Genomic DNA, 144,179 nt, shown 5'->3' with positions numbered 1-144,179 from the left:
GAAATTAAAAAACAGGATGAAATTTCTTTAAATAAGTGCATATGTCAACATACATATGTGGTATAATGCTAATATTTGCCAGTAGATGTACTGTTATGTAATATTTGGCAACTTAAATAGCTAAAACATGACAGACATCAAAGTATGAGGACGCATCTATCATTTAAATAAATATGGAAATGTACTGTTTTACAACTACATTTATACGCAAAAACAAAATAAATATGGATAAATACAGAAAAAATGGCCCGAAAATAAATATGGATAAATACAGACGGAAATGTTAAAAAAATAAATACCATAAAACCGAGAGCCCTACTTGTAATCAATACATGCCACATTCAGCTCAGCTTTTTATCCTGAGTACGCTCAGTGGGCACGGCAAAAGTCCAATATTTTCAACAACCTGATACTCAGGCACACCCCCTCTCGCAATCTACGCTCAGCCCACCTCTCACTCCTTCACACCCCTTCATTTTAGGCGGAAACGCTTAGGAGGCCGCAGATTTGCCACTCTCGCCCCCAGACTCTGGAACTCATTCCCCTTGGAGATCCGAGCCTGCTCTGACCTTATGAATTTCAGGAGATCCCTCAAGACCTGGCTTTTTGAGCAAGCCTTCAACTGACGTTCTCTTGGGTAACGACCTCTGCCTTTGACTCCGACAGCGCCATGAAACAGCCCGGTGTACGCGCGCTTTACAAGATATTCTTAACATTAACATTAACAGCAACATTTACTTGCTGCCTGTAGCCAGTACATTCTATGTGCTATGCCTCTATCATTCCTGGAAACAGTATTTGGCATTGTTCCTGGATGGAGTTAACCACTTCATCCCTCAGACGACTGCTCTGCTATTCCTGGGAGGACCTAATAGGCATTTATCTGACTGCCTATAATCAGTGCACGCCATGTGCTGCTCCTCTGTTGCTCATGCGTGGACCCTATAACCATTTATCTGATTCTACTAGGTTGAGTACATATTGTACTTCCTGGTGCTTCTGTCACACCTGGGTTAACCCATTATTGTACTTCCTGGTGACCTAACATTACCTCTGGGGTCAGGGATTCTGTCGCTTCTGAGATGACTGCATATAGTGTTTCATTGATAATACTATTGCCGTACTATAGCTATACTCTAGCATCACTGCTGTCTTATCCGCTCTTATGATCACTATATCACTGCATGTGCAATCCCCTGAATGACTGCCTGCTATACAGATCGCATAACCTCTTGCGCACATATAGTATGACAGAATAGGTAATACCGTGTACCAGCTTTATATAACAGATTGTATGACAAAAGTGCATTGAAACTACATTTAAACTGAGTGAAAATTGAGTGACACACAGCATTCTAAATTGTACCTCAATTTATAGATCAAATGTTACTAGTGTCCTAAATATCCCACGGAATAGTGTGCAATTCATCCACACTGCATTTCAGCTCCTCCTTAGAGGTAGAAAGCACTATATAAGTGCCAGTAAAACACAACACAAAACAATACAGTGTTCCTAAAGGTGTGTAGCATCACATATAACAAAAACACACAACTTTTAACTCTATATTCAAGAAATTGCACAATAAATTTACATGAAATGCATATTACAAAATGCATAACACGGCATTAAAATAGTATGACACCCTGAAACCCTTATGCATGACTAATTCACTTACACTGTTCTCCCTCGAAGTAGCGTGCTACTTGCATGAACACGTATTCAGCACCTCGTCAGAGGTAGAAGGTTCTACATAATTATCTGTATCATGCCACAGTTGGATTTAAAAAGGGGGAAATCAGTGGCAATGTAATCCTATGGGTGATGTTCATGAAGCCTGGATCTGTGGCGTCGGAACAGAGTTTCTGGGTCTATGCATAAATACCAAGAAAACAGTGGCTTTAAAATCAGACTTCTGCGGGTACTTTTAAAGGAGTAACAATTCACCTTGCTGCACTTCAAAGTCAAATGTTCCTTTATGTTTTCAGGCAGTTATTTCAGTTATGGTTACTGGTGCTGGTATTTTTATGACGTTTTGGTATACTTGCCTTGAAACTCCTCCAGACCCATCTGCAGGCCCATTCCCAAAGGTCAAAGTGCTCATTAACAGACTTGGTAAACAAGGGAGTTGGGCAGAGGTGTATGCACAGGCCATGCCTTGTGCCGGATAACTGGGCACAGTCATCTAGAATCCTACCATACCATGCGCCAGGCATCGGGGCAACAGCTGATGTCAGTGTAAGCTCATCAAAATATCCTAATACACTTTACAATACGAGCCATCTTAACGCATGAACACGCTGGGCAGTTGCCCGGGGCCCCACGAGCATAGGGGACCCATGCAGAACAGAATTTAACGCTAATTTTCTGTTAAACATTTGTATTCCTGTGAGTGGTTGTGTAGGCAGGGGCACAGTGCCCTGCTTTGTCTGGAGGCCTATAATGGTGTTAAAACGGCCCTGATTACAATGTACCTGCTGCAGTGTTAGCTTGGGGTTTAAATGTATATATCTCCCGAACCACATTTGCTAATCCAGGGACCTCTCTGAGTCAACAGGCCAGGTGTCAAGATTAGAAAGGAAGATCAGGTAGTATAGGATCACACACACTATCACAGGTTTTCGCCCTTCAGTGAAGATCAGAAGAGGGTAAGTATTGAAGATATGGAGTACGAAGAGTTGGAAACTAGTATGAGAACCCACTATCCTCACTTCCAGTTTAGAGGTGGGACTTCAAGGCAAGAGTGGTAGAGCTGCTATAAAAGATACAAATAGACTATGCCAAGGTGCCTTTATCATCTGCCAATTGTTTCTGCACTTACTGCTTACGTCAGCTCGTCACCCGTTATTGTGTGCCTATACTTTGTTATTTTCTCCCCTTAATTCCCTGTGCACTTAATCCCTTACTCATATATTTTCTGCTTCTTCCTCTTCCCTCATCTGTTAATTCTATATTCAGCCTTAGCTGTATTTGCTGTGCTCTCCAAGAACTCCTGGCTCTGTGTGACATTTTTCAGGTTGTTTGCACATCGCAGGCCTCCTCAGCGTATGCAGCTGTGGGCTTGTATTCTTGTAGGACTAGGGTTAGCCACAAAATATCTTCCACAGAGTGAGAGATGAGCCATTTCAATTGTTCTGTATTACATTATTTGGCTGACTGGTTTAACAGAGTCTAATTGTTTGTTTATCTGTGTTTGTTGTCATGATTATTAAGCACTGGTTCTGAGATGATTCAGGATGCTGTTGGTGCCCTTCTGAACCAGGTTTGGAGGTGTCTTATCCCTTGCCACATTTTTCCCCAGGTTCCTAATTGAAGTATTAAAATTCAGTACTTCGGCTGGACCCTTGGGACTGTTGGCCCTGTCCTTTAGCCTATTCTCATAACCTGACACCAGAGAGTGAACCTTAAGTAATTATCAAGGCGGCTGGAGGCAGCTGGATGATGTAAACAGGCGTTCCTGCTGCACAGGAGGGGTCGGAATAAAGGATGTTTACCAATCCAGAGTTAGTTCTTCTCCTAGCCCAAGCACCACCAGAAATGGTGAAGACAAGATATCAAGCAGCTGGTTGTTGGGCTCCTCATAACTAACAACAAGGAGCTTAGAGGGAAAATGAGGTCATAGGTCGCCCTCCACTCAATGTATACTTTCACAACTATGACCTAGACCACAGAGGCACCTATGAATTATTTATTTTGATGTTGTACCATACGTTGCAGAGCTTTTGCAACTAACTCCTCTATTTTAATTAAAGAGGTAGGAGGTACATCCAAATTGTGCCACATTTAAAAATTGCCCAATCCCTTTGTGTAAAACAACAGTTGTGAGACGACATATAAACACATACCTATGTGCCAAACTCAGACAAACAGAAAAAAGTGTGTGTGAGCGAGATGGCGCCTCACGGGCGCACCACCGACGGGAACCTGGCAGGTACTCACCAGGATTGCCCTGATCTCATCATTGGCACCATCAAGCTCAAAAGAAGAAATGTGTCCAATAACAAACAAAAAGTGTGTTTGTGAAGATGTGCAGTGTAAATGAACCACGAACAACACACATAGTGTCAAAACAAACATATAAACCACAAACAACACGGATCTTTACTTTTATTCTGTCTCTTTCGTGTTGGTTGTGGGCTGAGGAACCGCTGAGTATCATTTACCCTATCGTGAAAATTACCGAAGGGGAGAAAAATTGACTTACACCTGGAGTCATTCAGAAACACACGAGGGTTCCGTCCTAACGGCTGGTATGAGTCAAGTTGGCCTATTGAGGCTTTGAAGACCACGTATGTCCAATGCAGTGGCTTAAAAATGTGTGACGCCCTGAAGAAATTGCCTAAATTTGAATGGCAATGAAACATGTCGGCAAGTAGAGTATGGCTGGATAAGTAGTAGCCATACGCACTTTTTTAGAGGCCACAACCAACACGAAAGAGACAGAATAAAAGTAAAGATCTGGGTTGTTTGTGGTTTATATGTTTGTTTTGACACTATATGTGTTGTTCGTGGTTCATTTACACTGCACATCTTCACAAACACACTTTTTGTTTGTTATTGGACACATTTCTTCTTTTGAGCTTGATGGTGCCAATGATGAGATCAGGGCAATCCTGGTGAGTACCTGCCAGGTTCCCGTCGGTGGTGCGCCATCTCCCTCACACACACTTTTTTCTGTTTTTCTGAGTTTGGCACATAGGTATGTGTTTATACGTCGTCTCACAACTGTTGTTTTACACAAAGGGATTGGGCAATTTTTAAATGTGGCACAATGTGGATGTACCTCCTACCTCATTAATTAAAATAGAGGAGTTAGTTGCAAAAGCTCTGCAACGTATGGTACAACATCAAAATAAATAATTCATAGGTGCCTCTGTGGTCTAGGTCATAGTTGTGAAAGTAGTGTTGGGCTCCTCATGCCAAGGAGCTGGCGCCATTCCATGCAGTGTATCTGGGCTCTGCACCTCACAGGTAGAAAGGTGCAGTCTGAAGCCTTCTTTAACAGGTAGCAGTCTCTACTCGCACATGATCTTCGTAACAACATCTTGGTCTCAGGTATACTCATGGTCTGAAAGGAATGTAGTCTCTAGCAGAGTACTAGCTCTGGAACTCAGTCTTCTCACCAACATCTGGGTGCTGCACCATCTTGGAGTAGAGAACATTCATGAAGAACATACTGATCACGTGACACAATGTTTATGGCCATGACTCCCCTAATCACTACTTTTACAATCTTTGAAAACTGGGGACCCCTCTATTCCCAAAAGGCACAGACACTGCTGTACCAACGCATTCAGGGGTCATGATCAAATGTAAGCCTTATAAAGAGGGCCAGATCATTCAAATTTGCAAAGCTAGGCTGGAAGAGCGGGAGAAGTCGAGCTATTTCAATGGGCCTAGTGGCCCAACCGACACCCCCAACTAATGGAACTAATGTATTATGGGGAAAGGAGGGATCTGAAATATGAGCATGCAGGCTCCCAGTTCTGAGTTGTATCGTGGATATTTTTTGCACAAAGCCAACCACCATTTTGAAGGCCACGCACAAATGTAGTCCAGCGTACACCACCATGCACATTGAGCTCACACTCATCCACAAACATAAGCAGCCGTGTACATTCAACCTCCATACATCGCCACACAAAATGGAGGTAAAGAACGCCAGTTAATGGCGAATGGATGGACGTTTTGCCTGTGAGAGGCTAGATAGCATGTAAACAGTCCTGTACCTCTTCTATAACGACACTGCCACACACACCAGCTGCTCGAAGCTCAGGTAGAAACTGACACATTTGGAAACAATTTACCCCTCTCCATCCGCCCCCAACCTCAGAGAACAGCTTTCTTAATGAGCTTGCATCATTGTCGAGTTAACTTAGGGAAAAACAACGGAAGCCAGAAGGAATCGGCACGCAAGGGCAGCACTGCTGCCCAGAGCCAGAGGGCTTACTGCCCAAACACAGACCAGGCAGAGGGAGGCCCTGGCTCAAGCAGGGACAGATGGTTCCTAGTGTCACAGTTCCTGATTAAGGGGGGGTGAGCTCTCTGCATCCAATGGAAAGGGGAGGCTGTCTGCAGGCCATGTGGTGGGGAGCCTCTGCCAAGCAGCTCCGCTCTCACCAGTGGGCAGTGATGCCATGTCGTTTATTAACTTTTTTTATTGTATCTTTCAGTTGAAATGAATGCAGAAACATGGATACAGTTCACACAGAAAGGGTAGCCGATTCTTACACCCGAGAGCTCGGCAATCGTACGAGGGGCAGGCAGAAGTAATAAGCAGCCTTGCTTCACAGAGTGCACTCTCTGTCAAAACGCAAACATTACAAGCAGTCAGGCTTTCCTTAGGGCCGGGCCTCACATAGCAGGGACAGTGCAAGCAGCCAGAGTCCCAGATAAGTGCCAGAGCGTGGGCATTGCAAGCTCCTAGGCCCGTCTTTGCCAAAGCACGGCCATTACAAGCATCTGTGCTGCTAGAGGTCAGCCTGTGCCGGGAACATCAGAATGACACTTCTGAGATGCTGCCACGGCTCCCTTCAGCAGTGCCTGCAAACCCCTATAAATAGCAGCTGCGCCTCCCTTCCTCTCCAAAGGATGTGAGCCCTGAGCCGAGACACAGGGGGTGGGAGGGGAGGAGGGGGCGCGCGCAAGAAAGCCGACATCACAGGTGAGCGAAAAAGCTTCTCACACAAATCTGCTTCCGCCAGCTCTCCACAAAGGGGGGAAAATAACATAAAACACCGACGCCTTGAGGGAAGGAGAAGTGGAGGTCCAGCGAGAGAGCTCCAGCCGCGCCAGGCCCCGCGCATCCCTGGCAACGCGCCGCGTGCGTCGAGAGGCAAGAAAGGGGCTACGTCATCCCGGCCGCCGCGTGGGAGGCGCCCTGGCCCTGCTAGGCCTCGCTCTCGTGAGGATTATACCAATAGCGTGACTACTCGGATTTACTCGGGAGTGTAACTGAGCTTGTAAATGGTTAATTAACTTATTTGTTAGAACCTTTATAATGGGGACATTTGATATTACATGTCCGCTACTCAAGGAGCCTTCCACCCCTCCAGTATTGCAGCAGACAGCACTATATCTGCGCCCACTGACTCAATGTGAATCATCTATGAGTAGCTAAGTCTAGGATTCGTCGGAATTCTGGTGTAGCAAGCTGTAATGTTCTCAGTGCGGGGTGACAGTCCAGTTCACCTCCGCACTCAGCGTACGTCTACATGCTGGCGCATGACGTCATGTGCCAATATAAAATAAAGAGGCGGGGCCCAGCGGCGGTAGTTGGGACCGCGTAACAAAACCAAGCACTGGTGTCCTGAGTGTTCTTTGCGCCTGCGACGCGCACACGGTCCCCGCGTGCGCGAGAGCATTACACTGGCGACAAGGCGGTGACGGGCACACGCTGCTTCGCTGCACAGAGCTTAGCTGCTCGGCCCACCACGGAGGTAAAGCTGGCTCTGACATCAGGGAGGGTTCTGCTACCCCGCCTCCATTACCCTTCAGGCTCCTGCTCTGGGTCTCCTCTGCCCTAACTTCGCACCACCATTCCTGCTCAGCCCCAGGCACCCCCCTGCAGGGAGTTCACTGGAGGTGCTACCAGAAGGTGTCTGGGAGGCAGTGCTGCCTAAAGATAACTGGGTGAACACTCCTTCGTGCATCCAGGCCTCATCTGCCCTCAGTTAGGCGGCTGCCCACTCTGCTAAGGTGAAGCAGTGCACGTGCCGCGAGGTGCAACCCCAAAGACGTCCTGATGACGTCAATCCCGGCGATCGAGTCCTTTGAGGTAGATCAGTTCAATTTCGAAGGGGCAGGCATTGCCCGCCAGAGATGCAGAGCGTTACTCCTACACTTAGGAGGTAAGGACATTCATTGCATCTATAAGACTCTGGTGGAGGCCACGCCCAAGACGTATGTGACGTTGCTCAATGCCCTAAATGCACACTTCGAGGGCATGACTAATAGGGACTACGAGAGGTTCATTTTCCGCCAAGCCAAACAAGAGGCGGAGGAAGCGTTGGACACTTTCCATGGTCGCCTGAAGGAACTAGCCTTCACATGCTGGAGAAGTGTGGCTCACGGTGTAGAGCAGGCAGACCCAGAAGCTGAGGTCAGACCCGGGACCAGGGTTCAATTCCCGTCGCGGCAGGGTCTTGAGCTCAAATGTCCACGGACTCGATAATTCTCGCTTCGGTGCCTGTTCTAGTCATGGGTTCTCACTCTGCAACTCTGGGCATTAGCTTGCTTAATCTCCACAACGGCCCCCCGCGGCGGGATGCCTGGCTTTCACCTTGGGGATGCCCTGTAGGGGCTATCTCACAGGGAAAAGCCAGGACGGGTTCCCAATGCAAAAAGCGCCGGGACACCCCGTTAGGGGTAGCCGTGCGCTATATAAGTACCGCGAACTTTAACTTTAACTTTAACATGCGGCTTCTAAGATGAACAGGAAGAAATCAGAGCCCAGATCATACAGGGCTGCTACTCCTCAAAGTTCAGAGAGACCATCCTCCAGGAATCTGGCAAGTCGCTGGCTGACATTCTCACATTGGGACGGTCCAAGGAGATGTCAAAGGCCAGGGCATCGCACATGGAAGCGGCGCTCCACAGCCCCATAAAAGTTGAATAAGTGAAAGTCGTGAAAGCCAAACCCAGCCCTTTCCCAGGCAAGCGCCCAAAAGGCAAAGGAAAAGAGTGCGGGTACTGCGCAGGCACGCACCACTGCATGCAGGACTGCCCAGCAAAAGGAAAAAGGTGCTCAAACTGTGGCAGGATAAACCATTTTCCGGCCGTGTGCAGGTCATCGAAGCAACAGAAAAAACAGCCCAAGCAGTAGGCGAATACCTGATAGTGAAGACTTGGACGATGATACTGGAGACTACCCCGTCCACTATGTGTTTGCTGTGGAACACCCGTCGCGGAAAAGACGCAAACTGCCAAAGTGCCGAATTCAGATTCACGACCAGGACGTGCGAACCACCATTGACACCAGTGCCTCAATAGAGCTGATGGCTGCCAACGTGTACAGAAACCTCAACCCACGTCCACAGCTAAGAGAGGCCAAAATCCGCATGTTTGTGTACGGGCAGAAGACCCCCATCCCGCTCCTCGGGTGTTTCAAAACCGAACTTCGACATCAGGACCTGAGCATCACCACCACTGTGTATGTGACAGAAGAAGGGAGCGGTATGCTAGTCAGTGGCTATGCAGCTGAAGAACTGCGGCTAATCTCTTTCGCCCTCGCCATCTAGGAAGAAGAAATGACGGCCATCATGGAGGAGTTTGATGATGTCTTCCAAGGAATTGGATGCTTAAAAGGCAAAGCGGTCTCCCTACACATCGACCAGTCGGTCCAACCGGTAGCGCTGAGACACCGACGCATAGCGTTTCACTTAAGGCAGAAAGTCGAAGATGAACTGGAGACGCTTGAACAACAAGGAATCATAGAGAAGAGAAGGTCAGTGGGCCCACCCCCTGGGTGTCACCAATCGTAGTGGCCAGAAAGCCGAAACAGCCAGGCCTAGTCCGCATCTGGGTGGACATGCGCCCTCCTAATGTGGCCATTAAAAGGGAGCGTTACATAACCCCCACTATAAATGACATCCTCAGTGAGTTAAATGGTGCCGTTTGGTTCTCAAAAATTGACTCACGCTCAGGGTACCATCGATTGCGTCGACTTCCCGATTCCATCAACATCACTACCTTCTCCAGCCATGTAGGACTGAGAAGATGTAAGAGGCTTAACTTCGGAATTTAGAGCGCCGCTGAAGTGTTTCAGAACACGATCAAAGAAGTCCTGAGTGGGCTTTCAGGGGTTCTTAACGTCAGCGACGACCTGCTGGTCTATGCCACTTCCCTGGAAGATCACCATAAAAGGCTCCGTGATGTATTTCAAAGGATCCGAGATGCCAGCCTCACGTTGCACAGAGAGAAGTGCCAATTCATCCAAAAGAAAATCAGCTTCTTCGGATACACGTTCTCTGACAGAGAAGTAGCCCCAGATCTGGATAAAGTCTGTGCCAGTGAAGATGCGCCGGCACCTTCCAATGTCTCTGAAATGCGGAGCTTCCTAGGAATGGTTAATTTCTGTGAACGTTTCATTCCAGACCTGACCAATGTCACAAAGCCACTCCGAGAACTGACGAAAGCTACCACTTCGTGGCTGTGGGGTCCTGACCAAGAACAAGCCTTCAAAGACACCAAAGCTGCCCTCTCCGCAGACACCAAGCTGTCATACTTTGACATCCTCCGACCCACCAACATTGCTGTGGATGCCAGCCCCTATGGCTTAGGTGCTGTACTCACTCAACATCAACGCAACAAAGAATGGGCTCCTGTAGCCTATGCAAGCCGTTCCCTGACGGAGACTGAGTAGCTCTATTCGCAGATCGAAAGGGAGGCTATTGCCATACACTGGGCCTGTCGGAACTTTCATATCTACGTATACGGCTACCCGTTCACAGTTTCTACAGACCACAAGCCTCTCATCCCACCTTTTTCAAGGATCTACCTCAAAGCCCCCCCCCCGAGGATACAGAAATGGATACTCCAATTGCAAGAACACGATTACCAGGTAGATTACAAACATGGTTCGTCCAACCCAGCAGACTATCTCTCGAGACACCAGAGGGCAGCGAACAAAGCAGAGGAGGAAGAGGCTGAAGAAGCCGAGGAATATGTCCGCTTTGTGGCCGAACGGTCCTGGCCAATGCCCATGACGATCGAAACTCTAGTCGAAGCTACAAAAAAAGATGAGTGTCTGCAGTTAGCCATCGCAGCAGTCCGAGCAAATGACTGGTGACCCATCCAGACCAGCATGGCCGGGCGGACAATCCCGGCAAAAGACATATTAGAGTTGTTAATGAGAGTCAAAGAAGAGCTGTCGACTGACAGCAGCGGATTCCTTTTGCGGGGCCCACGACTAGTCATCCCGTCAAGCCTGACACAGCAAGCAGTGGATCTCACACACCGAGGATACCAAGGCATGGTGAAAACGAAAAGCAGGCTGAGGGCAAAGGTGTGGTTCCCGGGAATGGATATGATGGTTGAAAAGACTGTCAGAACTTGCCAATGGTGCCAAGTCTCAGGCCAGCCGGAGCGACCCGCACCTGTCATCACATAAGCAAATCCACAAAGACCCTGGGAGTGGGTCAGCATGGATTTTGGACACTTGCCTGATGGATACTACGCTCTAGTAGTCCTATACGATTTCATGAAATACCCTGAGATAGAAATCGTAGGAAGCCAAACTGCAGGAGAAGTCATCACCAAAGTGGAAAAAATAATCGCTACACACACGATCTTTGAAGTGGTAAAGAAGGATAATGGCCCACCCTTTCAAGGACAGGAGTTTGCTGAATATCTCGCATCCTGCGGCATCCGCCATCGGAAAGCAACACCACGTTGGCCTCAAGCAAACGGGGGAGTTGAGCTGTTCATGCACACCATCAACAAAGTCATCCGCATTGCTCATGCTGAAGAAGCGCCCCTGGAACGAGCAATATACAGCTTCCTAAGGGAATACCATCTGATGCCACATCTCACGACATAGAGAGCACTGGGGCATGCAAGCATGGGCAGAGTAGTACGAGACACTATTCCCAATCACCCGACCTGGGTCCCGCTTCCCATTGACAGAGCTCGAGTCCTGAAAAAAAGGACCAACACCAACGTCCGATCCAGTATCAGCAGAAAAGCAAAGGCCTCAAGCATCCGTGAAGGAGACAAGGTGTATGTCAAAGACAGACATCCAGGGAGCAAATTCCCCCTCCCATTTAAGCAATTCCCGTGGACAGTAACCCGCCGAAGAGGCATGATGATCAACGCCCGGAAGGGCACGGAAGAACTTACACAGAATGTCTCTTTATTCAAAAAGTAAATGCCGGGACACCTACCTTTCCAGTCCGAAGAAGAGATGAGGCAAGCCCAAGTCCGAGGACAATAGAAGATGGTGACACTGGTCCGGAGAGGGTCCCCGTGGATGTCCCGAGCATGCCAGACCAAAGGCACGCGTCTCCACAGAGAAGTCATGACAAGACAGCTCCCCACCGAGATCTCTGGGTAACTGTGCCACGGGAGAAGGCGCTCCGCCTCTGGTCCAATCCTGCCCCTCCTCCCGTCTAGCGGGGTTCTTTGTGTGAGGTCCCACCATCATGGGAGAGGCTGCGATTGAGAGCTGTGTCGTATATCTGAGTGAGGCTCCTCCTGAACTGGTAACAGATTATTTTGATTTCATGTGATTGTGTTTAATTAAGGCGAAGAGGATTGTAATGTTCTCAGTGCGGGGTGACGGTCCAGTTCACCTCCGCACTGAGCGTACTTCTATAAGCTGGCGCATGACGCCATGCTCCAATATAAAATAAAGAGGCGGGCCCAGTGGCGGTAGTTGGGGCCATGTAACGAAACCAAGCACTGGTGTCCTGAGTGTTCTTTGCGCCCGCGATGCGCACATGGTCCCCGCGTGCATAAGAGCATTACACAAGCTACATAACATACCCATTTCTACCCATGACTTCTCTGAATGAGATGTATCATGTGACATTCTTCCTGTGATTTCACTTGGCTCAGAGCCTTTGAGCCAGTGCTTATTGTGAGAAAGTGGCATACCTCAGCACTAATTTAGGGGACTGGGACTTCTTTTTCATTCCAAGACTAAAAGAAAAGCACTGATGAAAAAGAAACTGAAAGAGTCTGGTAGAAGAAAGAGGCATGGGGTGCAATGGAAACTAGGCAGTCTCAATTTACAGTAACCCTGGCATTCGACTGCTCTGGTAAGGCTCCTAAGAAAATCTTGGGTCTATGCAAATTAAACACTGCTTAGAGCCAATCACATTCCACTATACTACGCTTTTTGGTATTTGTGTACAACTGCCGTGCCTCTGAGCACTATACGGAGTCTTGGCAGTGGCACATTGGTTCTCTGTGAAACACAGAATGTATCTTCACTTCCGTTCTTCCCACTGTGGCCTCTCCGCCTATCTCCTAAGTACTATGTTCAGGGGCTACAGGGCAGGCGGTGGCTATTCAGCCCCAACCGCAGTGGTTGAGGTCATTTGCCACTGGTGTTGTGGGTCCGTCCTACTATGGCCCTGTGAACTGAGCCAAGTACAACCCTTTCTGGACTTGACTCTCAGGATAGCGAGAGCTTGTAGTCTAGTACGTGGGGGGACAATAACTCAGAACTTAACAGTCACCCACGAGACACAATAACATAAATTGAATCCAGTGCTTACCTTTTATGGTATTTATGGTAAAGGAAAGTACTTTAATCCGACAGCAGAACTAAATATTGCACAGTCTGATGAGTAAATTACACATGTTTGTTATAAGCTGTGTTCTAAAAGTCAGGTGCTAAACCTCCTCCTAGCCGGTAAACGGTCTTCCTCCTGGTATGGTCAAGATACCTTGATTATCTTACTCAATACATGGTGGTGCTTATGTACAAGCTAATTGTGCCGCTGGTGCATCACTTTTTTTGATGCACCAGCAGCACAGTGTGCCTCCCATATTTACAAGGCCACGTAGAGTCACCCTGCGTTACTTTTGATGACTTGTAAATATGGGCCCCTTTTACACATTAATTATAGTTTTTCTGCAGGAAAGTGTCCCTTCTTGCACAATAACAATCATCCCTGCAACGCAGGACCCCTTGACCATGGCACAAGGGTGTCTTTTTGGAGTACGGCTGCTGTCTATGTGCCGTCGCAGGGGAGAAGGACAGGAATGTGGCGTATTTTGTAGATATGGTGCATTCCTGTCCTTTTATTTTGATGCACAGCAGTTCAGCAGGAAGGCTTGCTGCGCTGCCATGCATCAAAATATAGTAAATGAGGCCCTATGATCTTAGGCAGGGACGTGGATCAGGTGCAGAAGTCTTAAATATTCTCACTGGTTCAGGAGCAACCCAGTTTAATGTCTTTTTCATTCCTTTTACTAAAATGGGTATGGCAGACTCACCTGTGAGCCTCTGTTTCTCAGGTCTAGGTGCAGGGTTAGCCATGCAGTTTATCTACTGGTTGTTTGTCACAGTCCAGGCTGGGCAGCGGATGTGGGTCGCGCTCCCGGCAATGACTTCTTTCACACCACAGCGGAAGCCTATCTTGATACAAGATTCATGGGATAGACTCAGTGAGAAAGAGCTGTGCATCAGTATCATCTTGAGCAGAGGGTAGCAGGCTGTCTCTGGGCAGTGGCAGCTGCAGCCTCCAGGCCATAACTGTAGCAGTGGTGTCTATGGAGCAGTTGCAGCTTTTAGGCAAGCCAGGGTTCTCCGCTTCGGGTGCAATGCCGCTTTCTTCTCCTCGTTGGGGCAGCGGTAGCACCAGTCTAGTGAGGAAGACAGGCTGCCGGGCAACACAGTAATACAAGTTCAGGTACAGTCTTGATACATCTCACTCATGAACCGTACAGAGATACCAGGGGGCCTCACACCATGGGGCACTCGTGGCTCCCCTCATGCTGGAAATATGCTGAGCTTCTCTTCCTGGCCAGTCTCTCCTCTTGCAGGACCGGGAACACTTCTTCCTTCTCGCAGCAAGCAGACAGGCATACTTTTAGGCGCTTTACTCTTTAAGAAGACCCACAGCTACTCCAACAGAAAGTGGTGACTTCAGGTGATGTCCTCTCACCTGTGGGAGACTGACTCTGTCAAGCGCCAGCCCTGGCTGCACAGCCGCTCTTTGTATACTCAGTGAAGCACTCCCTTCCTTGCTCAACAAAAACTTGGGACTATAAAATAGTGAGGTCGTTTGAATCCCATTTAAACAACATTTTTCAGTGTCTAAGGCTTCAGAACCAGTTTGCGCCAGTTCTCTTTCAATTGCATTTTCCAGGCTCCTCTCCAGACATAGCGTTTGAGCAAAGTTATGACTCACATATCAGGTAGCATCAGGATTAACCAAAATATGGACTCAATAATGTACACCTGGCTGACTTCAGCCTTCCGGAAGCAGTAGTAGTAGACAGACAAAATGGCATGGGTTGCCTACACTTCCTCACATTGAACAGCATAAGCTGCTGTCCTACCCCTCACGCCTACCATCTTTCAAATGCTAGTGCTTATTTTGAACTAATCATCACTCCTTTGCTATCAAGGACCTCTTTGAGGTTCTAAAGTTATCCCTGTCTCCAGCCTCGTTACTTCAGTATCTAGAGCTCCACCCTTGAGCTACAGGAATGCAGGCAATGCATCCAGAATGGATCTCACTGGCCCCAGTACTCAGACTCATACAACACACACAGTCCACTATACATGTGACATACTCACTGAGCATACATGCATTCGACATGCACACAAGATGTCAGCTGTGTCAGATGTCAGATGTTCTCTGTTTAACATTGGAGGGGAACTTCACACAAGAGGAGTCAGTAAACCAGCTACACTCTTGCTAAGAGAGAAAGAAAGGTGTGGTCACACTCTAAAGTCAGAAACAAGTCACACTGCCATCTCTTTATGTGATACACCCAGAGCATGGACAGTGGCCCACTGCCTACTATGAGGGTACGCTTGGTGCGCCCCTCCAGGTCACAGAAAACCTCCTGCATCTCACACTGTCATAGACAGGCCTAGGCCTCTGGGCACATGGGAGATTAATGAACTATTAGGGTCCAAATAAAAGTCAGGATACCAATTTTATTAACTGCTCTGCACTTAGGGCAAAGGTACATGTCCCTTTATCATGCACGGTCACACACATCTCCAATGCACAACAGACCCTCATATGTTATGCACATAAGACGCAGAGCTCTATGGCACAGACACTTCTCAAGTACTCATCAAAGATATCACTAAAAAAACTCACATACATTTGCACCAGACACAGATCAGGCAACCTCTTTTGTACATCATACACAGAAACAATAGGTATAAACATCTGATGAGCATCAGACTCAGATCTAAAACGTGCATCAGACACAGATCTCTAAGACACACCCAACACACATCTCTAATGCCCATCAAACACATCTGCACTGCACATCAAACATACTTCTCTAAAGCACATACTACACAGATATCTAATGTGCATCAGAAACATACATATCTAAAATGTGAATCAAACATCCCTTCTGCACCCCCTCCATCCCAGAGGTTACTAGATTCATGCTTGATTGCTGGCACCGGGCACTTAGAGAGATTACATGACATGGGAAGCTCACAAAAGAAACCTCACTATGGCATGGCAAATGACACCCACAGATCTCCCAGTTACCTGGATTCTCTGAATGGGACATGATTGGGATATCTAAAATTGGTGATATCTGGGAAACCTCACATATCAAAACCTTTGGCCAGATGCAAACGAGCTTGGTCTTCTTAGAACACACTTCTTTTGATATATCAGGTCAGACATGCACTAGAGGTATTGAGTGAGCAGCTGAAGAAACTCCAAGATATAATAACTCATTCCAATCTAAATTAATGGTGGAGTAAATGGGGAAAAACCAACTCCTGCATTTATAGAATATTCATTGTTAATATGTCTGAAATAATGCAGTCTAGAGCCAACAGATCTAGGCTCCGTGAAGGATGAGGATTGGATCAAAGCGAAAATGATGGCCATGGAGTTGGTAAAACCAGCGAGGCTTTGTCTTATTCAGTTTAAATTGTTCCATTGGGTTTACTTCACACCAGCACACCTAGATAAGATAGGGAGAAACCCTAATTCCCCCTGCACTAGTTGCAGAGGAGATATGGCCACTTTTATTCATATAGTGTGGGAATGCCAACTGATATCTAGTTAGTGATCGAGACTGCATGCAACACTGCCCAGGGTGGTTGGGGTAAATCTCATGGCGACACTCCAAATGAGGCTACTGGGAATAATGTCAGGATGGAAGGGGAATTGGGTGGGTAAAAAATTGGTTGCACTAGGTTTGATGATTGCAAAAAGGGAGTTTGCTCGGTTGTGGAGATCTCCAGATGCCACAACGACATCCGATTGGTCTAAAGCAATGGACGTCTGCGCTGCTGTGGAGGAAAAGCTATATCTGGGGTGGGTCTGTCTGCAAATGTATCATTAAATATGACACACATGGTGTTACATGCCTTAATAGGCACAAGGTATAGTTTCTCAAATGGGTGTTGCATGGTGACAGTGGACACTTTTCCATTGCATACATTTTATGAATATTTAATAGACTATTTGTTTATGGGCTTGCTATGTACTGCTTTTGAAAAGAAACTTAAAAATAGAATTATAAAAATCTCATCTGCTCATCAGGCAAACATCGTTACTTTATTAACACATTTGCAATTCACAAATATATCTCTAGTACTGAAACACAAAAAGTAATGCCACATAACACAAATTTATGAATAAAAGATGTGTATTAAGACATAGCATGTCCTTTAGATAGTGCGGCTGCATTGCCAGGGGGGCAACTTATTTTACAGCACTGAAGGTGCGCAGAGTGGGTGCCATGTTTGAAGTGCTTGCTCAGCAAACTTGTTTGTATTGAGAAAAAGATCTCCCAACACAGGAGTTTGATTTCTAAATAAAAAAAATAAACAAGACTGATGTGCAAAGAGTTCTCTACCTGTGCATGAGGGCCATTCTACATTTTCCTTGCCATATTCTCTATGCTCTTCTAAGCAAAACAGGGCATGGGCAGGGCAATACTTGACAGTAGCTTTATATCTTTATTTTGCTAGAAATCACACGGACATCTATCATTATTTTGCCCAATCTCTTGCATAAAACCTGGAATTAGCCAAACTAGGGGTTAAACCCAGTATCAATATTATGACCGCTATCCAAATGTGTCGTCCTGCTATAACACTTGAAAAGACTTAGGCGTCCCCTCAACGAAGAGCCCACATAGGTTGAGTATATTACTCAAAAACTAACATGCCGTTCATTCCGGCGGGAAAGGTAAAGTTACAGGTTTCAAAAATAACAATCTATAAAAGCAACCTTGAACTAGCAAGATGAGGTCTATATATCAACTTAATTCTATTGCTACAGTGACCAAATTTTCAGGGAATTGTGTATCCAGGGGAGTATTTTTTAACAAACACAATTTAAACATAAATACTTTCTCTTAACCACCCAGCATTAGTGTTTACCGAAAATGAATTACGTAACAAGTACAGTTGGTAATGGTTCAAAGAAATATTGAAAAGATATTTACCACACAAAAGATTTCATTAAAACTCTGTTATGCATTTATTTTATATTTATGATACAATATACAACAATTTAAAACAACATAATACATTGAGTCCTGCTATAACATCCAGATACGTAAACCTAACATTGCTCCTAAGTGATGTCTTGACCATTCTTTGGCAAATATCATGCCTCCTGCTGCAGACTGATTTTCTCCTTTTTTACAGTCTCCAGTTTTACCTTCTTTACTTCAGCCATTGACAGAAAATTAAAAATGAATATAAGTATTGAACAAGGCACACCAATCCTCCAGTTGAACAGGGATTTCAATTGCAACTCTGCTTGATCAATTTGAAAGCATATCGTGACATAACATCGACATTTTCTGCAACAAACAACATTTAACACTAGCAAAAAATCCTTAGTTAGCTTGAAAGGACTATCACACTCTAAACATCCACATTAAATTAAAATGTAATAGTGTGTGTGTTGGAACCTGGGATGTCAGGTCACCTAGGGTAGCCTGGCCTAGGGGTAAGACATGCAATTCTAGAGGCACAGTGTGAAGGTTGCAAACCACCCAATAGTAAATCCACGCAATAGCACACAAAAATAACACTACACCAAAGTATGGAAAAATAAGTACTGCTTTATAAAAATATTATACTCTTCGTTTTAGCTCTCAGTATTCACAATTGGAAATTACAACTTTGATCAGGAGAAGTTCATAACACTTTTCTGACTGTGGAAGAATTACAGTTCAAAACATTCAGATGTCACGAGTTCAGAAATGCTTACTTTTAGAATTGTGAAATTATCTCAATAGGATTATTCTCAGCAGTGTTACCTTGCATTAATGATCAACAACAACAATACATTTCATCACTTTAACCTGCCAAATCCACTGGCTATGTCTTTACTACAGTGTTAAGATCTTTTCCTCCCTTATCTGCACCCTAATACACAGAGTGAATGCACACCCAGAGTGGAATGCAGGAAATTCACAGGTTTACTATACTCATCAACAATCGCTATGAGTGTCTGAAGGGGATTCCTCAGTTGGTAGGGACTGTCAGCGCTCTTCTGACTATAGATTCGGTCCCCCCGGTTTCTAGCTTAGTAGCTGCCTTTCTTAGACCTGTCTCAATGAAGTTGGGGTTATAAAACTATTTCCCCCCCCACCAACTATGGCACAGCTCAGGAGAATAGACGATCAGGATGTCGGGGCACTTTGCTAGGCGCTAGGATTCATGATTTTAACTCTCCCAGAGAGGGCTCAGCACTTTCCCTCCTCACCCCCACTCTCCTTACTGTCTGTGACTGTTCCGCCCCAGTCCCAAGGAGTGGAGGCTGTTAGACGGCTCCGCTGTAGATGTCACCGGCAGCGGTAACGGCCGCCTATCCCCGCCCAGCCAGCCTCTGAACCTTGGCGCTGGTGTGGGAAGGATTGTTGACGGCGGCCCTTCGTTCTCTCACTCGCTGTCCGAGGGCAGGCGCCAGACGAGCTGCCTCTGATCCGGCTGTTTCAAGTTCCCCGCTTCTCTAGGGATGTGGGCCGCACCTTCGCCCCCGTCCTCACCGGTATTGGAAACGCGGAGGAGACCTGAGACGCGTTGCCGCTTGGGAACCCCTCGCTCCTTCCAGACGCAGGCCTCAGCTGCGCAGGCGCGGGGGAATCAGTGTCATGGCCGGCGCCGCCTCCTTCACCCGGTAAGTACACGCCTCTGCTCTTGTGCTTGGAGGAACAGTGTCTCGCCGCTATTCTGCCCGCCTCACCTTCAATTTCACCGCGGGGCTTAGACAGCTGGCAGCGCCACTCTTCCGCGGACTGCACACCTCAACGCCCCCTCGCGCCTCCCAGTTAGAGGCGCCTCAGCAGCACGACATGCCAGAACACACCGGGCTCAGTACTTCAAGACCGGGTAGGCAGGGGCTTCAGAAGGAGGGCAGTGCACCAGTTATGAAACCGATGGGAGGGTTTGAAGGTGGATGTAGGACACGGCCCAAAACGAGAAGGTGTCCAAAGTTCTTGATTGCTTGACTGACCCAGATTAACATCAGACCAATGAAAGGGTTTGGTCAGGAGCACAAGGGGGAACGTCTTCTGAAAGATGTTGTCAGTCCAGTAGACCAACTAGCTTCTTCTAGCGCGTCCTCCTCCTCACACTACAGCCTCTCCCCTCTCACACTCTAGACTACACAAAATGGCTTCCTGACCCCTGCCCTTTTATAGACTACCCACACAGAGTCCAGTAGGGTCCAGAAAGTTCTGGAAGGCATAAGGTTATCCTATGGGGCAGTCTAGGATGTGGCAGTTGGAAACAGTTAGGGCCCTCCATTTTGTGAACTACTGTATTTTCCTGACAGAACAGGCCTCTAGGCCTGAGGTGAAAAACTATGAGGGGAAAAAGAACACCTATCCCCTTGGCCAACACCTAGAAAAAGTCAGTGGACAAAAATTATTAAGGGTATGAGGGGCAAAAAGGGGACAAAAATAAATAATAATTTGGAGGGACTACGCAAAAAGCCAGACAGGTCTAACACGCGTCCCCCCCAGCTGAAAGTGGGGAGAACTACCCAACCCCTTGGGAGTCCTCATCACTAAGGCGGAAATACCTGGAGAGACCGTCTGCATTGGCGTGGTCCACTCCAGGCCGATGTTCCACCCGGAAGTCCATTCCCTGTAGGGAGATGGACCACCTCAACAACTTGGGATTTTCCCCCTTCATTTGCATCAGCCAACGAAGGGGTCGGTGGTCAGTCTGAACCAGGAAGTGCGAGCCAAAGAGGTATGGCTGCAGCTTCTTCAGAGCCCACACCACCGCAAAAGCTTCCCTCTCAATTGCACTCCACTTCTGTTCCCGGGGAAGCAGTCTCCTGGATAAGAAGACTACCGGCTGATCCAGGCCCTCTTCATTTAGCTGCGATAACACTGCCCCAATGCCATGTTCCGATGCATCTGTTTGGACAATGAACTCCTTGGAGAAGTCTGGGGCCTTCAGGACCGGTGCCGCACACATCGCCTGCTTCAATTTCTCAAAAGCTTGCTGACCAGCTCCCGTCCAAACTACCCGTCGAGGTTGTTTCTTAGAGGTGAGCTCTGTGAGGGGTGCTACAATAGTGCCATACCCCTTCACAAAGCGACGGTAGTAGCCTGTGAGGCCCAGGAAAGCTCGGACCTCAGTCTGTGTCTTGGGGGGTTCCCAGGCCATGATTGCCTCAATCTTCGCCTGCAGGGGCTGCACAGTTCCCCTCCCCACCAAGTGTCCAAGGTACACAACCGACCCCTGCCCAATCTGGCATTTGCTGGCCTTGATTGTCAATCCAGCTTGTTTCAGGGCCTGGAGAACTGCTTGCAAATGCTGCAAATGGTCCTCCCAACTGCTACTGAAGACAGCAATGTCATCCAGGTAAGCAGCAGAGAAACTCTCCATTCCAGAGAGGACCTGGTTCACCAGCCGCTGAAATGTGGCAGGGGCGTTCTTGAGCCCAAAGGGCATCACACAGAACTGGAAGTGTCCCTCAGGCGTGGAGAAGGCTGACCTTTCCCTTGCTCCATCTGTCAAGGAGATCTGCCAGTACCCTGAAGTGAGGTCAAAGGTACTCAGATATTGGGCAGCTCCTAGCCGGTCAATTAATTCATCCGCCCTAGGGATCGGATGAGCATCAGTCTTTGTCACTGAGTTCAGTCCTCGGTAATCCACACAGAACCTCAGTTCAGGTGTGGTGCCTGGTGGCGCGGCTTTTGGCACGAGCACCACCGGACTGGACCAAGGGCTGATAGAAGGTTCAATAACTCCCAGCTCTAGCATCTTGGCAACCTCTCCATGGATGCTAGCCTTCACCTTGTCGGACAGCCGGTAGGTCTTCGACTTCACTGGTGGGCTGTCCCCTGTGTCCACATCATGGGTACACAGGTGAGTCCTTCCCGGGACAAGGGAGAACAACGTAGAGTACTGCTCCAAGATCTGGCGGCAGTCCTCCCGTTGCTCAGGAGTTAGAGTGGGAGAGAGAATCACTCCCTCCACTGACCCATCCTTCTCTTGAGACGAGAATAGATCTGGGAGAGGTTCGCTTTTTGCTTCCTCTTCCCCGTCAGTCACCATCATCAACATGACTTCGGGCCTCTCATGGTGGGGTTTGAGACGGTTGGCATGCAGCACCCGTAGGGGCTGTTGGGGGGTCTTAAGGTCCACCAGGTATGTGGCCTTACCCTTCTTCTCCAACACTTCAAAGGGGCCTGTCCAGCGATCCTGGAGGGCACTAAGCTCTCCAGGCTCCATCACCCACACTTTCTGGCCAGGCTCCAATTCCACCTGATGAGCATTGTGGTCATACCACTCTTTCATAACTGCCTGGCTGGCCTCCAAGTTGTCAGGAGCATGCTTCCACAACTTCGCCATTTGGCTCCTGAAGGCCAGCATGTAGCTCACCACATCCTGGGGGGGTTTCCTGGAAGGCTTCTCCCAACCTTCCTTTACCAGGCTGAGAGGACCGCGTACAGGGTGCCCATACAGAAGTTCAAAGGGGCTGAAGCCCACTCCCTTCTGTGGCACTTCCCTGTAGGAAAAGAGCAAACAGGGTAGGAGGACGTCCCATTTCCTCCGCAGGCTTTCGGGCAGACTTCTGATCATGCCCTTCAAGGTCTTATTAAACCTCTCAACCAGTCCATTTGACTGGGGGTGATAAGGAGTGGTGAACCGGTAGGTCACTCCACACTCCTTCCACATTGCCCGCATGTAAGCTGACATGAAGTTGGTCCCCCTGTCGGACACAACTTCCTTGGGGAATCCCACTCGGGTAAAGATCCCCATTAGGGCTCTAGCCACTACAGGTGCAGTGACTGTCCTCAGAGGAATTGCCTCTGGGTACCGTGTGGCATGATCCACCAGGACCAGGATGAACCTGTGACCAGCTGTGGTTGGTGGATCTAAAGGCCCTACAATGTCGATGCCCACCCTCTCAAAGGGTGTGCCAACGACGGGAAGTGGTTCCAGGGGAGCCTTTAGCTTCACCCCTGTTTTCCCACTGGCCTGGCAGGTTACACATGTCCGACAGTAAGTGTTGGACGCCACTTTCATCTGAGGCCAGTAAAAGTGGAGGACAAGCCGTGCAAAGGTCTTGTCCTGGCCTAAGTGTCCTGCCAGGGGTATAGCATGAGCCAATTCCAAAAGAAAGGCTCGGTATTGTTGCGGGACTACCAAGGCCCTTGACGAACCAGGTAAGGGTACCTTGGGTTCACTGTAGAGGAGTCCATCCTCCCAGTAAAATGGTAGTGTCCCGCAACGTCACCTGCTGCTTGGGCTTCAGCCTGTCGCCTCAGTCCCTCAAGGGTGGGGCACTCCCTCTGCCCCTTACAGAATTCTTCTCTGGTAGGACCTCCCTCCACATGCCACTCAGCAGCAATGGGTAAATTCTCCAGAGAGTCTACTTCCCCCTCAACGGACTCCTGGTCCACCACCGCAGGTGGCCGATCTGTCACATGGGGTGTGGAAGCCGGAGCAGGCTCTCCCTGTCTCCAGGTCTGTCCCTTTTTAGCAGCGGGTTGGGCCATTGTTCCAGGCTCCAACCCAGGCGAACTCCCTCTCCGGGCAGTCGCAGACCGTGTGCTCACACAGGCCCAGTGAGTCAGGTGTACCCAGCATCGCAGAGTGCATCCGGTATTCCACCTCTCTCCAAGTGTTGTGTTCCATGTCATTCCCCAACAGACAATCGACTGGCACGGCAGGGCTTACGGCAACTCGAAGTGAACCTGCAACCCCCTCCCACTCAAAGGGAACCTCAGCCACTGGATAGTGGCCCATTTTGCCGTCAGCCATCGTGGCGGGGTGGAGTACATTAGGAACCACCTGCTCTGGAGACACCAGTTGACTTCTCACCATAGTCATACTGGCTCCTGTATCTCTCAGAGCCTCCCCTCTCTGGCCATTGATGGTGACCCATTGCCCATACTTTGTAGTATTTGGGGGCACCTGGATCTTTGGAACCATCTCCCGCTCTCCCAGGGACACTAAGGTGACACCCGTCCACTCACCCCCCTTATCTAAGGGCAACTCCTCCCCGAGCGCTACACTAGCTACTCCCGGTGACTTTCCTCCGGTGGGAGGGGGTGGTCTCTTTGGGCATCTGACATCCCCCTTATAATGTACAACACCACCACATTCAAAACAGTGGAGAACCCTTGGCTGCTGGCTTTGGCCAGGATTAGGGTTTCTGGACGGGTTTGCCCTAGGGGTGAAACCTGCTCCCTTTCCTTGGAAATTATTTTGGGGACCTTTAGAGAACTCCTTCTTTTTCTCTCCCCCCTCCTTCTTCTGGGGAGTGCCCTGTCCAGCTTTTTGAGAATCCCCTCCAGTCCCCTTTGAGGACACCCGGGTACTTGCCCAGATGTCCGCCTCCTCTGCAAGCTTCCGGGGATTGGTCAGCTTACTGTCCACCAGGTGTTGGCGCAGCTCGGGAAAACATTTCTCGAGGAGGTGCTCTTTCAAAAATAGATTATACAGCCCCTCATAATCCTTCACCTCACTGCCCTTGACCCAACCCTCTAAGGCCTTTCTGGCGTAGTCAAGGAATTCCACCCAGTTCTGGGTGCTTAATTTGTGGCTCCCCCTGAACTTCTGACGGTACCTTTCTGGGGTAAGCCCAAACTTCCTTAACAACGCCAGCTTCATGGTGGGGTAGTTGGTTTGTTCCTCTGGTTCCAGGGCCAGCAAGGTGTCCCGACCAGCAGGAGGCATGTATTTATACAAACCACCCCCCCCCAGTGCTTTTCCTGCACCCCATGGGCTCTTAGGGAGACCTCATAAGCAGCCAGCCACTTAGCTATGTCATCCCCCTGACTGAAGCTAGCTGTAAGGTCTTTCGGCAAATAGGGGCTGGACTCCCTGGCTGTCTCTTTTGTCTCGCTGCCACCATTCATTTCAGGAGAGGAACCCCGTTGCAGGCTTCTGAGTTCTAATTTCTTCAGCCTGAACTCATGGGCCATCCTCCTCTCCTCCTTCTCCTGCTCCAACTTAGCCAACTCCCATCTCAACTGTCTTTTCTCCCTCCAATCAGTGAGCTCGGCTTCAGTTAAGCTTCCCCCAGAGGCGCTACTGCCCCTTCTGGAGTAGGACACTGGTCCTGGGAGTAAGTTTTCTCCCTCAGAGTGGAATAACCCATCTATCTCCACCACCGTGTCCCGGTCTACCCCTTCATCCTCCTCCTTCCTTTCTTGGTGTGCCTCCACCCAAGCCCTGAGACTGGTCTGGAGCTCCCCCTTCCTGGCACCATGCTTGAAAAATACCCCCATTTGCTGGCAGAACGCTTTCAGCTGAGCCACAGAATAGACCTCTAGGTTTTCCAAGGCAAACTCCATTTTGAGATAGGCAAACCTAGATTACACACACCAGAAATTTTAGAGTTGCAAGGGCAACCTAAAGCTACCTCCACCCACCACCAGGAACAAATTTGGAAAAATAAAAAGACAAATCAGGAGGGCCGCAAGGAGAAAACTCCTGGTGTAGGTTTAGTGTATTACGTTGAATTACTATTGAGTAGCTGCAACCAAGTCAGGATCCCACCGCTAGGCACCAATCTGTTGGAACCTGGGATGTCAGGTCACCTAGGGTAGCCTGGCCTAGGGGTAAGACATGCAATTCTAGAGGCACAGTGTGAAGGTTGCAAACCACCCAATAGTAAATCCACGCAATAGCACACAAAAATAACACTACACCAAAGTATGGAAAAATAAGTACTGCTTTATAAAAATATTATACTCTTCGTTTTAGCTCTCAGTATTCACAATTGGAAATTACAACTTTAATCAGGAGAAGTTCATAACACTTTTCTGACTGTGGAAGAATTACAGTTCAAAACATTCAGATGTCACGAGTTCAGAAATGCTTACTTTTAGAATTGTGAAATTATCTCAATAGGATTATTCTCAGCAGTGTTACCTTGCATTAATGATCAACAACAACAATACATTTCATCACTTTAACTTGCCAAATCCACTGGCTATGTCTTTACTACAGTGTTAAGATCTTTTCCTCCCTTATCTGCACCCTAATACACAGAGTGAATGCACACCCAGAGTGGAATGCAGGAAATTCACAGGTTTACTATACTCATCAACAATCGCTATGAGTGTCTGAAGGGGATTCCTCAGTTGGTAGGGACCGTCAGCGCTCTTCTGACTATAGATTCGGTCCCCCCCGGTTTCTAGCTTAGTAGCTGCCTTTCTTAGACCTGTCTCAATGAAGTTGGGGTTATAAAACTATTTCCCCCCCACCAACTATGGCACAGCTCAGGAGAATAGACGTATCAGGATGTCGGGGCACCTTGCTAGGCGCTAGGATTCGTGATTTTAACTCTCCCAGAGAGGGCTCAGCACTTTCCCTCCTCACCCCCACTCTCCTTACTGTCTGTGACTGTTCCGCCCCAGTCCCCAGGAGTGGAGGCTGTTAGACGGCTCCGCTGTAGATGTCACCGGCAGCGGTAACGGCCGCCTATCCCCGCCCAGCCAGCCTCTGAACCTTGGCGCTGGTGTGGGAAGGATTGTTGACGGCGGCCCTTCGTTCTCTCACTCGCTGTCCGAGGGCAGGCGCCAGACGAGCTGCCTCTGATCCGGCTGTTTCAAGTTCCCCGCTTCTCTGGGGATGTGGGCCGCACCTTCGCCCCCGTCCTCACCGGTATTGGAAACGCGGAGGAGACCTGAGACGCGTTGCCGCTTGGGAACCCCTCGCTCCTTCCAGACGCAGGCCTCAGCTGCGCAGGCGCGGGGGAATCAGTGTCACGGCCGGCGCCGCCTCCTTCACCCGGGAAGTACACGCCTCTGCTCTTGCGCGGAGGAACAGTGTCTCGCCGCTATTCTGCCCGCCTCACCTTCAATTTCACCGCAGGGCTTAGACAGCTGGCAGCGCCACTCTTCCGCGGACTGCACACCTCAACGCCCCCTCGCGCCTCCCAGTTAGAGGCGCCTCAGCCGCACGACATGCCAGAACACACCGGGCTCAGTACTTCAAGACCGGGTAGGCAGGGGCTTCAGAAGGAGGGCAGGGCACCAGTTATGAAACCGATGGGAGGGTTTGAAGGTGGATGTAGGACACGGCCCAAAACGAGAAGGTGTCCAAAGTTCTTGATTGCTTGACTGACCCAGATTAATATCAGACCAATGAAAGGGTTTGGTCAGGAGCACAAGGGGGAACGTCTTCTGAAAGATGTTGTCAGTCCATTAGACCAACTAGCTTCTTCTAGCGCGTCCTCCTCCTCACACTACAGCCTCTCTCCTCTCACACTCTAGACTACACAAAATGGCTTCCTGACCCCTGCCCTTTTATAGACTACCCACACAGAGTCCAGTAGGGTCCAGAAAGTTCTGGAAGGCCTAAGGTTATCCTATGGGGCAGTCTAGGATGTGGCAGTTGGAAACAGCTAGGGCCTTCCATTTTGTGAACTACTGTATTTTCCTGACAGAACAGGCCTCTAGGCCTGAGGTGAAAAACTATGAGGGGAAAAAGAACACCTATCCCCTTGGCCAACACCTAGAAAAAGTCAGTGGACAAAAATTATTAAGGGTATGAGGGGCAAAAAGGGGACAAAAATAAATAATAATTTGGAGGGACTACGCAAAAAGCCAGACAGGTCTAACAGTGTGCTATTATATTTCCTAGTATTCTAAGAAGATGCTTAATACATCCTTCTTTCTGAAGGGTCATATATATATGCTTATCCAGGCCTTACAATTATTGCCCGGAGAGCTTGTAATGATGGCCTGAGAGACAATCCTGCATATTTCTGATTAAAGCGCCTGAGGTCATTTAGGCTTCAAAGAGCTTTGACCCATATCACTTCAAAATGGTCAACCGTACTCAAATACAAGTTAAAAACAAGGCTGAGATATTTACATTGTTTAACCATCCCCACGTTTTCCCTGTCTAACTGCAAGAAAATATTTTCTTTGTTTTTGGGGGTATTGAAATTTTAGTTTTCTGGTTTTAGTTTTAATGCAATACTCCTGCAGGGATATGAATTTTCTTGAAGTCTGACTGCCATGTTGAACATTGACACCAAGTCATTGGCATACAAGACGCATCCTATCCTATGTAGTTATTTCCTACCCAAGAGGAAAATTACTGCGCTCAATCAAACAAGCATTTGCAATGCAATAGGTCCAGCATTAGGAAAGTTTGAGCTATTGGTATTGCAAATGACAATATTTTTATTTATGTGTTGGTTTTGAAAATAGCGAAATTAACAGCTTTGTCATTTGCAATGCCAATACCTTTAACTTTCGAAAATGTGACACCTATAGCATTTGTAATGCAATATGTGTTGTATTTACGTGACTTAGATGTATTGATATTACAAATAACAATTGCTTTTAATTTTTTTAAATAATTAATACTTAAATAAAAGTTATTGTAATTTATAATGGCAATAGCTTAAACTTTTGTAAATAACTTTTGTGAAGATTATGTTCAGTGTATTTTATTGTGACGAAAATCCAAGAACAGAAGTGAAATATTAACATCTTTTTGTGACATTTGTAATAAAGCTTGAAACATTGAGAGAACATATTTGAACCAGTTGTTGTTGAATAGTTGCACAGATTGAGGCTGTGGTGGCGCTGAGTGATGTTGTGGTGGCGACTAGTGATGCTGTGGCGTTCAGTGATGCTGTGGTAGCGCATAGTGATGTTGTGGTGCCCCTGAGTGATGCTGTAGTGGTGCTGAGTGATGCTGTGGTGGTGCGATAGATAGAGTGTAATTATTTGGTGTGTAACTATGTGGCACGGAGTGGTATTTGGAGTGTATGTTGCATTGAGTGCAGTGTAATTATATGGCGTGTAATTATGTGGCACTGAGTGGTATTTGGAGTGTATGTCGCATTGAGTGCAGTGTAATTATGTGGCGTGTAATTATGTGGCACTGAGTGGTATTTGGAGTGTATGTTGTGTTGAGCGCAGTGTAAATATGTACCATATAATTATGTGGAACTGAGTGGTATTGTCTGGAGTGTATGTTGTATTCAGTAGAGTGTAATTATGTGGCGTGTAATTATGTGGCACTGAGTGGTATTGTTTGGAGTGTATGTTGCATTGAGTGCAGTGTAATTATGTGGCATGTAATTATGTGGGACTGAGTGGTATTTGGAGTGTATTTTGCATTGAGTGCAGTGTAATTATGTGGCGTGTAATTATGAGGCACTGAGTGGTATTTGGAGTGTATGTAGCATTGAGTGCAGTGTAATTATGTGGTGTCTAATTATGTGGCACTGAGAGGTATTTGGAGTCTATGTTGCGTTGAGCACAGTGTAAATATGTAGCATATAATTATGTGGAACTGAGTGGTATTGTCTGGAGTGTATGTTGTATTGAGTGCAGTGTAATTATGTAGCATATAATTATGTAACACTGAGTGGTATTGTGTGGAGTGTGTGTTGCATTCAGTAGAGTGTAATTATGAGTGTATTAAAAGATGACTTTTTTCCAGTGCTGACTCGATTCTTTTTTACAATCTGAACATGCCGGGTCGCTGCACTTTTCAAAAGTAGACAACATGATTGTCTCTTCTACAGAGTGGCTGCTGTGTGAGCCTACAATTTGCCACTAAAATGGTGTGATACCATATTTTTGGTGGCATTGTCGCCTCATGTTTATGAACAAGCATTGGCAAAGCGAATAGTTCTGGTGGTGGTCGCCAGCCGTTTGGTTTGGTCAGTGCTGATTTTGTCATGGTTTTTGCAAAACCGTGTTGGAGAAGCTGCTGAGCCCTCAATAATTAAAAAAAATGTATGTATTCTTGTGTAACGTAAATGGTGTTCATATAAAGCGCTCCAATACCTTTGGGTCGAGTTTGCGCTATATAAAACTGCAACAACAAAAAACCATGTGAAGGTAAATCCTTATTAATTCACTCATTTAATATAACTCTCTCCAGGTCAGGTTTGCTGTAGGGGAACAGGGAATGCATCAGATGCAGATTACATGCATGCAAACTACTGCGATAGTTGCAAAACTATAAATATGCATGTACATGCAGCACGTTTTGCACAATTTGAGATTAATATTATTAATTAGTGCATAGACAAAATGCATCTTTAGCCAAACATGCAATATTGCAAAGCGAGGAACATATTTGTGAATCACTCTCATTGACTTAGCTAGGGAATGAACATATATGCAATTGAAGATCCGAATATATGAAATAAATTACCAAAGTTGCAGTAAAGAATACCTCTTAAGTCTACAAAGCCCGCACCATATGAAAACATAAAAAAGGGGAATATGACAACCAAGGCAACTCATGAATGAAGGAAAACGTGCGTACAAAGTTCGCAGACAAATCACTTATAAACCCACTGATTGATTTTACTGTACATCAATAACCATATTAAACTGGAAAAAAAATCAAAATACATAAAATATTTCATATATAATTCTTTTAAAAGCCATTACTAACCTAATACTGGAACTAAATATGTAGCTACCTTTCTAATGATCAGACCAAGATCTGATAATTAATGCAAAAGTCAACATCCACTTTTTTCATAGTCCGCAGGTTAAAACCACCAAAGACATGGTCTGGTAAAGTGGCTAGCGGCACTGACAAGCGTAATTTAAACACAATCTTTTGTTTCATAAAGTAACGAAGGGAGTGCTCTATTTGTAAAAAAAAAAGTACCCGGTCTCTCGTCAGGAGGCCACAGCAGCTTGAACAACACATTGCCCCTGGCACGCTCCCAATGATCGTAACAACACAAATACTAACCATTTCACTGCTACAATTGTGTAATTTACAAGGCTCACTTCCTTTAATTAGCAGTTGTCCAAGCCGGAAGCTGTGAATAATGCACATTATTTATGATTACAAATTGAAGAGGGAGAGTGTCAGGCAGGGACGGAAGAATAGAGAAACTTGGGGGACGCATAGGCAGGCGGCCCGGGTTTTACTACTTACATGAGAGGAGTGCTCTTTCATAAAATGACCCCCTCGTTTTCACCTCTACCTGTGCATACCATGGGGGTGGGGGGGAATAATGACTGTACGAGGCGTTTAGATGTAAGACGAGGTTTCCAGGAAAGCCAGGGCTGGCGCCAGTCCGCCTATGTCATATGGGGACATATGATGTCAGCCAAAAACAAAGTGAAACTAAGGGGAACACCACTGACACGCCAAGAGCCAAGAGCGACAGACCATATTAACGCGAAAGGGCCCGTGATTGCTACCATGGCCGATTTCCACCATCTATGACTGCTAGGCAGCGGGGTCTTCTTGTAACATACCAGTAGAGAAGGCACAAGGGAGGGAGACCGGCAGCCTCTTTAGAAGAGGATTCGTACCAATTGTTTGACCACATTTATTACAACAATAATAATAAAGCGCTCTGCTGCGCTGATGAAGCAACAAAGGTTTAATGAAAACAAAACAAAACGAAAAAAAAATCAAATCTCATGAAGCTCCCACCCTCAAGTTTCCCCAACATAACCTTAAAAGAAACAAGCCAATCCCTCCTAATCTACCAGAAACTCTTGCTGATTTCAGAGGCAGATAACCGCGTCCTACCCACTTTGGCATTGTTGGTGAAAGTTTTGCAGTTCGCAACTCGAAAGCGAACCTGTGAAGAAGACGGAACCTGAGGCAGTGTTAAAGAGAAGTGATACCTACATTACTGTCCAGGGCACTCCAGTTCTACAAGTAACACTACACTCTCTTTTAAACTAAACGTACATACACAAGTCAAATGTGCACTTTTCTGACCCATGTTGCAGAGAAGAGGGGAGACACGGCACCGACACTGGGCCCCTGCAGCAGTAGTAATAGGCTGCGCCTCCTGCGTATGCTTACTAAGTAGAAACAAGTAATTAAAGGATCATGCGCGGCCCTAGACTGTGTAAAATAAAAGTTATGTTAAATGTTTTCAGCCTGTGTGAAATAAAAGTTATTGTCAGCATCGAAGAAGCCCGGTTCCACCAACGGAATGATGGCGGCGTGTTACTAACCTGCACTTTCCTGTCCCGTGTTGCAGAGAACAGGGGAGTCACGGCACCAACAGAGACCCCGCAGCAGTAGGAAAAGGCTGCGCCTCCTGCGCATGTATGCTATGAAGACAAAACAAGCATAAGCGGCAGCAATAGTGGCCGCGAAACGAAAATCGGCCGCGAAAGGAGCAGGGGAGTGAGCGAGTGGGAGGGAAGCGCTGGTGACAGGGGGCTGGGGATGGGATCCCTTTGAAGTCTGATGCCAAGGCTCGAGCATATGGGGTGTAAAATAAAAAAAGTCTTCGGAGTGGCATTGTGCATAGGGGGGCGGGGAGAGTATTCCTTTGAAGTGTGAAGCTCTCGGCATTGCTGTGGCGGGTCTGATGCGATAATGGAGGCGACTCGGGAGCAAACGGCAAGCGTGTGCACGGGCATATGCACTCGGCGTAATCCGCCTGGTTCAGCTTTCCTGTTTCCACCTCTATATGTCTCGACATCTGCAATGCGCAAGCGCATTGGCAGAGGTCGGGACCTAAAAAAGGAAAGTTTGTAAGAAAAAGGCAAACAAGTATTGGGGCTCACATACAGTCTCGCTGGCAGCCATTCTTTATTTGTTTTCACAGCGTCCACCTGCTAATACGATGAACAATAACTTGTTCACAGCTCTGAGAATGCAGTAGTTTAATGATTCTTAACAAACTCAAAACAATGGATCATAACCATAACTTTGCCTATATGTATTTGTTATCTACCCCGTTAAAAGATACCCATAAGTCAACTAAACAGCAGTACTACAGTCTTGTTAATGTCATTGATCTCTAGGCAACATTCCACACGGCAAAAATCCCACTTGCTGATAGGGAAGTAAGTTGTTTTCGTCTCTCTCCAATCTTTCAAATGCTCTAACAATATTTTACAAAAACTTTTGACCAACCCAGCTAAGAGGGACATTAATTGTTAATTTACTGGGTCACTAATCCCCGTTTCCTCCAGAAAGGTCTCAGTGCAGTTCTTCTCCACAGATGGAACAACACATTGAAACAAGCATTGGCAAAGGCAATAGGTCTCACCTTCCTAAAGGGATTGCTGAGCTTTTGACTTTTCCAATGTTTGTCTATAAAATATTGTTTTAAAAAGCGAAAGGAAAGTACTGGTGGGAAAGCAACGGCATATATTTGTTTAAAATCTTTATAAATGGCATGGTTTATTTTTCAAATACTTTTTAATCTGTAAACTCTGAACAGAATCAAAAAAATAATAAGGGAATGTCAGAACATAAAGGAAAATACTTGCCAAAGCCAAATTTAATTTACACAGGATTCAACCACTTGGTCTTCTTCAGTTGGCCAGGGAGCATGTTTATGGACTTCTGGGAGCCTCAGAGGCCAGCTGAGTGAGTGAAGCAGGTGGTCCTTCCACTAGCACCAAAAAGCCTTTATGTACCAAAGCTTTTGCTGTCATGCAATATGTGGAGTGCAGGAAATAAGGCAAAAACAACCCTTAATTTTTACTTTTTAGCCATACCCCAGCAAAAACAAAACCTCTTGGTTTGCTTTTACAGATAATCTGGAATGGACAAGGAGCAAAACAGCACATGGACAGCTATTTTTCGGGATGAAAGCAGCACAAGAGGAAAATAGCTAACTGCGAGCAGTGGAAGGATACAAGTAAGCCAATCAAAAGGATTGTAAAGAGGCAATGCTCCAGGGGAGGGACAAACACAGAAAGCGCAAGGCAAGCCATCGAATAAGAAGTAAGCAAATGAGAGTGACAGTAAAGCCAACAAATGATAAGGAACAGGTGGGCTCTAGGTCCACTGTAAGTTCACAAGATGTGTTTTGCAACCAGGCAGCTTGTGCTGTCTGGTAGGCAAGACGTAAATAAGCTGCAAATCGAATTGGGTCTTTTTTTCCCAAGGACGGAGAAGCTCATCATCAATAACATAGTTACTCGCTGATGAACCCCACAGATATATGTACACAGAGGTTTGCTCTTCCGTGGTTTCATCAACTCAATACTGAAGTAGATGGAGTAAAATAAATCCAGAGGGCATCCTTTATTGGATGCATTTGCCCTCACCCACCGAAATGGCATGTTTCATCATCGGGCTATACTCCTCGCTGGGTGGGCACTACAATACCCAGCAGACCCCTGGAAGAAGGCTCTTTGCTGGAGGTCTTTTTTTTTTAAAAAAAAGAAAATATTTTTTATTGTTTATACATTAAAACATGTACATAAATAACTAACCATAACAACCATCGACCACCCCAGTTACCTGGATTTCCGGGCACAGTTTCAAATGCAGAATCAAATTTCACCTCATCATCATTCTGTGTCGTGTTCTCACCATCCATCTCAGAATCTGTATTCCCTTGCATGTCAATATTCCTAGACCTCTGGCCCCAGCCTTCCTGGCCTGTGACAAAGAAAAAGTGTGTATGTTTCCCTCCCTCCCTCTCCAATGATTCCTGCTTCCCATCAATCCCCAGATTTTGTCGGATTTCCTTTATAAACTTCCCTTTCCATAAGATTGTTGTGTTCCATTCCTGTCACCCAGTCCAGGTATCGAGGGGAATCCCAGAGCTCCAACTCTGAGCAATGTCACAGGAATGATCAATCAGGCCCCATATGCCCAACAGTGCCAGTCGAGGCTGTTACTCCAAAAAGCCCCTAACTGCCTCCCAGAAGTCTTGTATGTGGGAACAGCTCCAAAGTGTGTGAAAAGCATGCCTACTGACCTGCAGCCTCTGAGGCAGTCCTCATCTCCCGCTCTGCCTATCCTACAGAGCAATTTACATGTGCGGTAGGCCCGGTGTATGAATTTGATTTAGATTATCCGCAAACGCGTTTTCATGCCCAACCTCCAGCAGGAATCCCAGAGCCTCCCACAAATCATCCTCATTCAGTTCCCCTACATCCTTCTCCCATCTGTCCTGCAATCTCATGAGAGGGGTTTGGTTATTTCTCATAATTGTGCCATGTGTCATCGGTATCAATTTCCTATCCACCCGCCCACCTAGCAATCTTTCTACCAGTGAGGAGTCTTCTTGTGTCTCCACCTCTAGCGCCATACATTCCACGGGGGCATGCCTCAGCAGACCATAACACAACCACTGTGTTTCTGATATTCCTTCTGCTAGTAGGCAAAGGGAACCACCTTGTTCACATCCCACACATCCACCAGCGTGGACAGGCTAAAGCTGTCCCATCCCTGAAACCCCTGTTAGACCACTACGAGGCGCTATCTGGAGCCCTCTCACAATGGTGTTCTCTGGGTCAGCCTGCCACCCCACCCCATCTTTCTGGTTAATCTCTTCCAAGTGTCTACTACTGTCCCCATACCAGTCTGTGCCCAATATAGCACGTGCAGATAGCTCCCTTCTCCCATGCTAATCCTATCCTGACGGAATGCCGGGTCTTTCCAATCCACATATGCCCAATCATTAACTACCCTCACCTGTGCTGCCTCGTAATATTTTCGAACATTTGGAAGAGCTAATCCTCCCTCGTATTTTGATCTCTGATTAACCTTCATGGCGATTAAGGGCTGCCACCACGCCTAAAGAAATGCCCGCACAATTGGGTCTACCCTAGTAAAGAAAGTGTAAAGGATCTTATATGGACTGTTCTGGAGTACGTACAAGAACCTAGAGAGTGCCACCATTTTAAACATCGCTGCTTTTCCCAGAAGCGAAAGCAGCAGCGACTGCCAGTGTTTCACATTTTGCTCCAGTCTTTTAATCAAAGGGCCTATATTTGCCTCGTTGTGTGAAACCTGATCTGTAGTCATCCAAATCCCCAGATAATTAAACAACTCTCTCGCTACCCTCAGGGGCAAAGTGAGTGTCTACCCCGAGTCCAATCTCCTATCAGGAACAGTAATGATTTATCTCAGTTCTTCGCGATATCCGTTGTGATCTCTGAATATGTGGAAGATATAGAGCCGTCTGGCCAAGGTTGCAGCTATGTCCATCAGGTATAAAAAAAAATATCGTCCGTATATAATGATATGCGCTCATCCATTCTGTTACGCCCGGGCCATCCCCATATCTGCACATCAATTGCCACCCATTCCATCAAGACTTCTATCGCTAATGCAGACAACATCAGCGAGAGTGGACAACCCTGCCTCGTACCTCTCCTGACTCTAAACCACCAGGTAGTGTGGCCATTAATCTGCACTCTGTGTTTTAGCCTATCATAGAGAAGTTTGACGAACATAATGCATTTGGATCCAAATCCCATCTTAGCCCAGTACCCCAAAAAGATAAGTCCATTCCACCAAGTCAAAAGCAATATTTGCATCTAGCGAGGCAATCACCCGTTCTGTGGGTGACTTCCCCAACGCCACCACATTGTTGTGAATCCGTCTCAGGCTCAGCCTGGTCAAGGGACCCAGCATAAAGCTGTTCTGATCTGAGTGTAAAATGTTACTCACCACCGGCTGCAGTCTGATTGCCAGGAACTTTGCCAGGATCTCATTATCTGCATTAAGAACTGAAATAGGCTGGGATGGTTCGCACCACTCTCAAGGTTTCCCAGCCTTTGGTATAAGAACAACCATTGCCAAGCGCATATCTTCCAGTAGCTCTCCCTCTTGAAAAGCTTTCACGAAGGCTACATGGAGAGGGGCCGCCATCCACCTGGTCAATCTCCGATACAATTCGACCAGGAACCCATTCGGTCCTGGGGCCTTACCTGACTGATCTGACTATTGGTTGAGGAGACGTCCCCCACTGTGATGTCTGCTTCTATGTCCGTCATGTGTTGCCTACCCAGCCATCTCATGGGGCACTCGTTTATAAAGGCTAGCACCTCCTGGTCTGTGGTCCAGCAGTCCCGCATTCCCGCAGTTGAGTAACATAAAAAGTTTCTAAGTGTCTGGAAAATTCCTCTGAAATCTCCTGACTACCTCTCACCATGACCCATGTACATACATGGGTCATGTGTCACAAAAAATCCTGCTTGAGTTGTAGAAGGTAACATGTATGTAGTTGCCCTTCTGTGATCTTAAATCTAATCACTCCTCCCTCTAGTCAACACGTACTAGTAGCTGCCTATAACTATAGAATGTCTAAATCGAATGCTTTCGTTCACGTTTTCTCATCCATATCTGTTATAAATCACTGGTCCTCATATAGTACTGAAAGTATGTAATTTTAGCCAAAATGGGGCTTAGTGAGACCTTCTGCCTGATGCATTAAACTGCAGGCATTGTCCTTGCAGCTCCTCCTATGTTATGTATACCTGTTTAAGGGAGATCCTAAATTTGTAATGTGTTTTTGGGCTACTTATCTGAGGTTAAGGGCGTCCAGGTCAGCCTAAAACCCACTCTCTCATATTGTGATCATTGCAATACACATGCTTTCAAACTATACACAGATCTCCATTAGTTCACTGGAAATCAAAGCATGCCATTGTTTAAACATTTTTTGTTTTTTAAAACCATGGCAACCCAGTAGTTTGTGTGGGTGGGCCAAGAGCCTGTGGCTGAGAAGGGCCAGAAACGTAGCAATTGACGGTGAGAGAGCGCAAACTGAACAAAATGTATGAGTGCACCAAAGTTGCAAGTAGTACGCACAAATCATAAGAGAAATGCTATGAGTGCTGAAAATATATTCACCTATACTTCAGAATGTGTAGTTAATCTAGAGATTTCATATAGAAGTGGAACTAATGTAGACATGTGTAAATGTATAACCTTATTAGACGTGATTAATCATGATCCATGTCATGTAGCTGCTAATAGAAGAATGTCATGCTGCAAGGCATAGAAGGGAACGGGCCTTATGGCTAGGCCAGAAGGGTAGAAACGTATACATCTTTGCATTGACATGGACTGCACTAATGTTACAATGATTTGTTTATTCGTTGGATTTATATTCCATAGATGTGTTTTATTAATTAACAATAAGATGCTAACATGTTATTTTAGTTGACCTTTGCGAGAATTGTTGTAGGCATGAAGTGATAAAAGGGTTTCTGATTTGCACGTACTGGTACAGGCCGAGCTGTGTTAGGAAATAAGTTGCAAACTTCTGTTAGAAGTCTATGGGAATGGAGATTCAGCTACGGATGTCTGTCTGCATATGTGAGGGGGATCCAATTAATAATTGGATGAATAGAGTTCTGTTCAAGAGACTGGTGCAGACATGGAGGAGGGTTCAGGAATGTTTAGGGGGTATCGGCGGGCCGGAGAAGAGTTTGAGAAGCAAGGTCAACGCTAACGCACGAGGCCCAAGGGAAGATCATCATGGAAAAAGCCAGAATCGGCACCACGTGAGGGGCGTCTCACGAGGGGCGTCTCAAATGTTATTGTGTTTTTGTATTAGGGTCAGCACCCCGGGGTGGAGTTAGAGCAGATGCCTGAGGACCCTTCAGAGAGCGGATGGGTAGGCAGAGAGGGGTCATGACTGGCGATCATAGGGTTTCACCTAGAGACTAAGTGTGGGTGATCTTCTTAGGAAGTCATTCACAGCTGACACCTTTTGATAGGTTGGGACTCTGTTAAGTAGGGATACCATCCAGAGCAGGGTAGGGACAGCCTAACCTGAAACCTTTCCCTCCTGCTGTAAATGACGGAGAGATGACAATATGTGTCTATGCTTGCAGCCCTTTTGATTTTGGAATTAGTCCTAGTCGTGTTCTTTGCACGCCTGAGGGCTTTCAGAGAGCACATGTATGTCGTGGTGCCTTTATATCTTTTGAATCTCATTTTGAGATGCCTGTACTTGCAGTTAACTTTGACTCTGTAATAAATCTTTAAAAGCTAGAAGTAGTTTGTGGTTTTTCAGAGTCGAGCCCATTATTGATCAACTAACCTGGTATTGGATGCACTTTCTTTCCTCAACGACAGGCAATAAAGGTTCAGTCGACCAGAACGGGGTTTAGATCTAGAGTGATAAGATAGAGATCTAAAATCTCGCCCTTGCAGTTGGTAGCTATAGAGGATGGTTGCCTTCTTGAGGAAGGTGATCTAGGCCAGGTTAGATTACCCCAAGGCCCCTAGAGATCGATGACCGGAAGAACCGCCTGCCGAAGAAGGTCCGGATGACGTGAGACAGAAAAGCAGCAGTATCGGTCGAGAGTGAGTATAAAGGGTCATGCGTGTTAGATTGCGGTGTTTTTGTGTTGTATCTATGTTGTAATGTCTGGCGGAGTTGAATGCCTGTAGAGTGACTGCGGAACAGGTTGTGAGCGGCGCAACTGGTGCAAATCTTAAGTTCAAGGAGAGCTTAAGTGGTTCGGGTGTATCGGACATCCAGAGTAATTGTCAACCAGTGTGAAGGGGGTCATGAGGTACCATTGATCGCCCGCAAGACCGAGATAGGGGGAATGTAAGAGTGAGTGCGTGAGTAACGGACGCAGGTCGGAAGTTACTGTGTGTAAGCAACCTATCAGAGAGACGGAAGACATTTCGTCAGTTGTGGTGACAATTACAGATAGACTGTCGACGTACAGTCAAGAGAAGTGACGGCTTGGTCGGAAGTAGTCATTTTTCGGTGTATGAATGGGACGCATGAGTGACCGGGAGACGAGCTGAGAAAGGAGGGGTGCTGCTGCGAAGCGGAGACGAGTGACGTCAGAAGGTGCCGCGCTGGGATTGGCCGGCCGGAGCAAGACCGCGCTGTGATAGGCCAGCTAGCAAAGCCGCGCTAGGATTGGTGGATTGTCATCAGGAAGTAAACAGAATAGCGAGGCTGGAAATTGTACGTTTAATCATGAAATGTTTTAAATGGTTAAGAGCAGCGTTTAAAAGAGAGAGACGGAGATCTTATGATGGGGAAGAAGCCCCGCCGGAGGGTACGCCGGCTTATTATATGGCGACAAATGTTGGGTTACACACTATATTGTGGATTTCAGAGTGGAGTAAGATTACAGAAGGAAATGAGGAACTGACGTTTCCAAAGTACGGGACGTTCAGATTAGAGGTGCTACACCGATTAAAAGCAGTCATGACCTCAATGAGACCTATGCCTAGACCGACCCAGTTTGAAGCTCTCAATGCATGGATTAGGGCAGCGCATGAGAGGAACCTGAATAGACGACAAGAAAGGGTGAAACGATCGGTAAGAGCAGTGCAGGATGCCAAATGGGATGCGGATGCTAAAAGATGGAGAGTGCATAACCTTGAAGTAAACAAACTGTACCCAGTATTAGAGGTGGCAGGAAACAAGAGCCCATTTGAGGAAGATGATGAGAGCGAGACAGAAGACAGCCTGATAAATAGGTTACTAACAGATAGGCCACCCCCGTACAATAAAGAGACCGGAAATGTCGAGCCATGCAGGGAAGGGGGGCCTAGCATAGGGGAGTATGGACCGCTTCCCACTACAGATTGGGATCCCACGGCAAGTAAAGAGTTGTCTCAACCTAGTCCGGTGCAGAAGGTAGTCGGAAGGTTTGTGGTACAAAGGGTGCCAGAAACGGAGTGTGCCACTTCCTACGCACTGCCAGATGCCTTGCAAGTACCTGTTACTATAGGTCCTATAGTATCGATTTATGACCCAGAGAGAGCAAGAGGGGAGGAACAGGTACGAATGGACAGGGAGAGAGCAGAGATGGCAAGGAGGAACGATACAATCAATTCCCCAAGTCAGTTGCCGAGACCGAAGGAGTGGAGCACCCCAGTACATACAGCAGTAGATACGACAGGAGATCCGGGGGGCCCTAGATGGCCAATGGACCTGAGGGGATCAGGACGGAAATCCTTCCAGGAGCTAAGCGAGTACATGAAGAAATGGGATGAGGCAGTAGAGGCTCACAAGAGCATCATAGCAGCGGAAGCGGGAAGGGAAAGCCAGGATAGCAGGACCCGGACTCACTGTGGGGCTGACGAAAGCAGTCCGGAGTGGGACGGGAAGGGCCAGGACGGTAGCGGAGACACTCGTCATACCAGGAGTGGAGGTAGACCAGACCTGGAAAACAGGAGTCCTGAGTGTGGGGGGGTGTCTTGCCCAATTCACAGCGAAGGGGATAGGAGAACGCAGGAGTACAGGAACAGTTATAAGTGCACCCACTATGCGTCTGACAATAGTGGACAGAACGAGAGCTGCGAGAGGCCTCGCCATAACCCCTGTGACTACGGACAGGAACGCAGTCCTAGGGAGATGGGGAGCCGAGAAGGAACTTACCGAATCCTGAGTGACACTAGACAACGAGAGGATAGCGACAGGAGAGAGAACAGCAGGGAAACCTACCAGGGAGCGAGGGAGGACGGAGAGAGTAGACAAAATGATATTGGGGGAAACAGGCCCGTGTTTCATCACCTTCCAAGACAGGATGGACGAGCATGGGACCTAGAGAGATGGGAACAAGGGAGAACTCTCCTTAACTCCCCTGAGCCCAAGCGTAGGACTCGGAGTTGGGACGGTAGAGAGACTAGTGAACCCCCTAAGAAAGACATACTGCGAGCCGAGATAAAAGCCAAGAGACTTGATGTCGCCAGCCTAAAGTTAGATCTGGATGACATGGTGGATGGTACCTTGCCTCTAGAGAGAATGGAGATGTATGAGCAGGATGAGATACTGTTCATGGCAAAGGACATCACACGGAAAGCGAGAGCGGCACATGAGAAATTAGTCGAACTGGCAGGAAAGTATATGGTAGACCTGTCGAGGACCAAAGCATTACAGGGTAACCATAGGCTACATTATTCAGATCAGGACCTAGATGAGAGAATAACAATAGGATTAAAAACACACATAAGGGAACTGATCACGGGAATAAGGACATGGAGAGCGCTGGATAAATGGGAAGAAAGGTGGTCCAAGAAAGGGACCGTTAGGAGAAGCATGCTTGGGATGACCCCAGAGGGAGGACTGCAGAAAGTAGAGGCATACCCTTTGCGTGAGGTGGCAAACGGGAACTATGTGCATGTGCCATGGAGCAGGGGGGACTTAGCAGCCTTTACCAACTCCTTCCCTAAATTGAGGGAGAATCCAGTTGAATGGTACAAACAGGTGGAGAGGTTCGTAAAAATCTCCAAAGTACTATGGATAGATCTGAACACACTGTTTGACATTGTTGTACCAGGAGACTTGTGGACAGCATGTAAGGTTAGTGCTGAGTAGCCCACAGCAGAACCAGAGAGAGATGCACGGACCAATGGACCGTCCGAGACAGTAATGGTAAAATACGAGAGAGTGATGACTTGGCTGAAAGACAAGGTGCCAATGCAGGACATAGATTGGGTCAAAATAGATCGAACTAGGCAGGAACCCAAAGATACAGTTCATGAATATTATGAGAGACTGCTGAAGGCGTTTAAACAATATAGCGGGTTGGATGTAATGGACCCGAAAGACATAGGGCAGTTTGTGTCTAAGTTTGTCTTGGGTTTGAGACCGGATATTAGTTTAATGATTCAGCAACACTTGATTTGTTGGCAAAATAAACCTTTGGATGAAATTCTGAGATATGCTAGGTACTGCTGTGATGAGATAGACTCAAAGGCAAAGAAGCTAAAAGAAAAACTGATGGTAGTACAGATGCAGTCAGCTGGTAAGGGTGGACAACAGCAACAGCAACAGGGAACAGGAACTGGGGGTAAGAAACAGTATAGTCAGAACAAGGGCAATGAGGAGAACTCCACCTTTAGACCTAGGGTAGACATAGCGGCATTGAAAAAGACGACCCGGTGCCACCAGTGTAACGAGGTGGGGCATTGGAAACGCGAGTGTCCCTACAACGTCGAAATTGGAGAACAAGAAGTAGAGGAGGAAGAGGTTCAAAGCCCTCCAGGAAGAGGGGTAACGCCGTACCAAGGAAAGGTGGTCAAAGGGGGGACCCCAGCTCCGCGAGCCCAGTTCCCGCAACCACCCAGAATAGGGACAACAGGAAAGACCTATAGACAGATGCCTCTGTTCGTAGGAGGAGAGGAGTGCTATTACGTTGATCCCTTAACAGGACAGAGAGTAGAGAGAGAAGACTGTACCCTCGGGGCAGCCTTAGATGTGGACCAAAGGGGACCCTACGTTGAGGCCGAAGTGGCAGGGTGCCCCACGACATTCTTAGTAGACACAGGAGCCACCCGATCCACGATAAGATCAGCCGCGGTTCCAGGCCTGCCCATGTCTGGAGAGACAATCCAAGTGGTGGGGGTCGCAAACAGGAGAATAACAAGCCCATTGACAGAACCAGTACAGGTGAAAATAGGGAAATATAGCGATGAGCACCAGTTTGTGGTTTGCGATTCTAGTCCTGTATGTTTATTGGGAAGAGACCTTTTGTGTAAATTAAATTGTACAATATATTGCACCCCGCAGGGAGTGGAGGTATTAACAAATGATGATGACGCTGACTTCAAAGTCGCAAACTCAAGAATATGTGTGGAGCTGTATCCCACTTTGACAGTGGATGAGCTCCCATGGGATCTAAGGGAGACCGTGGCACCAGAGGTGTGGGACTTCACTGGGGAAGAGATTGGACTGGTAAAAGGAGTAGACCCAGTGAAAATCGTAGTGAAACCGCATGCTGAGTTTCCAAGAACACCCCAATATAAATTGACTCCAGAAACGATTGCAGGAATAAAACCCGTGATCGAGTCCATGATTAAGCAGGGAATACTGAAAGAAATCGTGGGTAGTCCGTGTAACTCCCCGATTATGGGTTTGCAGAAACCAAATGGGAAATTCAGGATAGTGCAAGACCTTCGAAAGATTAACAACATAGTTGTCTCATGTTGTCCAGTGGTACCGAATCCATCAGTAATATTGTTTCAGATACCGTTCCAAGCTGAATGGTTCACTGTGATAGATCTTTGTCAGGCTTTCTTTTCAATCCCCCTGGACGAGGAGAGCCATTTCCTTTTCGCTTTTAAGCTGGAAGGTCGCGTATTAACATGGTGTCGTATCCCCCAGGGGTATACAGAGAGCCCATCGATCTTTAACCAGCTGTTGAAGAAAAATCTTGAAAGTCTAGTGCTGCCCCAGAAGTCAGTTCTGGTCCAGTACATAGACAACCTTCTGGTGGCGTCAGAAACTGAAGAGGCTTGCAGAGAGGACTCCATTGCTTTGCTAAATCACTTAGCTGCAAATGGGCACAAGGTGTCCCCGGGAAAATTGCAGTACTGCCTGACAGAGGTGCAGTACTTGGGGCACAGAATAGAGAAGGGGAAACGGAAGGTGTCCCCAGACAGAATAGAGGCGATCATGAAGATGAATGCGCCCAAAACACAGAGAGAGGTCAGGATGTTCCTAGGGATGGTGGGGTATTGCCGACAGTGGATAGCAAACTTTTCACTGAAAGCAAAACCCTTGCAAAAACTGACGCACAAGGAGGTGAGTGATCCGGTACCATGGGACAAGGACTGTTTGATGGCGTTCCTGCAGCTGAGAGAGGACTTGTGTCGTGCTCCTGCTCTGGGAATGCCAGATTACGATAAAACATTCTTGCTTTATTGTTGTGAAAGAGAGGGTTGTGCTTTGTCTGTCTTGGTCCAAATCCATGGAAATGCCCGTAGACCAGTTGCCTACTTCTCGGCTACTTTAGACCCAGTAGCCGCAGCGTTGCCCGGATGTCTCAAATCCGTTGCTGCAACAGGTGTCAGTATTGAACGTTGCGAAAACATCGTCATGGGACACCCGTTAGAGGTGTATGTGCCGCATTCTGTTGAACTGTTAATGACCAGGACCAAAACACAGCATCTGACCAATAGCAGGCTCACGCGCTATGAGCAAGTCATTCTTGCTGCAGAGAACGTGACCCTCAAGAGATGCTTTGTTTTGAACCCTGCCACCTTGATGCCACTCCCAGGTGACATTGATGATGATGTATGTACGGACCATGATTGCCTTGATGTGACTGAACTATGCACCAAACCGAGACCCGACATCGTGGATGAGCCACTGACTGACCCCGATGAAGTTTTCTTTGTCGATGGCTCATGTGTAAGAGACGAAGTTGGGCAGTTGAGAGCAGCTTATGCTGTTTGTACAATTACTGGAGTTGTGGAAGCCGGATGCCTGGAAGGAGTACACTCCGCTCAGGTAGCTGAAATTATTGCATTAACGCGTGCCTGCCTGGCAAGCAACCAAATTCGAGTCACCATATACACCGACAGCCAATATGGTTACGGGGTAGTTCATGATTACGGGCAATTATGGTCTCAAAGAGGTTACATGACTTCTTCAGGTTCACCCATTCGTAATGGAGAGTTCGTACGTTTGCTGTTAGAAGCTTTGCAATGTCCAGCAGGTATTGCAGTTGTAAAATGTACCGCCCACACTAGGAATATGGACTTCGTGTCACAAGGCAATAGATATGCCGACGAAGTCGCGAGATATTGTGCAGAACAAGGGTACTCTTTCACGGAGGTGGAAGTGGGCGGAATAAATGTAAGAACTGAATTAGCCATGATACTGGAAACTGTAGATACTTGGTATGAGTTAAAATGTATGCAAGAAAATGCACCCGATTTTGAAAAGCAAACTTGGGAAACTGCAGGATGTGTGATAGGTGAGGCGCATTTCTGGGTTTCAGCAGATGGAAGAGCAGTGTTACCCAATGAGATGGTGAGCCCAATGGCCAGACAGATACACGGTCCAGTACATCTAGGGAGAGATGCTATGCTGAGAGTATTCAGACAAACCTGGTACAACCCTAAGTTCAGAGTAGCAGCCAAAGCAGTGTGCCAGCGTTGTGTGACCTGCCAGCAGTTGAACGTAGGAAAAAGAACACCAGTCACATTGAGTCACATAGGGAGGTCTGGAGGTCCATTCAATAGGATGCAAATCGACTTTATTGAAATGCCAAGGTGCAACCGCCTTCGTTATGTCCTGGTGGTTGTTTGCATATTTTCCAGATGGGTCGAGGCATACCCTACACGCAGGTGTGACACCCTCACAGTAGCCAAGTTACTGCTTAGGGAACTCATTCCGCGATTCGGGGTACCGGCCTCTTTGGAATCAGATAGGGGAACACATTTCAACAGCGAGCTTGTGAAGATGATTTGTGCGGCCCTGAACATAGACCAGAAATTGCATTGTAGTTATCGACCAGAAGCATCAGGAATTGTGGAGCAGATAAACAGCACCATCAAGTCCCGAATTGCCAAAATGTGTTCATCAACGTCCCTGAGTTGGCCCGATGCTCTGCCATTGGTCCTTATGAGCATCCGTAGTACCCCAGACAGAAGAACGGGACTATCACCGCATGAGGTGTTAATGGGGAGGGCAATGAGATTGCCATCAGTACCAACTGCTGCACTGTTAAACATCACAGATGATATGATCCTGGACTATTGTAAGGGGCTGTCTAACGCCATTCATTCTGTGTCCCTTCAGGTGCAGGCTGCCGAGGTTCCGTCGTGCCAGGACTTGTGCCATGACCTGTGCCCTGGAGACTGGGTGCTTGTGAAAAAGCACGTGAGAAGAAGCTGCCTAGATGTTCGTTGGCGTGGGCCCTACCAGATCATCCTGATCACGAACACCGCTGTGAAGGTGGGAGGCCTGCCCAACTGGATCCACACGTCTCATACGCGGAGAGTTCCAGCACCGCTGGAAGAAACAGCTCCTCTCTCGGATGGAAGTCCAGCTGCGGACCGAGAAGCCATAGAGGGGGCCAGCCAAGCTGTAGAGGTGCAAGAAGAGGAAGGGAACGTGTCTGACCAAGCCGAGGACGGTCAGTACAACAGTGAAACGGACGATGCTACGGAAGGAGGAAGCAGCTGGGAGTACGAATCAGACACCGACCAGTCTGAAAGAGAGCGCGAGCAAACCAGAAGGACAAGGAGCAGAAGGGTAAGGCGCGGAGAAGCCAGTTGGCCGCAAAGAAGGAGTTCTAGCCTGAGGTCAACTCCAGAGAGAACCCTTGCTCCCATATCTGAGGATTCAGACCCGGATGAAGGTGCTCAGGGCGCTGAAGCACCAGATCTAAGAAGATCAAGGAGAGTACGTGTGCCTAACAGAAGATACGCCACTCCTGAGTGGTCATATCTGGTGACAAATGTCTTGGGAACGAGCGACAGGGAGGATACGAGCGGTGCTGGTGACCAGCTCTGAACCCATCCTCACAGTGGAAGTACAGCTGTTAGTGCCTGGAGTCGAAGCAGAAGGGTCACTAACGTTCACACTCCCCAACCCTCCCCGCCTAAGCAAGTTAAAGCACATGTTTTTCACCGAATTGCAATTCCCCGACTTTGGAACAAAGATATCAAGCCATGAAGAGCACATTCTTCGTCTGGAAATATTGAACTATGCTATCCAAGCCGCAGGCCCAAGCCTTATTGTAAATGCTTAAAGACTTTGTAAATAAGCAAGAAAAAGAAGATTACCTAGCGCCTAGGAAGCAGAGAATCTTAGGGACCCTCCTATAAGTTGACGGAGAAGGGCTAGGGTTGTCTGTGTTAAAACTTTTAAAGGATTTTCCAAAAGGAGATTGCCAGCTTCTAATTGTGTGGTTCTAAAGGCTGAAAGATCAAGAGAGACTGTAAAGGAACCAAGAAGAAAAGAATTTTTGGAGTTGAAATAGAACGAAAGAACCATACTGTCTGGAGAAATGGAGGCCGGTAGTCCGAATCGTAGAGCCAAATGTATAATAGGCACACTAATAGTAGGAGTGATACTTCTAATAGCTTTAGTAGTTACTGTATCATATGTAATGGGACATGAGAGTGAGGCCAGGGTATCAGACGAGAAGTCTGTAGTGACACCAAAACCCACTGTTGCTGGTAAGAAAGGGGAAAACATGCAAGAGAAAGCGTTATTAGCAGCAGAAGCCCGTAGGTTACACATGGATGAGTCCCAAGGCGACTATAGGTCAAATGCTTATGCCAAACTTTTGTATGAATACGTGGATGCCATGGAGGTTAAAGATTGCTACGTCTGCATGCAACTGCCGGCGTCTGTAGATGAAGGCATTAGATATCATCACCTCCCGTTGACATATGGCATTACATGTAGCTTATTGCTTAGTATATTTTACGGAAGAGATAGTTTTGAGTATTATTTCTCTAACTATGATTCCGTGTTACCAGAAGTCCCAAATTACAAGCAAATGAACAAATGGGACTACTGGAAGAGTGAAGACAGATTGGCCAAGTTCTTCATTCCTTGGGATACCTTAGATACTTCACATGCCCGCAGAAATAACCTGACATGCAAAGTGTCAGAAGTCGAAAAGAAGTTTATAGGGCAGGTGGATGATCGATATAGAAGGCAAAAGATTTTGAAAAAATCAGGACAATGGAAAACAGATTGGACCGAGGAAGAGAAGGCACACAAGAGAAAGGGTAGTAGTGGTCCAATAGCTTTGGATAAAACGCAGAGAGGGAAGTTATGTCTTCACAGAAGCAAAACGTACTATGAAAATGTATTCGTAGGGGAAGTCAGTTGTGAACATGCTTTTAGATTAGAATATTACACTAAGGATTTCTTGAAAGGAATGCAAGTGATTCCAAATGTATATTTTGTATGCGGAAGAAATGCCTACGTGAGACTACCTGACAATTGGTATGGATCATGTTACTTGGCAATTGTCTTTCCCAAAATATACCATGCCCAGGACTTAGAGATCATCGAGGGCAAAGCCTCGACAAGAGGGAGAAGAGATCTAGGAGATGCAGAATTAGTTGGAGATGTATTTGGAGCTGCATTTCCTCTCTTAGGACTGATCCTCAATGATGTCAAAATTAGGCGACTGGCAACAGTCGTAGACAGGTTGTCTGCCAGCACTGCTAGATCCTTAATGCTGGTGGAAGGAGAGATGCAATCGATAAGGGCCATGGTGCTTCAGAACCGTCTTGCGTTAGACGTCCTGCTAGCAAAAGAAGGCGGAGTCTGTAAGGCTTTAAAGGTCCAGGAATGTTGCACTTACATTCCAGACAATTCAAAACCTCTTGAGAAAGTTATCATGAATATAACTAATATTCACAAAGAGATCGAAGACCTAACTAAAGTAAATGTTTGGGAAAAAGTGGGTCATGGAATGGGCGAAGTTGGAGGTTGGTTTGCCAACCTAGGGAAGAGTTTTGTATGGTATGTGCTGAAACCTATCATCATAATAGTGATCTGTGTGATCCTGTTGTGGGGATTGGTGAGGTCATACCAATGGTATAGATCAAATAGATTGGAGAGATCCAGGAGGGAGCAGTTACAGAGATTGGCTGCAATGCAAGACAATCAGTACCGGAGTCTGAGGGCTCTGGAAACGCAGAAACGAGGGGCATTAGCAATTAGTTCAGTTTAAATGTTGGTGATGACCCCTAGGGGTCATCAAAGGGGGGAACTGAGAGAGCGCAAACTGAACAAAATGTATGAGTGCACCAAAGTTGCAAGTAGTACGCACAAATCATAAGAGAAATGCTATGAGTGCTGAAAATATATTCACCTATACTTCAGAATGTGTAGTTAATCTAGAGATTTCATATAGAAGTGGAACTAATGTAGACATGTGTAAATGTATAACCTTATTAGACGTGATTAATCATGATCCATGTCATGTAGCTGCTAATAGAAGAATGTCATGCTGCAAGGCATAGAAGGGAACGGGCCTTATGGCTAGGCCAGAAGGGTAGAAACGTATACATCTTTGCATTGACATGGACTGCACTAATGTTACAATGATTTGTTTATTCGTTGGATTTATATTCCATAGATGTGTTTTATTAATTAACAATAAGATGCTAACATGTTATTTTAGTTGACCTTTGCGAGAATTGTTGTAGGCCTGAAGTGATAAAAGGGTTTCTGATTTGCACGTACTGGTACAGGCCGAGCTGTGTTAGGAAATAAGTTGCAAACTTCTGTTAGAAGTCTATGGGAATGGAGATTCAGCTACGGATGTCTGTCTGCATATGTGAGGGGGATCAAATTAATAATTGGATGAATAGAGTTCTGTTCAAGAGACTGGTGCAGACATGGAGGAGGGTTCAGGAATGTTTTAGGGGGTATCGGCGGGCCGGAGAAGAGTTTGAGAAGCAAGGTCAACGCTAACGCACGAGGCCCAAGGGAAGATCATCATGGAAAAAGCCAGAATCGACACCACGCGAGGGGCGTCTCACGAGGGGCGTCTCAAAATGTATTGTGTTTTTGTATTAGGGTCAGCACCCGGGGTGGAGTTAGAGCAGATGCCTGAGGACCCTTCAGAGAGCGGATGGGTAGGCAGAGAGGGGTCATGACTGGCGATCATAGGGTTTCACCTAGAGACTAAGTGTGGGTGATCTTCTTAGGAAGTCATTCACAGCTGACACCTTTTGATAGGTTGGGACTCTGTTAAGTAGGGATACCATCCAGAGCAGGGTAGGGACAGCCTAACCTGAAACCTTTCCCTCCTGCTGTAAATGACGGAGAGATGACAATATGTGTCTATGCTTGCAGCCCTTTTGATTTTGGAATTAGTCCTAGTCGTGTTCTTTGCACGCCTGAGGGCTTTCAGAGAGCACATGTATGTAGTGGTGCCTGTATATCTTTTGAATCTCATTTTGAGATGCCTGTACTTGCAGTTAACTTTGACTCTGTAATAAATCTTTAAAAGCTAGAAGTAGTTTGTGGTTTTTCAGAGTCGAGCCCATTATTGATCAACTAACCTGGTATTGGATGCACTTTCATTCCTCAACGACAGGCAATAAAGGTTCAGTCGACCAGAACTGGGTTTAGATCTAGAGTGATAAGATAGAGATCTAAAATCTCGCCCTTGCAACGGGATAGCACAGCAAGCTTTAAGCGCTATATTTTATTTTATTTATATACGTTTTAGTCTGGCTCTGCATTGGACACACACACACACAAGTGAGGTATCATTTTTATCGGGATATCGAGGGAAACGCTGGGTGGTAGGAAATTTGTGCTGGTGTGGTAATTCCACACAACTGTTAGAAAGTGATTTTAGATATATAGATAGATCTGGATTTGGTAGGTTTCCCTAGATGGCCGGCAAGCCTGAGACCAAAAATACAGGTGACTCCCTTGCAAAACCAGGTCGTTTTGTGATAGATAATTTTGAAGGGTCCACAATATGTTTTGGGCCATTTCTTGCTGCAGGCACTAGGCCTATCCACACAACTGAGAGGGAGACTTTGGGGAATGCTTGGTGGGTGGAAGTTTGTGGCCTCTGCAGATTTCAGAACTTTCCATCACAGAAAAGTGAGTAAAATGTGTTTATTTTAATTAAGTTTGGGTCATGCAAGGGATTCTGGGTAACAGAAATGGGGAGAACCACGTAAGTCCCCCTATCCTGGGTTCCGCAGGATGTCTAGTTTAAAAAAATGTAAAGGTTTGTTAAGTTTCCCCATGTGCCGGCTGATCTAGGGTCCAAAATCCACAGCTTGGCACATTGCGAAAAAAGAGTCTGTTCTCTCTAGAAAAGTGTGATATGTCCATGTTGCATTTTTGGGATGTTTCCTGTCGCAGGCACCAGGCCTACCCATACTAGTGAGGTACCATTTTTATCGGGAGACTTGGGGGAACACAGAATTGTAGGGCAAGTATTATTACATATTGACTGTCTATGCATTTCTGTCTTCCAAATGTAATACTCCCTCTACAATCCATTCATCCTGTCTTCTACGATGATTTTAAATATTGTTCTGTGGAGACCTGGCTATTTGGCTGATGCCCGGTGGACCTACCTGATAGCTTTTGAGGAGATGGGCTGTTGATTTCCCCCTCGGCCGTCACCTACCCAGCCGGACCTTGGGCAGATTTTTCCCTTCATCTCTCCGTCGTATCTCCCCCCTACCCCATTACCCTACCCCTTACCCTCTACGCTCCTTTGACATCGTCCTCAAAGATCTTTATATGTTTCCTGTAGTCCTCAAAGATCTTTTTACGTTTCCTGTAACTGATGTAACCTGTAACTGATGTAATTTTGGAACAATGTGGAATTCATGCAAAGCGCTCTGATACCTTCGGGTCTATTCTGTTTTCATACCTGAACGCTGAGACCTGAGCAACATGGCTGATGCCCGGTGGAGCTGCTAGACAGCTAAAGAGGAGATTGGCCCTGGTATTCCCCTCAACTGTCACCTACCCAGCCGGACATTGGACACAGTTCCTCCACGTCTACCTGCTTTTGGCTCCTTCCTCCTCTTCGTCCCTCCCACGAACTCACACAACATTGATTGTATACTGTACTTTGCTATGCTCTTGTAACTGATGTAACTTGTAACGTAACTCTGTCTTTAATTTACTGTACATTGACCTTATGTTAATCGCTATGATTCCTTAACTCTTGAGTCTAACGTCTTTCTCTTTTCGCCCATCAACCTTTACCTCCTCCCCCCTCAGGTTCCCTTCCCCCACCTATCCTTTTACTCATACTTCTGTCCCCTCTTTCCCTTTCTGCCTCTTTACGATTTGTCATTCACTTTTAATTTACGTGTAAAAATGTTAAATTATTATTCTTGTAACTCGCTAAGGTCCTTATGGAAAGCGCTCTGATACCTCCAGGTCTAGTCAGCGCTATATAAAACACAATAAATAAATAAAAAAATACAAAATGACCCAAGATGCTACCAGTTATTCTCTAATAGCCATGTTTTCCTTTTCCCTGTGTCCAACCCATGCCAATAATTTAACTGCTTTGCCCTTCCTTCATATAAGCTTTTCTGTTTCGCCTGGTAAGTCGTTCTGACTTCATGAATGGCAATCGACTGGTACTCGGCCCTATTTAAATTCTGTGCTATTTTCCCATGGGGTGTGGGGAACTCTACTTACTCCCGTACTAGCTGTGTCAGTTCCCTCTCTAACCTGGCCAGTCTATCACGCTTCTCTCTTCTGTCCCCAATTTCCCCAGGAATTATGAATCCTCTGATTGTGGCCTTGAATGCCTCCCATAATATAATAGGTGTCTGCACTATGTATTTGTTTTCCTCATAATAATGCTTCGATGCAGTATCCAAGCATTTATCCTCTTGCTCATTTAGGACCTTATTTATGAAGCCCCTGTGCCTCCGGAGCGTCACTTTTTTTAATGCTTCGGTGGGGCAGTGTCCTGGCCCATATCTACAAGGCCATGCAAGGCCACTCTGCATGACGTTTCATGCTCTTGTAAATATGGTTCCCTTTCACACAGTACTCTGCTTGAAAGGGCTGTCCCATAGGTGTTGGTGTGGGTGTTCCCACTCAGTGAGTCCAAAAGGACTCAACATACGCATTGACTTTGATTGTTTTCTTTAGGATAAAAAGCGTTGATGTCCAGAATTAAGGATTATTCCTTGACCTGTATACACACAATCATGCATATGAGTGTATATATGTTTTTTTCTTGTTATTCTAAACCGCACCAGTAGGAACTTTTTAGTAATCCCCTTGAGGATCATGTTTACTCACACATACAGGTTTTAATATTGTTTTAAACTGTTCTTTATCACATTGCTTTTATCCTCTTCCACACTTGCACATGACCTTTTTTTTACAACATGGCACACACAAGATATACATTTACTAACCCTCACGGTTTTGTTTTGCTCCGTTTACAGTTTTTTAAATTTACGTTATTTACGTGGCCGGGCTATGGCCCACATGCATCATTGTGTCATTTTGCATTTCTTAATTTGCGAAAAATAAGGAATCGCAAATTAAGAAGTGCAAAATGCTATGCATCATTTTTTTCGGTATTTCTTTGTGATTCGGTAAAAATCGCAATTTGTACCGAATCCCAAAGAAATACCGAATTCTTAAGTTAATTTTCGCAATTCCCATTGATTCCTATGGGCCAAAAGGCCCATAGGAGTCAATGCAAATTGCGAGTGGCACTTAGAAAATTTCATGGGTGCAGGGGGGGGGTCCAAAGGACCCCCCCATGCACCCCTGAAATGTATTTTTCGCATCATGTTGCACACACACATGTCCTAAGGACCTGTGTGTCCGTAACATGAATGTTGAAAAAAAAGCATTTTCAACATTTTAAACACTTTTTCCAAATTTACCGAGTGGTTCAACCACTCGGTAAATTTGGCACCCTATTTGCGAATTTTCACTTTTTAAAATAATGATGCATTGCTTTTAAGAAATCGCACATCTGCGACTTCTTAAAAGCACCCGCAATTTTAGAATTCGCAAACATGTTACGAATTCTAAAATTGCTTCATGCATCCCAAAAAGCACTTTTGCATTCGCAAACGGCCGATTTTAAGGAATCGCACCGTTTGCGAATGAAAAAGTGCTTGATGCATGTGGGCCTATTTGTGCACATTGCGGAATCCCTTTTGGATAATAGTGGTTCACGCGGGTGAACACTTACAGGTGAAGCGATCTTTTTATTCCGGATCACAACACACGCAGCAATAGTTTTCCTTCACTTCCACCGGTATTACACGTTATAGCAACAACGGGTAAGCATTTGGATATTTTGTATAGATTGTGATGCAGTTTTGTTGAAACGGGAATACTTTCCAAAACTTTGACATTCTCACTTTTCAGGCTGAACAAACCGACGGATGTAAACTTAGTATATTGTTTAGTAAGTTATCGGTGTCACAAGCCTTTAAGAATCACGATCTCACTTTTATTCGGGACACTGGATTATCATTAAATGTACCATCACTACAGACAGTTACGTTAGCAAGGTGGTTTTGGCATGATTTTCTATGTTTTGCTTTTCAATGAATGCACACTCTTTGAGTTTCTGGCTTTTCTCGATTCACGTATTCTGTCTACGTGCGCAGGCTAGTTTCTGTACGATTTTTTAAGTTATAATTTTCTAACCTTTCAACAAATACACACTCCCGGATTTAATTTTTGTCACAAAACTCACACAAATTCGGTTCTTTTGAACTGCCACATTACACCATATGCTTATGTAGCAAATGGAAAGCATGGTCACAACATAGTTCCACTTGGGTGCATCAGTCGCTAGAACTGTGATAATCATCCTTAGGTGTACCTTTCTAAAGAGTTTCTTCTATTTTTGTAGGAGCAATCCCCTGATGAAGGGCGTTACCTGAAATGCAATGGGCCCAATTTTGATTATGGATTTACATGTTTATGATTATATAATTTGGATGGATCTAATCAAGATGAAGGATTATGAAATGACACAATAAACCTTACTTGATAACAAAACTAATTGGGAAGATCAAATTTCTTACGAATGTAACTTGGGGACGCTACCTATTGTGTAAGGGAAGCGCAATTTTAGGGATTAGTAATCACCTCATACTCAGGAGGGTACACCATCCCGCACCACTCACTTGGATTAAAGATTCTACATAGCACAAATAGGAGTGTGTAGTCTTACTTAAAGGCCACAAAGTTCCCAGCAACACCCATGGAATATGATGCAGTCCCAGATTTACAAGGTTTCATTAACCTGGAAATGCGTCAGATTCCTATGCCTCCCCAGGGAAGGCGTAAAGGAGGCACAACTAGGAGAAACACCTTTATTTCTTCTCGTTTTTCCTTTTTCTACATGTGCTGCATTTCTTACAAGTATTCTGCGCTTTCATACCTGCACTTCACACTTAGGGCCTGATTACGAGTTTAGGTGCTATTGTTCGTTCTTGATAAATAATGATAGTAATACCGACCTCCAGTTTGGGTTCCAAGAGGGACTGGGTACTGTGGAACAGGCCCTTAACCTAACTCTAAGTCGAACTACTTTCCAAGACGACACCCGAGGAGACCACACGAAAGATAAATCTGGCGAAGGTGAACACTTACATCACCTGTGCGGATGCGTATTTGACATCCCTTTACGCTAGAATATATTCATCTCTCAAAATTTCGATCTATTTACCACAAAACAAAAGGATAGCTGCCATCCTAGCATCTGGAGACTGGGGCAATCCCAGTAGCTGAAGAAATTTGACCCAACTGATAAAAATTCAGGATATTAAATTACATCTCATCCATTCGCCCTGAAGAAGTCCTTGTGACGAAACGCGTTGGCTACTTTGTGAAGATCGAAAATAAAGAAAGAAAAGAATATATAATGGCTTATTGATATATTTTTTGACCTCTCTGATATTACTCACTGTACATTATATGGTGTGCCGAACTATTTCTCTGAATTGTGTACAGTGCCTTGGCACTGATCTTGGAGGCCTAGGGGTATATGGCTTCAGGTTCTTGGCACCCCCAGACATAACGAGACCAAAATTTACTAGATTGAGTGCAGTTAAGTGTCTCACCTTATACCCTGTTCTAGTGATACAAATCCTTAACCTAACTCTACTTATGGGGAAATATGTCTGGGCTAAAGGCAGCAATATTTACCTGGTCTATGTGGACCTAAGTTCCACATTCGACTGCGTAATCCACTCCAAGTTGTGGGAGACACTGAGTAATTTGGGAGTAGATCCCCCAATCCTGAAATTTCTCCGAGAGCTCTACTCGGATGCCAAAGCTTGTGTGAGGTATGGCATCAATGGAGAGCTAACGGACTCATTCAGTATTACAAAAGGCGTTAGACAGGGGTGCGTCCTTGCTCCATTTTTATTTAATATTTATACTAATGGTTTGGAACAAGCGATGTTGAAAGGGAACAAGGACCTCCCTTGCATAAGCGCCCGCCCGATTCCAGCATTATTATATGCTGATGATTCTGTTATTTTAGCGAGGACACCTAATCAGCTCCAGTTGCAACTGGACAAGTATTGCCATTATATGCTTTCCCTTGGTTTAAAAGTAAATAAATCCAAGACTTTTGTTATGCATATTGGCAAGAAAACCCAGAAATGCAAACCTATTTATATCGAGAACACTAGGTTAGAAAGCGCTAGGAACTATCCATACTTAGGAATCCTCATTGATCATCAAATGTCCTGGAAACCCACTATCTCCAGCTGGAAACTGCAGCTCCAGCGCACAACATCAGCGCTGACCTCATTCTCAAGGAAGTTGGGCAAGCCCGCTCCGGCTGTAATACTACAAATCTATCAAGCCAAATGCGTGAGTGTGGCGACCTACGGAGCAGGTGTATGGGGCTACGCTCCTACCAACGAGCTTCAAGTAATTGAAAATGACTTACTGAAATACGTACTAGCCCTCCCCCGAAGCGCCCCAAATTACGGTAGCCACACAGAGCTCGGTTGGGACTATCTATCCGACACCATTAGATACCAACCGATTCTCCTTTGGCACCGTATATGGACCAAGGAGCAATGTCTCCTTACTCGGTCGCTAATAACAGACTGCCTGACACTGACCCATTGGAAAAAGATTCCTTGGCTATTGTATGTTTTTAATTTCTTGAATGATTTGAATTGTCCAGCGTTTTTTACAAATCCTACATCACTCACGACCATACCAAGAAAGACTTTAAAGAATCTATGTGTGTCGCATTTAAGTGATTTGCGCATGTGTTCTGAAATTGGTAAACAGTCGACCACACATTTAATGATGATCCAACCCTTACATGGCATCCAACCCTATCTGTCTTTTTATTTGTCAAATTATGATAGATATGTTTTAACTCGATTCAGGTTTGATTCATTTTACCGTCTTGTCTCATTTCCTGTGCCCTCTGACTGGTCGCGTGAATTGATCAAATGTCCCTGTGACGATTGTTCTTCTCAGTCTACACTGCACGTAACTTTTTTCTGTACCTTTTACGAGACCCCGCGCAAACGTTGGTTGGTCCCTTTGCTTAGACAAATAGGACTGAGAAGATGCAGACCAGCTCTTTTGGCACTACAGTGTTTAGACTCCCCTTTTGTTGCCAAATCAGTTGCCTGTTTCTTAAAGGCATGTATGAAAATTCGCACTCAACTTGCGGCTTCTGCATAGTAAATTTTTTCTTCGTCCTGTGTGAATAACTTTTATTCTATTGCCATACAGGGTACCATTGTAAAGTCGATTCTTTTAATGATTAATCTAATGTTTTATTGTATCTATCAGTCAATTTCGCTCACATGGTCATCCCTTTTCTATAAAATTGTTGTAAATATTTTTATTCATGTACTTTTATGATTGTAAATTCAATCGAATAAAGTTTCTTTGACTTGACTTGATAGTAAGGGTACAGTATTTATCTGTACAATAAATAACACCTATTACTAGTTATTGTGGACTAACGTGAGGATTTTGGTGTTTAACACACCAAAATATGCTTGATACGGTAAATACCATAAGCTTTTCCCCTGTTAAACTTCTGTAGGTTTGACCTGCCAAAATTTAACAACAGTTTAGTTATTTAACGCATTCGACAATTATGGGATGCGTTACATACCATCAAACTCGTAATTCCGCAAGGGTCTGAATTAACTAACTCACTCATAATAAGGCCTTAAGTGCATGCAACAGCAAAGGCTGCCTTCATTTTTTATCAGTTTTATATGGCGCAAACCTGGCCCAATGGCATTAGAGTGCTTTACATAAGCACCAGATTACATTACACAAGGTCATATATTTTTTTCCTTTCTTTGGGTACTTGGACGTTAAGTGATTTGCCCAGAATCACAGAATATTGAGCCTGGTTCCCTAGTTCCAAAGTCAGCCGCTCTGGCTGTAAGCCCACATCTTCTCCGCTACTTTACAGTGTGAGCCACATTCCAGCTCCGTTGCCTGAGAAATAGCTGTTAGCCTGTTGGCAGTCTCTCTTCCTTCTTGGCTTTCAACATTTCCCATCCCTTCATTACAGCAGACTGCATTGGCATCTTGTAAAGTAAGCCACCACCTCTAGGTCTGCCTGCCACCAAGATTCGGGTTTCCCTCTTTTGTTTGTCCATAATAGGGACCTTGTCAATGCTGGAACAGCAAAATGTGGCAACATATTTACGACATTCGCTGGCAGTCCTTGACGTGAGGGCATTCTCCATCAGTAGGCTTGTTTATTTATTTATTTTGCATTTTCATATAGAGTGCACAAGGCCTAATGGGTATCTGAGAGCTTTATAGAGAAAAGTTTCCGACTGCTTAAAAGGAGGTAACATAAGGACAATAACAAGTCTTTCCTTGTGATCTAGTTACAAGCTTTGCAAAAATCACTACAATTCAAGGACTACTGCATTCATATCAGTTTACATTTATTTCAATTTAAAACAGATCAATATTTGGTTTACAGCTCAAAGCAGATTAGTAGAGAAATTACAACAATGTTAAGCAATAGCCGCAGAGAAATGCACCATTTGATTTTCTCCATTCTCCTAGAACTCAACCTGCTTGAAAGACAATACCTACTTTGTCTGCATGGATGCTGCCATATTTTAGAGTGCAGTTGACGTATGCAGTCTAATTTTTCAGTTGAGCTTGCTTGGAGGTAAGATGCCATCCTACATGGTACTTTGAGGCAGGGGCCGAAGTGGGTGGGAACTGTGGGGCGCGACGTGTCCACACTTTTTCATTTAACAAAAACAGTTCCCCTAACTTCTTGGGGACATTCTGGAAGCTTCCCTTGGAATGCATGCTTCCCATTGCTTAGAATTGGGTTTGTGATTTATAACTCACAGTTGCTTGCATTCTATTTGCTGGCATTATTCGTTTTAGGCTGTCTAGTATGTCTTTGTCCCTCCCGTGGAGAATAGCCCGTTTACTGTATTCCTCCACAATTGCTTGCTTTTTTTAAACAGGCCTTTAAATTATGTCCTTATCTTGTCACATTTGCTGTGCATTCAAAGACAGAGGTCAAATGTGGGGCTCTGTCTTCCGAGGGAGCTTGGTGTTTACTTTTCTGTCCCTGACTTCAAAGTGAGAGGATTTATGTGACAATCATGCTGGGTACTGGGGTGTACTGGAGGAAGGCTGTATGATATTATTTTTTCCTAGCACACAATAAAATGTAAATGTTTGTAAATGAACTGTGCAAACATTTCACTATATATCAGAATTAGGACGGCACTAATGAAGCACATTTTTTTTGTAATTCAGAAGCATGTTGGAAACAAATAATCGAATACGAATAATTCAAATCAATACACTAGGTGACGCCATTTCCATACATTATCATTTGCACGCTGTATATCTGTACTCTGTTTGTCTGTACAAATGTAATGGTAATTTCAATTGAAAATGTGTTATCTGTAATAACAGTGAGCTACCACACCTACTGCTCCATGACACTCTAGGATACTCTACTCCCCTCTACACTATGCCACTCTGCTCTATGCCATTCCATGCTACTCTACACCTATCCACAACACTATAAATCACTTCACAACACTTTCTTGCATTCTACGATACTCTACTCCAATCCCTGCCATTCTACTCTATGCCACTCTACTCCACTTCACTTTACACTATGCCACTCTACTCCATGTTATTCTACTCCACTGCATGCCACCCTACCCCACTCTGAGCTACTGTGCGCTACTCTGTGCCACTGTACTCCACTCTTCTGTATGCAACTCCACTCTACGACACTCTATTCCACTCTTCACCACTCCACTCTACGACACCCTACCTCACCCTATGCCCTGCCTTTTTAAGTAGTGTTTTACTATTTCCAGTTTGTGGGGCTACTTTCTCAATGAATGAACCCTCCTTTCTATGCCACTCCTCTCTACAACACTGTACTCCACTCTATGTCACTCCACACTATGACACTCTATTCCACTCTGTGCCGCTCGACACCACTCCACTTTACAACACTCTATGCCACTCTACTCCACTTCACTCTAGGCCACTCTACTCCACTCCATCATACAACACTCCACTCTAAGATATTATACGCCACTCCACTCTACAACACTCTATTCCACCCTAAGGCATGCCATGCTATGCCTCTCTTCTCTATGAAATTTTACTCCACTTTACACCAGGCCACTCCACTCTACTCCTCTCTATGGCACTCCGCTCTACGCTACTCTACAACACTTTACTCCTCTCAATGGCACTTTACTCCACTCTATGACACTTTACTACACTCTACGACACTTTACTCCACTCTTCGCTATGCCACTCTGTGTTCTCCACTCTGCCCCTCCACAATATGATACTCTACTCTACTCTTCGACACTCTACTCAACTCTATGCCACTACACTCCAATGCACTCCATTCTATGCCCCTCCACTCGGCAACACTCTATTCCACTCTTTACCACAACCCTTTATTCCAGGACATTCCACAACACTCGACAGCTCTCTGCAACACTATGATGCTATCCTCTATGACATTCCACTCTACGCCAGCTGCTATACAACACTCTACTCTACGTCACTCTACTCCATTCTATGCCACTATACTCCACTCTATGATTCTCCACTCTATGACCCTCCACCCTACGATAATCTGCAACACTTTACAACACTCCACTCTATGACACTTTACCCAACAAACCAAACACAAGGAGATGATGGACTCAGTGCTGAAACTTTTCAGACACTAACCCCTAGTCACAGATCTGGGTTGAATCCATCATCATTCTTTAGCTCACTTCGCCACCCCAGTTCAGGCCCAGCCATATGTAAATCAGTCTTCCCTCATGGGAACAGTCCAACCCGAACTGCCAAGCCATATCTTCCCTGGACAACTGGAAACAAGCATCCTGGGGCCGGTTTCCCTGCCAACTTAAGGCAAACAAAGCAAACACAAGGAGATGATGGACGGAACTCTGAAACTGTGACTGGGGGTGAGTGTCTGAAAAGTTTCAGCGCTCCGTCCATCATCTTCTTGTGTTTGCTTTGTTAACCATAATTTGGCAGGGTATGCCCAGACGTGGGTCCCTTGCTCACTTTGCCATTGGGTTCAGGCTAGCCTGGCTGATGAGGGGTGTTACCCAGAATGTATTATTTCTAAAGCACCAAAAAGAGCGCAAAACATCCCTAGAGAGTCCTTACGAGAGACCACACCCAAACCAGAGCCCAAATCATGGATTTTTGTAAGTACATACAACTCATCATCCAACATGATCAAACACACCATAAACAAACACTGGCGCATTTTAACGTCTAACCAACTTACGTTTGAAAAAACACTTTTCTCTTTCAAGAGGAATAGAAGCATCAGAGACAGATTGGTACACAGCAACAGTACACAGGCAAATACAAACCGCCAGACTACGGATAGGACCTGCCCCCCATTACAGTACACTTCCCATGTGGGAACTGCTCATTCTGTCCCTTCATGTCCCACAACAAATCTATTGACCTCAGACTGACCACTCCCTGTGAACAGAGAGTACATACAAATTGCAACAGTAGTGATGTAATATATCATGTCTTGCCCTTGTGACCTAAAATATGTCTGGATGACTACAAGAAAAATAAAATTAAGCATCAGCGATCACAGAAGTACTATAAGATGCAAGAGGATAACAACTAAACTCACAGCCTACTTTCTCGAAACAAACCATATTGACACCGACATATCCTGGTCAATCATTGAGAAAGTAGCCCCACAAACTGTAAATAGTAAAACACTACTTAAAAAGGCACAACGGTGGATGTATAGACTACAAATGCATGCAAGAGGATTAAATGATGATATCCCTTGGAACCAGCTGAGTAATGTATCTTAAATTGCGGTATCATCACCCACCAATTCTCTCAACACATATCTTGCTTTACTGCACCAGCAACCACCTATATTCTACATATAGAAAAATGTAGACACCTCTTGTGTCTACAAAGTGGCATATACAATTTATTCAGAATTGCCTGCAATGATATCCAATTCTTAATGAATGCCATCCCCTTTACAATATTAAGTCAACCCCCCCCCCCCTCTTTAGCTTGGTGGTGGCACACTTCTGAAGGGCCACTACTTTGACCACAATCCCTCCCACCAGTAATACTCCAATACGGTGAGAGATGGATCTAGAGACATGCCGAAAGCAGCACACCTGAGCCCACCCTCTCCCCCGGGCGAGGAACATCCCACACGCACACATGCTTGAGACGCCGTACAGGGTGTAACCATGCATACGGACAACCCAGGTGGTACATCCTCAGGCAAGCCCCCTGCCTTTAACGTATGGGCGTCCAGCTAGAATACATGGGCGGAGTGCCTTCCACAAGGAAGCTCACGAGCACCGATCTACGGTTTGGTCCTGTTGAAATGGGTATTTAACGCATGCTGCCACAACCAGTCGCCCACCGCAAGCAGGGACGCTGAGTCAATTATAGGTTCCCAGAAGGGACAGGACCTTTGATGAAGTAAGTCTGTTCTTTTTCTTCTCACTGCACCGAGTGCAAGACACAACGCACCCCTTCTTTTACTGATCTTGATGAAGCAACACTACGTTTTAAATTGCAATGTTTAAATTTGATTTTCATTTTTCCTGTCCCCCACTCTTGAGAGTGTGACTACAAGGCCTCCCTCTCATGTGCCCGTGGGAACACTGACATGTCCCATTTGATTTGGGTGAGTGGCCCGACTCTTACTTGTTTATATACTTTTTAAATCCACAGTTTTAACATGGTTATCACGCATGGTAGACTGCTCAATGCGAAAGAGAGGCATGACCCCCATGAAGGCTGGGGTTTGGTAGTATGATGTAGTGGTCAAATCACTCTACATATATGGCCGCACTAAGCTGTATACATATGGCAAACAACAGCACCACAACAGAAGTGGCTGTAAAAACGCAATGATGAATGTAGGCATGCATGTATTTACACCTGAGATCACCAAGTAGGCACAACTCTCTTCATACATGCCCTTGTGACTTAAAATATTGAATGCACCGTCTGGGACTATTTTGGTATGAATCACCCTTCAGGATTTCTGTACCCGGTATGGCGATATCTTTATCTGCACATGATGGTATGTACACTGTACTTGTTTTCATTGCAGGTCATGCCTAACAGCGGCAAGTACATCTTTATGTATTCTGCATGCTAATTGCATGGTATCTATAATAACCACACGTTAGTCACGTCATTGGGGGAGTGACCTCTTCACTACACACCCTGACGAAAGCCCAGGACCTCATATAGGCAGATAGAACAGGGCTGAAACATATTGGTGTTTTAGGGTCATGGGACCATCACATCCTCACACCCTTATATATATATATATTTGTACTCTTCCCTCCCACTCTACTAATAAAGGATACCTTTAGCGTGGGTGAGGAATTTTATCTCTGAAGTTATGCCCCCATAACCCTATCTTCATAAGTGCTCCCTGGAATATGGTTGAGCCCACCCTGACCTGTAGGAGTCCGGGTGAACCCAATGACGAAGCATCCAAGTACTAGAGTAGGTGAGGGTTGTATAAAGAAAAGGGTCACTTTCCGTTCCCACCCATAATAGTGGGTGTGCCATTGAGCTTAATTTTCCAAAGGAGCTGGTCACGCTCTGGATGGGATACTTTTTGTTCAATAGATTTCATTTGCCTGCCTTTACTTTCTTTGAGACTCTTTACCTTCATTGGCATCATTCATAGAAATGAAAGTGACTCAAAGAAGCTCAGAGTCATGCGACGTCTATCCCAAGAGTGAGCCTAGTTATTCATTTCCAATAAATGAATCAATCAAGGAATTGCTCATCCATACATATTTTAAAACTATGGCCACAAAGAACACTTTAAAGTACTTTGTGACTAATTTAGGCTTTGGTTGTCTTTTCTCTGTCCATCAGGGTGGTGGTGGTGGACATACTTCCACCACCCCGTTGTAGAGAAAACTGGCATATTTAGAAATCACTGCTGACCCAGCAGTGACCTCTGTACTTTCAGAGGAACCACTGTCATGGCAGTTCCTCTGAAGGTACCAAAGGTCTGGTGGATTGCTGACACCTGTTCTGATGGCCATCCACCAAACATTCAAAAACAAACTTGCAAAGTGGAAGTTATGTTTTGAAAAACAAATAACTAATGAACCCCCCAAAACAGGGAGTTTTTTTTTAAATCATCACTACCAGGTTTTCCCTGGCATTGATGGACAGAAGAAAGGACATCAGACCATCAGACCATCAACCCCTAATCAGGGGGCAGTGTAATGCCCTTACTCTGATGGACAGCACTCTGTCTGTATGAAGTAAGTTTTCCATTGACATTGCCAGCAGGGGCACCACCAATAGAAACAGACTGCTTGATTCTAACTGGGGTGGATGGACTAAGAATATGGTGGACTGGCTACTCCACATTTGTCCCCAGATATATTTCTTAAAATGATACATACCAATTTCTCAACATCAATAAATATCTCTGCATACCCTGTAGAAACACTCAGCATAACAGATGTGCAGTGTTTTCACCACAGGGAAGAATACTGTTGAATACAAAATTGTCATAATAAATCCTGAGCCAAGTAATATAACAAAAGTTTTGGATGCTCTGCCTTGAGATATTAAGGAAAAGACAGACAATTGATGAATGGAATACAGAACAAATCAAAACATTCACCCCCATTCAAGAGATCTGGGTTAAATCCATCATTCTTTTGCTCACCATGCCACCCCAGTTTAGACCTGGCATTATGCAAATCAGTCTTGATCCTGTACCTCATGGGAACAGTCCAGCCCAAACTTCCAAGCCAGGTCCTCCCTGGACTGGAAACAAGCATCCTAGGATTGGTTTCGGGGGTTTCACCCCTCATCAGCTAGGATAGCTTGAATCCAGATTCACAGTGAGCCCAGGGCCCACGTCTGGGCATACCCGGTGCACATAGGGCGAGAAAGCAAAAGACATACAATTGATGGACAGAATGCAGAACAAATCAAAACATTCACCCCCAGTCAAGAGATTTGGGTTAAATCCATCATTCCGAGGCCCAGATCTCTGTACTGGGGTGAATGTATGACATTGCTCTGCATTCTGTCCATCAATTGTTCTTTTTGCATTTGTCACCCCGAGTGGGCGGGTATGCCCAGACATGGGTTTCCGTGCTCTCCATACCACTGGAGTCAATTTAATCTGGCTGATGAGGGGTGAAACCCCAAAACCGGTCCTAGGATGTTTCTTTCCAGTACAGGGAGGACCTGGCCTGGCAGTTTGGGATGGACTGTTCCCAGTGGGTGCAGGGTCAAGACTGATTTGCATTTGGCTGGTTTCAAACTGGAATAGCATGGGGAGCAAAAAATTATGAATTTAGGCCCAGATCTCTGTACTGGGATGAAGGTATGACATTGTTCTTCATTCTGTCCATCAATTGTTCTTTTTGCATTTGTCACCCCAGATGTGGGTCCCATGCTGTCCATGCAGCTGGAGACAAGCTATTCTGGCTGATGAGGGCTGAAGACCCCGAAACCGGTCCTAGGATGTTTATTTCCAGTTCAGGGAGAACCTGGCCTGGCAGTTCAGGCTAGACTGTTCACATTGGGCACAGGGTCAAGACTGATTTGCATTTAGCTGGGTTCAAACTGGAATGGCATGGGGAGCAAAAAAATGATGGATTTAGGCCCATATCTCTGTACTGGGGTGGATGTATGATATTGTTCTGTATTCTATCCATCAATTGTTCTTTTTTGCATTGAGATATTAAGGGACATATTTATAAGCCCCTTCCACAGCCGGAGGAGCGTCAGCGCAAACTACAAAATCATATTTATGAGGTCACACAAAACCACTTTGTGTGGCTGTGAATGGTTTTATAGATATGGGGTACGGCAAGGTAGAGCAAATCACTGTGTTGCCTTACTCTGCACTGGGGAGGCGTTCCATGGTCGTTGCAGTGGGTGTTCCCATGCCACACCCATGTATTTTGATGCTTTCCCAAATTTACAAAACTATGTAAACCTAAGGATGAGCCTTAACCTTACAGTTTGGGATGGACTGTTCCCATGGACTGTTCCCATTGGGTGCAGGGTCAAGACTGATTTGCATTTGGCTGGTTTTAAACTGGAATAGCATGGGGAGCAAAAAATTATGGATTTAGGCCCAGATCTCTGTACTGGGATGAAGGTATGACATTGTTCTTCATTCTGTCCATCAATTGTTTTTTTTGCATTTGTCACCCCAGATGTGGGTCCCATGCTGTCCATGCCGCTGGAGACAAGCTATTCTGGCTGATGAGGGCTGAAGACCCCGAAACCGGTCCTAGGATGTTTATTTCCAGTTCAGGGAGAACCTGGCCTGGCAGTTCGGGCTGGACTGTTCACATTGGGCACAGGGTCAAGACTGATTTGCATTTAGCTGGGTTCAAACTGGAATGGCATGAGGAGCAAAAAAATGATGGATTTAGGCCCAGATCTCTGTACTGGGTTGGATGTATGACATTGTTCTGTATTCTATCCATCAATTGTTCTTTTTGCATTAAGATATTAAGGGACATATTTATAAGCCCCTTGCACAGCCGGAGGAGCGTCAGCGCAAACTACAAAATCATATTTATGAGGTCACACAAAACCACTTTGTGTGGCTGTGAATGGTTTTATAGATATGGGGTACGGCAAGGTAGAGCAAATCACTGTGTTGCCTTACTCTTCACTGGGGAGGCGTTCCATGGTCGTTGCAGTGGGTGTTCCCATGCCACACCCATGGATGTTGATGCTTTCCCAAATTTACAAAACTATGTAAACCTAAGGATGAGCCTTAACCTTACTCCTCCACAGGGGAGGTGCAACGAGGAGGTGCTGGGGTGGGGAATGCTGCTACTGCTCGAAAAGCCAGGTCTTGAGGAGTTTTCTGAAGGTCAGCAGGTCTTGGGTCTGCCGTAAGTGGATGGGGAGGGTGTTCCAGGTCTTGGCGGCAAGGTGGGAGAACGATGTGCCGCCGGAGGTCACTCCTCGGACGATGGGGGCAGTGGCGAGGGCGAGGTCGGCGGAGCGGAGCTGCCGGGTGGGGGTGTAGAAGTTGAGTCGTCTGTTGAGGTACGTTGGTCTGGTGTTGTGGAGTGCCTTGGGTGAGTGGGTGAGGAGCTTGAAGGTTATCCTCTTGTTGACCGGGAGCCAGTGAAGGTCTCTCAGGTGGGGTATGATGTGGCTGCGGCGAGGGATGTTGAGTAGCCGTGGGCGGCCAGCTACGCTCCGTCTGCGGAGTGTGCGTAGTTCCGCCTACTCCGCATTTTGCGGAGCTGGCGGAGCCAGGCGGCACTACGCACGCTCCGCAGACGGAGCGTAGCTGGCCGCCACCCGCCTCCCTCCCGCCCTCCCTAAATACTTTACAATAAAAGAACGCAATAATTTTAAAAGCACTTACCTTGCCGCCGCTGGCCGCCGCGTTCCCCGGGGCTCGTTCTCTTCCGCCTTCCGTATTTTGCAGTAATGCGCATGCGCGGACGGCCGCGCATGCGCATTTTCATGAGAAAATGCGCATGCGCGGCCGCCCGCGCATGCGCATTACTGCAAAATACGGAAGACGGAAGAGAACGAGCCCCGGGGAACGCGGCGGCCAGCGGCGGCAAGGTAAGTGCTTTTAAAATTATTGCGTTCTTTTATTGTAAAGTATTTAGGGAGGGCGGGAGGGAGGCGGGTTGCGGGGCTGCCGGCCAGTGGTTTTGCGGAGTGGGGCTACGCGGAGTGCGGAGGTGGGCGTAGTTTCTCGCCCACTTCGCGTAGCTCCGCGAAGCCCCACTCCGCGAACTCCGCCCAGGATAAATGTTGAGTAACAGGCGTGCGAGGCATTCTGGATGCGTTGGAGCCGTCTCAGGAGTTTTGCCTGCATAGAGGGCGTTTCCGTAGTCCAACCTGCTGGTGACGAGGGCCTGGGTGACTGTTCTTCTCTTTTCATTGGGGATCGCTTTGTGCCTCTTTGTGCACAAAAACAATCCTGCTGACCAAAAAGGCACCCTTGCACCATGGGCCAAGAGTGCCTACGTTAGCACTAGGCTGCGGAAACAGTGCCAGCGCAGGGGGAAAGGACCTGAATGCACCTTATTGGATAAATATGGTGCATTCCTGCCCTTTAATTGTACTGTAGGGCAGCACAGCCTGCCCTACGCCAAAATCTCATAAATGAGGCCCTTAAAGACTTGAGATCAGATATGGCTCCTTTCACTCATCTAGATGCGTAACAACTTATAATCGAAAAACATGAGCTCCACATTTTAAAACAGCTCCTGGATTCTATAGCTGTGTAGGATATGTAACTCTCTAGCAAAGGACCGCCCAGAAGGTTTGCATTCATTCCATAGCAGCAACTCCAGAGACATGGCTGCCATTTTGTGCACAAAAGTAGTTCATGGAATTGTACCTGCCTCTGGTATGGTTCCCTTCGACTGACATCTGCTAATTTAGGGCCTCATCTGCTGCTATTAAGCTCCAAATACTTTCAGCAAAACCTTACCACTGCAAACATGGTTACCCTCAGGTGGAGTTGTAGTCAGTTACCATGCATGCTTCTCACCAGATATGTGCCTCTTATGTTAACAGTTAGACCAAGTGAAGGAAAAATAAACACTTGTCTTGCAAAATATGTTTTTATGCACTTGCCTAAGATATACTGCTGGCTGCGTTCTTTGATATTGCACTAGTGTCAAAAGTACTAATGCTGTTGACATGATACCGTTATTAATGTGGTGACTGATATGGCACTGACATGGACACCAGCATATCTTTGCAGGAAAATCTTACAGTGCTCAATTCATAAAAGAAAATGTGCGGATGCCGAAACTCTCCTCAGAAGCCCATGGCCCGTGCAATTAAACGTCGGCGTGCGGAATACCAAGGCTGGTAGTCTTAAATCCACCTCATGCCTCTTTAAACCACTACCAGACACTCCCTTCTCCTTTGTCTCACACTTGCAGGGTCCTGCTTTCTTCCTTTGTGACAGTTTTGGGGTCTTTTTTCCCTCGGTTTTTCCAATCTGTGTGTTTTCGCCTCTCTTCCTCTCGTTAAACATCTAATGGTGAAAAATGAGTGCTAGACCCCAAAAATATGGGTTTCTGTCCCGCACCGGCAACCACCGCCTCAAATGAAGCACTGCCTTTCACTCCATGAGGGTATATTCCTACTCCATAGGTTACAGTCCGTTTAGAACGGTGGGGTGGAGGCAGAAAGAGCTGTGGAAAGCTTCAGAGACCTTTCTGATTAATAAAAGCACTAACCTTTTACCAGTGTACTTTGCTCTTCTCAGATATCTAAAATATTATGCAAATGTCGATTTGGGAATCTCTGTAGGACCCAAAGGAACACAGTCATGCTACTACGCACTACTAACAAACAATCTTATTTGTAATTCTTCTCTGATATGTGAATTCATATGGATATTACAACCCTGTAACAACCTACTGAGAAGGCAATTATGTGGCTAATGTAGTGTTGCAACTAATTCTCTTTTCTCTGAAAGTCTCTGTGGCTGCTGTTCACTGCAAGCTGGACCATTAAATCTCCTCTTTTCCATTGCAGTTATACTGCTGTTTGGACCTGTTTCATTTACACAGGATTACCTGCCTTCTCCATGGTGAGTAAGTAATATATGATTTAAAGATGTGGGTGTTATTAGCCCACTGCACCCCCTGCACACTTCCACTAATCCACGCCTCTTCAGTTGCTCAAGCTCCTGCCTTCTATTTCCATCACTTGTTGAATATGCAGCACAATTCCTATTGACTGAGCGGCGCTTGCAGGTAACAGCGGTGGGCGGGGTGGGGGACACAACAGACAACAAGGGAAAATTAAGTAAATAATTAAGCTTCCCTCGTTGTCGTCTGTCGAGCTCCCCCCCAGCCACACCGCTCTTACCTGCACGGGCAACTGCTGATCACCACACTGATTGGTTTTATCTGTTTCTTTGTATGGGATTATACTCTTGAATTTGCAGCCATAAGAGCTTTGCATGTGAATGAATGGCGTACTAGCAAGCATGAGGGCTTAATTTACGAGGCCCCTAGTAGTACTTTTGCGCCGCTGGAGCGTCACTTTTTTTGACGTTCCGTTGGCACAATGGGCCGCAGCACATTTACGAGGCCGCACAAAGCCACTTTCCGTGGCTTTTCATGGACATGTAAATATGTGCCCCTTTTGCACAGAAAACTGAGTGAAAGGGGCGTTCCATGGGTGTTGCTGTTCCCATGCACACCCATGGAATCTGAAGCATTCCCAGATTTACGTGCAATCGTACACCTAGGAATGCGTCTGATTCTAGCACCACTCCAGGGGTGGCGTTGGAGGCACAACCAGGAGAAATATCCTTATTTTTCCTCTTTGCAGCACACATAGAAAGAAGAAAACACGTCTTGTGATTGCTTTTGTGCATGAAGGTGTCCTTTCCTGCACAAAAAAAATCACCTCTACAACGCTGGCACCTGTGCACCATGGCGCAAGGGTGCCTGCGTTGGCGCATGGCAGCCCATTGTGAGCCAGCACAGGGGAAAAGGACAGGAATGTGCTGTATCTTTTAGATACAGCGCATTCCTGCCCTTTTCATTTGATGTAGCTGCACTGCCCTGCACCAAAACCTCGTAAAAGAGGCCCTGAATTCGCTGTGAAACGTCAGCCAGCTTGATACATTACCTAGGCTTGTATTTGTAAGTGTGACTCTCATCTGCCTCCTCTGTCTTTCCACCCTCCTGTCACTTCCATCCTCTAGCCTTATCACCTCATCCAACACCATTAAGGCTATATTTCTTCACAGTGCAAAGACGTGCTTCCTCTCGCCTGGACTCACATCAAAACTATTTCCTTGGCCTTCCTGTTAACTAACCAGCTTTTCTTTAATGACATCTCCAAAAATGTTCAACTGGAATTTCTAGAGATTATGCAATCCATATAAAATACAAAGGGGCAGAATCATCAACACTTTTTATCAGTGCAAAGTAACAAAAAAAGTGACACAAACCGGCACAGACAGTTGGTTTCTGAAACAGCCCTAAGAGTTTTGCATCCCGGGGGTGTTCCTTGGGTAGTACATTGGTGTTACACGCTACCACCCATAATTTATGACGTGTAGCCCAATCTACTAATGATGGTAGACAGGGCTTTGTACCAAAATAGAATGCTTCCTTCAATAGGCTCAAACAAGGAAAAATGTTTTCACACAATGCATGAGTGCTGTTCAGCACACAATGTGGGAAGAGTTTTAAATAGTGGCTGCTCCTCTACTAAGGCGGAGGAGCGTTGCCCCACTGCTTTCAGCAGTGTAAATAAAGGAAAAATAAAATGATAATAACTCAATGTTATTATCATTTATTTTGTTCCTGCTGCGGCAGCTTTGCGGTCCGAGTGGGGATGCTCTGCTGACAGAGGAGAAGGGGGAATGGTGAGCACACTCTGCAAGTGCGCATGAATGTTTGGCCGGCCGTCTCTGGCCGTCAAACAATTATGCGCACTGTACATGTTCTCCACTCAGGCTGCATTAGAGTCTTGGTGGAGAACATACCGAGGCTCCCAGTCTCCGTGGATCGTCGCTCAGACCAATCACTACGCTTCATTGCAACGCTGTGATTGGCTTAGGGGAATCTGGGTGCTTCCTGTTCCTGCCGGAACGGAGTGACGACGAGGAGAGACACGACGAGGAGGTAAGTATAATTTTCTTTTTTTTTCCCCCGTCTTGACCCCACTGCCCTCCCACCCCTGATACGTGCCAGCTACCACTAGTTTTAAAGTATATCTAAACATAGGGCCTCATTCATGAGAAGTGGCGCATCGCTGCATGAAAGCAGCGATGAGACACTTCTCAGTGTCGCAAGGAGTTACAGATATGTCAGCATTACTGACGTATCTGTTGGTGCAGAAGTGGTGCATTGCTGGAGTTGTGTCAGAAGCGTGACGCAACTCCAGCAATGTTCCTTTCACATGGGGCAAGCCCCATATGAAAGGGCCTGCGTCACCCTTACGCCTGCCATGAGGCAGGCATAAGGTTTGCCCGAACTGCTGACTGGACTGCTCCAAAAGTAGCTCTGAATGCTCCAATAGCAGTTAAGGCTGGACTGTTCCCATTGAAGCAAATCAAGGCTGATTTGAATATAGCAGTGTCCAAAGTTAGGTGGCATGGTGTGCAAAGTAATGGTGACTGGGACGCAGCCCGAGTAACAACCAGTGGCTGAGACTAATTCAAGCATTCCACCCATCACCTTTTGATTTACTTATTTATTTTTCTATTTTTTTAAATTTCAGATTTTTTGTCCACACACACCTTCAGGCCAAACTGAGTGGTGTCCATCTGACACGAGTACAGCCACGTTGGAGGGGTGGAAGAGAAACCCCCTTGCACCTCTACAAACCGGCAGGTTTGGCTTAATCCCAGGACACAGAAGAATCAGGATGGCATTCTCGCTGCACTTTGCATTTCGCCCACAGTCCTTCCACCCTCACACTTCTGTTGCAGTCATTTCCAGTTTGCATGTCATGTATACCATCTTAATCCAGTTGCTCAGAACAGGCAGCACCGGTTTCAACCAGTTTACACAAAAAACCCCTAGCCAAAAAGATCAGATATAAATCTTTTCTGACCATGAGATATGTACAAATCATACTAAGCATCAGTTCCAAACAAAATTAGGACAGGGCTTACCTTTATGTAAGTGCTGAGACTCTTGGAGACCTTTCTACTTATGAAATCCAAAAAATAAAGCAGCCTGGGCAAGAGACGAACACGTCTATAACATTAGCCTTTCCCTCCCCACACTTATTACAGCAAGGGGTGGTGCCTATAACAAATGTTGTCAGCTTCCTCTGAGTCAAGTAGATTCTATGGAGAGTAAAGAAGTTTGCCAAATATTAGATTGTTCCACTGCCTGCAAGTTTCCTCCCCATGAATGAGGAGGGACCTTACATTTTTCCTCGTCTGCCTTGAGAAGCTTCCAGTACCACATAGGTACTTCCTTCTTTAGTGACTTGATGTCTTAAAGTCTGAAACTGCTTGTCAATTTTTGCCCCGACACATAGGAAGTCAACCGCCAGTATTTATACCAGGAGATCGTACCTTTAGTTTCCTCCCTTAAGGCCTCCCAATAGAATATATTAGAACTTCTACGCAGCTGCCCCCAGCATTTTTTTCCCTCTGTTAATCAATGAAATACCCAGTTTATCCTTCAAAAAAGGAGGTGTGCCAGGGGAGTTCCAAATAGGAGCAGACTCCGAATGGTAATCTAAGGATCTTCCTGACACTATACCATACTTCTGAGAAAGCCTGTAATAGCTCATCCGCACTTTTTTGAAAAATGTGGGATCCCCAAACATATACAGGAATCCACTCCTCCCCATCGGATACAACATGGCTTCATACAATCTACCCCTACTGGAGTCCTCTGGGTTTACCAAGCGCATTCTACAATTCCTGAATTTGAAAGAAAGGCAATAGAGGAAAACATCTGTAAGGGTTATGCCTCCCTTTTCTAACTTTCTCTTTAATTTCTTCTAACTAAGCCTAGAACTCTTGGAGGCCCAGATGAAACTCCTTATTCTCCCCTGTGTCCTAGCTAAACAGTCCACGGGGAACAAAAGGGGGATATTATCAAACAGATAGGTTAACTTAGGGAGAATTACCATCTTAACTAAATTTACAGTACCATGGAGCACTAATGGAAGATGCTCCCACCTTGCTAATAGAGTCTTGATCTCCTTCTTCACTCTGCTAAGGTTGTGTTTCTGGACATCTCCTACTCTGTGAAGGAATGTCATTCCCAAGTATCTTATCTTTATCGTATAGCAGCTCTCTGTATTGTCTAAATTCCATGCCATTACCTCTGTTTTCTCCTTATTTATGGCATAACCCAAGGAGACCCAAATACATCAGTAATATCCCCACTGGGCCCCACAGTTTTCCATGGGTCCCTCGTCTACATGATAATATCATTGGCATAGAGATCACCCTTAATGGTATAATCCACTGATTCAAAAGGCACATTCTCATTACCTGTATATAGAGCCTATAAGGGCTCTACATACAGGTTGAATAGCAACAAGGAAAGCAGACAGCCCTGTCGGTCGCCCTCTTGATATTAATTCTTCCTCTCAGGCTCCGGTTGACCAAATTCTGAGCTGATGGTGCTGCATATATAGCCTTAATTGATGCAGAAACCCAGAGGGAAGGCCAAAGACTTCTAAGACCGCCCATAAGTACATGCAGCTAACTCTGTCAAAGGCCTTAGCTGCATCGACAATCACAATAGCCAGAGGATCAGAATTCACAATGGCCATGTCAATAGATGAAATCAGTCGATGAGTTGTGGGTGAAAATGTGTAATTGTCTCTCAGGCACAACCCCCTTCTAAGCTAGATGTATTAAACTACGTATTACCAAAGAGAGTCTATCAGCTACAATCCCCGGGAAGACCTTATAATCGTAATTTAGTGAGAAGATGGGCTTATTGGAGTCTACCTTCTTAGGATTTTTATTAGATGTCAAAAGTAGGGTTATTACTGTTTTTTTACACGATGGAGGAATGGTTGTTCCTCCCGCCAACAATGTGTTAAGCAGCTCCTTCCATACTGGGACTATTATCTCTTTCATAGCCTTATAGAACTTTCCTGGTAGAGCATACAGACCTGCTGCCCTCCAACTAAGAGTTCTGTTAACTTGTGGGATAATTTCTTCTTCACTAATTTCCCTCAAAGAGTCTTGTTGTTCAATATACGATAGCCCTGGGAACCTTAACCCTGCTAATCACTCTCTCGCATCTGATCTTCCGGACCCTCTGAATTCACAGTACAGGTACTCAAACAGGTTGAGGAAACACTCTTTGATCCTGTCAATCAATCAATCATCATTTCTATAGCGCAACACTGTCACTCCAAGGGGTATTTGGGCACCATCTTCTGACTCCTAACCATCTTCATCTACTAACAGAATCTCTATATATTTTCTACCTCTTTATGCTTTTGCCTTCTAAGCTAATAGCCTACCACATCTCTCCCCAAATTCGAAATGGGCCAGCTTACTTGAATGTCACTTTGTTCTAATCCTGCTCTCAATGAACTGAATAAGTGTCTTGCGCTTCTTAAACAACCTCTTCTTGATTACCGCAAACCCCTCTTCTGAGATACCGAAAGCTTTTTCCAGCATTCCAATTTCCTCTCCGAGTCTGGTTTCTTCCTTGCGCTTCTTTCTCATCTTAATAAACACCATAACTTGAGAAGAAGCCCTCAAGCTACTGGCTTATACGTATCCCATACTATCATCAAAGGTGCCGACCCCAGATTGACACTAAAGACGCACCTGCTTTCTATTGCCAAAGCCTGCAATATGTCAATATTGGACAATAACACCCTATTCACTGTCCACCTAGAGTTTGGTTGGACAACAAGCAATCTTACCCTTAAAAGAAGTGCAGCATGATCGTAACAGTGGGCAGGAATATGCCTGATCTCCTTGATATCTCTTAGCCATGACCTGTCTACTGGGAATGAATCAATCCTGGTAGAACTTCGGTATCTACCACTGATAAAGGTATGTTTATTTGGCACCTCCTTTTTTATGCCTCACATCACACAAGTTGAAATCAAGCATGAGATTGTTTAGGAACTTCTTAACTTTAGGGAAGTCCCCTACTCGCTACTTTGAATATCTATCGAAGACGTTGTCAAGGGAAATATTAAAGTCACCTCCAATCACTACAGGGGAAGCGAAATCCAGCAGGTTCTCCTCTAAAATACAAAGTGGAGGGATACCATCACAGTTCGGGTCAGAAAAGATGACGTAAGTGAACTTAAGATGGCCAAACATGTTGCTTATCACCCATCTTCCAGAGCAGTCAGCTTTAAAATCTATTATGTTTATACCTGTCTTTCTCCTAATAATAAGTGCAACCCCTTTGGTGGCCCATCACTTTTTGTATACGTCTTAATTAAACCAATTACAACGAATCCTCTTTTGAATCAGAAACTATTTGAAAAACTTTTAAATAGGGACGCACTGACCTGAGAAAAATGACTTATGAACTTCATGTGCCTTAACAAAACGTTATGGTTGAATAGATCATTTTGTTCTAAAGAAGTTGTTCACTTTTGCACCATCGAGCTGCCAATTAACGGAGAAAAGATGTCCGGTGTCTCAAACATGAAATTTAGCCTTTCAATTAAGAAACTGAACTAGGTAAAGAATACCGATATGCTGCTCTCTAAGAAGAAAATCCTATAAGCCTACCATCAGCTTAGCCAAGGCCAACTTCCTAAAGGAACAAACCCCCAAAGCCCACAAATCCTGCCCCAACACTATTCCAATTGCTCTAGAACAGCACATCCCCCCTCTCTGAGTTTACCCCACAAGAACCTTCAAGCACAAAATGCAACAAATCCCTACTTTTATTTAACAAAATCAAAAATCTCACGGACAATCTAACTCCAATCACCAACCTAATCATGCCTCTACAACTGAAAGCCATCAAAACATGAGACTCCGTCTCCATCATTGAATTAGGTGATCCTATCAAAAATCATTTGAGCTACAAACACAACGGCCTATTATCAGGACCTGATGCCTGCTAGCATCAGCAAAGACAACGTCAGCATCTTCACTGAAGCCTGGTGCTCTTCCACAAATAGGTCACTCTTGAAAGGCTTCTCCTGGGCTCCCTAAAAACTGAACAAATTACCCTCCATACTAAAAATAACCTCAAATCTGACCCTAACACTCTGTCTAATTTCAGAAATATTACAAATCTGGCTCTGACCAGGAAACTAGAATGAGAAGTGTGTCTCAAACCAACTAGTCGGCAATATCAACAGAGAACATCTACTAGAAAGCTTTGAATCCAGTGTTCGCTCTGGATCTACCACTGGAATGGCCACCCTGAAGATTTTGGCAAAATATTAACCATATGCAAGGTGGTGGGGATGCCTGCCTTCTCATTCTACTTGATTTCTGGGCAGCCTTGTAGAGGATTGATCTTGGAAGACTACCCACAGAAGAACACTGCATGGGCCTTAGAGGACAGGCTCTGAGTTGGCGTTCCTCATTCCTATCAAAATGCTACTAACTTGTAAAGATTTGTGGCCATCTGTCTGGCCGGAAAATGATGACATGGGGAGTCCCCGAGGAGCCATTCTAGTGCCTACATTTTTCAATCTGTAGATTGAACTGCTGAGCCTAGTTTATGAGAAGCAGGTAGAATCATTCATCAGTATGCCGAAGATACACAACAAAACATGAACAACACTTCCATGACATACACACTCACTTACACCAGCCAAACTCAAGCTCTTTATGCCTAATAGTCTCTTGCAACTGAACCAGTCTAAATCCAAATTCATCCTATTCTCCCACAGCCACAGAAGTAACTTTATTCAGAATCTGCTTGATAAACTCAAAAAGGAGTGCTTTCGTTATTTTACAAAGGTTTTACCCATGACCCCTCCCTGTCTTTTAACCCATATATTCAAAGGATAACCAGAGTAGTCAATTTCCACCACATTTACCTCACGAAAATCAATAAATCCCTCTCACCACACCTAAAAAGCACTGCTTATGCACTAGTACTACCACAAATGTACTTTGGAAATGCCACACTGGTCTGCATACAAAAATCTCTCCGGTCAAAGCCATCCTCCACTCCAAAATTCAAGAATATCATATCCAATATATGGGAGCGCACTCGCTCCGTCTTGAGCGGGAGGATAACATTTAAAATCAGATGGATCCATCTGCAAAGGCTGCATTACCTCACCAGCTTTCTCACCATCTCAAGGGAGGAAGGGTCCTAAAGGACTGAGAAACAGAAACTCATTGCACCTCGAAACACCAAGATACAAACCTCCAAAGGCCTCAATCAAACCTCCTCTGGATCAGCCTCATCCCTATGGAACTCTCTCTCGAAAGAGATCTGAAATGTACTTGCCCTTTTTCAAAAAGAAATAAAAACTCATTCTTTTCGGTCACCACCCGAAAGCGTCCTGACCTGAATCTCTGCAAGACAAGCCCCAAACCCGAGCTTATGTACTGCATCTAACCTGTTTTCTTTTGCACCATGCTGCACACGTGTTGGAAGAGCAACAACCGCCTACAAAACCCCACAAGGACCAGAAGTTCTTTGGAGTTTTGTTCAGTTTTATTTTTGTTATCGCTGCAGTTGGGGTGTCTAACTTAGCATTAATATATCATGGTTGCTATTTTTGTCATTTGGGGGTTCTATGAATCAGACAGTGGTCATGGTTTACTTGGAATAGAGAGGCATTTAGGACAGGGGAGCTAGGGATAAAATAGTAAGGATTGAATATGAGGTCTTACAATCGCAAACGTTTTCTAGTAGGGGACACCTTTAGAAATAATTATGTTCACAAATAAAAATAGTGTGATTTATTGCACAAGGGGTGGACAGTGGCATGTAAATCAATAATATAGAGGTGTTTATTTTTCATTAAGTAAATGACAATCACTGGCTATCAAAAGTAATTTGTGATTATCTTATCGCTTATCCCGCCAGCATTTACATCTAAGCGTTTATGTCCTTGTTCATACTAAGAAAGTTCCTAGTTATCACTGCTGTTTTCATTTCTACTCTCTGCCTCCTCTTGCATAGGCACATATCTTAATCCTGCATTGTTATGCAAAAAGCAAAACAATATATTATTTGCCTAGCTTTTTCTAGGGAATATGCAAGAGCCCCACCAGAAGTAGGCATCTAAGACAAAACTTTAAGCCAAAGGTGCACTCTATGATATTGCGGGCCCTTAAATGGACATGATTGTATGTCCTGTTTGCTGGTGTAGGAGGGTCATAGAAAGTTTTGTGATTTGAGAGCGACATGTAAAAACATAGGGCCATATGTACGATTAACTGCTCACAAAATACTGGTCGCCATTTGTGACCAGTATTTTTACGACCAGTAAATTATTTTCCAAACATCTGTGTACTAATAAGTGAGTTGCAAATTGCCACTATTGTGACTGGAGTCTGTCCCAGCTCAGGCGCTGGCAGTCGTCCCTTGGATAAACAGCATAGTCCCCAATACATATTTGTTTGACATTCACAAAAGGGAAGGCCTTCTAAGGGACCCTCTTCCCTTTTGCAAATGGGTTGCCACCCCTATTTGGGGGTCATAACCTTTCAATGGTTTACAACTGATATTTCAGTCCTAAACCATTGATATAAATGGATATTTGGAAGAGATGCCTACAACACACCGCTTCAATATAGTTATTCCTTATCCATTTCTAAAGCTATTTTAGGAGTTGGAAACAAGTTACTGATTCCTAAAATTGGTTTATTACATTGCAAAAAGCATTTTTGATATTGCGAACTCTGAATCGGATTAATTACAACCACAAAAATCCTTTGTTCATCTGCCCCTTAAAGAGGTAATTGTTTGTTTTTTCAAAAGATTTTTCTTGGACATATGAGCATCAGTGCATCTACATTTATAAAAGATAATTAGTCACATTTCAAAATCTAGTAATGAGGCACAATTCATTACACATTTTCTCGAAACAAATGATGTACTGGTCACATAGAATATCATGTAGTGATGGCTGGGCCTTGTTGCGCACATTGTTAAGTTAGCATAGGCTTATTAGAAGTTTAAACGACATTTTACCTTTTTGCCGCTTTTGCACACAACACTGCATATAACTGTTGTTGTAAGTTAGGCTGCGTGAAATGCTTCACATGAGAATTGCTTGTTTCAGCAACCCTAGACTTACATCGTGACTCTAGTCTGCACACTGAATGCTAACCCCTCCAAGGTTATCATAACAAAGTAGCTGTTGTCCGGGCTGATCGGTTCACGTTCTAGCCATAAAAGATATGCAGCTGTAAGCCAACGTGATTCTGGCGCCTTTAATAATGCACTTTAAGCATGATTTAAGACACTTGGAAGAAGACCGTTTTTCCAGAGAGACAGAGAGCTTTTGCAGATCCTGATGTGATTCACACCTGCTGATCTTGGAGGTATGGGGTCCCCCAAACAAGCCTAAGAGACCTTCTATATTTTATAAAACATAGTTCCTAGCTACGGAGGGTGATTTACAACACGCTATAGGACCTATTTTCACCATCATTGTAATATGATTTCTCCTTTCGTGTTTTATGGAATTGTAACAATGCTGATTATATTATTTCTAATTATATGTCTGCTTATGTTAGCAAAGATACTGCATCTTAGAGCAGGTCGGTAAAATAAATATTTTAACTTTGTCAGTGTCTCTATTTATTCCTGTTGTGGACTGGTATGAGAGTATAATGAAAGAGTGTTCTTGCTTCCCGCCATTCCTGAGTATAACCTAAGTTGCATGTTCTGCGTTGTCAAATCATTGGTTCCTTTGCTATAGGAAGAAGAGCTAACGTGACACTGATGCTAGCTGGTTAGGGTTTCTAGGCACTAAGGTGAGTTTTTTGGTACACCACAATTCACTGAGGTCCTGGGTCTCTGTGCACAGTTCCGTGTAGGAGCAGAATCCCTGCGACATGGCGCACCTAACGTTGTTTTCTTAATTTGAGACTCTCGAGTAGTGCTTATATCAGTCTACGAACCCCTCACTATTGTTTCCAGTTGACAGTGGTGAAGGATGAACCTACCTATAGTTAAAAAGGTATTTTCAAGCTTGATAATATAAAAAGGGTTTCTATTGGATTACTACCCAGTTGTGCTTTATTTCTTTGCATTGTTCTATTATCTTTCTGTTTCCTTATGGCGGCCGTTGATATCCCACAGCACAGTCGATTGGCTGTTTGTAATCATTTGCAGGGTTTCAACGTCGACTTGGAAGGCATGGCAGTCGTTTTTGTGTTGATTTCTGGCGCAGCATACCCGGTTGAGCTTTTCTACTCATAGGTTACGTTTCCGGCAGCTAATGCGGATACTACTGTGTTTCATACATACACTCCCAATGCCGTGCCTGCGGAGTACCTCCTTATAGGACACAGGAGATTCTGATTTCTGCTTGGTAGCACCGCGTTTGATTTGATGGTGCCCTTCCCCACACTCTAACAGCAGTTAGATTAGGTCCTTTGTCCATTCTAGGCGCTTCTTGGCCTGTTTTGGCTGGATTTGCCCCGCACCTGCATGCAGGGGAATGTCCCTTACTTGAATTGAGGCCCCTTTATGCTTCTGCAGTAGCCGTTATTAGGACTTTGGTTCATTACATTTCCCGCAACATGCCAGGTGGGGGCCCTGGTGTTGCTGAGCATCCAGTTGGGCCAAACGAGTTGAAGCTTAGTCCTGTTATGGTTAATGCGGTTATGGGCAAGCGTCCCGAAGATAAGGTTGAAATGCCTTTTTGGCTTGCTGAGAAATTTGACCAACTGGAGGCAGTATTTCCTAATACGACTCCTGTGGAGAAGCACAGGATTCTTACGATTAGTTTTCAGAAAGACTTAGTACCTGAAGTGACTGACTGTACCACATGGGGTATGATTTTTGCGGCAGTCTATACGAGATACTTTGGCACACCATCAATGTCTGTCCCACGCTCCGTCGTTAAGCGTGTTCAGGATGAGCACGGACCAGAAGCGGCTGTTGAATTGGGAATGAGACTCGTTGGAGTGTTTGACGTAGTTTCCGATCTTGCCCTTGCTAACGTGAAGGGAGATGCTGTAAGCTTCCAGGTGTCGAAGGCTTTGCGCGATGTCCCCGATGCAGAAAAACCCAGTCAGTTACCGAAAATGATTGCGGCGGCTTATAAGACCATTGGGAGTATTAGTTTAGGTGTTAAGCCTTTTGCCAAGGCAGCGCAAAAGCAAACTCAGGCGGCGAAGTCTGACAAAGATGATCGCCCCTCTGTTCCAAAACAGAATTGGAATAAGAATAAAAAACAGGGGAAAAAGTAACAGAAACAGCGGTCTCGTCCTGCTTCGCCAATACCTGTCTCTACTGAGCACACTTATGAATTACGCGACCGCGCTATGAGTAAGTCACCTGATCGTTTTCAAGTTCCTGATCAACATTCTCCTCACTCTTTGCAGGATTCATCGGTTTCACCCACTGGTGGAGGAGACGGCGGCTCTGGGAGGGGTGCGAAGCAAGACCCACCCCGGAAGACTGACGGTAAAGGCAAGCAGGATGACTCTCCACGCCAGAGGCCCCAGTGTCAGAAGAAGAAAGTTGCTGCTGTAACAGCAAGATATGCCACGGACAGTGAGAACGCAGCTTCGGAATCTGACATGGGCGCTGACACTGTTGGACAGCGCAGCAGAGATTACCATAGTGCGAGAGGCACTGCATCCACATCTGACAGCGACTGACACATTTGTTGTAGTTGAGACGGCTGACACGAGAGTGGCTCCCCCTGAAAGACTGTTTGAAATTGTCCTTTTAATTGAAGGTGACATACAACGTACCATAAAAGGGGTATTTTGGGAAAATCTAACTACTACCTATGACATTTTGTTGGCGGAGGTCGACTGGCCCCCACCTTTTGTTTTAGCAGCTCCGCAAGGGGAGGAGGTAATCCTCCCTAGTTTCGCGCACACAGTGCCGAAGGAGCAGGCCATGCATTTTGCAGAAGATTGGGCTAAGGTGCTTGTGCCGGCTTTGTACTGTACTCACTGTGGGTGGGATAACTTCTCCCCCAGACATGAGATTCCTTTACGGTGTATGCCACAGCCTCAACCCCAATACCCCATGCCACCTGAATCGAAAGCTCCCGTAGCTGAAATCCTTGAACAATTGGAATATCAAGTTGTGATTGAAACGTATGTGTCTCTGATGAATAACCCTCTTTTTACTGTGACCAAGCCTGATGGCTCGTACCGTTTGGTATTGGATTACCCCCACTTGAACTCTCATTGTCGTACGTGTGTGGTACAGAATACTCATAGCTCTGCTCGTGTGGATAGTCTCATGTCCAAAAGGTTTACAACCACACTTTACCTATCTAATGGCTTCTTTGCCCACAATCTGTCCTCTATTAGTAGTCAATGGACAGCTTTTACCAGTGGTGGCAAACAGTGCCAATTCCGTCGTTTAGCTATGGGCTACAAAAACAGTCCAGGCGTCTTTGCTGCCCGCATAGTCGTGTTCGTATGTGGATGACATTTATCTCACAGACGACTAATTATGGCCGCATCTGTGTCGTGTTGACTACATATTTGCAATTTTGCGGATTTTGGCTATAACTTCAACTTTGCAAAATCACACGTTGCAGAGTACACAGTGTTGTTCCTGGGCTACGAGCTCAACAATGAAGATCGCGGTTTGGCTCTTCACTTCCAGTAAAAATACGCACAGCTGCGCGCTCCTACAACACTGAAAAAACTACAGTCTTTACTGGGCTTTCTGAATTTCGGGCGTACTTATATTCCCGATTATGCCCAGCTGTATCAAGCCTCTTTACGCTTTGGTACAACCTACTTTCTCCAAATCTTGCTGGCTGGCTGCACATTCAGCCATTTTGCAATCTTTGCAGGCTGATCTACTTGAATCTAGATTCTTGTTAACTCGTGATAACCACAAAAACCTGGTGATACGAATTGTACCAGGGGCGGTGGGTTTCACTTACCTGACTTTTAATGAGGGAGACACAGTCCCTGTCGCTTACAAGTCACACTTGTACACTTCTGCAGAGTTGCGGTTTTCCACTGTGGAAAAAGTTTTGACAGCAGTGCAAATGGCGATTCTCAAGGAACGTGCACTTTCGGAGGGAAAACACATTTTGATTGTTACTCCGTATCTGCCTTGGAGGCAGTGACGAAAGCCAGTGTACCGAATTCAAAGGCTTTGCACCCGAGGTGGATAAAATCGGCCACGTCCTTGACATCTCTGGAAGTCACGTTCATTTTTTATTCCTCTCTGCAGACTCAAGAGTTTTTGCAGTATGAAGTCGTTCACCCTGCTCCTCAGACCATGCGGCCATTAGAGGATTTCCATTGTATCATATACACTGACGATTCTACGCAAGCGGTTACGGATTTAAAGCACACATATTCTTCGGCCTGCGCAATAGTGGTTGGTTCTATGGTGGATGGTGAATTCAAGTCCGATGTCGTGCTTACACAGACATTAGGGGACTGTACCGCCCAATTGGCAGAGCTTCATGCTCTGATGCTTGAATTGGAGTACGCAGATCCTAGTCTGACCACTCTTATCGTAAGTGACTCTTACTACTGTGTACAATCATACAATGACAATTTATTCTTTTGGACTCAAAATGACTATTGTGACTCCAAAGGTCGCACAATAAAAGATAAAATGATCTGGGTTCGATTGGCTGAGCTTAAAGAACGGCTCCCACTTATCTTTGTAATTCATACTCTTGGTCACCAGCGTGTAGGAGTTCACGCTGTTGGCAACAGCCTTGCCGATGAAGGGGCCAAGACAGCAGTTGCAGCAAATTCAGTAGCAACAGTTACACGTTCCAAAACTAAGATTGATGATGACATCTTGGAAGCTATTGCCGCAACAGAGAAGGGAGGTAATTACCTGAAAGGTTTCCCTTCTAAATATTCTTATAATTTAAGTCCTGATAAAGTTCCTTATGTGAGAATTAACCACATCGGTGATAGGTTGATTCCCAACGCGGACCGTAGGCAGGCTTTGATTACAGCGGCTCACGGGGGCATGGCCTCAGCGCAGGCCAGTGTGTCAGCTACTGTATCTCTCCTACAGCAGCGTTACTGGTGGCCGAGACTGTACATACAGACGTGTGATTATGTCCTTCATTGTGACATTTGTCAACAGATTAAACCTTCTCCTGCTGCATGCCTGCCCCAGACGTAGTTGTACATATCTAATAAACCACTTGTGTGTGTTTATTTGGATCAATGCGGTCCTTTCTCCTCTGATACTGCATATAAGTTAGTTGCACTTGATTCGTGCACACGCTTTGTGTGGTGATTGTGACCACAAAGGAGTGCTGATTCTCTAACTGTCGTAAGGGATTTGCGTGTCTTTGTGGGAATTTTTGCATGTGGTACCTTCCATTCGGACCAGAGTCCATCGTTTGCCTCTAAGGCATACAAGGATCCCATACGTTCATTAGAGGTCCAGGTCAAATGTTTGTCTCCGTATTGGCCTGAGGGCAATAGTGTTGTAGAGCGGATGAACCGTGACTTAAAGCAATCCTTGACAGCTAGAGTATTAGGTACAGGCCGGAACTGACTAGTCCACCTCAATAGCGTTCAGCGTGCACTTAATAATCTCCCTAGAAGGTCTCTGGGTGGGCAGACCCCATACGAAATGCTCTTTGGCATCAAAATGTTTGTTACGCCCTTGAGGGTCTAGACGTGGCGGCGTCTGCCACATCCTTTGACGTAGATGAACATTCTAATATTTTACAAAACCTACAAAAGACCAGAGACAGTCCTGCAAAGGAACATTTGCCCTCCACTGCAGATGCTGCGTTGCATATTCCGGTAGTTGGCTGGCTACCTCAAGTTGGTGAATTGGTCCGAGAAAAGATCGCAAACAAGAAGGAGTTTGGTCCCTCATATCGTGCTCCAGTTCCTGTGCTCGGCGTGCAGGGTACAAGGACAGTCATTTTACTTCCACTTCCTGGCCGAAAGAAAAACAGGTACATCTCCATTGACAATGTCAAAGTGCACAGAGTGGCCGATTCTTCTTAGTATGACACCTGCGGTCTCTTGTCCAGCTATGATGCGTAACTCTGTTTTGGTGCCAACACCTGCTACCGGACCTGATGTTGCCATTGAGATGCCTACAGTTACAAATCCTTTGTGGAATCCTCCAGCTGCTGATCCTCTTGAATGATACTGATTACACATATCCCACAGATTTATCCATGCCTGATTTAAAGACCTGTGTGGCTAATCGATCACGTTTTTAATTTGACGCTAGCTCTACCACATCAAAGTCTCCTTCGAACGTTTCGATTTTTGCTGTTTGGTTTAAAAATATTTTTTAATTCCCCCATGGACTTACATTTGGCTGGTGTTTTTTCAAGTTTTTTTTATTCATGTCCATTGGATATGTGGTGTATTTTTTCCGTCTTGTGAAAGGACACTATATTAAAGAAAGAACTACAATTAGACTAATTGATAGAACTTTGGCACCCCACTCTTCTTCACACAGAATGAAGAGGGACCAGATGTTCGTGAATCTCACTGCTTGGCCTGTCCTCGATGGGATAGTATGGGATGCTGTAAAATTTCGAATCCACAGACCCACAGAGGTTATTAATGTCCCTAATGTACTTCGTGTTTCAATGGGGGATGTGGTTAACCAAAATATTCGCTCTGATGATTGGGACGTCCTGTTTTCTGATTTGAAATATTATGCTGCCTTTGATGCTAAAGATTTGTATTTAGATTCTGCAAATTATGGTGATTTATTTTGTTATCAACACTATGAAAATCACTTCCTGCACAAAGCAAACACTTTTAGAAATGTGGTTAATTACACACAGTGGGAACATTATCCCACTCCTATTGAAGGCAGCTCCAAAACTCTTTTGAGAAAGTTTTCATATGTTACTGATTTTAATCAATCCAACACTAAGGCATTTTATTTTAAGATGACTGAAAAGTCCTGTTCCAAGGTTAGACTTGCCCACACTAAATTATTCTATTCAAAGTCCTTTATTGACCAATTGACCATAGGGGGCTATGGCTGTAGAAAGGTACTATTGATCTTAAATCTGTTTGGGGTTCTAAATGTTGGCAAGTGCAAGGCACTGAGGCTCTGCATCGTGCATGTCTCATCCCGAACCATAGGGTGTTTCTGAATTCAACTATTTCACAAACCACCTGCTTTGGATTGGCTACGTCTAAAAAATTAAATGCTCCTTCTATTCCTGATTTGGGAGAATAATCATACCAGTAGGTCCCTTGGTGACTTAAATGCAATGTTAATAAATTTGTCCTTTAACATTTCCAGTTTGGATCCCAAAGGCTGGCTGTTATGGCAAAAAAGTGCAGATTCATGCCAGCATGTTTTTCCGTGTTTAGCCCCTGGTTATACACAAGTTAGGGTGGACCCCCGTTTTGAGACTGACCATTCTGTCATTATCTATTCTGTTGGCAAGCTGTGTCAGTCCTGGCTCAAACACTCCACCTTCGTGTCAAGTTAAACTCCATTTGTCTAAATTGACAGACGCCATTGACTTGAATGACTTTGTCAAAGGTCCTGTAAAAGGCAGGTCCAAAAGATGGATCTATGCAGTTTATAACGAAGTTTGGAAGCTGTCCCAAATTGAAGCTGCTTCTAGGTTACGTGCTATTGATCAAGCTAATTTAGAAAAAGTGCTTGCAGTTGTAGATAATAGCATTAACACACTTTCTTCCCGTATTTACACATTCGATAATACTGTTTCTTCTGTTGATATTGTGCAAGATGAAGTCTCAGTATTGTACCATGGTCAAAATAAATTGCGTCCTATTATGTTATGTTATGTTATGTTAACTATTTTTTATATAGCGCGCGGATGCCGCAGCCAAGAGGCGTCCCGGCGCTTGGAGATCTGAATAACACAACACGATTAAGAAAGCTGGACAAGAAACAGACTAAACTGTGGAAAAAAGAAAAGTCTTCAAGGTCTTCCTAAAAAGAAGCAGATCTGAAATTGAGCGGAGTGGAGCTGGAAGAGAATTCCAAAGAGCAGCCGCCAGCACTGAGAACGAGCGACCACCCACTCTAGCCCTTTTAAAACGAGGCACTATGGCAAGGTTAAGACTAGCAGAGCGAAGAGCTCTGGCAGGAGCATAGTGCAGAATAGTCTGTGCAAGGATCGGGGGAGAGGCTAGGTTGAGGATTTTAAAAGTTAAGCAGAGGGCTTTAAACTTAACTCTTTGCTCAATCGGAAGCCAATGAAGATTGCGGATGGTTTGGCGAGCTGAGACAAATTTCGGGAGGCCAACCAGCATCCTAGCCGCCGCGTTCTGAACCCTCTGGAGACGGGACAGTTCGGCCTGGTTTAAGCCCAAAAACAGAGAGTTGGCATAGTCCAGTCTGGTAAGAACCAGAGCCTGGACCATGATCTGTCTTGTCTCGGCATCGAAAAATTTAAAAATGGGTCTCAGACCATGCAAAGTACCAAAACATACGCCAGCCACGCGTTTGGTATGGGAAATAAATGAAAGCTTGTCATCGAACCACACCCCAAGGTTTCTGACTGCACTCACAGGGGTAGGCACAGGGCCAAGATCCGTAGGCCACCATTGATCTCCCCATAGACCACTTTCCTTACCGAAAATAATGACCTCGGTCTTAGAGGCATTTAGTTGTAATCGGTTGTCCGCCATCCAGCCAGCCACAGCTTTATTATGCAGTTTGCATGGACTTTACAAACGTTGAAGGCAGGGAAGGTGCCTTGGGACTATATGAACACTTCTTCACTGTTTTTACCATTTAATCGGACTGTTAAACAACAATTTATGTCAATGAAAGATGCTGCGTTTTCACTTTTGCATTTTGAAAAATTAGAACCCTTACCATTTTCTGTGGCCGAGACAAATTCTGCAGTGTGGCTTATTCATGGGTTAATAACGCTCCCTTTTCCGCTGTTTAAATTTGAAGCATGTATGAAACACTATGCCATAGGCAGATATGAGCCAATAGGTATTGCATATCTCCATGAAGTTTGGTGTATGAGGGAGGGTAAAGAAGTTTATTTAAAAGGTGAAGATTGCACATCCACACCTGATCACTCATTGGTCTGTAGGAATTTACAATTGCACAGTTCCTGTAATACAGACACGCAAAATTTGGCCTGTATTTTAAAAGGTACACCCCCCTCGGCTATTACACCTACTTTCACGTTATTAGCAAAATGTAGTTATTTACTTTTAAGTAATGAAGATTGCTGTGGTATGCTGGCAGGCATTTCGTACGTCGTGATTATTTCCCAACGTGTTGTCTACTGTAAGAATGTCCTGTTTGCTCCTCCACATGGGAAGCTCGATGTATCCATCTGGCCTTCCATTCCGACCTTGAAAGCAGAGTTTAACAAGACGAGTCGAATAAGAGCGCTTTTGTCTCAAAAAGAATTCTCCCTTACATCTGCGCAAGAAACATTCATCCTTCAGGTTGCTAATACCGGTACTGAGGTACATGCCTTATTAAACAGAGATCTCCCCCTGCATTTTGGGGTGTTGATTCACACTATCTTTAATGCCTCCCCGACCATGGGCCTGGCACACTTTTTTTTAAAGTAGTAAGCTCTGGCCTTGTTTCTTCATTCCAAGCTATATTTGGTGAGATACCGGCATTTTTTAATTCTATTTTTTCCAGCGTCTTTGGCGGTTTCCCATTAATTCTCGCCTTGGGTGCCAGTGTACTCCTGTTAATTTGCTTACTCCAAAATGGTTACACATTCTATGCCCCACGACGGTCTGCCCCGGCTGCTCCAAATTTGTAACCAGATGCTTCAATACTATGGATCGCTACCTCTGGCTACTTTGAGTGTGGCGTATGGTTTATCTTTCCGGTTCTCTTACTTTACATGTGTGCAGCCAGTTTTCCACTGCCTGGATTGCAGATTTGAATGGGCCCTGGATTTGTGTCTCTGCAACACGGTGTCTCCTAACCCGGAATATGGTCTACTAATGAGTCCCTTAGTTGCTCATAAACTAGACTGTGCTGGAGTAGAGATTATGGCCTGCGCAGCGGCTCAAGGGATCCTAGGCAATTGGAATATTTGGACTGCAGAATATGACTTTGTGGCACGCAGTTATCTCGAAGAACACCGAGTTGTCCTCTGATGGTGCTAGAGGCTCCGGCTGTTGAAGAAAATGTGTGTTCTTTTCCTTTACTGAATTGGGTGGCTGAAATGTTCACTGACGAAAACAACAACTTCCTGTTGGAGGCGGTTTCAATGTACTGTGCCTATACGCTGTTGGATTGAAGTTATGATTTTTTTTTGCTTCATAGACACGGAATGGACTGATGAATTTTGTCCCCTTCATTTTTTTTCTCTATCATTTTTCGGGTTACATGTGTTTTGACACTATACATTTAATAAACATTTTTTGGTAACTAATTCGGATTGGACTCTCCATTATCCACTTTGGCGAAATTTTGAACTTGGTTCTGTCTCATTCGAACTTGAACTCTGTGTTCTAGAAATTGCCCCCGCTATTGTCCGTTCTCTGATCAAGGGAGGGTGTAGTGTTGGGTGGGCCTTGTTGCGCACATTGTTAAGTTAGCATATTATTATTAGAAGTTTAAATGCCATTTTACCTTTTTGCCGCTTTTGCACACAACACTGCATTTAACTGTTGTTGTAAGTTAGGCTGCGTGAAATGCTTCACATGAGAATGGCTTGTTTTCAGCATCCCTAGACTTACATCGCGACTCTAGTCTGCACACTGAGTGCTAAAGCCTCCAAGGTTATCATAACAAAGTAGCTGTTGTCCGGGCTGATCAGTTCACGTTCTAGCCATAACATATATCCAGCTGCAAGCCAACGTGATCCTGGTGCCTTTAATAATGCAGTGTAAGCATGATTCCAGACACTTGGAAGAAGCCCGTTTTTCCAGAGAGACAGCGAGCTTTTGCAGATCCTGATGTGATTCACACATGCTGATCTTGGAGGTATGGTGTCCCCAAACAAGCCTATGAGACCTTCTATCTATATATGTAAAAACGAATGTATGTCTGTCTGTTTGTCCTTTATGCATTACTACACCATTCATCCGATCGGAATGAAACGTTGGGAAGTTATTGAGTACACTCCCGCGAAGGTTTCCGGCAACAACAAAAAAAGAACATTTAAAAAAAAAAAATTTATTAAAAGTTGTTGAGTACACTCCCGCAAAGGTTTCTGGGGAAAAAAAAAAGAAACGTTTGTTAAATATCGGCTCCCTGGCCCCCCAGGGCCCACAAAATCTTTCCAATACTGAACGTTTACAGTTTCCGGTGCAACTCGCTTTTGCAATGACCATCAACAAAGCACAAGGACAATCGCTGCAAGTGTGTGGACTAGATTTGGAGAATCCGTGCTTCTCACATGGACAACTGTATGTGGTCAGCTCACGCGTCGGAAAACCTTCTGATTTATTTGTGTACGCACAAGGCGGAAAAAGTAAAAATACTGTGTATCCACAAGCACTCGAATAAATAAACAGAATTAAAACAACACTTTAAAATGTTTTCCATATTAAAATGAATAAGTTTCAATAAAAATGATACAATGTAAATTGAATGTTATCATAACAAGTTTCCCTAAAGTTGCGATCTTCTGAGATTGCAGCAACGCGCGACGGGTATGCTAGTATTTTATAAAACATAGTTCCTAGCTAGGGAGGGTGATTTACTAGGCACTATAGGATCTATTTTCACCATCATTGTAATATGATTTCTCCTTTTGTGTTTTATGGAATTGTAACAATGCTGATCATATTATTTCTAATTATATGTCTGCTTATGTTAGCAAAGATACTGCATCTTAGAGCACGCAGTTAAAATAAATATTTTAACTTTGCCTGTGTCTCTATTTACTCCTGTTGTGGACTGGTATGTGTCACGCCTGCCAGTTCGCCAAAAAGCACATGTACTTTGCAAGCCCGTTCCACGACCATGACGTACAATGGCGCATGAGCGAGGAGATCGGGCAGGACATTAAAGCGTTACCTCCCCGTCACAATACGCTTCGCGCTCTAGTGTTTCCGTCGCCCTCACGACGCATCACTTCCGCCTCGCCACTCTTCGCTTATGCTCCTGATTGTGCTTCCTGGTTTAGGCTTCCTATCGGAGCCTGCTTTATGCTGTTTCCCTCGATTCCTGGAAGCCGGCTGATTTCCGTATTGCCGGCTTGTTCCAGTCCTTGGTGACGAGCCTTATTTATTCGAAGCATTTCACTCGGCTTTCTGCATTATCATTATGTAGCGGGAAGTTCCGAGATTCCCCTTTTTGTTTTCTAGTCCGTTTGACTGCGGGCTATCAGCTCACCGCTTTCCTTAGGGGATCCTGTCCCTCTTACCCACGGTTCCGCCTCTCGGACGGATTTTGGTTCCGTTGAGTGGCCGAACTTGTGGGGAGTGTAGATCGGGGCTTCCTGGGGGAGTATGGGAGTTTTGGTCCGCCTGACAGGACTACTCCCCTTTTTTGGTTCTTATTAATCCTTTGTGTTGCTGAATTTCATTGGCACTGGCATCTGTCACAGTACAAGGGAGAGAAGATCGGGTAATGCGCTTGTAGCGCACTTTATTCATTTACCATTCTTCCAATCTTGAGAGTGTTGATTCTTATGCCTATTGTTAACTTACAGACACTCCAGTTTCGCTGTGTTCATGTTGTGCTGCTATCCCTTTACACAGTTCAGCCTGTTGCTTTTGGGGTAAGCCTAGTGCAGATACCTATTCTTAATTATTGGTGAATAGAACACCAGATGGTTATATGCTTTAAATCACAACAGCCATTTCAAGGTACCTAGACACCTTGAAGATTCAACACCCCTGTTCTTGCAAGATATTGATCATCTCTTGTAAAAACCAGGTAAATAGAAAGTCTTCTGGAGGGATATTTACATGTTTGTTGATTGTTGTTGTGCTAACCAAACCATTCTTTTTAGTGCCAGCTTCTACCAGAGAGGGAGATCCATCCAAGTGTCCAGTGTTTCTTCCCCTTCTTTCCTTTTTTGTTCCCTCCTTTCCCTCCATATCACCATTGTGTTCTAGTGTTTGATAGACACAATAGGTGTAGAGGGGACGGGGTGGGTCTGACTTTGGTACCTGGCACTCCTGCGGAAACGGCTCCTGGCTCCTTACAGTATGAGAGTATAACAAAAGAGTGTTCTTGCTTCCCACCATTCCTAAGTATAACCTAAGTCACATGCTCTGGGTTGTCTAATCATTGGTTCCTTTGCTGTAGGACGAAGAGCTAATGTAACATTGATGCTAGCTGGTTAGGGTTTCTAGGCACTAAGGTGAGTGTTTTGGTACACCACAATTGTCTGAGGTCCTGGGTCTCTGTGCAAAGTTCTGTGTAGGAGCAGAATCCCTGCGACAATCATAGTTGCTTTCGTAGATAAATACTGTACCAGACTATAGCTTCACCACTGCATTGTGTATGCAGGGCCGGACTGGCTGTAATGGGTACCACATGTTTCCCCGGTGGGCCGGAAGGGGGGGGACAAGTTCTGGACCGGTGGGGGTCGTTTTTGTTACGAGGGGCCAGTTTTCCAGCAGTGCTGCAAAATCGGCCACTTGTGAGCACAGGTAGCAGCAGTGTTTCCACCAGCACCCCCTCCCCACCCCTTGGGGCCAGTCGGGCCTAATTGCCAGGGTTGGTTTGGGTTTCTAGTCTGGCCCTGTGTATGTGCCATATCAGACTGAGACTGAGTAACAGTGAACATATGCTTCTTTATTATTCACATGTTCAATAAAATATCAACGTGCATCGCATGAGCATTGAAGTCACTCACCCAGTAGCCATGTTCGAGTGGATGAAATCTCTCTATAGTGTATGGCAGTCAGCTGTTTCTTAGTATCATTGAATCGTGAGTTGATCCAGGGAAGCATTTAATCCCAATGGGTGAAGGGCAAGGGTGCATCAGAAGCCATCTGCACTTTGTATGTGTTTATGTATCTATGAATGTATGTTTTTGGTTTTTGAAGATTACAAACCTAGCCAAATATCCGGGTCAAAGGCAGGGATAAAGTAAACAAGAGATGGGCAAGCAGAAGTGTACTGATGTGGTGTAGTGTTTTTTAAAGAGGTGCATCTTCAACTCTTTCCTAAATTGGAGCAGTGTTCGGACGATCCTGAGCAACACAGGAAGGTTGTACTATATCCCGGGTATACAGATGGAAAACACATGCTGCCTTGTTGTTTTCTTTTTTCAATTTCTCAGTCTGCAGTCTGATGGTGTCCTGGTTGCGAGGGTGAGAGCCACCTGAAATGGTGAGCTTGTCTGCAACATAAGCAGGGGTGCTAGTCGTGGTGGCTTTGTAAATGATGCAGTTGGTTTTGAAGATGGTGTGGGTGGTCCACCAGGGGGAGCCAATTGCGCTCCATCTGGATTGTGGGAAAGGGTGATGTGATCATATTTCTTCTTTCCCTGGATGAGACGTGCCGCTACGTGTAGGATGCCCTTAACAGGGGACAATGTTGATTCTGGGAAGTCATGAAGCAGGGTGTTAACACCATCCAGATGCAAAAGTATGAGGGCTTGAACAGCAGTTCTGAAGTTGCTTGTGTGCTATATTTTCTGTTTTCTAGATCTGCTTTCAGGTGCTCTTGTTGCCAAAAATCCAAGGTACGTGCAATGTCCATTTACGTTAGGAAATCTGGCAATTACAAACAATTTTGCTTTAGTTGCATTGGCCGTCTGGTGTTGTGTTGGAAAAAGAAGGTATGTGAAGCTAATCTGAGTACTGCAGTCAGGACATGCCTCAGTATCTTGTTGAAGGTGGCTGTGCCACAGAATTCCTGGACCTAGAAACCTCCCATTGCAACACGATGTAGCACTACAAGCAATTTCATAAGGGGTGTGACCACAGTACATACACTAATATTTGGGTCTAATGCATCCCTAATAGCAGCAATTTGGTGGTGAATGCAGTCCATATTAAGATGATATGCTGTAAGGACATAAGCTGATGTGGAGTGGTGTGGCTCACTGGTTAGAGGCGGCAGACCCGGAAGCAGAGAAAGGCCCGGGACCAGGGTTCAATTCCTGACGCGGCAGGGTCATCGACCAGGGTCAGCGTACTTGATAATTTTCGCCTCGGTGCCCACTCTAACCAGGGATCACACTCGGCAACTCTGGGCATTAGCTTGCCTTATCTCTACAACGGCCCCCCACATTCACCGGGGATGCCTGGTTTCACCTTGGAGATACCCAGTAGGGACCATCTCACAGGGATAGCCAGGAGGGGTTCCCCAACGTTCTACAGCGCCACGACGCCTCAGGGCAGCAGTGCGCTTTACAAGAACACATACATTACATTACATTACATGTCATGTTTACGTAATGCATCTCCTTTGCAGTCTTGTCATTCTATGACACAGCTATACTAAAGCCCTTCGGCGCTGGACAGCATCCTGTTGTGGTTGACATTACAGAAGCCATCCAGTATGAGATGAGGGTGAAGGGGAGCTTCCTCCAGGGAGTCTCAAAGTGTTGCTGTGGTTGAAGATAAGCTCAGCCTTGTTTATAGTGCTGTATCACAAGTTGTTTCCATCTGTGCCTAAAGCAGGTCCTTGTTTGTCATTCTGCCCAATTGAAATGTGGATGGATGTTACTTGGACTTAACATTTAAAAAAACCTCTGTCCTGTATTGATAAAAAAATAATTTGGTCAATTGTTTGCTCTTCTTTTACACAGTTTAGCACCTGCTCTGAGAAAGCTATACGTTTCAGTGTTAATTACACCTAACTTACCTTTACGCCAGCAACTTGGAATGGGTGTCCTTTACAGACCCGGAAATATCAGTTCCATAATTACCAGGTCTGCATTTACCAGGAGCCCTATAACACATTGGGTGCACTTTTTGTGTTTGCGCCATGGCGCACCTATTTGTCGTGAGGAAATAGGGAAAGTGCACCCTATTACAGTGAATACGCTGCCCCCAGGGCAGCTGCGAACTCGTGGTGCCTTGAGGACAGCTTATTCAAGTGAAATAATGGGCAACGGCTTTAAAGCAGCTCTGTGTTTCACTGAGCAACAGGGATTAGAGATTCCTTTGCAGGCAGATGCAGTTAGTGACTGCACCAATCTGCAAGGGGATCTCTGGGGGGTCCATAGGGCCGGCTTCCCCCCCTCCAGAAGCCTGCCATCAGGGGGAGGACTGACAGTGCGCCACCTTTTTGTGGCACACTTTTAGTGTTTTAGTGCACCTCCTGGCAGCTTCTTTGCCTTTGCGCTGACCTCCATAGCACGATTTGGGCACAGAGGTAAAGAGATTCCTTCATTTACATGGGTACACACTTCCATGCAAATGAGATATTACCCTCTTGAGACCCCGCTGTCGCTACACATGTGCCAGCGTTCTCTGTGCTATGGAAGTGGTCGCACAAGCGTCCGCATCCCCTTCTGTAATACAAAAGTGCCCTGGGAGTGCACAACGTGGGCTCACATGCCTTTTGGACCTACAAGATATTTTCTGTAATGCGGCCCCAGGTGCATTAACATAGCCACAGCTGATCAACCCAGGTGCAGTTATGAGTATGATTTCTGTGATGTGGAGAAAACCTGCACCCAGTATTTTCAGGTGTGGAATCCAGTCTAATAAAAACGGGTGTGGTTTCTCCAGATATTTTTACTTTGTTTCTTTTTACACACCTTGAAAAACATGTAATATGTGTTATTGACATTGTGGGACTGGGGAGGTGAGGTCACGAAATGAGGCCTTGTTCCCTGCAGGTCGCTGGGAGCACATACGTGAAGCTTGATGGACAAGAGAGGGACAGGCAAAATAAAAGCCAAATAGAAAACATCTGTACGATTCTGGACTGAGCCCCGAGTGACTCTACTTCCATTTGTTTATATCCTCTGCCGCGCCTGGCTGACAGGCATGTGATGACATCATGCCCCCTGAGTAAAGGCCTGGTAGTCCTCTACCTTCCTCTGCATCTTTCTGGGCAGGCATGGTCAGCTGAACATCCCCCTCAGCAGGTAATCTTCACCAGGAGCTGGTTTATTAATAAATTCACTGTAAGTTCTGATTAGGCCTTGAATTTGGCCTCAAGTGGTACCTTCAGCCGGCATGCCTGCAGTCCTCTAGGCCCTATCCCAGGGCCATTTAGTTCAGGTCAGCTCGACCCAGATATCAGGGCATCCTCTCTTGAACTCTAGGTAAGTGTGGCTTCGTCTCTCTGGGCTGATTGCGTATGGGGAGTGGCCTTTCCGCTGTTAGGGAGATACTTTTGCACCCTCCCAAGAGCAATGAAAGAAACCCACAATATAGCAGTTTACTCAGGAACAAATTAAATGTATTTGTCTGTATCCATGCATAGTTTCTGGCCAGCAAGGAAGAAGTCAGTGCACACCCTGGTGCTTTCAACCTGCTTCTGGCCTGCATGACTGGTTTCTGGGCCCTATATACAATTAGTAAAGCAACTTCAGCAGAACTGAAAAGGACAAGGTGCCAAATATAGTCAACAGAGAGATGCAAGATCGGCATTGTGCCAATTATACACCGTGCCAATTATAATACAGCCGTACATTGTACGCAGAAATGAACAACCTGATAAGCAAACTAACATGGTAGTCAGGATATCCAAAGTGAGCTCAAAGTTGGTGGTGAACAGCTGTTGAAGCGTATGCAGGCAAAGTCAGATGTGTATTTAGTGCATATATATATGAATATAGATATATTTTCCCTACAATCGTCCCTTTAGGATAGTCATATCTTATACAAGTGTGAAACAAATATATATATATATATATATGAATATTAATATTACCTACTGGCAGTCACCAGTAGGTAGTTATAGTTAGGACCTAGGGGTTTACATACAAGCCCCTTGAGCTGTTGGTACGTCACTTTTTCCCAAATTAAAAATGACGCACCCGCGGCGCAAGGGGCTTGTAAATAAGCCCCCTAGTTTCCATAGGAGAATCATTTTTTGACTTGCCTATAACTTTGGTATTGTTTGATCACTCATCATGTAATTTTCCCCAAAAAAGTGTCACAGTAGGTTCAGTTTGTCAGGCAAAGTTTGGGGGTGATTTGTGCAGTGGGGACTCAGAATTTGGGGTGTGAAATAAGGGTACATATGTAATGTTAATTCCCATAGGAACCTTTCGCCACAGCTACAGCCTGAACTTCTAAAAGGACTTACCCCAAATTTGGCAGGGAGGTAGATGTTGGTTCAAGGAAGTGCCTTTTGCTTATTTAGTGTAAATCAGTTCAGTAGTTGTTGAGACATTTAAGATTAAAATTATAGTGATATCTCTGGTTGCAAAGTCTTTGCGAACAAAGATGAGCTCGTACATGGAAATGCACTGTTCTGATTGGCTGCCAACACTTCAAGCAGGAAGTGCTGTCAGGCATCTTGGGACTCGGCTTCACCGAGTCACCAAAACAAAATGTGAAAATAAAGAAAAGGGGACGGGTAGGAATACCCTGACCCCCTAGGCATGGTCTAGGGGTCCCCCTTGCCCACCATTGCATAAATAATGTTTTAAAATAAAAAAATGTGCAGCAAAACATGTTTTTTTTAAAGAAAGCGTGGGCTCCCACGCTGGCTTTAAAATAAGACCTGGGTGGACCAGGACCTGGGGGCATATGATCTATATAGGAAGAGGGTGTCCAAGCTTAATTAAGCCCCGTAGACCGCCATCTCCCCAGGGCTATTATTATTATCAATCCGGGCGAGCCCACTGGACCCACCCGTAGCCCCGGGGCCCACCCCTCCTAGGGCTATTGCGTTTTATGTGGGGGCCTCACGGCCTCCCCTTGCCCCGGAGACCTCCTCCCCAGGACTAATTGAAACAATATGGGGGGTCTCGCGGACCCCTTGTCCCGGGGACTGCCACAATCCTTGGGCTAATTTCAATAGTTTGGTGGGGCCTCTCTGGCCCCACTGCCCCGGGGACCCCCCACCCCCGGCACATGCATATTAAAAATATTTTAAAAACAGCAGGGGAAGCCCTACAGTACGGGGTCGCCCCCTGCACGGGGCTAAAATAAATGAATAATGATGCGTGGGGTCTCCGCCCTCCCCCAAGCAGACCCGGGGACTGCCACCTCCCCTGGGCACCATTACACTAATGAAGGGGGCCGGTTGGAGACCCCTGGCCCCGGGGACCACCGTTTCCCCAGGGCTATCTATATACAAGATGGGAGGGGGGCCGCGTGGCTATAATACGGTGGTGGTAATACTGCAGCATACTCAGTTATTACATAATCAATTGTCTAACAAATATTATTTACACTATGCAATGCATATTGCTACAGTGTCCCTTGGTCACTCAGTTCCAGGGCACTTTGTGTAAGTGTCAGTAATGTAAAGGCACGCAGTGTGCTTTCATCTGCTTCTCCTCCTTGTCCACAGTCATCTTGTTCAGGGGCGGTTTCACGGACCTGCCCTGCATTGTCCTCTTTGGTCTACTTTTACGTACGGTTCTTGGAGTGAACCTGAGTGGCTCTACTTCCATTTATTTATATCCTCATCCTCGCTGCACCCGGCCGAGAGGCATGTGATGACATCATGTCCCCTGAGTTATGGCCTGGTGGTCCTCTACTTACCTCCCCATGTTAGTGCGCAGGTATAACCACCTGGACATCACCCTCAGCGGGTAAACTTCAGTGGGAGCTGGTGGATGAAAGAAAGTCACAGTAAGTTCTGATTAGGCCTTGAATAAGGCCTCAAGTGATATCTTTGACCGGCAGGTCTGCCGTCCTATGGCCTCTAGCCCAGGGCCATCTTGTTCAGGTCAGCTCGGCTCGGATATTGGGGCTTCCTCCCTTGAATTCTAAGTGTCCAGGTGACTGTTTCTTCGTCTCTCTGGGGTGATTACAAACGAGGAGTGACATCATATAACAGGGCCGGATTGGTCTCCCACCCATATGCTACCTCTGTGCTCCTTTCCTGGTCGTCCTGTATGTCCACGGTGTCCGTCGACTTCACCCATTTGTACCACCATGCGTTCCTGGTTAGTGTCTCCTGTCTACAGGAGGCGGTTATCATAATACCGTTCCATCCAATGATGTGCCACAAATCATTCTCAAGCTGTGTCCTGAACTTCCATCCTGGGCACTGGTCATAGATAACCACCTGGTCTCTGACCTGTAGCTGAGGATTCTTTGCTCAGAGAACTCTACTGGTATGGTCAGTGGCCGCCCTATTTTTGGCTTGTACTGCGGGTGCATCAAGTAGATCAGGTCTCCAACCTGGCCCCATGGGAATGTTGTCCCATACCTGTTTCTGAAACATTAGGGACATGGGTGAGCAGAACTTCGTGCAATGGGGCGGTTTCTGTTGCTTCATGAGACCCGGTGTTAGCACTTGAGATCCTTCTTCTGGGACACTCCAGTCCTGAGGATCATTATTAAGGTCTCTCTGTTGATCTGCGGCTACTGGGGCATGATTCTGCTCGAGTTATTCCTAGGGAATTAAGATATTCCCCAAACTTGTGGCTTTGACACAGTGGTCTATTGTCTGTTTTTATGGCTGAATGGTCGTGAATGCAGTGGAGGCAGTAACTTCGATCATGGGGTATTTGGAATAGTTGTCATCCGTTGTCCCTCTTGGAAGCTGCCAAAATCCATACTCAGCATACTCCACGTTTTCTTTGCTGGGATCTTCGGTTAGAGCTGGTGCCAGGAGAGATGGGGCACCTATGACCTGATATTGGTGGTAGGCCTTCACTTTCTGGTCTACTATCACGGCCATTCATGGGAATCATACTTTTGCACAAAGTCTCGCCTTTGTCTTGGCAGTGTCTTGATGACCTTAGTGGTCGAGGTCCAAGACATATTACCACAGCGTTTGAGGCACCACCAGAAGTCGGTCATGTGGTAGTTCTCTGTCCGTCATGATGCTGAGCTCCTCTTTCACTCTGCAGAATTGTGACATCACCGCTCAATCTGTGGGGTGCCACCGTCGGCCATCATACAAGAACTGCTTCCATTGGTGACCCTGGAATGCTTGACCGGCCCTCTGTGGGCAGGTGTACCCTGCTGTAGCCAACCAAATTCCTTCTAGAGACACGGATCTTGGGTAGACCGCTTGCAATACAATACTCCAAACTCTTCTGCTGCTTCTGCATCTCACCCTTCCTTTGATGACTTGGTCTAAGGGTGCCGGGATACGAAGTCCGCTGGATTCTCTCACCCCAAAAGATAGACAACTGTGAAGTGATATAGTTGCAGTTGTATGGCTGAGCGCTCTGTCCACGGGGGAGGGTTTGTCAACGTGCCTATAAACAGAGTCATTATTAGCGTGTGGTCTGTCACTACTCTGAATTCTCTGCCACACAGGAAAAGGTGGAATTGCTTGCAACCCTATGGGATGGCGACAGCTTCTTGCTCAATTTGAACATATCAAGTCTCTGTCACTGTCAATGCCCTGCTGGCATATGCCAGAGGCACCCAGACTCCATAGCTTTGGTTCCTGGGTAAGCACTGCTCCAAGCCTCACACCGCTGGTATTCACGAGGAGCTCTGCTGGGCACCGCTATTCAACTATGGCATTGTTGTGTCTCTCAGCAGCACCTTCTGGACCTGGACTTCTTTACAAGCCTGGTTGGACTGTTTAGTCCAGCTTCAAGGTGCACCTGCCCTCGTTTGCGCTGTGAGTGGCTCTGAGATAGTTGTGAGGTTGGGTACCTACTTCCCACATTAAGTGACCATGCCCCAGAAGCTCCTGACCTCTGTCAGTGTCTGTGGCTTGGTAGCGTGTTTGATTGAATCCACTTTGCAAGGGTCAACCATCAGGCCCTCACTTGAGAATATGTATCCAAAGAAGGTCACTTCTAGTCCAAATAGGGTCTCACGGATTGCATTTTGGAACACTCCTGCCACTGTTGTGATGCTTAAATGCAATCGTCAATATCTCCGAAGTCCCACGTGGGTGAAGAAGGTGGTGATTTAACAGCTTTCAGGGTCTAGTTCCAGCAGGTGGTTTCCAGCTTTCATATCAAGCTTTGAAACCAGAGTGCCCCATTGAGGTGCGCTAGGATGTCATCCATTATTGGTGCTATATGTCACTCTCGCTGGATAGCCTTTTTGGGGAGCTGCATATCTATCCAGAGCCAGATGGCACCTGTCTGCTTTGGTTTGGGGGGACTGCCAACAATGTAGGCCCTGTCACAGAGGACAGCCACACCTCCGTAGTGGCGCACCCAGGAGGAGAGGGTTGCCACCTCATGGTGCATTGGGCTTTGCAGTGGACGGTGGTTGCGCTAGCACCCGGTACACACGTTCTGCAGGCGGCAGAGTAGCAGGGGCATAATAGACATCCCCGTAGCCCCCACAGTGTGAGAGGCACCCCAGTCTTCTATACAGTAGTGGTTGGCAGGGAACAAAAGTGGTGGACAAGGGGGGTTCACAGGGGCTGGGGTACAAAATAATGAAATTCAACTAAAAACACTGGGAAAAATACCACATAACCAAGTGAAAAAGAAACAAATTCTTTTTTTAAAAAGAACCCTCACTCACCAACCTGCTTTGTGACATGCTTCATCATTGGGTCCCACTGGAGGGACCGAATATCCCCCAGTGTGCTACTACGCCTGTTTACAGCGGAGCTGGTTCTTTTGTGTGTGAAAACTGTGAAAAAAACAATTGAGTGTTAAATGTGTGTGAAGTTAACAAATGCCTAGTTGAGACTTATAATCACTTTATTAAGAGTCCAACTAGCATTGGTTAAAAACAGGTGAGATAGGACTTAGTTGAGTTTTATGATTGAAAACCCTAGTCCTCTGAGAAAATGGTCAACATGTTTCTGCTCTTGAGCTAAATTCGCTCAGCTTTCATCTTGACCTTACTGGTAATCCCCCGATGGTATGCGCGCGCTAAGGCGCACCCGACCGTGAAGATAATCGTGTGAAAATTTTAACAAAAATGTGATTTTACTCACGGATTTACCCGTGGGGCAAAACCAGTATTTTCTGGGGCCCGCTGTTGAATTCGTGATGGATTCTCATGTCATGGGCTTACACGGCAAGGGTTATCTTCATGCTGTGCAACTTTCTAGCCGGCGACTCCCCGCGGTCTACCTACTAGGCAGCACTTTAGTGAGTAAAAGCACATTTTTGTTAAGATTTTCACACGATTATCCTCATGGTCGGGTGCGCCTTAGGGCGCGCATACCACCGGGGGATTACCAGTAAGGTCCGGAAGGATGCAGAGCGAATTTAGCTCAAGAGCAGAAACATGTTGACCATTTTCTCAGAGGACTAGGGTTTTCAATCATAAAACTCAACTAAGTCCCATCTCACCTGTTTTTAGCCAATGCTAGTTGGACTCTTAATAAAGTGATTATAAGTCTCAGCTGGGCACTTTTTAACTTCACACACAGTTAACACTCAATTGGTTTTTTCACAGTTTTCACACACAAAAGATCCAGCTCCGCTGTAAACAGGCGTAGTAGCACACTGGGGGGATATTCGGTCCCTCCAGTGGGAACCCAATGATGAAGCATGTCACCAAGCAGGTTGGTGAGTGAGGGTTCTTTTTAAAAAAAGAATTTGTTTCTTTTTCACTTGGTTATGTAGTATTTTTCCCGGTGTCTTTAGTTGAATCTCCTTCGGAGGTGATTTAGTGGGAGCTCTCTCCTATTTTCCTATACATCACTCTTTTGTTGTTATACAAGTATTGTTCCAAGGGGTACAAGAGTGACTGTCTATACCCTGACTCTCTAGTTCTTTTGATTTACAAAATAATGAAACAAAACACACTTACCTCCTTGCGGCAGATGCCGTCCTCCCATGTCGTCTATCTGTGGGGAAGCAGGGAGCACATAGGCTCCCTCCCATAAGCCAATCACAACTCTGCAATGCAGCATTGTGATTGGTCTGAGCGCTCAGATGGGGAATGGGAGGCTTGGCGTGTGTAATGCAGCCTGGTGTAGAACATGCAAAGTGTGCATGACTCTTTGGCTGGCCGGAGAGGGTCTGTCAAGCATGCCTGCCCACTTTAGAGTGCAGAAACACTCCTGATGGACGTTAAGGGAGCCCAGTCCTGCCCCGCCCAAACTGGCTGATCCCAAAAATAAAATGATAATAACAGAAATAACTCCTGTTATTAAAGTTTTATTTTTGAATTTTTCGGAGAGCAGTGGGGCGACGCTCCTCCGCCTTAACGCAGGAGCCACCACTGCGTTCTAATCATGTAGGGGGGCCAGCTCAGCTTGTCAGGTCAGAGGTTGGAGGCGGCTGCCTAAGATTTCCTTATGCTACTGTATGGTGAGTGGGCTTTGCCTCGTCGCCAGTTTCTGTGATCAGGGAGGCTTTGTTCCCTGTAAGTCGCTGGGACCACGTTTGTGTGGCCAGATGGCCTAGTGAGGGTCAGGCAAAATAACAGGCACACGGACAACAGCTGTACTGTTCTTGAAGTGAGCCCTGAGCGACTCTACTCCCTCTTGGCCTAGAGGTTCGTGATGACATCATGCGCCCAGAATAGAGGTCAGGTGGTCCCCTACAGAAACATGCATTCATTCTGCTCCAGGAACGTCATAATGGCGGTCTCAGTGCGGCCTGCTGGGCTTCCTAAAAGAGAGCTAGGAATAGGAGCATATAGGGGTGTCTACAGGAGCTCAAGATCACCAACTCCAAAAACCTATTAAAATCTCTATAGTGTCAAGTATATTATTATGACAAAAACGGGAATGCCAGCTACATCAATGTCAAAAGAACTCAAGTTAATGCAGGAATATTAGTTGCAGGAATATCACACGAACTGTGGAATGCTAACTACTGGAATATCACAGGAATTCGGGAATTTTACAGACAGTTATAGCACATGAACCCATGAATGTAGCAACTGGATTATCAGGGGTCTATTAGCTACGGGAAAATTACATGAACTCTGGAATGCCAGCTATGGGAATATTGCGGAATGCCTTGGTTCCTCAGGAATACGAGAATATCGCATTCATTCAGGAATGCTAACATTATGAGTACTCAGTAGTGCTAGCTACGGGAATATCATGTTAACTCTGGGATGCTGGCTACAGGAATATCAGATGAGCGCCGTAATGGTGCCTATGGGAGTAGCAAATTAACTCAAGAATGGTACCTAAGACAATATCATTGGAACTCTGGAATTTTAGTTATGGAGATAGCCGCACAATCCAGGAATGCTAGCACCAGGATTATCATCAGGGGCCATAAACGCAAACTACAGGAATAACATAGGTAATCAGGAATCCTATCTACAGGGATAGCAGCAGGTGAAAGGAATGCTGGCTACAACAATATCACCGGAAACCAGAGATGCTGCATACAGGGATATAACAGAAACTAAAGTACACTGGATGATTGCACACTAGCCACAGCCAGAGGCACTGCCCAGGAGTCAGCTATTACTACCTATGTTGGCCAATGACATATGATGGCGCCCCGCTGCAGAATGTGGCAAGGAGCCATTAAGCCTCCCTTGTCCCACAGATATTCATAGGCTAAACAAAGATGTGAGTATGTAGGCATTTGAGTATCTCAGGACTTCAGTAGAGAAAACTGAGGCCCACAGCCAGAGGACTAGCCAGCGAGCTCCCAGAACCACCCTACTACTGCACAGAGCTTTACAGAGATCATGCAGCGCCCCCTCTGGGGGATGTTGGTATTTGTAGTTCAGTTCAGCATAGCTGGATTATGGCTCAGTGGCAAGTGCAGGCTTTTCCGGAAGTTTGTAAAACATGATTTTGACAGATTTTAAGATTCCAGAGAACTTAAGACAGCGCTGCCCGTTGGCTGAAGCACAAAACCTTTACTGCCCTCAGTTACTAGGTACCCCCTCTATGTTTTAAATAGAGAGACCGGTTCAAGAATATGTATGTGCACACTTGAAAGTCTGTGGGCCTCATTTAAAAGGTTTTGCCATAGGGTTGTGCCGCAGGCCTTCCTGCTGTGCTGCCCTACGGCAAAAGAAAAGGGCAGGAATGCATTCCTCTCCTTTTCTTATGCGCAGGTGCACAATGGGCTGCTGTGCGCCAAGGAAGGCACCTTTGCACCATAGTGCAAGGGTGCCTGTGTTGTAGGGATGTTTATTTTTGTGCAGGAAGAGAAACCTTCCTGCACAAAAACAATCAAAAGAGGCTGTTTCCGCTTTTTATGGGTGGTGCATATTGCAGCACGCATAGAAAAAGGAAAAGGAGGAGAAATAATTATATTTCTCCGCGTTGTGCCTCCTTTTCGCCTCCCCTGGGGGAGCCTCAATTATGAGACCCCTTGAGCCACCGGAACGTCACTTTTTGTGACATTCCGTTGCGCAGAATCCTGCTCCATATTTACGAGGCAGCATCTAGCCACTTTTTAGGTCTCGCCTGTCGATGCGCATGCGCATCGAGCTTGCGAGACTATGGGGGCTTATCCACTCTTGAACCAACTTGCAAGGAATCGTGGCGATTCCTTGCAGTGCCCGTGACTTTTAAGCTCAATGCGCATGCGCATTGAGCTTAAAAGCGCGTGCACATCAGTTCCCTCCCTCCCCTTATCTCTCTTCACTCCGTCTTGTTTTACCCGCTCCGCCCCCTCCCCTGCCCGCCGTGTCGCATTTCTCCTCCCCCCTCCCCTTCTCTCTCTTCCCTCCGTCTTGTTTGTTTATTTTTTTACCCGCTCCACCCCCTCCCCTGCCCGCCGTGTCGCATTTCTCCTCCCCCCTCCCCTTATCTGCCTTCCCTCCGTCTTTTTTTTTTTTTACCCGCTCCGCCCCATCCCCCAGCTCACATCTCCACACAGTGATTCCTCTCAGCGGGAACTCTCTTGCCAGAGCGTTCGGCGGCCTCCCGCCTAGTGTGCGCTCAGCTGTTGGGCCTCAGCGAACGTTCTACCCGCTGTCTTCCTTCTGGGACTGAGTTTTTACCCGTGCAGAGCGGTGTTCTGCACACAGCAGGAGCTCTGTTTTTCAGATTTCTTCAAAGGCAGTCACGAGTTCTTAGGCCACATAATCTTATCTATTTCTCCTCGCAGCTGGAGCATATTTCTTCAAGTGGCAGTCATGAGTTCCTGAGCCACAGAATCATTATCGATTTCTTCGACCTGCAGCACGGTCAAGTTACCTTACTCATGTAATTGCCTGCCAGTTCTACATCGCTGACAGGCACAGCTCATTCTAGAGTGGATAGTTCTTACTTGGCTGGCTATTCTGACACTTGTTTTCATTCTTAGAGGCTCTCTTTAGGTCTCGTGACCTATCAATGCGCACCGCTGATCCGCAGTACTGCAACCTACACCCTCCCTCACCCTCACCCTCACTCACCCTCAACCCCTCACCCTCACCCTCACTCACCCTCAACCCCTCACCCTCACTCACCCTCACTCACCCTCACCCTCACTCACCCTCACTCACCCTCACTCACCCTCAACCCCTCACCCTCACCCTCACTCACCCTCACTCACCCTCACCCTCACTCACCCTCAACCCCTCACCCTCACTCACTCACCCTCACCCTCACTCACCCTCACCCTCACTCACCCTCACCCTCACTCACCCTCAACCCCTCACCCTCACTCAACCCCTCACCCTCACCCTCAACCCCTCACCCTCAACCCCTCACTCACCCTCACTCTCACTCATCCTCACTCACCCTCAACCCCTCACCCTCACTCACCCTCACCCTCACTCACCCTCACCCACCCTCAACCCCTCACCCTAACTCACCCTCACTCACCCTCAACCCCTCACCCTCACTCACCCTCACCCTCACTCACCCTCAACCCCTCACCCTCAACCCCTCACCCTCACTCACCCTCAACCCCTCACCCTAACTCACCCTCACTCACCCTCAACCCCTCACCCTCACTCACCCTCACTCACCCTCAACCCCTCACCCTCAACCCCTCACCCTCACTCACCCTCAACCCCTCACCCTAACTCACCCTCACTCACCCTCAACCCCTCACCCTCACTCACCCTCACCCTCACTCACCCTCAACCCCTCACCCTCACTCACCCTCAAACCCTCACCCTCACTCACCCTCAACACCTCACCCTCACCCACCTTCACTCACCCTCACTCACCCTCACTCACCCTCACTCACCCTCACCCACCCTCAACCCCTCATCCTCACTCACCCTCACTCACCCTCAACCCCTCACCCTCACTCACCCTCAACCCCTCACCCTCACCCTCACTCACCCCCACTCACCCTCAACCCCTCACCCTCAATCCCTCACCCTCACTCACCCTCACCCTCACCCTCACTCACCCTCAACCCCTCACCCTCACTCACCCTCAACCCCTCACCCTCACTCACCCTCACCCACCCTCACTCACCCACACTCACCCACACTCACCCTCATTCACCCACACTCACCCACACTCACCCTCACTCACCCACACTCACCCACACTCACCCTCACTCACCCTCACTCGCCCTCACTCGCCCTCACTCGCCCTCACTTACCCTCACTCGCCCTCACTTACCCTCACTCACCCTCACTCACCCTCACCCTCAACCCCTCACCCTCACTCACCCTCACCCTCCCTCACCCTCACTCACCCTCACCCTCACTCACCCTCACTCACCCTCACCCTCACTCACCCTCACCCTCACTCACCCTCACCCACCCTCAACCCCTCATCCTCACTCACCCTCACTCACCCTCAACCCCTCACCCTCACTCACCCTCAACCCCTCACCCTCACTCACCCCCACTCACCCTCAACCCCTCACCCTCACTCACCCTCAACCCCTCACCCTCACTCACCCCCACTCACCCTCAACCCCTCACCCTCACTCACCCTCACCCTCACCCTCACTCACCCTCAACACCTCACCCTCACTCACCCTCAACCCCTCACCCTCACTCACCCTCACCCACCCTCACTCACCCACACTCACCCACACTCACCCTCACTCACCCACACTCACCCACACTCACCCTCACTCACCCTCACTCGCCCTCACTCACCCTCACTCGCCCTCACTCGCCCTCACTCACCCTCACTCACCCTCACTCACCCTCACCCTCAACCCCTCACCCTCACTCACCCTCACCCTCCCTCACCCTCACTCACCGTCACCCTCACTCACCCTCAACCCCTCACCCTCACTCACCCTCAACCCCTCACCCTCACCCTCACTCACCCTCAACCCCTCACCCTCACCCTCACTCACCCTCAACCCCTCACCCTCACCCTCACTCACCCTCAACCCCTCACCCTTAACCCCTCACTCACCCTCACTCACCCTCACCCTCACTCACCCTCACCCTCACCCACCCTCACTCACCCTCACCCTCACTCACCCTCACCCTCACTCACCCTCAACCCCTCACCCTCACTCACCCTCAACCCCTCACCCTCACTCACCCTCAACCCCTCACCCTCAACCCCTCACTCACCCTCACTCTCACTCACCCTCACTCACCCTCAACCCCTCAGCCTCACCCTCAACCCCTCAGCCTCACCCTCACTCACCCTCACCCTCACTCACCCTCAACCCCTCACTCACCCTCAACCCCTCACCCTCACTCACCCTCACCCTCACCCTCAACCCCTCACCCTCACTCACCCTCAACCCCTCACCCTCAACCCCTCACCCTCGACCCCTCCCCCTTAACCCCTCACCCTCACTCACCCTCACTCACCCTCACTCACCCTCAACCCCTCACCCTCACTCACCCTCAACCCCTCACCCTCACTCACCCTCAACCCCTCACCCCCTCACCCTCACTCACCCTCACAACACATATTGTGTTACAATAGGTGTCACATTTGCGAAAGATAAAACTATTGGCATTGTAAATAACAAAGCTATTAATTCGCTATTTTCAAAACAAGCACATAAATAAAAAATGTGTCCTTTACAATACCAATAGCTCAAACTTTCCTAATGCGAGACCTATTGCATTGCTGTGCTTCTCTCCCCTGCTGCACTCTCCTGCTCTCTAGAGATGTGGCCTAACGACCAGAGCTGCCATCTAAGTCACGGAAATACAAAACATGTTGCATTCCAAATGCTATAGGTGTCACATTCGCGAAAGTTATAACTATTGGCATTGTAAATGACAAAGCCATCAATTTAGCAATTTTAAAAACCAACAAATAAATACAATATGTCATTTACAAGACCAATAACTCCAACTTTTCTAATGCGAGACCTATTGCATTTCCAATGCTTGTTTTGGCGTAATGTTGTCTCGTAAATATCGTTCTCTTTAACGCAGTTTTCTGTGTTAAAGGGGCATGCAATGGGTGTCACCGTAGGCTTTCCCAGCAACATCCATGGCTTTTTGACACTGCCCCAGATTTACAAGAAATCGTAAATCTGAGGCTGCGCCAAAAACGTACGCCTCCTCAGGGGAGGCATAAGGGAGGCACAAAGAGGAGAAATGTTTTCATTTCTCCTCGTTTTTCCTTTTTCATTGTGTGCTGCATTCTGCAGCACACACAGAAAGAGGAAACAGCCTCTTATGATTGCTTTTGTGCAGGAAGGTTTTCCTTCCTGCACAAAAATAATCATCCCTGCAATGCAGGCACCCCTGCACCACGGTACAAAGGAGCCTGCATTGGGGCACGGCAGCCCATTGTGCGCCGGTGCAGGGGAAATGGACAGGAGTGTGCTGTATCTCATAGTTATGGTGCATTCCTGCCCTTTTCTTTTCCCTTGGGTAGTGCAGCAGGAAGGGCTGCTGCGCGGCGCTACGGCAAAACCTCATAAATGAGGCCCGGGAGGCGTAAGTTCTTGGCGCTGCCTCAGAGTTACAATTTTTCGTAAATCGGGGGCAGTGTCAAAAAGCCATGGATGTTGCTGAGAACGCCCCCAGCAACACCCATTACACCCCCCTTTAACTCAGGAAACTACGTTAAAGGGAATGGTGTTTTCTAGGCAGAATTAAGCCAAAAAAAATTGCTTAGTGCTGCCTTGTAAATATGGAGCAGGCTCCTGCACCAAGGAACGCCAAAAAAAGTGACATTCCGGCAGCGCAAAGGACCTCATAAATGAGGCCTTCCTTTTTATTTCAATTTTTATAGGAACTGCAGAACCATTGAAAAACTCGTTCTCGTGTCAAAAAATTCTGTCATTGCTACGCCAAAAGCTAACACCAGTATTTTAAAATGAATGCTAGTTTGTGTTGCATCGAGTAATCGATTGTAGACTGTGAGCCCCACCTATTCTATGAGGGGTCTAGGAGTGGATGTGCACAGCCCATCCAAACGTTTTGTTTTCAAACTAAGCCAAATTATCTCTCTACAAGCACATTTCCCAAATATATTGACTAACAAGTCGTATGTTTTAAAGGCAGTTCTGAAGATAAGATGTGTGGATAAATAAATTAAAGTAGCCCCCACCCGAAGCTCATGTCATGTTGGGGGTCGGACAACCCTTGTGACTTAATAAAAAATAAAAAAAATGCGTGTGAGGAGGTTCACGAACATGAAAGCTATTCAGGATGTACAGACCGACTACAGGATCCATAAACATCCTAAAAAAATAATACCAATAAAATCATAATGAAAAAAGAATAAAACCGTGGCCAGACCACTACTTCTGGGCCTCGCCACCGAAAATATTCACAGGCACCACTTTTCAGAGGGTACTTGAGTAAAAGCCTGTCTACCAGGAGGTGGTGGTGTGAGATATGGTTTGACTAGTGCGTCGCATTCCATAACTGGAGAATTTCAGGACTTTTGGGTTTGTGTTTGCTGAACCCTAACTAACCTTTAACTGTGTTTTTTCAGCGTTATGGTTAGATTTGCTTATAAACCATAATATATGCATAAAAACCTATGAAAATCAGTGAAAAAAACACAAAGTGAAGTTATGTTTACAAAACACAACATAAAAACCACTGAAATTCACCAGTTACGCTTCTGTAAATTAACCATAACTTGCGCCTCTATCATTTACAGCTTATGACCTCACATACTACACCACTCATTACATGTTAGGTTGCATCACTAATAATGTCTCAAAAGACATAATTGATGACATCACTGATAACGGATGTATGTCATTACAACGCATACTTTTACAACGCAACATCCATTACAACGCATTCTAATACAGCACATGACATTACAATGCATTTCACATAACTACCATTACAATGCATTCCATTACAATGCATACTACCTTTACAACGCATACCATTACAATGCATACCATTACATAGCATGTATGGTAAGTATTTGATAGTGTAGGGGTAAAATTTACTATTCTAACTCCAGGGTGTGCAACAGTAGGGTAAGTGTTGGATAGGTTAAGAGTGCTATGCGTTGTAATGGTATGCGTTGTAATGGTATGAGTTGTAATGACTGTGTTGTGATGACATGCGTTGTAGTGGTATGCGTTGTAGTGTCATGCGTTGTAATGGTGTGTTGTAATGGCATGCGTTGTAATGGATGTTGCGTTGTAAAAGTTTTGTTGTAATGGTAGTGCGTTGTAAAAGTTGTGTTGTAAAGGTTGTTTCCCACTGATAACATCATACAATGATACCAACCCACTGCCACTCCATGTGCGCTGCATAGGCGAGACCTGAAAAAGGCCTTGTCAGCCCTATTATTTGAAAAACACTTGCTGATCCCTCAACCCCAGTAATTATTTCCCTATTTCTCTCCTCCCTTTCTTCATTAAAATGGTTGAAAACACCTCTTATCTCTCCCCTGTGTTGTGTATTATGTTGTATAGATATATATATTGTATAATATTTATTTGGCACCCGAGGTTGCGCATGCAATGTTTTTGTTCAACTTGTAGTTTGGTTCTTCAGAACGTTTTTCTTTGGCAACGGGCATTACTGACATTACCTGCTGAGGAGAAAAGTCGGCGGTGCCAAGCTCCTGTTCTGTGTTTCAACTATTGGAATAAACTTGGATTAACACCAATTCCTTTCTTGCGTATTACTCAAAACACATGCTGATCCCTCAACCCCAGTAATTATTAACCTATTTCTCTCCTTCCTTTCTTCATTAAGATTGTTGAAAACACCGCTTATCTCTCCTCACAAACAACTCTCTGAACCAAGACCAAGCTGCTCTTAGTATAGTACAGAAGTTGCTCTGGTGTCAAATCTTGATCTCGGATCACTGAAGCATGGCTGCCTTCATTCAGTTAGGCCTCTCCCTGGCCTTTGATACTGTCCCCTAGGCCACTTTTATTTTTCGCCCTCTAGATTGTAGAATCCATTCTAAGTCATTTAATTAGATCCCCGCTTTTCTTTGAAGTCTCAAATCCACTGTTAACCTTCCCCCATTTGGGTCTACGTTTAAGCCCATTACTTACTCTAATGCTCACAGGAGGAGACACTTTGCCAGACTTCTCCTTTTGTTTCGGCTAAAAATTCAGCACAGTCTATTGTATGCAATGGAGATTGTGGGAACTAATCACTGGACTTTCATGAACTTCATTGAGGGGTAAATCCTCTGTAAAGGTTTGAGGGTTGAACTGCTTATGCTCTGTAAGTGTGCTCCGTTTGCAAGTGAGTTTAACCAGCACATATGTGTTGGGTCGGGTAGCTGTCATTCGCTGGGGTTATCGTTCACCCCAGTCGGAGGAGGTCTCCATAAGAAAGCTACACTGGAGAGAAATATTCATTGAGCAGCGACCAGACAATGGGGCATATTATCAAGGGGGTTTATCTCCTCTTTTTTGGCTTTAAAAGCCAAGAAAGCGGAGATACTTTTATCTCCCTATTACCTAGCTGTCGCTAACACCAGTTAGCGACAGCTAGTAGGAGATAGCGGCCATCTTGGTCCCCACTTTGCATGTCAGTGATATTTATCACTAATGACATGCAAAGTGGGAGTGCCAAGATGTTAGCGACTGGAAACAGTCGCTAACATTGCTATCTCCTATTACCAACTTTTGGAGATATTCGCGCTAAGCGCGAATATCTCCAAAAGCTAACACCTGCCCCTGAGCAGTTCTTAGCCATGTTATCCAATGGTAGGTGGATAACATGGCTAAGAGCATTTGCTTGATAATGCATGAATATCGCTGACTTTACAGCGATATTCATGCATTTCGGCCGATTTTTATCGCTTAGGAGACAAACCTTGATAATATCAAGGCTCCCAAGCGATAAAAATCGGCGATGCTCGGCGATATAATTTCGGCCGCTAACCAAGCTGAGCGATATTTTTCGCTCATGCTTGGTAATATGCCCCAATATCTTTAGGAGAAACTTTATCACTGTCATAGACCTATTTAAATTAAAGCAAGACACCCTGGGGGCCATATCTGCCCTGGAATTAAAAGATTTCCTTAAGGGGTAAGTCCCAAGTTAAGCATGGAACTATATATGGCTCAGTGCTTTCATTAGATCAGGTATGAATGGGTTTGTTCATGCCCTATAAAACAAATGCAGCCTTGAGTTGGAATATGGAGCACAAAGTCTGTAGTCTGTTTTTACTTACCAAACTTAAAATGCTGCCTTTAATGAGTGTTACTAGCGCTTGCGATCATATCAAAAGAAATGAATTATTATGCCGCTTAAATTCACACAGAATCCAAGACCTAGATCATGTAATTTTAGTCTGCCCAGGGTTATGTTTGCATTGACTAACGTTTTTCAAACATTTATGCGTAATGAGATTTGCACTGTACATAAAGCACGCAGCCACATAATTTTTACATTCCTTAAAAGTTTTTTTAATTCTTAATGAGGTTGCGCAATATGCAGTTTTTATATTATAAATGTAGCATTGTATACACATGATTCCAACTAAATGAAACAATATGTTGTGATGATTGTCATTGTAAGAACCTTGCTTGCAACCTGGTTGGAAAGATTATTTATTCTGTGATTATGCAATGTTTTTATGTTGTGGTTTCAGATTTGGGACCAAAATCAATAAAAATCAATCAATCAAGCATTACTTATAGACCACTTTATCGCAATTTCCTCAGGCCCTACCTTATTCAACATTCATACTTCTTTCTTAGTTCATCTCATTCATTCTTTTAGTCTTCACTCCATGGCCAACTCCAATGACGGTCAAATTATTCCCAAGCTGGAACATGATATAATTTGTTCCAAATTCAATTTTCACAACTTCTGCTGAAAAGCTGTTTCGCTCTGGATTAATGGCATTTGCCTTAAAATGAATCCTGAGAAAACTGATGCCCTTCATCTAAGAGGCTGTTCTTTTATGTCATCAGATATGAGCTCTCTTCCTAGACCTGTGAAATCTGTACGCAATCTTGAATTTCTCTTTGACCCGTCTGTATCCTTCTGCCGCGACGAAGAAAAAATCTTCCTTTGCTTCCCATTCTTCTTCAGATTTATTTTAATCCTGCAAATATTTTTTCTAGCCCAGATTATATAAATTTTCTTCATCAGGGGCTTAGCGTTTTATCACATCAAGCACCTCGAAATAGTTCGAAATCCATCTACATGGCTTCTACCATCTCCTTCACCGTTATTCAATTACCCATACTCATAGCAAAAGATGCACTCTTTAGAAGCCTCTGCTTCTGCCGCAAAGCCATTAACAAGAAGAGATCAGCCTTGCTTTTATAAAGTTTTATGTCTTACATTTCTGCTACAACTCCTTCTTTCTCCTCTCCTGGACTCTTTTGATCCCTGAAAATTCACAAGACAGTTTTGCCTTCTCTGGTCTCCCTGTTAAACACGAAACCCCCTTTCTCCACCCATTAGGGTTCAACTGAATAACAAAGATTTCAGGAAACTACCTAGAAAGGTTTTAGGCTGGGAAAGATGCAAGGGTGGTTGACCCACTACCCAGACTAGCAAGAATTGAGGAAAATGAAGGAGGGGGTTCTATTTGACTACAAGAGGGAGACTGATGGAACAATTGAGGTCTGTGAAGGATCAAGAGGCCTGATGCATGCGTGTTGCTGATTCGCAAACCAGTCCCAAACTGGTTTGCAACCAATTAATCAGCATATATGGATGTCCATAACCCATAAGAAACATGTGTGCACAAAAATTGTACTGCAATGTGATTAAATAGTAATCGCAGTGTAGCGAAGGATAATAGCAATTTCTAAAAAGCGAATACCAATTACCGCTTAGCAAATACTCTGTACAAGTTATTTGCAAATGTTGAATGATTCCACAATAGCTATGTGCATTTGAAAAATACTATAAGGTAGAACCAGGTGGTAACCGTGTGCAGCCTTTAAAAGGAGGCCCAGAATGCATTTCAAAATTTCACAATGGCATCCCTTGGCGCCATAGTGAGGAGAATTTGCATATTAGCAGATTGCGCCCGCTTTGCGCCCCGGGGCACTTTGGTATTACAGAAGGGGTCGCAGACGCTTGTGCGACCCCTACTGTAATACCAATAGCACTGGCGCACATAAAGCGCCAACGCTATCTTCAAGGGGGCGTTCCCTCATTTGCCTGGGGGCACCCCATGCAAATGAGGGAACCCCTTTGACTCTGCGCCTGCGCCTTATCACTGATGTGTCCGCAGAGGCAAAGAAGTCCTCAGGATGAGCATTGACAGTGCGTCACCTAAAAGGTGCGCACTGTTATTGCGCCCACTGATGGCAGCCCTCTGGCTGGGGGAAAGGGGGTCCCATGGACCCACCCAGACATATCCTTGCAGGCGGGTGCTGTCACTGACTGCACTCGCCTGCGTGTTGCCGCCTGCACAGTAAAACACAGAGCGGCTGTAAAGCAGGTTCTCCATTTTTCACCTGAATGCGCTGCCCTGGGGCAGCGCGAGTTAGCGGCAGCCATGGGAGCAGCACATTCCCGGTAATGGATGGGAATGTTCATTGTTTACGCCAAGTGCACTTTTTAAAAGGTGTGCCCGGCACAAATAATGAAAGTGCACTTTATGTGTAATGTGGACCCTAATGTCCTGCTGCCATACAATTCCTGGGCTCTTCCAACCTTCCTACCAAGCTCACACATGGTCAGGTACTACTGCTTATGCTAGGATGCTTGTTTCCGGTCCAGGGAGGACCTGGCTTGGCAGTTCGAGCTGGACTGTTCCCATGTGGCGCAGGGTCAAGACTGATTTGTATATGGCCAGATCTAAACTGGGGTGGAATGGGTGAGCAAAAGAATGATGGATTTAACCCAGACCTATTGACTGGGGGTGAATGTTTTGATTTGTTCTGCATTCCGTCCATCAATTGTGTGTCTTTTGCTTTCTCGCCCTAAGTGCGCGAGTTATGCCCAGACATGGGTCATGGGCTCACTGTGCCACTGGAATCAATCTATCCTGGCTGAAGAGAGGTGAAACCCCAAAATCGGTACTAGGATGTGTTGTGAAGTCAGCATGCCAGTAGTTGGGAGTGGGCGGAGCTAGGGGGTCAGAGGAAGAGGAGGAGCGGACTTAGGAAGCGGGCAGTTAGAGTAGGGACAGGGAACTAAGCACACGTGTTAATAAAGAGCTAAGATGTACAAGTCGGTGTCCGTGTATGATTGATGTGGGACACGACAGCTGGCGACGAGGGTGGGATACAGCAGCAAGCCCACCCAGACGAGCCCCGTCCCGCGGCGTGGAGCGTCCAGAGCTCCGCTGCAACTGCGACCCTGAGGCGTCATGGGAGAAGCCTAGGAGTGACCCAGCGGACCCTGGAAGCGGGAAGAGCCGAGAGGAGAAGAAAGCGCAATGTGAAAGCGCCGAAGCGCCAGAAGAAAGAGCGCCGAGTGGAAGCGCTCCTGAAGCTCCGTGGTTGTGGAGCTAGCGCGATTGCGCGCCAAAAAGGCATTCAAATCTCACCCCCTGAAGCGTGAGTCCTAGGGAGGAACAGAAGTGCCCACCGGGAGCTTACCCCGGCGGCAACTGGCCTGAAGCTCGCCCTGCGTATGGGGCTGGAGCGTGGAGCTAAAAGCGCCTACCGAGTGCCCACCTCGGCGGCCGAAGCGCAAGTGAGAACGCCCACCGAGTGCCCACCTCGGCGGCGAACAGAGCGGAGCTCGCCCCTTGCCTGGAGGCTCGAGCGTGCCCACCGGAGCCCACCCGGCGGCAGTAGCCGTGAAGATCACTCCACGTGTGAGGGGTGGACAAGAAATAATCGAAAGCCAACCGGGAGCCCACTCCGGCGGCAAGGGACGAAGAAAAGAAGTCTCACCTGCAGCAGCTGCTCTGGCGGTGGATCGCGGCCGAGGACGACGAGTGGTGAGTGGAAACTGCGGTCCCGAGTGAATGTGTGGCTCCGGTCGAAGGAACGAGCAGAGAAGACCCAAATCTCGTTGAAAACGAGATTCCCGGCGGCCATCTTAGAGTCAGGCGTCTGAGAAGGACAACTCTGTGCAATGCAACGGCGGCCATTTTAAAGTCAGGCACCGGGAAAGAAAACAAGCATTGGCAGAGTGGACCAAAACAAACATTGGCAACTGCAAGTGAAGCAAGCATTAGTGAAAATAAACATTGGCAACTGCAAGTGAAGCAAGCATTAGTGACTAACAAAACGAACATTGACACATGCAAACAAACACTGGCAAATGCAAGTGCAGAATAAATAACCATTGGCAACTGCAAGTGAAGCAAGCAGTAGTGACTAACAAAACAAACATTGACACATGCAAACAAACATTGGCAAATGCAAGTGAAGAATAAACAAACATTGGCAACTGTAAGTGAAGCAAGCATTGGTGACGGCAACAGAACAAACATTGACGCATGCAAACAAGCGTTGGCGAATGCAAGTGAATAATAATAAAGCGCCGAAAAGACGACAAACAAGCCCATGCAAATGCAAGAAGCAATCTAAGAAGACAAGCATTGGTAAAGGAAAGTCACCAAGCATTGGTGCCTGTAAGGACAAGTATTGGCCAAGAGCGAACAAGCATTGATACATGCAAACAAACAAGCAGTGGCACATGCAAGTAAACAAAGAATTGATCCACACCAATCGTCAAGCACTGACACATGCAAATCAACAAACGGAAGCAAGCGTTGACAGTGACCAAACAAACACTGGGGAAGACAAGTAAACAAGCACTGGTGCAGGCAAACAATCACGTGTTGGTACGTGCAAGTCAACAAGCCTTGGTATGTGCCACTAAACAAACGCTGGTAAATGCAAAGCAGTAAGCGGGGACAACGGCACGTGGACAACACTGCACAAATCTTGGCAACCAAACAGAATAAGCACATGCTAACACGAGAGTGTATCAATCAACAAGCACGAGCAACCACAAGAGTGACTCAACGAACAAGCAGCGACAAAACTAAGGTCAGCACGGGTGGAAACGCGAACAGTGGGATACGCAAGTGAATGTGCAGTGGCGAATGTCAGGAAGTAACGCGCGTCCGTCAAATAGAGGAAGCCACAAACAAATATAAACCATGACAAAGCATAAGTAATTACTCCCGAATCAGCAACGAGCACGAGCCAATGCGCGTGTGGGGCAGCCAATGAACACACACAACAAGCAAGGAAATCCAACATTGTCACCAACAATGGACAAGTTCAGGGGTGTAATGTCGACCGAACACCGAAGGACTAGTGAGCAAGCTCAAGCTAGAACACAAACTGAAGCACCTGAAATCCAAGGAAAAGTGGACAGCACAAGGCCCTGCGTCTACGACCGGTCAGGACCTCCTTCTCTCAGGGCGGGAGGAGACGTAACTCAATGTTTCAATCCACATCTTGAAGTATCGCCCCCAGTGGCACAGAGTGACGATTGGATTCAGGACCTCAAACGGCACTGGTGGCTGGAAGCATTGGACGATTTCTTGAAAGCCAACGGTGAGCAAAGAGAAAGAAAATGTCTACTGTTACTCCTCCATCTGGTGGGTCCCGGGGGCCGATGCCCAATTAGAACATTTTCCAAGGAAGAAGCAGACACTTATGACAAACTCCAAGAGGAACTCTATGCCCATCTCAATGCACAGGCAGAGGTAGATCATAATCGCATGGTCTTCAACACGGCACGGCAGGAACCAGGCGAACCATTGCCGCATTTCATCATTCGGTTGCAAAGTCTGGTTCAAGGCTGTCATTTCAACACGTTTACGAATGAGGATGCTGTTCGGCTCCGAATAATCGAAGGCTGTGAAAACCCCGAAACAAGCCACAAGATACTTAGAGGACATTGGTCGCTAAAAGAAATCATCAAGAAAGCTGAAATTGGGATGCACGTCCAGACAAGAGGCAAATGGAGGGATGTGCATCTGAGTACAAAACTTCGAAATACCTGGGAAGAGAGAACCCAGAATTCCAACAACCACAAAAAGAGAGAGAGAGAAGGCAGACCAGAGAAAAGACAAAAAAGACAGCGGAGGAGGCACAGTAACATATAATGCTCAAAGTCAGACTACTCAGCGTCTGGCCACTCGGAGAGAACCAAAGAATACTCGGAGTCAACCATCCAAAGAACAACCCCCCGGAATCATCCATCCTCCAGGAGTCCCTCAAGAAGTCAGTCACCGCACAACACACGTCACTCAACCATCCAAAGAACAACCCCCCGGAATCATCCATCCTCCAGGAGTCCCTCAAGAAGTCAGTCACCGCACAACACACGTCACTCTGATAAAGAGGGAGCGTCCAGTGGGACAGATTGCACTCCTGGACAAAACGACATTCTGCACAACCAGTGGGGGAGAAAGACAAACAATAGGAGGAGCGGCAGTGATCAAGACAGGAAATCGACGTCGGAACATCAACCACCAAGGGGCAAAGATGAGCCCGAGGAAACAGCTAGCAGAAGGATGCACCACCCACAGATCAGAGACACTAGATCACCCAACAAATGGGGAGGAAAAGATCCATACAGTCATGGGCCTCAAAGCATCCCTGGGCCCCGCGACAACGTAGAAACAGAGCGTGGATGGGTAACATCAGACGTGGAGAACGAAGAGGCAAACGCCTGGGATCAAGCGCAAGGAACAAGTGCGGAATCTTCAAACAATCTCCCAAATGAGACAACAGTGAAAATGTTACGACACAGACACACGAAGAAGCCTTGCAAAGGCAATTCCGAGACGGAAAGCAGCTCGTCACGGACTACCCGGTTCCGAAGACCACCTGGTAAGACATTCCCAAAGGAACACTCACAGAGGAGACTAACGGAGCACCCCTCTGATTCAGAGAGCATGTCGGTCCGATCCTTTGAGTCAGGAGAATCGTGGTCCCGACAACGACCACACGCAACATTCTTAAAGAAACATTCTCAGCGGGAAGTGAGTGAGGACCCCTCTGACTTAGATAACATCTCGGTCCGATCCGTTGAGTCGACAGAGTCGTGGTCCCGACAACGGCCATGGCGCCAAGCACCTGAACACATCAGCGAACCAAGGGACACTTTTCCCGTTAAGAACAACGTGTCTAACCCCAATGACAATGCACACTCGATTACTCCACCAGACAACCTGCCACATCGAGCACAGGTGCATTGCGACGCAAAGACTACACCGTCACCCCGGGTAGGGGCAGAAAGGTTGACTCGAAGGTCCTGGTCCCACAAAGGGGAAACAGATATCGTGGCCAGTAGCACTCAAATAAAGACGGACCAACCAGTTGATCCGCAAAGGAAGTCGGGCACGCCCGGAGAGCCAAGTCATCATCAGACAAGAACGAAACACACAACTACCCAGCCGGTTCCAAGGCTTGCCTGGATCAGGCGCGAGCAGGAGTGGGAGAAGCAACCCGAGGCAACCACTCAATCTCCGAGTCATACCAAGATGGCCTCCCTAGGTCATACTCCACCGGCTGGCATCCCAGACTCGAAACAGGAAGACAGTGTTGGTCTCGACCTGACAAGGCAAAATGAAGCAAAAACACATACAGACACTTGGAAGGGAACTAAAGTAACATCCCCGTGGAAAAGAGGCCGAGCGTCACGTGAGCAAGAGTCACAATGGGGGACAGACTGCCAATATCAAACTGAGCTCACCGTAGGCACCCCAGACACTGAAGGCCCCATCCCTCCAGACATCCGCAACAGAGCTTGTCTAGTCAAAGACGAACTATTGGCGAATACTCATCACGACATACGTCCATCCCAGAGACTGATAGTGGAGATGGACTGAGAAGTCAGTTTATTTGTTTGTTTTGTTACAAAAGGGGGAGATGTTGTGAAGTCAGCATGCCAGTAGTTGGGAGTGGGCGGAGCTAGGGGGTCAGAGGAAGAGGAGGAGCGGACTTAGGAAGCGGGCAGTTAGAGTAGGGACAGGGAACTAAGCACACGTGTTAATAAAGAGCTAAGATGTACAAGTCGGTGTCCGTGTATGATTGATGTGGGACACGACAGGATGCTTGTTCCCGGTTTAGGGAGGACCTGGCTTGGCAGTTCGAGCTGGACTGTTCCCTTGAGGTACAGGGGCAAGACTGATTTGCATATGGCCAGGTCTAAACTGGAGTGGCATGGTGAACAAAAGAATGTTGGATTTAACCCAGATCTCTTGACTGGGAGTGAATGTTTTGATTTGTTCTGCATTCCGTCCACCAATTGTGTGTCTTTTGCTTTCTCGCCCTAAGTGCGCGAGTTATGCCCAGACATGGGTCATGGGCTCACTGTGCCGCTGGAATCAAGCTATCCTGGCTGAAGTGGGGTGAAACCCCGAAACCGGTCCTAGGATGATTGTTTGCGGTCTAGGGAGGACCTGGGTTGGCAGTTTGGGCTGGACTGTTCCCATTAAGCCTGGGCTGTAAATTCCATTCCGCTTGCGGAATTTGGGTAATTTAGCGCTCCGTGGAGAACCCGGAATTGCCACAAATTCCGCGGTCCGTGGCTTCGTGGAATTCTTTGCTTGTTCATGCTTTCAAAATGCGTGTTTGCGAGATATTTCTCCCCGGGCACGCAAACAGCGTTCGCGAACAGGAAAAAAGCATTGCGAATGGGTGGAACAAGCAATTCCGCATGTTCGCGGAACTTTTGCGTGCTCGCTGAGATTTTTTACCGTTTCGCTGAGCTTTGCGTAGCGCGACTACGCAAATTTCGCCCACCCCTAGTTCCCATGAGGTACAGGGTCAAGACTGATTTGCATATGGCCAGGTCTAAACTAGGGTGGCATGGTGAGCAAAAGAATGATAGATTTAACCCAGATCTCTTGACTGAGGGTAAATGTTTTGATTTGTTCTTCATTCCGTCCATCAATTGTGCATCTTATGCTGGATCAACAGCATATATTTTTCAAGGCTATTTAAATGACTAGCGGTGCACTAGCCTAATAGTAAGCAGCAGGCACCAGCCAAGCAGCCTTTAGGATCTGCCCTGTCTCACTACTGATGGTTGTCGTGCTATGCACCTGGTTGGCTGCTCCATAATTGGAGTGGTTATTGCAGTGTAGATGTTGCATGCCTTGTGTGCAGAATTTCAGGTTTCATCACTGAATGTGTCCACAGAGTTGGGACTGGCTCAACATGCAGAAAACGCTGTCTGATGCATTTGTCACTGGTGATGGTGGTATTTCCACCATACAGTGTCCCTCTATCTGGGTTTGCTTTTCCTGGGCATGATCTGCATAAGAAAACAGAATATGTTTTTTAATTCCTCATGTGCTTTTATATTCAACTTGAGGGAGTATAAAATGTTATGCCCCCCACAAGAGAGTAGTTTTATTTATTTATTTGTTTTTATTTGAGGTGTTTTCTATAGCACAAACATTATCCGTCAGGGTATCAGAGCGATGTACAAGTATGAGATAAGTCATACATGTAGAATAAGAAAGCAAATTGTTACATATAAGCAAACAACAACTACAAAATCACCATCAATTAGGTAGATTCATGATCCGGAGGTATCCTCATGTGCGTAGTCCAGTTGAGTTCCTACGGGTTGTTAATTAGAGAGATTTGTTTGTCAGACGCCTTTCATTTATTTTTTTAAAGGAGGTAATCAGGGTTTAGACCTGATTGTGGGTAGCAATGCCTTCCAAATTCTTAGGGCTAAGTCAAAGAAGGAATGATTGTAAGGTTTCTTTTTGCTGAGCTTCTGCGGTTTCAGCAATAGGGAGTTGGCGCTTCTTAAGGAACGACTGCCCCACGACAATTTGAGTTTATTGGTGAGGTAGACGACAATTTGAGTTTATTGGCAAGGTAGACGACAATTCAAGTTTATTGGTGAGGTAGACAGGAGTGTTGTGGTGAAGGGCCTTATGTGTCCTGCAAGCTTTTTTCAGCTGGATCCTTTCTTTGAACACAAGCTAATTCAGACGTTTAAGGTCTAGGGTGAAGTGATTAAATTTTCTGGATCCCGTGACAAGACTAGCCGCTGAGTTCAGCATGGCCCTTAGTGGTGCTTGCCTTGCTTTGGGAAGACCTGCAAGAGTGGCACTCGTGGAATCTAATCGGGAAATGACTAGGGATTGGACTGCCAAATGAAAGTCATCAAGTGGCCAGAAAGGTGTGAATTTTTCAGAATGTTTAGTTGGTAGTTGGCTCCATTGTGGTTGCGCTGATATGATCTTTCATATTTATGTATTTGTCCAAAGTTATACCAAGCAATCTAGTGAAGCAATTGAGAGCTGGAAGTTGTTTGAGCCATTTATCTATGGGGGCTGAGTGGCGTGGGGGGCGATCAAGAGGAATTCCGTTTTGAGTGCATTGAGCATGAGGTGGTTGTACGTTAACCACTGTCGTGCTTTCAGCAGGGTGCGGTTAAGACTATTAACGTCCTCGAGTGAGGACATTTTCAAGTATGAATGTGTATAATTAGCATACATGTGTTAATGAATATTTGCATGCTTTAAAATTTTGATGAGGGGGTTCCATGAATAGATTGAATAGCGTAGGTGAGAGTGTGGATACTTGAGTTACTCCGATCAAGATCAGAGTAATGTCAGAGAGGGTTTGATTGACTTTTATTAGTTGAGTTCTGTTCTGAGGAAACAATGTAAACCATTTTGCCACAGGCCCCATCCTTGACTCCAGGAGGTCAATCATGCTGCTATGTTTGACTTTCTCGAACACTGAGGAGAGATCAAGAATTATAAGTAGGCACAAATCATTCTGATCAAGCAATCTCAGGGCATCATCTACAATGAGGGTTAGAGCTGTTTCCGTGCTATGTCCCATTCTAAATCCAGATTGACAGTGGTCCAGGAGGTTACATTTTTCAATGTGTTCACAGAGTTGCATGTGAACACCTTTTTCTAGGACCTTAACTTGTGTCGGAAGGTTGGTAATGAGACAGAAATGATTGAGGTCGGACTGGTCAGCATTAGGCTTTTTTAGGATGGGAGAGAACTTGTATATCTTTAGACAATCTGAAATCAGGCCCTGAGAGCAGGGAATGGAGGATTTAAGCTCTTTGATGAGTTTGGAAGACAGATTATCATAGAAATGGGTGAAGGGTTTTAGTGATGTTATTATCTTGAGTAGGTTGGCTTCATTTGGAATTTTGAAAGAATTCCAAGTAGCATTGTTTTTGCAGTAAAGCAGGATTGGGAGGTTATTACCAGATGTTGTACAGGGAGGATATTTAGTTGGGACAGGTTTAGCCGACACTGGGAGGCAAGCTGAAGTTCTGATTCAATCTTCTCAGCCTTTTTCATGAAATGGTCGGAGTAGTCTTTTCCACAAGTTAATAATCCCTTTCCTTCCGAATGGGAATTAGAGTTGCTTGTTGTTTGATGAGTTTGAATAGCTTTTGTTGGTCTGTTATTGGCTTTGTCTAGTTGTGCCCTAAAGTATTCTGCTTTAGATCTTTGGATATGTTTATTGTAGGCATTTCTCGTTGGCCTCAAGGGCTTGAGATGTGCGATGGAGGGAAAGATTCTCCAAGGTCTCTCAGCAAGTCTTAAGTTGCGCCTTTCTTCATTAAGGTTGCAGTTCAACCAGGGTTTGGATTGGGTAATCTTTTTTGCTGTTTCGGAGCAATTTTATTGAGTATGTCAGACATGGATTGGAAGTAGTGATCTGTAAGATCCTTAACATTCTTTATGTTTGTAGGAGGTTGAAGGAGGTTGTTGCTAATCAAAGATAACTAATTTAGGTTATATTTCTGAGGTCTCTGGCCCACTGTCCGGTTTTTAAGCGGTTGGCCCTGTCTAATCAGCGTCTTTTCCAAGATGAGGAAGGAGATTAGATAGTGCTCAGACCAGTCGCAAGGGGAAATGGATTCCAATTGTATGATGATAAAGTAGAGGGTGGAGGCTTTATTATGTGCTGGGCAATTACATGATTGGGTGAGGTTGAGGCCCAAAAGGAAGGCTTTGAATGTGTTCAGTATGGGATCATTAGAGTCCTTCCAATGAATGTTGAAATCCCCAAGGAAGATCTGGTTGGTGTGTTGGCCTGAGTTAGAAGAGATGGTCTCCATTAATTGTGCAATGTAAAGTAGGTTGTTGCCCTGGGGGTGGTTGAGAGTGTGGAGACTGCATACAATCCTATCAATGATTCATATATTGATACCTAGTTATTCGCAAGAAGGAATTGGAGCATTTTGTGCATTTTTTGGAGTGAGCGAGGAGCAGAAAATGCATGCTAAGCAGCTCCTGATTTTACCAGATCTATCCAATCTGATGATGTCATGGCTGGGTGGAACTCGAATGCCCATAATGGGGGAGGAGGTATCACATTGAGACAGATTTCCATTAGGATTAAGTGGTCAAGGACTTGGGCAATGATGAGTTTGGTGATGTCCGCAGCGTGTTTTATGTCAAACCTGCAGTTTAGAAGCATAGACTTGATATGTGATTTGGTTATTAGAGCCTCTTGGTATGTTGTGGGGTCCTATTAGAGATTGCACGTGTTCATCGTTCTGAGGTTGAGGCTAGGTTCTCTGAGAGGGTTGTAGAGGATGGTGTAGATTTAAATTGAATTTATTAACTAGAGCCGAGCACATACTGAGTCCGAATAACAGAGTTGCTGATGCTCTTGGTCACAGTGGTCAAGATTCCATGGCTTGGCTCCGGAAGTGGTAAGGTATGCATCACACGTGCCTGCAGACAGAAAGAGAATGTTTGCAGTGAGACTGTTGGATGGATCAATAGTGCTGCCAACACTTTTTACATGCAGGCAGCCTTTGACACATTCAATGTGAGCAGGGCCAAAAAACAGGGGGTGAGAGGAAGTGAGAACCAAAGGAAGGAAGCCCTGGAGCTTTGTATGTATTCCTTAACATATGGGGTGGCAACAGAAAAGCAAGGACTAAGAATGTGAGGAGATATGCTGCAAGCATTGGGAAAGAGGAAGTTGGAAAGACATGGTGGATATATGCACCATAACCAGTGACAGGAGGATTTGAAGAAAAGTGATGATCTGTTTTTATGTCATGTTGGATCTGGGAAAAGGGGGCAAAACAACTTAAAGCCATGGATATTAGGTAACTACAATGTAAAATGGGCTGAAGTGCAAGCAAACAAACAGAAGTTGTAGTTGTTGAATGAAAATATGGAGGTTTACTATGCTGACTAAGCCAAAATGAACTGAGGACAATTGCCGTCCAAAAAAGTTAGAGATGCCTAGGGCACGATTACAACATGGTGCTGCAACTGGGGAATAATGACTGAGAGAAATAGTTGAAGGGTGAACCACAGACAATCACAATCCACAAACCACAATCCTCGTCAAGGTGAATCAAAAAAGTCACTAAATGAACCTGTGCTTAATCCTCTGGTAGCTTGGTCCACAAGCAGACCGGTTTATCTTAGAGACTGTATTATGCAGCACTCAAACATTAATATAGTGAAAAACACAACACAAGAAAAACTTTGTGCTGCAACTGGGGAATAATGACTGTGAGAAATAGTTGAGGGGGGTGAAACCCTTCTCAGACAACCACAATCATCAAACCACAATCCTCATCAGAGTGAACCAAAAAAGTCCCTATTATTATTAAACTCATTTGTAATGTGCAGCGAACCATCCCCAGAGGGATCTCTCGGCGCCTGAGTAGCAGTCACCTAAAGAACAACAGAATCTTAAAACAGCCAGGTCTTGAGCAGTTTCTTAAATCGAGACAGGTTGGGGCAGCCATGGATATTATCAGGGAGACTGTTCCAAATTCATTGGAACAGTCTCCCTGATAGATGAGAAAAGGCCCAACCTCCCATTTTGGCTTTCCTGATTCTCCGTGTGCAGAGCAAATTGCGATTGCTAGATCTCAACTGACGCACTGGAAGATACAGTTCAAGTTTCTTCTTAAGGTAGGAAGGGCCTGTACCCTGAAGGGACTTTAAGACAGTACATAACAGCTTGAAGACTGCTCATTTTCTAATAGGAAGCCAGTGCAGTTGGCATAGGAGAGGTAGAGATGGGGTGTGTGCCGATTTAATAAGGGCAAGGCGGGCTGCTGTGTTTTGAACCACCTGCAATTTTGATAATAGGTCCTCCCTTATTCCGCCCAGTAGAGAGTTACCATAATCCAGTCTACTAACCAAGAGCGACTGAATGAGCGTATTCCTTGACATGAGAGGGATCCAAGGGAAGATCTTTCAAAGCATCCACATTATTCCGAAGCAGGTGCCTGACAACGGCTTCACCTGTTCCTCCTGAGAGAGTTTATTGTCAATTCTAATGCCTACATTTTTAGCCCATTTTTTTGGTGAAGACGCCTCCCCTAGTTTAGATGGCCACCATTAAGAGATCCACTGTTCCTCAGCTTTACCAAACAACAGTATCTCTGTTTTGATGGAATTAAGCTGAAGAAAGTTCTTCTTCATCCATATGGCTAAATTTGACATACAGTTTTTAAACTTAGATGTGGTCTCTGCAGGGTCCGCCTCTATAGGGACTATCACCTGCGTGTCGCCTGCGTACGAGATAGTCTTGAGCCTGCAGCTTCTAATAATTGAGACCAGAGGGGCCACATATATATTAAACAAGGTGGGACTTAAGATGGATCCCTGTGGACCCCTTATCCACCCGAGTGATCTGTGACACAAAGGAATCCAACTGGACAAATTGAGTTCTGTCAGTCAAAAAACTTTGTATCCATTTAAAGGCCATGCCTCTGACACCAATCTCTCACTAAATGAACCAGTGCTGAATCCTCTGGTAGCTTGGCCCAAAATCAGTCAGGTTTAACTTAGAGACAATGTGTAAAGCATTTATGCAGCACTCAAACAATAATATAGTGAAAAAAGAACACAAGAAAAATCCCACATTAATCAAGTAAATTAGAGCAGAATCTAATTTTAAAAAGTTATCCAAAACGACAAAAATCCAATCAGTAGAACTGGAGATATGGGTAATTTCAAAGTCTTGGGTAAAAGTAGCATCAAGAAGCGCAAAGCTCAAACTGTGATTATCTGGTCACGCCAACCGCAATGGAGCGCTGTTCGAGTACCGGACCTAGTTCGCCTGCTGTGCAAGGTGCTTATTTGTACTTGGACTCAGATGAGTGGTCCTGTGTCATGCTGTGTCGAGTTGCGCAAGTTCCATTGGGGCCACTGATCAGACACTGCATCGAATTGCTTCACACTGTGTCAGTTCCGGTGAGTATGCAGATCAGGAGCTGTGAAGTGCTGCGATGCGTGGTCCTGAGTCAAGATGCATTGCGCTGTGTCGGTTCTAAAGGAACCCACAGTTGAGTCAAGAGGTGTACACCCTGATTCCAGCCACTGTTCCAGCACCTGGGGGTCACTTCTTTGGGATCGGGACTCACTCCAGAGGAGGCCGGCAATAGGACACAGAAGGTCCAGTTGAGTCTGGGGAGCTGGGAAGATGTAGGGCAGGTCTCTAGAGTTTGTTATGTCACTGTAGTTCAGACCAGGAGGCTGGTCAGCGAGCCCTTGGACTCTTGCTGGGGGTTCTGAGTTGAAGAAGTAGGTCCACTCTTCCTTCCAAAGGCGGGAAGGCAGTCCTTCAAGCAGCAGGGCATCAGAGCAGTCCTTCATCTGAGTCTTCCACAGGTCCGGAAGTGTTATGACGCGTTGGCCTGAGTGTCCAATATTTATACCTGTTGCCAGCTTTGAAGGGGGAGAAACTTTCAGACTTCCCTCCCAAGGCCCCCTTTGTCATACCGTCTGGGAGGAATACACAAAGGAAACTGCCAATTACACCTAGTCATGTGACCCAGGATACAAGCTGCAGGCACTAAATAGTTAGTTCAAGAAAATGCTAACTTTCCAAAAACTGATAAATCAATATGATCATGCTAATTAAATTTTTAATCATGTGATAAATCATATGTTTTAAATTGTTTTTAATGAAGTTTTTTACTATTGTAACTTTCCAAAAGTGTAATTTTCAGAATTATGACTTAAAAACCAACTTTACCATTAAAGAGGGTTTTAACTTACAATTCCTTAGACACCAAACATGACATTTCTACCTATTCCTAAGCCAATATGATCACTTATTAAATTTAATAGTGTAACCTAATGTTATCCTAATGGATAGGTAGGCCTCACAGTAGTAGAAAAATTTTTTTTGTAAGTTTTTCACTACCAGGGCATGTAAAACTTAATAGTACATGTAAAACTTTTTTAATATAATGCACACTGCACTATGAGCTGATTAAGACCTACCCAGGGATGATTTGTATGTATGAAAAAGAGAGGCTTATGCCTGGAAAATTGTTTATGTGGCCAGGTCGAAATGGCAGGTTAAAACTACACACAGACTGCAATGGCAAATCTGGAGACATGCTTAAAAGGGCTACTTTAGAGGGTGGCAAAATTAGTGTTGCCCTGGGTACATGTAATACCACTTTACTAGGGACTTACAAGCTAATTGAATGTGCCAGTCATGTGTAAATCAATTTTACCATGTTTAAAGGAAAGGGCACCCTCCCTTTACCACTGGCTAGCAGTGGTAAAGTGCACAGTCCTAAAGCCAATTAAAACGAACTCCGCAAACCAGGAGGGGTGCAGACAAAAATAACTTGGGGGCAGAGAGTACCAAATCGAACAATAATTTTACTCAGTAAGTGGTGGAATTTCTTTGTCATTGTTTGCTGCCATGGAAAGTATGAAAGGAAGGACGAAAATCTGCCACTGATCAACAGAGCGAGGAAAGAAGTGAACATGGAATTCTCTGGGATTTGGGCTTAAAGAAGCATAAATATTTTTTGTTGTCCGGGCAAGATGGGGTACACCTGTATCTGTTGGGGAATGAGATGTACATAATGAAATTGATGTATGAAAAATAACACTCCCAGGCATACACTACAGAAATTACACAATAGATTAAACAAACAAACTAGTTCAGTTTAGAAAAAATACATTTTTTAATTTGATTAAAAGGAAATATTAAAATTCAGTGCATTGGTCAAAATTGATAAAATAACAATATAATGATACATATGTATTCACAAAGAAGATTAAAAAGAGGTTAGATGGCATCCGGTCGACGCGTTTGATGCATGTGTGGAGGGCTGGGTAACCAGGATGACGGGAGTATAAAAGTGGAGACAGAAAGAACACAATCTGGGAAACTTACTCTGGTGTGACTTGAAAGGATCAGGGGTATAAAGGTGATGGTGCTATGAGGTGTTTAGTTGGTTAAATAAATGGGCACAAGGGGGTCGAGGGAGATGGGCTATCCGGGTTCAAGTGCAGGCAGGCTAACCCAGAGACTGATAGGTCAGGATTGAAGGAAGACTGGTGAGTAAGGTTCGAGAAACGGTGGCTCGTGTGCCTGGTGTCACAAGGCCAGTGCAAAGAAGAGAGAGGGCAGTGGAACCAAATAGGGGTGGGGAAGGGGGTTTATTTAGTTAGAGGGTCATTTTATGTAGTTGACTAGAGGGAAGTGTGTTCGGCAATAAAGGTTCAAGGATGCAGAGTGTCAGCCCTGGGTGCAAGAGCTAAAGGAATCCAGGGAGGAAAGTAAAAGTAATACATGAATGGGTGCAGGGGAACAGGGGAGTGGGAGGATAAAGTAGGCCCAGTGCAGGGCACAAGTCCTAAAAATAAGAAGTGGGGGGACGCTGACGTCACGACAGGAAGTGACGTCACGAAAGGTGGCTTGCACCATCAGGCTCATTGCCTCCCCTTGCTCACCCCTTAGATGCGATTGCATCAGAGAAGCCAGCGCGTGAGCAGCTTTCTGAATGAGCTCCGATCTCGCCCCAGAGAGGCCAAAGAGTGAATGTGCGGCTCCAGTTGCTCCAGTTATCGAGCTCCCGGTAAAATAAGTGGGGGTATGCAGTCCACCCGCGTGGTACCCCGACTCGAGCCCTGGCCCAGTGGAGACAAAAACGAGTGCAGGGAATGAGACATGAGATGGTCAAGCGTGCCAGCGGCCTGACCCCCCCAAAATAGGCAGTTTTCATCAGTCTGCAGTGACTGGGTTTTTCTAAATTGAAAGAAGCCTCTAAGGAGCTCTCGGGCGAGGCCACCTCCATGTGGGGATGTAATGAAAGGGGCGTTTTCGTAAGAAATTGTAACACTCGGGTGAAGTATGTCCAGGCTCGCTTTCCGTCCTCCTCGAGCAGAGAGAGGATGAGAGAGAGAGGGGAATGCCAACCCCCGGCTGCACGTGCACGCTTCTCCCAGAGGCAGCGCCTGCGCCTTCTCTTCGCAGGCATCGCAGATCCGCTGCGTCCCAAGAAGAATTTCCACAGATGTCTCTTTACTGCTCATGCAGACATCGCCCAGTCTGCATCTGCACACATTCCAGCCCCGGGGGCATGGGCACACATCTCTTCAATTCTCTCGTTATGCCCATAACCCCCTCCCCCCCCCCCTTAACATTTCGCGCGTAAATTGCATCTGCACGAGCGCAGTCCCCCAAGGTTGCATAGGCACAGGCCTCCAGCAGTGTGCACATTCATAGATCACAGGACTCGATCCTGTTGCACATAAGCCCAGATCTCACCCGAGCTGCACGCGTATCTCCCTCGGGCGTGGAGCGGAGGGGGGCTGCACATGACATACCACCTCTCCTCCCCCGCCCCTCAGCTCCGGTGCTGTCAGGAAGCAGATGTCTTTGAGAGCTGGCCCTCTCTCCCCTCCCTCCCATCAGTATGCCGCATGAGGTGTCGTTCTCCATGGCAACCTCTTCCTTCCACCCCCCGTGAAAGCATTAAAAGCCTCTCCTCTGCCTCCCCAGCAACAGCAGCCGTGGCCCCGAGGAGACAGCTCACCTCCTGGCACCCACAGGTAGCTGACCTTGCAGCGCCTTCAAAGACTGCTTTTAATCAGAGGCCTCCCTCGGATCTACCCCTCCAGCTCGCGGCCTGGCGCGGACGGCCTCCCCTGCACCGCATCCGGCCCCAGCGCACCGTCAAGGGCAAGAGTGGTGGAAATATCAACCCAGGGACACGGGAAGCAAGCCACGAGGCAGATAGAACCTAGACAGAAAACACAGTCCCAAACCAGGCGCAACCCCACCCTGCTTTCGGAAATGTAATACTAATTATTTGTATTTTTTGTGTAGCGCTTTAATACTGCACACCTGCTAATGCCAGATGCTGCTATAATTGACGATGGAAGACTGAGTCAATCAATCGGTAGATTTGCAGAGTGCTGCTTGTCACCCGTGAGGGTATCCAGGCGCTGGCAGGGTCCAGTTGGTTAGCCGAATGGCCAGGTCTTCAGGGACTTTCGGAACTCTGGAAGAGATGGGATGTCTGCAGATGAAAGGGTAGCTCATTTTGTCTTCGCTGCTAGGTCGGAGAAGCAGCCACCTCCGCATCTGCTACATCGGATGCGGGGTGAGGGTCAGAGAAAGGGACATGGAGTGGAGGAACTCTGGTGGGCTAATGTAAGTTCAGGTGGTGGTTGGATTCAACAGTGCCTGGATTTAAACTTGTGGCCTGCAGATTATCACATGGGTCAGCACCAGCCGTTTAACTCACTGAACTACCCCATTCCGTACCACAAACGTCCCGGAGAACAGAAGTAAGCATTGCAGGAAAAACACGTAGTAAGGCAGCCACAAGCCTTACTCGAATAGAAGCTGCTGTTCCTCACCCGCCGCTTGGGACGACTCCTGGTGGCCCCCCGCCCTAGGCAGCGCACCCAAACCAACAGACCACGCACGCAACCTGGGCTTCATCCTGGACTCCTCCCTCTCCATGACCAGACAAGTCAACGCGGTCTCCTCGTCGTGCTTCAACATCCTGCGCATGCTACGTAAGATCTTGCGGTGGATCCCCACCGAGACCAGGAAGACGGTTACCCAGGCCCTCGTCACCAGCCGTCTGGACTACGGCAACACCCTCTACGCCGGAACCACCGCCAAACTCCAGAAGAGACTCCAGCGGATCCAGAACACCTCAGCACGACTCATCCTGGACATCCCCCGTCGCAGCCACATCTCCGGACACCTGAGGGATCTGCATTGGCTTCCGGTCAACAAGAGAATCACCTTCCGTCTCCTCACCCACGCACACAAAGCCCTACACAGCCAAGGCCCAGGATACCCCAACAGCCGCCTCAACTTCTACGCTCCCAAACGCCAGCTTCGATCGACCAGCCACGCCCTCGCCGCCGTCCCCCGCATCCGTAGAGCCACCACAGGGGGACGGTCCTTCTCCTACCTCGCCGCCAAGACATGGAACTCCCTCCCCACCCACCTCCGCCTGACCCAGGACCACCTCGCCTTCAGGAAGCAACTCAAGACCTGGTTGTTCGAGCAGTAGCAGACCCCCCCCCCCTCCCTAGCGCCTTGAGACCCTCTGGGTAAGTAGTGCGCTATATAAATGCAATGATTGATTGATTGATTGCTGCAGAACACATCTAACCCATGGGCATCAAGTGCCCACTTCACTGAGTCATCATCACCCCCAAGAACAGGGGAAAAATGAGTTTGGACTATTTTCTTAAATACCATAGGATGTGAAATATAATTCAGTGACATGAGAAGGTTGATGTAGGTTAGTACTTGCTGACTGAATAGACCTCTCACTGACTGCATCTAAAGGCTAAAAAACAAAGAAACAAGGCTGCCATGGGCTGATCTCGATCTCGAACTTCTTTGTTGGATGTATACTACAAGATTCTATCCTCGCAGTGTTGTGGATCCTTTGGTACGAAGCTGTGAGCGACCCTTGACCCTATTGCCAGGTAGGTTGCTCTCCACTCCGCACAGCATCACCTGTTGTGCCCGTGTCCCTAAAGCTCCGCTGCCGCTGCTGTTCGAGGCCCTCCTCCACCCTCAGGCTTCCACCTGCTCCTCAGATCTCTGTCTGCCCACACTGACCCTTCTCCTATCTGCCCCTGGTTTGTGTCATTGCATTATGTTACTGTTTTTTTATTTGTCTTACTGTAGTCTGCCTTATTCTTTCTTCCTTGTACATTTACTGTGCCCCTGCCTCCTGTTTATTTTGCCCGCTCTGCTCTCCCATTTCCCGCCTCTGTGGCCCCGCCCGCTCGCACATTCGTCCACTCCCGCCTCCCAGCTGCTCCTCCCTTCCACCTCCCCTTCTTATGGCGGTCACTTCACTGCCGCGCGCTCCGGGCGCGCCTAAGGCAAACCCTGGCACCCGCGAACTCCACGACGCCCGACACCGCTACAACGCCTGCACCCTCCATGCTCTCAACGCAGGCCTATTACAACTGCTTCCGGGCCACCCCGAAGCGCACCCAAGGACCCTTCTCCTGCCAGAACTGCATCTACACCAGCCTCCAAACCACCACCACATCCACCTGGGCAGGACGCAACAACCTCCGATGAATTCTACTCAACACCGCTCCACCCGCAAACATGCCATTGAACTCTGGGACCTACTCGACTCCTCCTCACCGGATGTCACCTTCCTGATGGAGACCTGGATGAACCCCTCCTCAGCACCCGACATCGCCATAGCCATCCCAGACTACTACAAGATCACCCGCAGGGACCGCACCAACAGAACAGGAGTAGGAATCGCCATCGTCCACAGAAACACCCTCAGAATCTCAACCAGCACCGACAACACCCTGAGCGCCGCCGAACACCTGCACCTGCACTTCCAGATCCACACCGACCCAAACACCACCCTCAGAGGAACCCTCATCTACAGACCCCAGGCCCCCGACCGCAGATCAGCGACTCTATTGCCGACTTCGTCAGCACGCACGCCCTTACCACCACGGACTACATCCTCCTCGGAGACCTGAACTTCCACCTCGAGAACACCAACAACAGCAACTCCACCACCCTGCTCGACAACCTCGCCAACTTCGTACTCAAACAGCTCGTCACGACTCCCACCCACTCCGCCGGACACGCGCTCAACCCCATCTTCTCCGCCAGCAACCATGTCACCTTCAGCCACACCACCGTACTCAACTGGACCGACCACCGCTGCATCCACTTCACCTTCGAGAAGCCTACCAAGCACCATCACACACAATGGGCCACCCACCACAGCTGGAGCAAAGTCACCGAAGACGAGCTAGTCCCCCCCTCGCTCAAAACCCACCAACGGACGCCACCGACACCCACTCCGCCGCCCGCAACCTCAGGCATTGGATCAACGACTGCCCCAACACTCTTGCCCCGCTCAAGAAACCCTCGAACAGACGCACCAACAGAAAAGCCATCTGGTTCACCGCCGACCTCCAGGCACCCAAGCAGGCCTGCCGTAGGCTCGTGTAGAAGTGGCACCACAAACAGACACCGGACAGCAGCACAGCCTACAAGAGTGCCATCCGCAGACACCACCAACTCATCCGAACCACCAAAAGGACCTCCTTCAAGGAGCGTATCAACAGCAACGCACACAACAGCAAAGAGCTCTTCAACATTGTGAAGGAACACGCTAACCCCAGCTCCAACTCCCACAACATCCCGCCATCACAAGACCTCTGCGACGCCCTAGCCACCTTCATTCACCTCAAGATCGCAGATATCCACGACAGCTTCAGCAACCAGGACCCCTCGACAGACACCGACACCTCAGACCCAACGCTCACTAGCCACATCGTCCCCCTGTCTTCCTGGACCCCCGTCAATGACGACTACACCATCAAAATCATGAACACCATCAACTCCGGCTCACCATCTGACCCATGCCCGCACCACATCTTCAACAAAGCAAGCTCCACCATCGCACCCCATCTCCGCAAGAACATCAACAGAAACCCAAGGCAAACCCCAAGAACCTCAAGAACTTCTGGCCAATCTCCCTCTTCCCGTTCCCGGCAAAAGTAATCAAGAAGATTGTCAACAGGCAACTGACCTCCTTCCTTGAAGAGAACAACATCCTGGATCTGTCCCAATCAGGATTCCGCAGCAACCATAGCACCAAAACCACCCTCATTGGTGCCACCGACGACATCAGGGCCACGCTGGACAACTGAGAAACCACGGCCCTTATCCTCCTGGACCTTTCAGCCGCCTTCGAAATGGTCTGCCATCACACCCTCCGCACACGCCTCCACGATGCAGGGATCCGCGACAAAGCCCTGGACTGGACCACCTCCTTCATCACCGGCAGAACCCAGAGTGTTCACCTCCTCCCATTCCATTCTAAAGACACCAAGATCATCTGCGGCGTACCCCAAGGAACGTCCCTCAGCCCAACACTCTTCAACGCCTACATGGCACCGCTCGCCAACATCGTCCGATTGCACGACCTCAACATCATCTCATACGCCAATGACACCCAGCTGATCCTCTCCCTCACAAGGCCCCCACTACTGCCAAATCCAACCTCCACGAAGGAATGAAGGCCTCGCCGAAGGGATGATGAACAGCCGCCTTAAACTGAACTCCGACAAGACGGAGGTCCTCATCATCGGATCCACCCCCTCTGCCTGGGATGACTCTTGGTGGCCAGCTGCACTATGAGCTGCACCAACTCCCACTAACCACGCACGCAACCTGGGGGTCATCCTGGACTCCGTGTTGTCTATGACACAGCAAGTAAACGCCGTCTCCTCTTGCTTCAACACCCTCCGCATGCTCCGTAAGATCTACAGATGGATCCTCACCGGAACCAGAAGGACGGTCACCCAAGCCCTCATCAGCAACAGGCTGGACTATGGCAACGCTCTCTATGCAGGAACCTCAGCCAAACTCCAGAAACAACTACAACACATACAGAACGTCTCTGCACGCCTCATCCTCGACATCCCCCACCACAGCCACATCACAGCCCACCTGAAAGACCTGCATTGGCTCCCCATCAACAAGAGGATCACCTTCAAGCTCCTCACCAACGCTCACAAAGCACTCCACAACACCGGACCAGCATACCTCAACGAACAACTCACCTTCTACACCCCGAACCGCCAGCTTCGCTCCGCTGACCTCGCCCTCGCCACAGTCCCCCCTCATCGAAGAGCAACGCTGGCGGCAGATCATTGTCCCACCTCGCCGCAAAAACCTGGAACACCCTCCCCATCCGCCTGCGACAGACCCAGGACCTACTGGCCTTCAGGGGACTCCTAAAGACCTGGCTGTTTGAGCAGTAGCAGCCCCCCCCCCCCCCAGCTCCTTGAGACCCTCACAGATGTGTAGTGCACTCTACAAATGGATTGATTGATTGATTGTACACTAGTGCGCTAAGCATGATCCTGGATTACAAAGGAAGTTGTGACAATATCAAAAGGTCAGCAATATGTACATTCCTTGTGAAGCCCTCCGCCAGATGTCGATTTTGATCTTCCGAAGCAAGATGATCAGTTTTTTGGTGTACAGATAAGCCATTCAAGTCAGGAGCCCCAACATAGGACCTGCCCTTGCTGCTCATTCTTATTGTTCTAAAATAGGACAAAACTTTGTCTAGTGCTTGAATATGAAATATTGGGGCTTTTGACTTGATTCTCAAGGGAAAAGCAATTGTCAAGAGAAAAAAAACAAGTTCTCATACTCGGAAAGACCACTAGTAATCAACCAGTGCATAAAGGACTGCAAGTTGTGTGTAGTTTGTTGATGCCGTGGCACGAACCCACGATTCAGAAAAAGGGGGTGGTGATGAACAGAGTGTCTGAATTAAGCAGACCACTCTTACCCAGTCCAAAGATCAGGGCTTGATCCATCACCGTTATTTAGCTCACTGCACCATCCCAGCTCAGAACCTGGCTATATGCAAATCAGTCTGTCCCTGGCCCAGTGCATCATGGGAACAGGGCAGACTAAACTACCAAGCCAATTCTTCACCAGAAAGGAGACAAGCTTCCGGGGACCAGTTTCTGGCATTTCAGCTGTCGTCGGCCCGGCTTGCTTGAATCCTGATGGTGCAGTGAGCAAGGGACTCATGTCTGAGTATACCCTGCCACACCTATAGATAGTGGCCAAAAATGATTCAGAAAAAGGGGGTGGTGATGAACAGAGTGTCTGAATTAAGCAGACCACTCTTACCCAGTCCAAAGATCAGGGCTTGATCCATCACTGTTATTTAGCTCACTGCACCATCCCAGCTCAGAACCTGGCTATATGCAAATCAGTCTGTCCCTGGCCAAGTGCATCATGGGAACAGGGCAGACTAAACTACCAAGCCAATTCTTCACCAGAAAGGAGACAAGCTTCCGGGGACCAGTTTCTGGCATTTCAGCCGTCGTCGGCCCGGCTGGCTTGAATCCTGATGGTGCAGCGAGCAAGGGACTCATGTCTGAGTATACCCTGCCACACCTATAGTGGCCAAAAACGATTCAGAAAAAGGGGGTGGTGATGAACAGAGTGTCTGAATTAAGCAGACCACTATTACCCAGTCCAAAGATCAGGGCTTGATCCATCACCGTTATTTAGCTCACTGCACCATCCCAGCTCAGAACCTGGCTATATGCAAATCAGTCTGTCCCTGGCCCAGTGCATCATGGGAACAGGGCAGACTAAACTACCAAGCCAATTCTTCACCAGAAAGGAGACAAGCTTCCGGGGAGCAGTTTCTGGCATTTCAGCCGTCGTCGGCCCGGCTTGCTTGAATCCTGCATCAGCTTGAGGTTAGTGGTGCTGACAGCAAGCCAATCGTCTTTCAGCCAACTCTGGAAGGGTCTTTCTTTGGCATTTTAGTTCTTTGTTGTCTTAATCAGTGTTCCATTTATTAAGGAAGAAAGCTGGAAGTCAAGAGCACAGATGTGAATAATAGCTTCATAAGCTTTGTGTACAAATGTGTCACAGTTGTAGTCAGAGGGTCACTTGGGAATTTCTTTTCTCAAATCTAAATATCTTGTGATAGTCCTTTTCTCTCTTTGATAGTATATTTCAAAGATTTTATGCTTGCATCTAGAAGATCTTTCCACTGATGCTGTTTTTTTTTAAAAGGGATAATTATCGGCAGCGTAGCCAATCTCAATTTATCTTTGGGCGTGAAATCAGAGTTTAGCTTGTAAAAGGGGCGGTTCCGTTCTATGGAGCACACAGTGTGCAATGAAGAGGGCTTTAAAGCAAATTCTTCTTGCAACCGGTAACCGGTGTAAAGCCTTGAGTAATGGAGTATTGTGATCCTGTATGCTCATGCTTAGTACCTATCTGGCTGCAGTTTTCCGGATTTGTTGCCAATTCTGAAATGTAGGATTGAAGCTGATCCTTGTGAGAGAGGCATTAGTACGAGAAGATACACTGTAGTATCATCATTGCATAAACAGATTCTCTCTTCACTCTGCTGTTTTGGGATTGGCTCAATAATTTGGGGTCCATAATGGCTCAGGTTTCTCACCTCTGTTGGCCTGGTTGGTCGCAGTCCCACTTCAGAGGCTAGTTGGAAATAAGTTCATGAAATGGCCACGATCCAAGGTGAGTATTTTTTAATTTAAAATTACTCTGATTCTTTTGCATCAATTGGTCCTCTGTTGGTAGGTGTCAGCTTTATTATCCATGAGGGGAGGCGAATTCTCCTGCCACTGTGGAAAACTGGCTCTAATGCAGGCAAACATTGTTGAACTAAGACAGGGCTGTCTACACCTTAGTAGCACATGATCGAGACAGAAGGCTTCTTCAGGGAATGCATGTTAGGGTTCAGCCACACCATTACAGTACTTAATTAAAGAACTCACTCAGTAAAGCTTCCAAATTAGAAGTATTGTGTGATTCATTTATAAGACCAAAATGGCAAAACTTGGGTCAGTCACTAAAAAGATACATAATTTCAATCTAAAAGTTCCTCTCCACAGTTCTTGTCCATTCTATCTGGACAGTGAAGGCTTCTGTGCGCTACTCACAAGTGGCCAGGAGGCTTCCTGACACTCCAGGAGGCTTCCTGACACTCCAGGAGGCTTCCTGACACTCCAGGAGGCTTCCTGACACTCCAGGAGCACAGCACAAGTCCCCACTTTGGGCTGCATCATGCTTTAAGTCAAGCCAGAAGATCTATTCTGGGCCTGTCTTCTGCAGGTGAGCTCAGTTCGCAGAATCCAAACCTCAGAGAGTTCCTGTGCAGTGTCTCTGGCTTTCGAGTCCATAGAAGGAGAGTCTCTGCCGGTCATTCAGGGGTTGTGTACACAAGTAGACCATGCTTCCATTGTCCTAACTTCAGCTTCAGTCCTAGAGTCCCCCTTTTTCTCCTGGAGAGTGTTCCTTCCAGGTGTCAGCTCTCAGTGTTTGTGCAAGATGGCTTTGTTACTCACTTCCAAGTTCCATGCAAGAATCTATATAACGACTCATGCAATGCCAGTTACAACTGGTCAACTGGTCGGCCTCCCAAGAAGACTCATTTCCTGTGCCTTTTTTAAGTCCCTGGGGGATCACACAAGATAAGCAGACACATATCCTCTTTTTGAAGCACAAACAGGTTCTGGAGGTGTGAGTGGCTGAGTGCCCTCTCTCACCCAGAGTTCATCCAGCCCTGAGTCTTCTGTGTTTTTCATTTGTGTGTCCTCTCTCTCAGTCCTTTGGGCTGTTGAAGATTCCAAATCTGATCCCTGTTTACAAAGCACCCACAAGGCTTGGCTTCGATGGTAACTGGCCACACACAAACTGTGCCCACTTCCTTCTGGTTGGTGTCCTCGTCTAGTTCTTGTCCCCTACCCGTGTAGTGCAGGTGATCTCTGAAGCTTCAGCCTCAGGCACCATCAGATACCTGAGGTGGGGAAAATGCCCCCCCCTCCCCCCGCCGCCACCCTCATTCTCTGCCCCGGCCACTACCTTTTTCACTACAGGCTACTCATAGCGGAAACTCTTCATATCAGTGATCAGTTTATAGCTTTTTAAAACATTACTACTCATTACTGTAGATATTGTAATAGATATTTTACTATATTTATATAGTAAATATTTCATCAACTCATAACGGTACAAATGGCGTGAAACTACAAAATGAAATTGCCATTAGTTCCCTTCCACAGTAAAAGAAACGCTGCTTTCGTCCCAACTGCTTTCATGTCCCATGAACTCAGGCCCTTTTGGAAGAAAAGATATCTTATCTATATCTTGAATGAATTATAGATTGTATGTCTCCAACATCTCATATAAAGGGACCACACTATAGCTGTTGGGCCTGGCCTCCGAGTCCTCCCTGACATGGTAGTACAAGTCATGATTTTTGCTGGTGGAGCAGACTTGAGAGTTCTGTACCAGCTCTCGTCCATGCTATCTCAGTCCAGAAGATAAGCAGGCTGGGTGACTGTTGCTGACAAACGACATAAAGTGCATTCGCATTCAGCTGCCAACAAGTTCACCTTTGGAAGGGAAACACATGCTATGAGAACCTGTTTAGTGAATTCTCAATGTGAAAAGTCAAAATATGAGCAGAATCTTCCAGAGAAAAATGAGGGGAAGCATGTGACGAAAAGATTGCGTTATCTACATTATGCCTGGTAATTCCAGCTTTAAGATGACCACACTACAGTGCTTAATTTGAGTCAGTGGTTTCCAGTGTTTGATACCGGCACCTAATTGTCAACACCGGCACGTATGTCACTCGCCACAAGGTGGAGGTGTTTATCTAATTTAGAGATGAGCACAACATCAGTTATTTATTAATGCAATATACATTAAAGATTACTAATACGTGCCACCCAAGCCATTCCTATGGCTTTGGGGGCTGGAATAGTCTGACCTGTCACACTTATAGGAGTGTGATGATTAGTGGCTGCGTAGGTACGGTCATTGGCTGCACTGGCAGAAGTGACGGGTGGTGCAAGCTGCAACGGCCCCCTAATGAGCGCCCTGGTACTTATTGTTTTACAAATCAAGCACTGCCACAGTATGGTTAGTATAGCGGAAAAAGGTGAGCTTGAATGAGTTCAGAAGATCAGGCAGCGGGAACAGATACACGTCAAACCAGAAGGGGGTGATTGTGGTGCCAGATGGGGCAAGTACCTAGCATGTTAGAGGTGACACGTTGAACAAAGATAGTGTGACCAATTGGGTTCTAGCCTGAAGGTTGAATTTTAGTCTTCTTCTCATTGCGTGTCATACAGTCATATAGTCTTTGGGCTCTGGGATTCATTTAGATTCTGCTCTGTTTTTTCTGGGCAGGGATGCAGTAATATGAGCCCTGGGGAGGGATTGTGCGATATCTTTATGATAGGTCCTGCTGTGATACGTTCTTTGTTATTGTTTGTTCTAGTTATTGGGTTTAGCAAGAGATCCCAGTTTTTGGGATCCTATTATATTTGTTGTGGCTTGATTCTAGTCTTGTTGTTTTATTCCACAGCAGAGCAAATCAGCTGTTAGGTTCAGATAGATACTCTCTAAGTTGTAATCAGAGTTTCGTTATGGAGAGTGTGGGTCAATTGGTAATTGGTCTCGCGATAATGAATAACACCAAGGAGAGGGGCGAGCTCAGTAGACTGAATGCCACGCTGTGATTCTAAAATTGACACCCCGCTGACATAGCCGTTGACGTTCACACACACAATACATATAAGGGGCATTCACATGGCATGAGTGTCATCTTAATAACATGCCTCAGAGATGTGTGATAGAGGCAGATCACGAAACAATATCAAACACATGCAAATTTGAGGATTGTCTGTATTATATTATGTTAAAAAGACTTGTAAAGCGCATAGCCGTCCCCAGTAATAGGGCTTCCCAGCACTAGGCCAAGAGCACATGGTACAGGAACAATACAATGTTTGTAGCACTGAGTAAAGGTACTTAGTGTCCCCCAGTTGCACTCCCTTGATTGGTCCCGATGGACCTAAATGAAATTCACAAATACATTTCTCTTTGTTTTTCAAAAGTAATCCAGATTTATTAATCCTTATGGTTCATCTTCTTGATACATCTCATAGATGAATAAACAAGTTCAAACACATTTCCAATTTCCGCATATTGTTGGTCTATCCCTTCTTTAGTCCCAATGCATTGCGAGTCGCGAGACTCTTCATCAGGGGATAGTAATCCTACAAATATAATAAGCAAAATCAAGAACTAGCAAGGAGCCTTCAAGCCAGAACAGCGTTTGCAAATTAACATGTTTTCAAAGTGCAGCCCAAAAATACGAGTGTCTTACACGTTAAGTTGTGAAAAAGCCAACGAGTACACAGTGATGCAGAGTGTTTAAAACTACGTGTTACAGCTGT

This window comes from Lissotriton vulgaris, chromosome 2_1, assembly GCF_964263255.1.
Source record: "Lissotriton vulgaris chromosome 2_1, aLisVul1.2, whole genome shotgun sequence".
Taxonomy (NCBI): Eukaryota; Metazoa; Chordata; class Amphibia; order Caudata; family Salamandridae; genus Lissotriton; species Lissotriton vulgaris.
The sequence above is the reverse complement of the archived record's forward strand: the minus strand, read 5'-3'. Positions refer to the sequence as shown.